Genomic DNA, 118,131 nt, shown 5'->3' with positions numbered 1-118,131 from the left:
TTCAGGTGGCATTAACCAGAGGATTTCTTCCTGATAGAGGGGAAGAAAAGGAGGTGATTGAAAGTTCCCTGAGTCGACTTTCTTGGAAAGATACCCAGTTCTGTGACTTGGGCAAGTTAACCTCCTTGTGCCTCATTTCCTGTTCTGTAAAATGAGGATAAATTATAGCACCCACCTCGGGGGCCTGTTGTAGAATTAAAGGAGTTGATATATGTAAAGTACTTTCAGACACAGTAGAAGGCACTATGTAAGTCTTGGCTATTATCTTCTCTAGGAGAAGCTTGGGGACACTGTACTAGAGGCCACCTTCTGTCCTGATCTTCAAAGCATGGGACTCACGGGTTTGAGAGAGGTTTTTGAGGAAGCACAGCAAAGTGCTAAAGAGCATGGACTCTCCAGAAAATTCAAGTTCAAACCCCAGTGTTCCATTTATTAGCTGGTGACCTTGCACAAGTTACTTAGCCTCTCTGAACCTGTTTTCTCATCTGCAAAATGGGGATTCCAATAAATACTAAGGGTTGTTGTGCAGATTAAATAAAATAATGCATGCAGAATGTTTAGCATAGTGCCTGGCATATAATAAGTATTCAATAAGTGAATTCTGTTGTTTTTTTTATTTTTGTGAGGATTTGAAGGAACTAGAAGTTGACGACTGGTATTTTAGGCATCTGGGATGAGGATGTCTTGAACATGAGTGAAGTAATTCTTCTAGTAAATATTTCTTTCATTTAATTGTGGTAAAATATATACATAACTTAAAATGTACTGATTTAACCATTTTTAAAAAACGCTTTTTTTAACGTTTTGTTTATTTTTGAGACAGAGCGTGAGCAGGGGAGGGGCAAAGAGAGGGAGATACAGAATCAGAAGCAGGCTGCAGGCTCTGAACTGTCAGCGCAGAGCCCGACGCAGGATTTGAACCACAAACTGTGAGATCACGACCTGAGCCAAAGTTGGATGTCTAACCGACTGAGCCATCCAAGCGCTGTGTGATTTAGCCATTTTAATTTTTTTAAGTTTATTTATTTTGAGAGAGAGAGTGCGAGAAGGGGAGGGGCAGAGAGGGAGAGGGAGAGAGAATGCCAAGGAGGCTCCACACTGTCAGCACAGAGCCCAACATGGGGCTCCATCTCACAAACCCGTGAGATCATGACCTGAGCTGAAATGCAGAGTTCCACACTCAACCAGCTGAGCCACCCAGACACCCTTTTAACCATTGTTAAATGCACAATCCAGTGGCATTAAGTACCTTCACATTATTATTGCAATCATCACTGCTATCTACCTGCACAACTTTTCCTTCCCAAACTGAAACTCTATATTAATTAAACAATAAATCTCCATTCCTTCTTCCCTGCACATCCTGTAACCACCACTCTCCTTTCTGTCTCTATGAATTTAACTATTCTAAGTGTCTCATATAGGTAGAATCATACAGTATTTGTCCTTTTGTGTCTGGGCGATTTCACTTCATGCACGCTTAAGATGGGATGATATTCCATTGTGTGGTTATACCACATTCTGCTTACCCATTTGTCTGTTGGTGGACACTTGAGTTATTTCCAACTTTTGGCTATATGAATAATGCCGCTATGAACATAGGTATGCACATTCTAGGCAATACATATTTTTTAATTGCATTCCATGACCTGTACGAGAAGTTGGGGAGGTAAAAATGTAGGCGTGCCTTCAAGAGGTTCAGAGTTTCGTACGGTGATTTCCAAACTTTTCTACCTGGAACCTGTAGTGGGTTGAATAGTGTGTCCTCCCCCCGCCAAATTTATACCCACCCAGAACCTCAGAATGTGACCTTTTTTGGAAACAGGGTCTTTGCAGATGAAATTAGTTAGGATGAGGTCATAGTGGATTAGGGTGGCCCTGAATCCCATGACTGATGATGTCTTAAGAAGGGGAGAGGACCCAGAGAGACACAGGGGAGGACTATGAGAGGGACCGTGTGATGATGGAGGCAGAGCTTAGAGCAATGCAGTATAGGCCAGAGGGCACAAAGGACTGCCAGGAACCACCCAAGCTAGAAAGCTGCAAGGAAGTGTTCTTTCCCAGAGCCTGGAGAGGGAGCACGGCCCTGCTGACAGCTTGATTTTGGACTTCCAGCCTCCAGGACTAAGACACTATAAATTGCTCTTGTTCTAAGCCACCCAGTTAGTGGCAATTTGTCATGGCAATCCTAGGAAATGAATACAGGTTTTAGTAGTAGGAAGTGGGGGGTGCTGCCCTAACAAATACTCTAAAACGTGGAAGTGGCTTTGGAATTCGGTAATGGATAGAGGCTGGGAGAATTCTGAGGCTCATGACAGAAAAAGCCTGGACTGCCCTGAAGAGACTGTTGGTCAAAATATGGGTCAATTTAAAAAAAAAAGGGGGGGGGGTGGCGCGCCTGGGTGGCTTGGTCGGTTGAGCGTCTGACTTCTGCTCAGGTCATGATCTCGCGGTTTGTGAGTTCAAGCCCCACATTGGGCTCTGTGCTGACAGCTCAGAGCCTGGAACCTGCTTCCAATTCTGTGTCTCCCTTTTTCTCTGCCCCTCTCCCACTCATTCTCTGTCTCTTTCTCTCAAAAATAAATAAACCTTTAAAAACTTAAAAAAAAAAAAAAAGAAAGAAAGAAATATGGGTCAAAGGTGGGGCGCCTGGGTGGCTCAGTCAGTTAGGTGTCTGACTTCAGCTCAGGTCATGATCTCGAGGTTTGTGGGTCTGAGCCTCACATTAGGCTCTGTGCTGACAGCTCAGAGCCTGGAGTCTGCTTCATATTCTCTGTCTCCCTCTCTCTCTGCCCCTTCTCCACTCATGCTTTGTCTCTCTCTCAAAAATAAATACACATTTAAAAAAAAATTTTAAATGGGGTGCCTGGGTGGCTCAGTTGGTTAAGCAGCCGACTTCAGCTCAGGTCATGATCTTGCAGTCCATGAGTTCGAGCCCCATATTGGGCTCTGTGCTAACAGCTCAGAGCCTGGAGCCTGCTTCAGATTCTGTGTCTCCCTCTCTCTCTGCCCCCGCCCCCACTCGTGCTCTCTCTGTCTCCAAAAAAATAAATAAACACTAAAAAAATTTTAATTAAAAAATATGGGTCAAAGGTGATTCTGGAGAAGGCTCTGGGGGAAAAAATACGGGAATTGCTGTAGAGAAAGCTATCACCGCCGAGAACACATATATTATCATGAGCAGAAAGATGCTAGAAATATGGACGTTGAAGTGCTTCTGGCAAGGTCTCAGATGGAAATGAGGAACGTGCTGTTAGAAACTAGACAAATGATGATCTGGTTATAAAGTGGCAGAGAACTTGGCTGAACTGTATTCCGCTGTCAGATGGCAAGGATTGAACTTAGGTATTTAGCTAAGAAGATTTTTAAAGGGTGGAAAAGGTGGCCTGGTGTCCCTTGGTGCTTACAGTAAAGTGCAATGAGGAAGAATAGACTGGACCCCCTACACTTCTAAGGTTTCTGAGAAGTGTATCCCAGCGGAGCACTGCCAACAGGAGCCGAAAGCATCAAAGATGGATGAAATGAAGGGAGACTGTTCGATTTCTGAAATCCACAGCCAGGAAACAGGCTGATAGAGGCACTCGGCTGCAAGCACCTGGTATCCTCCGAGAAACAGGAAGGACGGCCCTGAGCCTGGAGGATGGAGCTCTGAGCCACAGAGGATTATTCTCAGGCCTTGAAACCTTGTAGAATTTGCCCTGCAGGATTTCAAGCTTGCTTTAGACCAGTGGTCTTTTTTCTTCTTCCATTTTCTCCCTTTTAAGCTAGGAATGTATAGACTATGTCTGTCCTACCCACAGGCGGGCAAGGAGCAGAGAGAGGGAGACAGAGGGTCCTAGTGGGCCCTGCACTGGCAGCAGAGAGCCCAATGTGGGGCTCAAACTCTCGAACGGTAGACACTTAACCATTTAACCACTGGGCCACGCAGGCACCCCTACCCTTGTATTGTAGAAGCTGACCAGTTCCACAGGTCCACAAAGGGAGGGGAATTGTGCCTCAGGGTGTATCATACCCACAGTCTCACCCATGCCTGATTTAGATGATAACACTTGGAACTTTTGGAGTTGATGTCATTTTGATGAGATTTAATGTTGGAATGGGTTAAGACCCGGGGATGTTGGGGGGCACGTGAGTGGCTCAGTCAGTTAAGCGTCCAACTCTGGGTTTTCACTGACAGCGTGGAGCCCGCTTGGGATTCTCTCTCCCTCTCCCTCTGTCCCTCCAGCTCTTGTGTGCTCTCTTTCTCTCTCTCTCAAAATAAGTAAATAAACTTAAATAAAAAAATGACTTGAGGATGTTGGGATGGAATGAATGCATTTCACACAAGAGGGCCAGAGGGCAGACTGTAGTGGGTTGGAAAGTGTCCTCCCAAAAGTCATGTCCACCATGTGTTAGGCCACTCGTGTTGCTCTAACCACGTACCACAGACTGGGTGGCTTATAAATGACAGGAATTTATTTTTAGTGATTATGGAGGCTGGAAGTCCAAGGTCATGGTGCCAGCGTGGCAGGGTTCTGGTGAAGGTTCTCTTCCAGGTTGCAAATGGCCAGTTTCTCACAAAGTACAAGGGGATAGGGATCTCCCTTGGATCACTTTTATAAAGGCACTGATTCCATTCATGAGGGCTTCACTTCATTTGTGGGGTTTCCCAAAGACCCCATCTCCTGATACCATCACGCTGGGCATTAGGTCTCCAATCTATGAATTTTAAGAGGACACAAGCACTCAGACCATCACAACCCCAAACTTTAGAATGTGACCTTACTTGGAAATAGAGTTCTTTTTTTTTTTAGATGCAATTACGACGTGATCACACTGGATTAGGGTGGGCCTGAAATCTAATGACTTGGTGTCATTGTTAAGGCAGTCTCAAGAAACTAACACAGAACCCTTATATATTCTTCTGAATTATATAAGACAATTCAACATTCAACATAGGTTAATGCCTCTTCCTATGTGCAAGCCATGTAAAGCTTTGGCTCAGGACCTGGCATATAGTAAGTGCTCAGTAAGTGCTCTTTATATGTTATTGCGGTTGAACGTTTCAAAACTCCTCTTAGGGCTAACAGGTAGAGCTTTCCCACCCCCTACCCTACATCTCCAATCAGAGTAAGTCCTATTTTCTTTTCTTTTTTTTTTAATTTTTTAAATGTTTATTTATATTTTAGAAGGAGAGAGAAAGCGCGCAAGCAGGGGAGGGGCAGAAAGGGAGGGAGACAGTGTCCAAAGCAGGCTCCAGGCTCTGAGCTGTCAGCACAGAGCCCCACATGGGGCTTGAATTCATGAGCTGTGAGATCATTACTGAGCCAAAGTCAGATGCTTAACTGACTGAGCCACCCAGGTTCCCCCCAATTTTATTTTTATACATACTAAGAGATTAGAGCTTAAGAAAGTTTCCCAAGAAATGACATTCCCAGTGGACAAAATGGTAAGTGCTTTAAAGAAGATAAAGTGTTTGTTTAAAACATCTATTGATTTTACTTTTTTCCTTCTTTTTTTTTTTTTAAGTTTATTTATTTATTCCGTGGGGGAAGGGGAAGAGAGAGGGGGGAGAGAATCTCAAGCAGGCTCTGCACTGTCAGCGCAGAGGCTGACTCAGGGCTCAAACTCATGAACTGCAAGATCATGACCTGAGCCGAAATCAAGAGTCGGACATTAACCGACTGAACTACCCAGATGCCCCAAGATATAAAGGGTTTTAAAAAAAAAGCTTTACGGCTGCTATGCAGGGGTTTTTGCCTAAAAGCTCACCTAAGAACAGGTTTCCTCAAGCTCAGCACTGTTGATGTCCTAGGTGACTGCTGTTGGACGCTGTCCTGTGGGGTGCAGGATGTTTAGCAGCATCCCTGGCCACTAGATGCCAGTAGCATCCCCCCAGTTGTTACAACCAAAACTGTTTCTGGACTTCATCAAATGACCTCTGGAGGGGAAAAATCACAAACTCACCTTAGCTGAGAACCACTACCTTAGACATAGGTCTTTAAAGGGTTAGTGGATGTTCTGCCAGGCTGGGGCTGCATTTCCTATGGAGAAAGCTAGGAAAGCCAAAGCTTGGGTATATGAAAAGGCATACGTGTGCCTTTTAAGTAAGAAACACTGACGCTGGGTCATAGGTTCAAAGTGTGGGTTATTGGAAATACAGGGTACATCATACTCCTGGAATCACACTAATACCATTCTAGAGGGTTATTTTAGTTCCTGAACTGAACTTCTTTTAGTCCCTAATTTCCTTGATATAGCTAAAGAATCTTAGAATATATACTGCATTTGAAGGTCATCTAGTCTAACCTCCCACCTGATTCAGAAACCAATATCCCTCCTAGGTGATGTTAGTTAGACACCTCTAGTGATGAGAAACCTGACCTTGCAAGGCTGCGCTTCCTTAGCATTTTTTTTTTAATGGCTTTCAAGGCTAGAAATGGCTTGTTATTGTTTGAAATTCAGTGTTAGCATGGTTTGTATTGTGCTCTAGTCCTATTTGATTTCCCTTAGAATGATCCTTCTTGAAGAAACCAGTTTTCCATGGCATTCTGGAAATGAGCTGCTGAATCTTTATTGAAAACCTACGTCAATCACAGCCTAGCAAAATAGAGATGAGCTCACAGCTACGAACATTTTAAGGCTGCTTGGTTTTTCCATCACTGGTGGCTCTCAAACACCAACATTCAATTCCAGCCCATATTCATCTCCGTCCTCAATCTCCAGGGTTGATTAAACTCCCTGATTTGTTTCCTCAAGGGAAGTGGAATATTCCCCAAGATTCAAAATCTATTCATAGCCATCTCGTCAGTAGGTAATTACTCTCTACCACAAAGCACAAGCACCCAGAACAAGATCACATTATTTTCAAAAAGAATAAGCAGTACTATAAAAATTGACAATAAATCAACCCCAAGAATAATGACAAATTCTAGAATAGTCACCTCTGTTACCTGATGAAAAATGACAAAATACATGAACTAGTTGGCAAATAAGGAATTCAGATCCCTTGAGATTTTGGAAATTCCCTTGAGTGTAAATATGATGAGATTTTTTTTTTTCTATACAGAAAATATTTGGCTATTTCAGGAAAGGAGAGCCACAGATTTTAATAGGAAATGGAAAATGAGGCCCCCAGTGTGGGGGAAGCTTTAGATCTACACTGGTCAAAAAAGAAAGGTCATTAATCTTCCCCTCTCTGTAGCTACCAAGTGATTTATCAGCGCGGATCAGCATGTGCCTGGGTGAATAGGGACAGAATAGGCTTATTGTTGTCTCTTACTCTCAATAGGAAATAGAGCCTCAACTGCAGTGTCATGAGGGGAGGCCACTCATGAGGTAGTTCACTTCCATGAGCTCACTTTTAGATTAATTCTTGGTTCTTCATGAGACCACCAGGCCAAGTAGACACATCATTTATATAAACTCCAGAGGACTGACTGCCCCTTCCCTCAATGTCAGGTACTCTCTATTTTATGCTACCCCAGGATGCCCTGGTTTTCAGAAATGTGATGATTCAGAAACGAACTTGAGGAAATGAAAATGACGATTAACACTGTCATTTCACTGCATTAGTCTGGCCATAGAAAAGTCACTTCACCAGCAACCCTCCAGAACCCCACATGATCTGCAAATGCCCCGGGCCACAGCTGTCCTCCTTAAGACAGGACTCTGAGTCATAACGGCATTTTCCACCCTGTAGAAATGGGCAAAGAACCTCCAAAGTCTTCACAAAGTCATTGTCGCAAGGATTTCAATAAAGCATTCTCTTCCAGTTGTCACATCCTACAAGGTGAGAGCTTCCCAACATTGAACATCAAGCCCCAAAGAAGAGGAGCAAGATGGCTCCTCCCCAAATAAACAGACCAAATGATAGCCTGCAAAGTTCTTGACGTGGCTTGGCATTGTAACTGGGTTTGGGAGAGCTATGAGAGGAAAAATCCGGTGTTGGATATTGACCAAATTCCTGGAACATGTGAAAAGAAGTCCATGAGGCAAATACTGACTTAGAAACACACAGAGCAATTAGATATAGAACGAATATAAATACAGAAGCTTTGAGAGACTTGGCAATCTATAATCATTCGGAATCTGCTGATTTTGTAGGTTTGCATATTCAAAGCAAATCCAGATTCTTTCCAGAATTTGTTCATTGGGTCCAATGGACATGAACGAAATGGAAAATGTATAAATCAAAGGAAAAGATTACCCCATGATCTGATAATGACGATTCTTAAATCTTTTTGTAAACCTCGTTTAGAACAGAAAAATATTTGACCCACACTGAATAATCCAGCTCTCTTGGGGCATCTGGGAGGCTCAGTTGGCTAAGCATCTGACTTCCACTCAGGTCATGACCTCATGGTTAGTGAGTTATAGTTCCACATCGGGGATCTCTGCTGTTAGCACAGAGCCCACCTTGGATCTTCTGTCTCCCTCTCTCTCTGCTCGCCCCCTTAAAAATAAACATTTTTTAAAAGGATTTGAATAATCCAGCTCTCTATACTTGAAAGATCTATGAAAAATTCTCAGTTTAGTGTGCCATATAGCTGTATGATTATGGCTGATCTGATTATCTATACCATATTGCAAGAGAAGAAAACTAGGAGCACTTGGGTGTCTCAGTAGGTGAAGCGTCTGAATTAGGCTCAGGTCATGATCTCACAGTTGGTGAGCTCAAGCCCTGCATGGGGCTCTATGCTGGCAGTGTGGAGCCTGCTTGGGATTCTCTCTCTCTCTCTCTCTCTCTCTCTCTCTCTCTCTCTCTCTGCCTCTCCCTCTGCCCCTCCCCCACTTGTACATGCACTTTCTCTCCCTTTCTCTCAAAATAAATAAATAAGCTTAAAAAAAAGAGAGAGAGAAGAAAACTAAAGGGAAAGGAGGAGAAGGGCAAGGATGTGTGGTGTTGGCAAACTGGAAAGAGCTCCATAAAGCCAGGGCTCAGCAGGTTTGGATTTCAGCGTCAACTCAACCATGAACCAGCTCTGTGACTTAGGGAGAATTACTTAGGTTTTCTGAGCCTCAGTTTCCTCATCCACAGTATGAAGGGCTTCAAATAAGATCTTTTCCTTCTCTTAAACTTTATCAATAAACTCTCTGTTTTCTTTCTGAAACCAGTCACGACATTTTGTTTAAATAGACCCCAAACTCACTGAGGGATCTTGGAGTGTCTTTTGACATCTTTGCCTTTGTGTCTCCATTTGTAGACCCCCCAAGTATTGCGTGGAGGTGTTGCGAGAAAACGAGATGACGCAAGCTTATTTATACAAAACCCTAGGGAGAGAGCAAAGTCGTTTAAATCTACAAATTAAGTCCAAATTTCATTTTATTCAGGGATTTCCTCTAACCAAGCTCCAGTTGCTACTCAGTCATAAGAATGATTTATACCCAATGGATGTTCTTTAATATCCCCTTCTAGGATTTCCAGATTTACCAAAAATATGGGACACAGGGCTGCATTTGAATTTCAGATAAATAATGAATATTTTTTGAAATAAATGTCACAAATGTTGCATGGAATACACTTGTGCTAAAAATTTATTCATTGTTTGCAATGAATGTCAAGTTTAACTGGACACTCCATGCCTCCATATGTTACCTAGCAACCCTTTATCTACCTTTACTTTGGTGGTGATAGATGAATCTTAAATGATGTGCATGTGTGAGTATGATAATTAATTGAGTTGCATACTTTTGTAGAGCCCCTCTCGATTAAAAAAAGTTAATGTTTCTAAATGATGTTTTAATTGTCCTTGAATAATAAGTCTGGGCTGTACATCGTTATCTCTCTCTCTCTTTCTTTCCCCTTTCCAGACTTATGGAATATCTTTTGTGGGGGATATTTTTATGGAATGTTTTTCATGAGCATCTCAGAGTGCCTTTTTTGGACACTTGCAAGAGACTGACTGGACCACTCTATGGGGAGAGATGAGTATAAGAGTAAGGAGGAGAATAGGAGAAAGGGAAGTATGATCAGGAGGAAATTTTAAAAGCATTTAGCATCAACCAATTTGACATCAACCTCTCCTTCATATTTGCTATTTCTTTATCCTTTTTAAAATTTATTTATTTATTTTGAGAGAGAAAGTGTGTGTGTGCATGTGCATGCACACAGGCAGAGGAGGAGCAAGAGAGAGAATCCCAAGCAGGCACTGCACTGTCAGCACAGAGCCAGACAGGGAGCTCAAACCCACAAACTGTGAGATCATGACCTGAGCCAAAATCAAGAGCCTGACACCCAACTGACTGAGCCACCCAGGCACCCCACCATTTCTTTATCTGATCACAGTAGGCCATAGGGCCTGATAAACCATAAACTAAAACTTGATCGGTCCCTACACAAAAACTTACATGTGGATGTTCATAGTGACTATGTTGATAAGAGCCAAGGCAATGGGAACAACCCGAACATCCATCTACAGATGAACAGACAAATAGATTGTGGTATATCCATGCAATGGAATATTATTCAGCCATAAAAAGGAACAGAGCACTGACACAGGATACACCATGGAGGAACCTTGGAAACATGATGCAAGTGAAAGAAACCAGACACCGAAAGCCATCAATTGCATGATTTCATTTATATCAAATGTCCAGAATAGGTAAATCCCTAGAGAAAGGAAGTAACCGAGAGGTTTCCAGGGGCTGTATGGAGGGGGTATGGTGAGTAACTGCTGAGGAGGGTGTGGTTCCTTTACTTTCATTCGGAGTGATGAAAATGTACTAAAATTAGATAATGGGATGGTTGCACAAGTCTGTGACCATACTGAAATCCACTGAATTGTACACTTTCAAAGGATGACTTTTGGTTTTTTTTCAACTAATCTTTTTTTTTAAATATGAAATTTATTGTCAAATTGGTTCCCATACAACACCCAGTGCTCATCAAAGGATGACTTTTATGATATGTGATTGTATCTCAATAAAGCTGTTAGTTTTTAAAAAGTCAATGCATTTAAAAATAAACAACAACAACAACAACAACAACAACAAAACCTTGCTTAGATGTCAGGTGATGCTACAGAACCACCCAAACAGAGCCATTTCTTTTCTTTCTTTCTTTCTTTCTTTCTTTCTTTCTTTCTTTCTTTCCTTCCTTCCTTCCTTCTTTTCTTTTCCTTTCCTTTCCTTTCCTTTCCTTTCTTTTCTTTTCTTTTCTTTTCTTTTCTTTTCTTTTCTTTTCTTTTTTGTTTTGAGAGAGAGAGAGAGGAAGAGGAAGAATCCATGCCTGGCATGGAGCCTGATATGGGGCTCAATCCTACAACCATGGGATCACAACCTGAGCCAAAATCAAGAGTTGGACACTCAAGCCTCAACTAACTGACCCATCCAGGAGCCCCCAGAGCCATTTCTTGTTTTTTTTTTTTAATTTTTTAATATTTGTTTTTGAGAGAGAAAGAGCACAAGCAGGGGAGGGAAAGAAAGAGAGAGGGAGACACAGGATTGAAGTAGGCTCCAGGCTCTGAGCTATCAGCACAGAGCCTGATGTGGGGCTCAAACCCACAAGCCGTGAGATCATGACCTAAGCCAAAGTCAGACGCTTAACCGACTGAGCCACCCAGGCGCTCCCAGAGCCATTTCTAAAAAGCCAACAGAGTAACAAGACTTGTTACTAGCATTTGAGTGCCTTTCGTTCAAGGAGCTTTAAGATTACTTTTTATTAAACTTGTTTTTATCTCATTCAATTTTCACAACATCCCCAAAAGGAGGTACCATTACCCTCTGTCTCTGGAGAAGAGGAAACAGACTCTGAGAGACAGACTGATTTGGCTGAGACAGACACAGGTAAGTAAGGTGCACGGCAGGGGTTCCATCCCAGGGCCATCTGACTCCTAAGTTCACACCCTGTCTGTCCATCACAGAAACCATGAAGGAGAGGGATTCTAGCTCAGCCTAGAGAAAGGACAGCCTGGGCACTGCTGGCTGCCCTGACATTCACTCCTTCCTCTTCAGAAGTTCTTTCTCCCTAGTGGATCTTGTTTGGTTTTGTTTTTACTGCCTTCTTAACCTTCCCAACCTTATTGCATGGTTAGTTCTTGCCTTACATGCTGCTTGGAAATTTCCTCGGCTTTAGCACAAGATGTTTGGATTCTCAGAGCCCTACAAAAGCTCCATGTGGTATTTTGCCTGCAACCAAAACTTAATGTCAGAATTTGCCCACATGTGAGATGTTTTACATTGTGTCTCCCAGCCCCGATTCCTTCCTTGCTGCTGCTGAGACAAACTTTAGTACAGAAAAACATCAAGAGATATAGATCCTGGTGTCCAGTTTGAACACCATATAGCCCTACCCCAAGTCCCCCTGAACTGGATTATAGAGTGAGTTTAAAAAAATTTTTTTTAAATGTTTTTATTTATTTTTGAGACAGAGCATGAGCAGGGGAGGGGCAGAGAGAGAGGGAGACACAGAATCTGAAGCAGGCTCCAGGCTCTGAGTGGTCGGCACAGAGCCCGACATGGGGCTTGAACTCACAGAGTGTGAGATCATGACCTGAGCTGAAGTTGGACGCTTAACCAACTGAGCCACCCAGGCGCCGCAAGAGTGAGTTTTTAATTGATCAGAGGCTTCTCCGTGAGGCCACTCAGAGAGCTGGGCATCTTTCCTTTTCTCTCCTCAGCAAAGAGGGCTGCCTCCCCTCCCCTCTTCCACAGGACTACCTCCCACCGCTTCCAGCCCTCCACCCCTTGCTGACTTTCTTTGTGGCTGCCAGGTTGCCATGCCAATAATGTTCCCATGGTTACCGAGATGAGCTGCTGCCTTCCCATAGGCAGTGCCCTCCACCCAAAGAGAAAGGGAGACCATTCTGCCCCCAGGGCAAAAACAAGGACTAAAGGGGGCCTCGGCCCAGGGAACATTAGAGGACAGATCTTGTCGATCTCTGATGTCTCCAGGCGGGACCTTGGACCAAACCCCCTGCCTTCACACAAGTTCTCTCTTCCCTAAACCTAGGGAGAGAGGTGCCTGGCACTTGTTCAAGTCCATTGTTTTGCCTAGTGAGGGGTCCGAATAGATACCGCATTGTGAAGATCAAGTTAATATGTAAATATACTAATACATCTGGGCTCTTTGTCTAGCTAGGAAAATGGCAAAATGCAAAACATGCTTTGCTGTCGCTACAGTTGGATGTCTTTGCCTGGAAATCTGCTTTTCTCCTTATGGTCCTCCTCCCTGGATTAACTATCTTAGGTCACACCACATTTTTAAAAAATCCAAGTTAGTTTTCTTGCAAATACAAATTCATTGTAATATAAAATAAAAATAAAGACAAATTTTAAAAATAAAGACAAATTTTAAAAATGATTTACAGTTCCAAAATCAAAATATTTCTTCTTTTTAAAATACACATTTGCAGGGGGGAGCTGGTGCCTGGCTGGCTCGGTCAGTAGAGTGTGCAACTTTTGATCTCGGGGTTGTGAGTTTGCACCCCACGTTCGGTGTAGACTACTTAAAAATAAAATCTTAAAAAAATATAATAAAATAAAAAATAAATAAAATACACATTTTTGTTGATACTGGGTTGTCTTCTGTTGATGTAGAACATCATTTCTGAAATACGATTTACTTTATTCAGATTTTGCTATGGTGAATTTTCTCTCTGTATTTATCAGTTGTCAAATAAAAACTGGAAATTCCTCAAAATAAAACAAAACACACAGTTACCTTCAGTACCTAGAAGCACGGCATAATTTTCTCTTTGAGAAAATTGTTCTTCCCCAATACCAGTGAGAGAAAAGAGACTCTTTTTTTTTTTTTAAGTTTATTTATTTATTTTGAGAGAGAGAGTGCAAGCAGGAGAGGGGCAGAGAGAGAGAAAGAGAGAGAGAACGCCAAGCAGGCTTCCTGCTGCTCGTGCAGAGCCTGCATCGGGCCATGACCTCACGAACCGTGAGATCTTGATCTGGGCTGAAACCAAGAGTTGGACGCTTAATCGACTGAGCCACCCAGGTGCCCCAAGAGACTCTGATCTTTGAAGATGGGAAATCCGCACCAAGATGAGTTTGCATAAACAGAACTTACTAAAATAGCCCTTTTCTTCCATTAGATCCCCCCTGTATTTCCTAGTCACTTCCCCACAGTTTATTGTCCCTTGAAATCCAAACCCACTTTCTTTTGTTAAAAGAATATATAAGCCCCCAAGTCTAAACGCTTCTTTGCTTTTCACTTCTTTTCTGTGACCTCCCATGCACATAAGCTAAGTGTCTTTTCTCCTGCCAATCTATCTTTTATCAGTTTAATTCACAGGCTCCAGATACAGAAATTAAGAGAGTGGAGAAAAATTTTTTCCTTCCTAATACACTTTTGTTCATAGCAGCATTATTTATAATAGAAAAGAGTTGGAAACAACACAAAAATCCATCAACGGATGAATGGATAAACAAAATGAGGAATATACAGACAATGGAAGGTTTTTGAGCCTTAAAAAGGAAGGAAACTGATACATGCTATATAGCATGTGTTACTCTTAAATATAAAACTGTCAGTTATTTTACCAGCAAAAAAAAAAAAAAAAAAAGGTGGGGGAGAATGTTATTCAGAAATAGCAGAGAATTGACATCTGGCATGAGCAAGCTATGGCAAAACCATAGGCAAGTCTGCAGAGCAAAAGGAAGGAAGGCTCTTTTACACAGGAAAGGAGAAAGTTGGGAGGGTTGTTACACACAAAAAGTCCATTGGAGTAACCTGGGAGACTGAAATGTAGCTGCTTTTCATTTGCTGAGCTCTGACTCTCTCTCTTTGGCCAAGCTGTTGCTGGGGAAGGAGGAAAGCTTTCCTTCCTCCTGCTGATCCAGATAGTAAAGTAATATCCATGGGCAGAGTCCATCTCTTCCTGTTGGGTCTGCAATTAAGGAAGAGAGATAGGGTATGAGAGCTCCCCCTGCTGGCCTCCTGACTCCATTCTGAACAAGGTTTCCTTTTACTAATTTTCACACTTGGATGCACCTTGAAGACATTTGCTAAGTGAAATAAACCAGTCACAAAAAGGCAAATACTGTATAATTCCATTTATAGGTATGTAGAGTAAATTCATAGAAACATAAAGTGGTGGTGGTTGCCAGGGGCTGTGGGAAGAAGGAAACCGGGAGTTATTTAATGAGTATAAAGTTTCAGTTTACGAGATGAAAAAGTTCTGAAGATTGGTTGCACCACAATGTGAATGTACCTAACGCTATCAAATTGTACACTGACAAAAAGGTTAACTTGGTAAATCTGATGTTATGTGTGTTTTACTATAGTTTAAAAGCCAAACAGGGGCGTCTGGGTGGCTCAGTCGGTTAAGCGGCGGACTTCGGCTCAGGTCATGATCTCGCGGTCCGTGAGTTCGAGCCCCGCGTCGAGCTCTGTGCTGACGGCTCAGAGCCTGGAGCCTGTTTCGGATTCTGTGTCTCCCTCTCTCTGACCCTCCCCCGTTCATGCTCTGTCTCTCTCTGTCTCAAAAATAAATAAACGTTAAAAAAAAAAAATTAAAAGCCAAACAAACATAGAGTTACCATGTCATCCAACAACCCCACATCCAGCAATCCTGGGTACATACCCAGGAAAAATGGAAACATATGTCCACACAAAAACCTGTGCAGGAACATTCATAGCAGCATTATTCATAATAGCCAAAAAACAGAAACAAGCCAAAAAAAAGTCCACCAACTGATGAATTGACCAACAAAATGTGGTATATCCAAACAATGGAATATTATTCAGCTACAAAAGGAATGAAGTGCTGATATGTGGTCTAACATGAATGAACTTGGAAAGCATTGTGCTAAGTGAAAGAAGCCAGATGTGAAAAGCTACAGAGTGTGTGATTCCATTTATATGAAATACCCGGAATAGTCATCTATAGAGACAGAAACATTAGTGTGTGCCTAGGGCTAGGGGAAAGAGGTGGGAATGGGGTGAGACAGTTAATGGGTATGGTTCATGTTGGGGGCAAAAAAAAAAAAAAAAAAAATCCTAAAATTAGATTGTGGTGATGGCTGTATAATTCTGTGATATATTGTAAATCATTGAGTTATATACTTACATGGGGGAAATGTATGGTATGTGAATTATATCTCAATAAAGATGTCTAAAAACTGAAAAAAGTCAAAAAGAAACATTTAGGTCTTAGCAAATTCCTGTGTTCTAATTGCTCTCATAGCTTAACAAGAAAAATCAAACAAAGCAGGGACCCCTGACCTGACTATCCCCCTGGTTAACTAAGGAGGGATTCTTTTAAGATTGTTCTGGGGGCACCTGGGTGGCTCAGTCAGTTAAGTGTCTGACTCTTGATTTTGGCTCAGGTCATGATCCCAGGGTCACGGGATGGAGCCCTGCTTAAGATTCTTTCTGTCTCCCTCTGTCCCCCTCTGCTGCTCATGTGCTCTCTCTCACTCTCCTTAAAAAAAAAAAAAAAAAAAAAAAAAAAAGACTGTTTTCATTCCTGGGCTCAGCAATTCTGTCCAGAAACCTTACTTTTTCTTAACTCTGCCATAAGTGTATTCCTTCTTTAATTCCTGGGTTTCGTCAAGGTGAAGGAGGAATAGAAAAGACTACTTCTTAAGCCTTTATTGGGAGGGAAATCCCTAACATTATACTGTGTTGTCCCAGGTGACTTATTTCTCTTTTGCCTCAGTGTCATCGTATCTGAAATAGTAACAATAATGTAACCGGGGAGCGGGGGTGCAAAAGCAGCTGGGTCTGGGGGGCCCAAATAGACCAGGTTTGGCCATTTGTCACTGATAGACTCCAAAAGCAGAGAAAGGAAGGTGGGGAAACAAAGGAATTTATTTCAGTGAGGCCAACACCAGGAAGACAGCAGACCGGCATCTCAAAGACTGTCTCCAAAGTGCCAAATATTTTTTCCAGGTTTATATAAGGAAAATGTGGGACAAAGTTCGGTGGGTACATGCAGGTGGGCAGCAAAAGTCAGGTCAGTCATTGTCTTGGAGTCAATCACATGGGGTCTTACTGGCAATTGTTACTGCCTGGGGTGGGGGTGGGGGTAGTTTCTGTTCTTATCAAGGGATGCTCTGCCCCCACGGTCTTTTGCCTAAATTAAAGATAAGCTAGAAAGAAGAACTTAATTAGAAAATAGATGCTGAGGTCATATGGAGGTAGAAGCCCTATTTCAAAAATAAATATTCCTGGGGCATCTGGGTGGCTCAGTCGGATGCTTACTGGACTCTTGATTTCTGTTCAGGTCATGATCTCTTATTTTGTGAGTCTGCCTCCGCGCTGGAGCACAGAATCTGCTTGGGATTCTCTCTCTGCCCATGCTCTCTCTAAATAAATAAATAAATAAATAAATAAATAAATAAATAAATAAACTTACACATTTTTTTACAAATAAGCTGGTTTATGACAAACTAGCAGGAGAAAAGTATACACATTTTATTCAATATTTTTTATGTAACCATGGGAGTCTTCGTGAGGAAAAGGAAGATCCCAAGAAGCAGTCAGGACCAAGAGCTTATATACTTTTTAAATAAATGATAAATTTGTGGAGAAGTGAAAAGACAAAGGGGTTTGAAGCAAAGGCAGTAAACTGTGGGAAAGTCACTAGGAAATATGTAGGGGAAATTACTGAAAGATCACCGTTATTTTGTAGGTCTGTTTGTACAAATCCATTTCAGCATCAACTCCCAGTCTCTGGTGACAAGAATGTTCTTGTCTGGCTGGTAAGGGAAGGCGCTTTTCTCATGGGAAATTTTTTGACCAGCTTTTAGGTAGTAAGGGGTAGTCAGAGAGTCTTTCCTGCATCTGTTTTCCCGAGCGCCTTCAACTCAAAATAATCAATATACCAAAGCAGCACATTTTGGCGTGGGGTGTTCTGGACCTCTCATTGCCCTTGAGCTACTTTGCAATTTTGTAAATTGCAAATTACTCCTAGAAATGCAAAATAAGTCTTGCCTATAGACATGCAAATTCACTCAGCCAAATGGAGGTTGCCTTCCCTCTTCACTGCACCTTGGGGGGAAAAAGTCAGATTAACAGCCCTTTGTAAATTCATTTTGACATTCCTTTACTCCACATAAATTTGTGTTTCTTTGACTTCTCCTTTAAACTGGTTGTAACATTGTACTGCTTCCCGCATTAATAATTAATTTAGTTTTTAACATGTGTTGTTGTTGCTTCTAATCTCTGAGAGAGTCCTGTTATGATAGGAAAAGATAGGATAAAGTAGGCAGAGAGGGAAAGATTAGGACCTGAGGCCCCTGGGTGGGAAAAAACACGTATTACAGGACAATACTGGGAGTGCCTGACCCCAGCAAACGCCCTTAGGCTTCAGCCACCTACTCCCCCTCAGAATTCCCTCAGGAATTTGCCAAAAGACCTGACTGAAAAAAAGTAGACCATAAAACCTGTGTGACCCACAGGGAACGGTTTGGCCATAGACCACCCTTCCTACAATGGACACGAGTCAATCAGGAATGGACAACCCAGCACCTAGAGTTATCCAGCCAATAAGGTAGGACCTAAGAAGGAGCAAGGGGGAAGGGAAAGGGGGGTGGGGGTGGGGGGCAGCCAGAGCCTTACAAAACAAAGTCCCTTGTCTACAGTCAAGGGTGTTCCCCTTCGAATGACCCCTCTCTGCAAACAGAGCTTTCATACTCTTCTTCCTTTCTGATCTTCTACTCTAATAAACTTCTGTCTGCCGCTCGTTCTTTGTCCACCTCTTTCTTCTTTGAAGCCGCGAGACAACACACTGCGGCTTCTTTACCTCAATACAGGTAAAGAATCTTGCAACAATAAGAGCTTAAATTTACAGAGTACTGAGTGTCAGACACCAGGTTATGTACTTTATCTGCGGAGCACCTGGGTGGCTCAGTCGATTAAGTGTCCTACTTCGGCTCAGGTCTTGATCTCACGCTTTGTGAGTTCAAGCCCCATATGGGACTCTGCACTGACAGCTCAGAACCTGGAGCCTGTCTTCAGATTCTCTCTCTCTCTCTCTCTCTCTCTCTGCCCCTCCCCCGCTCACACTCTATCTCTCAAAAACAAACAAACATTAAAAGAAAGTATTTTAAGTACTTTATTATTTAATTCTTTAAGCACTTTATTTGCATTATTCCTATGAGCTAGGTACTGAGAACCAAAACCCTCTACTCCCATACTTGGCCTGAGCACTGAGAACCAAAACCTTCCCTTCCCATCTACAATCACAAGAGTGTAATTTCACTCTATTGATTGGCATTACTTGACTGGGACAGTCCTGGGCTCTGCTGCCCAAGCAAATAGCTCGATTGTACATTACATGAATTTGCCATCCACCCTTCAGTGGAAAGCATTAATAGATGGCTTGTAGGTGACAATTCTTTGATTCACATTATTTGGCAATAAAAAGAAATTAAATACTTTCTTTGCTACAACATGGATGGACCTAAAAACATTTTGCTAAATGGAAAAAAAAATCACAGAGGATCACTTCTTGTATGATTCCATTCACAGGAAACAGCATAGTTATGGAGACCCACTTCAAGACCTCAGAGCCCATTTAAAGATTATTTTAAACGGAAGACTTTGATATACAGCAGAAACAGGAAGAAGCCTTTTCAGAGGCTCCCTTATATAACTAAAAAAAAAAAAGTCTTGGGGCGCCTGGGTGGCTCAGTCGGTTAAGCGTCCGACTTCAGCTCAGGTCACGATCTCGCGGTCCGCGAGTTCGAGCCCCGCGTCGGGCTCTGGGCTGATGGCTCAGAGCCCGGAGCCTGCTTCCGGTTCTGTGTCTCCCTCTCTCTCTGCCCCTCCCCCGTTCATGCTCTGTCTCTCTCTGTCCCAAAAATAAATAAAAAAACGTTAAAAAAAATATTAAAAAAAAAAAAAAAAGTCTTTCAAGCCTGAAACCGTCATAAACACCCTCAGGGTACTTCGCTTCCAGGAAGAAGATGGGTCTCTCACATGGGGAAGATAAATGGCATAAACCAACTTTATTACAAACTGTCATACTTTCCCCTTGCTTCCCTAAAAGCCCATTTGTCTTTCCTGAGAACAAACAAAGAAACCCCACCAAACCTTTTGTTCTTCCCATAGAAACCCTTTGTCGCCCCCTTTCTTTCCTCTATTAAATTGATATATAAACCCCAATCTCTAGCTGTTCAGAGAGCCTCTTGAGCTGAATGGTCCAACATGCCTATAAAATAAGCTTTTCTTCTGTTCATCTGTCTATTGCTAATTCAAAGGCCCCCATTACGGAACCTAACTTGGTAGAGGAAAAATTTTCTCTCCCAAAACAGGCAAAGAGAATAGGTAAATCTATATTAGAGACAGAAAGTGCATCTGGATCTGCCTAGTGGTGGTGGCTGAGGTGGGTACTGGGGAAAATGGAGAATGAGTGCTAATAGGCAGGGGGGTTGTTTTGCGCGTAGTGAAAATGTTTTCAAATTGACTGATGACAGATCCACAAACTACACTAAGGGCCATTGAATTGTACACTTTTTTTTTTTTTTTAATTTTTTTTTTTTTAATTTTTTTTTCAACGTTTATTTATTTATTTGGGACAGAGAGAGACAGAGCATGAACGGGGGAGGGGCAGAGAGAGAGGGAGACACAGAATCGGAAACAGGCTCCAGGCTCTGAGCCATCAGCCCAGAGCCCGACGCCGGGCTCGAACTCATGGACCGCAAGATCGTGACCTGAGCTGAAGTCGGACGCTCAACCGACTGAGCCACCCAGGCGCCCCTAAAGTTGGATATTTTTGTATTCATACACATTTATGTATGTATGTATGTATTATTTTTATTTATTTATTTTAGAGAGAGAGAGTGAGCTGGGGAAGGGGCAGAGGGAGAGATAGTATGCACGTGCGAGAGTGAGAGAGAAAGAGAGAGAGAACCTTAAGCAGGCTCCATGCTCAGTGTAGAACCTTATGCAGGGCTCGATCCCATGACCCTGGGATCGTGACCTGAGCTGGAATCAAGAGTCAGACATTCAGCTGACTGAGCCACCCAGGCACCCCTCATGTACATATGTTTGAGCTTTTTTCTGGGATATAGTAAACATACTTGGAACACTGGTACTCTCTGTCAAGGATGAGGGTGGCTTTTTTAAAGTTTGTTAGGTAGGACTAGTACAGCCTTTGGTAAGGGCTGGCTTTTGCCACTACTGAGACAATGTCTTTCTGGGCATTATTCTACCCTATGTCCTTTAATTATCAAGTTCTTTCCCTTCTGGCTGGTGGGAACACAAAGTATTCTTACATTTTTGTGAGGTTTAGGGATTATTTCCTCTAGTCCTTTTGGGTGGCTCTTACTCACAGTTGAGTAGTTTCCTCATACGATGCACTGATGTGTGCTCCGCAAAACCCATGAGGTGCCTCTCTACAGCTCACTGGAGCCTCTACCCCTCTCTCTGCTCTCTTCCCTCTCTAGAGCTCTGCCCTGTGAACTCTAGCCACCTGTGCCCCGTGGGACCCCCAACTCCAGCTGCTACCCTCAGGGAGCATGCTAGGTTCACCTGAATTTCTACTGTCTGTGTTACAGCCCCCATGCACTAAAATGGACCCACAGTAAGCTCATCTCACTTGTTTCCGCTACTCTCAGGGGATCATTGTCCTACATTGCCTGATGTCCGGTATCTGAAAATTATTGTTGCGTGTATGTATATTGTCTGTTTCTGTAGTTGTTTCAGTTGGGAGGGTGACTGTTGCTACATGTTGGCCAGAAGAAGAAGCCTCCCTTCCACATAATTTAATTCAATTCTTAATTACTCTGTGGTAGATACTATGATTACAGATGAGGCATCTGAAGCTTGGAGAAATGAACAACGTTGCACAGAGGTTTGCATGGTATATGACCTGTGGGAACTAAAACCAAAGCAAGCAAGCAAAAGATACAAAACTCTCCTGATGGAAGGTACAGTGGTAAATCAAAAACTGTGCAAAAATCATCTGGCCCCCAATATTGTGCCCTTTCTACCCCCTCACTGCCTCGGGGCAGTGTTTCTCAGGGTTATGACCTCCTGCAGTACAAACACCTGGAGGACTGGTATAAAGTGCCTATTTCTGGGTTCCGTCCCGGATACACTGAATCAAAATCTCTGGCGTGACTCTTTAGAATGTGTATTTCTAGGGCGTCTGGCTGGCTCAGTAGGTTAAGCATCCAACTTCAGGTCAGGTCATGATCTCATAGCCGCACAATGGGCTCTGTGCTGACAGCTCAGAGCCTGGAGTCTGCTTCGGATTCTGTGTCTCCCCCTCTCTCTCCCCCTCCCCTGCTCACGCCCTGCCTTTCTCTCTCCCTCTCTCTCTCTCTCTCTCTCTCAAAAATAAATAAACATTAAAAACAAGTGTATATTTCTAACAAATTTTCTTTTTTTTTCTTTTTCTAATTTTTTTTTTTTAACGTTTATTTATTTTTGAGACAGAGAGAGGCAGAGCATGAACGGGGGAGGGTCAGAGAGAGGGAGACACAGAATCTGAAACAGGCTCCAGGCTCTGAGCTGTCAGCACAGAGCCTGACACGGGGCTCGAACTCACGGACCGCGAGATCATGACCTGAGCCGAAGTCGGCTGCTTAACCGACTGAGCCACCCAGGCGCCCCTCTAACAAATTTTCTATACCTAAGAAATAGACAAAGTTCCACAAGAACTTTTGATTTTATCCTCTCTCAAATCTCTCCAGGAATATTTCTCTAGTTTCTCTTTCTGGTTTCTTCAACTTTCCTTTGTATTTGGCTCTTTCTTTTTAGAAAAAAATATTCAATTTTCCCCCAACTTAAAAAAATAAAAAAAGGCTCTTTTAGTTCTAGTCACCTGATGACAGAGCCCTTCTCTTTCACATTTAAGCTTTTCTTAATGAAAACTTTTCAACTGAAGTGTAACATATACACAGAAAAAGCACAAATTTTAAGCGCAGAGCTCAGTTTTCTACATGAACCCATCCATGTAACTCCCGCCCAGATCAATAAATAGAACATTACCAGCAACCCAAATGTCCTCCTCATATCCCTTCCCCCTTCCTTCCCAAATGTAACCATTAATATGATTTCTAACACCTTGATTAGTTTTGCCTGTTTTTTGCCTTTCTATAAGTAGAAATGTACAGTATGTGTGCTCTTGTGTTGGTTTCTTTTGCCCAATTTAATATTTATAAGATTGATCCATTTTCATTCATACAGTACTCTGCCTTATAAATATGCTAACATTTTTAATCCATTTACTGTTGATGCATGTTTTGGTTGTTTCCAGAATTTGGCAGTTGGAAATAGTGCTGCTATGAATATTCCTCTGTATGCCTTTTGGTAAACTGTGAAGTTAGAGGGAGCACAGTCTACAAAAGCACCCTTATTTCTGACACCACTTGCAAGTTCAGGAGTTCCCAAGAACTTCCCTAGTTTCAATAATTTTCTAGAAAGACTCACAGAAGTCATTAAAAGCTATTATACCCATGGCTTCAGTTTATGCTGCTGCATTTCTTTCTCTTTCTTTCTTTCTTTCTTTCCTATAAAAGGTTTTTTTTTTTTTTTTTTTTTAATGTTTCTTTTTGAGAGAGAGAGAGAAGGAGACAGAGAATCCCAAGCAGGCTCCACACTGTCAGTGCAGAGCCTGATTCCGGGCTTGAACCCACGAACCGTGAGATCATGACCTGAGCCGAAATCAAGAGTCGGATGTTTAACTGACTGAATTACTCAGGTGCCCCTGAAGGTTTTATTTTTTAAGTAATCTCAACATCCAACATGGGGCTCAAATTCACAGCCCTGAGATCAAGATTCGCCTGCTCCAGGGACTGAATAGCCCCAATGCTGCTTCATTTCTATGTGGTTCCTTGGGTGATCTCTTCTACTTCTGTCATTTCAACTATCATCTATATGCCAACAACTAGATCTGTATTGTTACCCATATCTCTCTCGTGGGTCCAGATCCAGTTGCCTACTGAAATATTTCCACTTGTGTATATATGGCAGGCACCTGGAACTCAACGTGTGTAAAACTGAATTTGTCTTCCTCCATGATTCTTACCTGTCCTGCATTTCCAATGTCAGTTAATGACCTTTCTATCCATCAAGTTAGCCAACCTAGAAACATAGGAGCATTCATGTGCCCTTCTCTCTACCTCTTCATCCAACCACCAAGTCCTTAAGTTGCTTCCTTTTTGTCTCCAAACTATTTTTTAACAGGCTTATTTTGGCATGGGGCTGGAAGTTGGGCCAAGGAGAAGAGAGGTCGACAACTCCCAGCCCACTTAACTGAGGAGAGGGTCAGGAGTCCTGGGCATTTGCTCTGCCACGGACCTTGAGTGAGTCACCTGACACCTGGGCTTCATAGCCTACACATAGGAGGTTGCACTAAATAGCTTCTAGTGGTAAAAATCTGATTCTATAGGTGATCTTAGCACTAGCAGCTCTAAGCACAGTTAGAGGTAAAGGAAAATAGGAAGTGAAAAGAAGAAATAGGAAATGAGATTTAAGAGGCTTGGAATAGAAGAGAAAAAGGTTGCAGGTGAGGCTTAATGTGGATCCCAAGGAATGGCCATCCCTGGGGTAAAAATGGACTGGTGGGGATGGAGATGAAAAGGTTTTATTTCTTTATTTTTAAATTTTTAATCTCAACCATCACTTTGCCGTCAGAGTATACACCTAATGCAGCCAAACTGCATAGCGGCTTGTCCTGTTTGTTCTTGATGATCCTGACTTAAACCCATCTTGCTTAGTACCCTTTGCTTACAAAAATCTCCAACCAGATAAACCAAGGTGACCTCTATTTCGTTCTGTTGTTAGGTTTCGTAGGGTTTTAGAAGGACAAGCAACCAGGCAGGAGTATACCGGGGAGGGCAAAGAACAAGATGAGGTATCGCGAAGGACGGGATGAGGAAAGCGGTATGGGAAGCGCGTCGGGCGGTCCTAGGCTTCCTCGCACGCGGCGCGGGACGGGCGAGGCCCGGCCCACGGACTGCATTTCCCAGGCTCAGTCGCCCCGCCTGGCCCCGCCCCCTCCGCCGCTGCGGCCCCGCCCCCGCCACCCGGGGCGGCGCGGCGTGGCTCGGATCGTCTCCGCTCGGCTCGGCGCCCGCCCGACTTCCCAGCGGCCCCGTGCGGCCCGGGCATGCCCAGTTCGGGCGCAGCGGCCCCGGCCCTGGGAGCGCCCGGGCGGGAGCTGGCGGCCGGGCGTGAAGGGGCCAGGAGGAGCCGAGCGGACACGCGGTGGGCGAGGGGCCGGGCGGCGGAGCGGCCGGGTAGGTGCAGAGTGGCCGAGCCAGGCCCCTGGCGCCGCGTAGCGGGCGCGCGGCTGGGGCCTTGCGAGGCAGGGGCGGTAAGGGCGTGCGAGGACAGGGAGGCCCCGAGCGCGGAGGTGCGGGGTTCCGGGCAGGGGCTCCTGGAGGGGACCCCTGGAAGGAAGGTGCGGGCCCGAGCGGGGTCGGGCCGGGGCGCGGGACGCTGCCCCAGGTGCGGCGCGTCTATGTTTAGCTCTGCGTGTGACCGGAGGTGAGCGTGCTCCGCACCTCGTGTACGGCTGGGTTGCGGGAGGAGACTAGTTTCCGGTCGAAATTGGCAAGGAGCTAAGGCGAAGATGCATCTGAGCCCGTGGGCCCGGGGCAATCCGTGGAGCCCCCTTGAGACGTGAGGATGCTCACCCTTTCTGCACCTGGTGTGGGCTAGGACAGGTTCCTGCTTTCCGGGCTTGGTGGCTTAGAAATGAAAGGACAGGAATGTGCCTCAGTAGATGCTTAATAAGTTCTAATGACTGCTGAGAATCTAATGGCCGTCTGTAGATCTAGGTTCAGAAGTTGTCCATGGGATGGCTCGGGTTAAACTAATTGCAAAGCTTGAGGAAAAAGGAGTCCCGACAGAAGGTCTGAACACCAGGGTTTTGAAGATTGTAATAGCCTTTCAGTTGCTGTGATTTTGAGCAAGCCATTTAACTTCGGAGACTCAGTTCCTCCAGCTGTAAAAAATGATGGGAACCAGATGCATCTTCATTCCTTCCAGCTCAGTTGTAACGTTCCTCCTGTGTGGTCTTAAATTGTGTCAAGTTCTGTTTTTCTCCATGCTTCAGTTTTTGTCAAACCGGACAATCACCAAGAATTCCTGAAGGAAGGCTGTTAGGGTCTCTGTAGAGAATTGAAGTGACTTGTCCTACCAAGGCTGCTGTTGGCCACTAGGTAACCTGCCACTTGTACGTGCAGAAACCAGGTGTTCATGGCCACGGTTCAGATAACACAGCTGTTCTGCTGGACTAGAACTGCCGTGCTTCGTGCCCTGTGAGAAATCCAGACTAAGTGATTGGCTTCCTTAAATTCCCAAGCTAGTTCATGTTTATTGGGATTATGTTTATATAGAAGTTACCATTTTCATGTTATATCTTGTATTCAAAAGACGAATGGAGAATTTTAAGATCCTTAATTTATAGATGAGAAAGTAGCTGGTTAAGAGTGAATCCGTGATAGTCTTTACAAACTGGTATCATCCTTGAACAGTTATTATTCACCTGGCAGCGAGTTATCCTGTCACTGTGAGGTGTTTTTGTTTTCAACTGGGAGTGTTAACAGAAGTTTCTTACCCTAGAAACTTCTTTATTCTGAAGTAATGGGATTTGACCTCAGGAGCAGGTGGTACATATGGTGTTGTAAAAGTTGCCTTCCTACCACTATATTCCTTGTTCTTCTGGTTCTGGGTGGCACTAGTCCAGTTGGGTCAAGGTACAGTTTGAAGTGGTTATATATGTGACAAAATGTGCTTGTGTTTTGAGAGTTGAGTTTTATACAAGATGCTTGTGAAAGTCTCTCATAATTTTTGAAGCTAGATTTCTCATTCACCTGAGAAATGCATAAAATGAAAAAGTTACAGTATTTTAAAGAATGTTTATATACATGAACTTTTTTGGCTCAGTTTATAGTCCACCGTTTCTTGCGTGCATATTAAAATTGTGTGTATAGGGGCGCCTGTGTGGCTCAGTCAGTTGAGCATCCGACTTCGGCTCAGGTCATGATCTCCCGGTTTGTGGGTTCGAGCCCCTGTCGGGCTCTGTGCTGACAGCTCAGAGCCTGGAGCCTGCTTTGGATTCTGTGTCTCCCTCTCTCTGCCCCTCCCCTGCTCATGCTCTGCCTCTGTCTCTCAACAATAAATAAATGTTAAAAAAAAATTGTGTGTATATATATGTATATATTTAAAGTTGAAAACAGAGGGAGGCTTATTTGGTGGTCTAGGTGGGCAGTTTCACATTGTACCTTAAGCTCACTTGTATACCAGAGGATCCTGTGCATGAATTATAGTATTTAGTAATTCTTGCTAGAACTTTGATTTTGCTCTTGTGTTTTCATTCAGGTGTTTGAGGTTATACATCAAGCATAAATAATCGCTTAGGAGGATACTGAAATGTAATTATCACTCATCAAATCCTCAAGTATTTGGGAAGTGTAGGAGGGATAGTTAGGGACTTCAAGGCCTAAGGAGGCCTGGTCCAAGAGCACATTTACCCCATATAAAAGTGAAAGAGTGGGAAGTAATTTAAAATTTGTATTGCTTCGGTCGCCTGGGTCCCCGGTCGATTGTGACATCGACCCCACATCCAGCTCCACACTGAGCGTGGAGCCTTCTTGGAATTCTCTCTCTCCTTCTTTTCCTCTCTCCCTCTCTGCCCCTCCCCTGCTCATGTGGTTACTTTATCTCTCAAAATAAACGTGAAAAAAATTGTATTGATTTCAGGTTTCAGCTGTTGCAGGTGTATCTTTACTTAGTTCACTGTTAGTATCTACGGGAGTGCTGGAATCTGCTGCACTCTGAGTAGAGATGTAAATACATGGAAAACATTGTGTAGAAATGTACGTGAGGTAACTTACCTGTAAGATAACTGTTTGTTGCCCCATTATTTTCCATCTGTTTCCAGGTCCTTCATGATGAAAGATTTTGAGACGCTTCTCTCTCCTGTGTAGTTAGTAGTTTGGGTGGTGAAGAGATGGCTGACAGTGTCAAAACCTTTCTCCAGGACCTTGCCAGGGTGAGTATGTCATCGAGGAATCTCTTGATCTTTTTGCTACAGAAACCGACTAGGAAATCCTTTAGGGTTTTTTTGGGAATTTTTATTTTATTTGTTGGGTTCTTCACATGCAGGTTTTCATTCTCATCCATACTACTCAGGACAGTAAGTATTGTCCTGCATCTTCCAGAAGCTTGAGAGACCTATCTAGTGCATGTCTCTAGTATTGGAACCTTGGTCAGTTTGGCTCCAGAGCCTTTTCTTTAGAAAGATTTTTAGTGGGGGTGCCTGGGGGACTCAAGTCAATTGATCGTCCAACTTCGGCTCAAGTCATAATCTCATGGCTCATGAGCTTGAGCCCTGTGTTGGGCCCTGTAGTGACAGCTCAGAGCCTAGAGCCTGCTTGGGATTCTGTGTCTCCCTCTCTCTCTGTCCTTCCTCCACTTGTGCTCTCTCTCTCTCAAAAAATGAATAACCATTAAAATAAAGAAATGAAAAGCTTTTTATTTTGGGGGCGCCTGGGTGGCTCAGTCGTTAACCATCTGACTTTGGCTCAGGTTATGATCTCACATTCATGAGCTCGAGCCCTGCATCAGGTGAGCATGAACCCTGCTTCGGGTGAGCCTCCTTTCTCTCCCTCCCTCCCTCCCTCCCTCCCTCCCTCTCTCTCTCTCTCCCTCCCTCCCTCCCTCCCTCCCTCCCTGCCCCCACTCTCCCCCCCTCTCCCCCCCTCTCTTTCTCTGCCCCTCATGGGATTATCTCTCTCTCTGCCCCTCCCTCACTTCTGCCCTCTCTCTCAAAAAAAAGTATACTGATACTTATATTAAAAAAAAAAAACTTCTTATTTTGGAATAATTTTAGACTTACACAAAAGTTGCAGGATAGTACAAAGAGTTGCCCTATATCCTTCACCAGCTTCCCCTAATGTTATGTTATGTAACCTTGGTCCACTGGTCAAAATTAAACAATGAACATTGATATAATACTATTACCTACTCTATTCATATTTGCATTACAGAACCTATTTTCTCCCCATTCTACATGGTGCAGATGATACTCTAGGAAAATGTTCCATAAAGATCTGTTTAGGACTTAATAACCCAAATTAACCAATAGCACACAATTCCATCATAGTGGATGTCTGAGACTTAATGCCCTGGTTGTAGCCCATGTAGCTGTATTCCTGGGAGCAAGAGAGAGGTCCATTCAATTGTGGGGGGGGGGGGGGGGGCATGGGGGCGGTCCTTGCTCAATGGGAGTGCTTAAAAGTTCATTACATTTTAGAGTAAAAGAGGGGGAATTGGAGTATCTCAGAAGGGTCAAAGAGACTTCATGCAATGAGATCTACTTTTAATACCTATACCTCCTCATCTTGCCATTCTTGTGCTGTAAAATTCCAACCCTGAATCAGGTCTACAATGTACTGTTTAATGTTTGTCTGCCCCAGTAGACTGTAAACATCTCAGAGGTGGGGATCTTGTCATTGTTCTAGCACATACAAGGCCCTCAGCCATTTAAACTTAACTACCTTAAATATTTAAACAATTTGTGGAAGATTTAGAAGTTAAAAGCAAAATAAGACTAGTAAGATCAGGTGCACACTGGCAATTTATGCTATCAGTGGTTAGTACATAATCATGTGCCCATTCCCATTTTTATGTATCCTGGGAGTTATATCTAAAGTTTGTTTTAGCTAATAACAATAGGTAAAAATGCCATTTTTGAGTCCAGATTGGCTTTTGCTTCCAGAATGTCTTTTTTCTTCCTATTCTTTGTGAGGTTGAATACCCCAGTGCTACCATTCTACCCTGGAAATAAACTTTTTGGGACACATATTTTAAACTTTTTTTTTGTCGTTTTTTGGTTGTATACTCTTCCTGCTAAATTATACATTTATTGAGCATTTTTATATGACCAATGTCTAGCTCACTGAAGATGCTTAATGTGTGGGTGAATGGATGGATGAATGAGTGTAGTTTTGGGGGCTGGGTGATAGGCAATTCTGGAGGTTGTAGCACTAACAAAATTTTCTGCTATTGGAGCTCTTCCAATATGGTTGGCGAGAGCTTCTGTCACTGTCTTAATAGACTTAACCTTCTCCCCCTTCATACACTCTTTAAGGACATTTTTTTCTCCAGCTCTACCGCCATATTATCTCTGTCTTATGTGGCATGCTCTTATCCTGCAGCTGTTCACATTTTATAGTAATGATTTCTTTGTGTCTTTCTCCATCTGTGGTCATTCTAGAGACCAGTGTTTAATTTGTCCTCAGTATCACTAGAGTTTAGCACAGGATAGAGGACATACTAGAGGCATTTGATTAATACTGAAAGAATATAAGGGAGGGCAATACTGGGCTCTGTAGTCTTAAGTGTAGAGGGATTGGAAAGCCACTGTTTTGCAACCATGTTCTTCAAGCTTGGTTTGAGCAAGAATTGTCAGTGGGTACTAAATCTAGGGCAGAGAACTTGAGCAGGATACTTGCCTGGTCTCAGCCCTGTCTGCCCACCCATAGCTGATTAATTGCAAGATGAAAAGTTTGCAACCATATAGTGGAGAAAAGCTGGACAACCCCTTGACTGAGTATGTAAAATTAAAATGACTCGCAAGGGCAGACAGATGTCATGTGTCTCTGGATGTAATACCAGGAAGGGCACATCAGCACTTCTGTGATATTCCTGCCCCAAAAGGGGCAACCTGGGTCTAATTGTGAGTGGACCTGAATTGAGAGAATAGCATGAAATAACTGGCCTCTGTATTTCAAAAAGAAAGACAGGCTGAAGAGCTGTTTCTGATTGAAAGAGGCTAAAGAGCCATGACAGCTAAAGGTAGTATATGATTCTGAACTGATTTCTGACACGGTGAAAGGTAAACATGCCCTAGAGGGCATTATTGGGACAAATGGAGAAACTGGAATATAGAATGTAGATTCAAGTATTTCGGTATTAAATTTCTTGAATTGGTAACTTGTGTTTATATGGAAGAATATCATTCTTAGAAATACACATTCTGATATAGGAAAAATGCATATGTGTAAATAATTTACCACATTTATTATTACTTTGCAAAGCTGGAGAAAGGATATTTGGAAGTTCTATTCTTAGAACTCCTATAAATTTTGAATTATATCAAAAGATTAAGTCTCCCTTAAGCCATGTAGCAGAGAAATTTCAATAGTTTCCACTGTTATTTCACTTTATGTAATTTTGGAAAGTCTCCTGATGTGTATTCCTCCCTCTTTAATACAGGGAATCAAAGACTCCATCTGGGGAATTTGTACCATCTCAAAGCTCGATGCTCGGATTCAGCAAAAGAGAGAGGAGCAGCGTCGAAGAAGGGCAAGCAGTGTCCTGGCACAGAGGAGAGCCCAAAGTATAGAAAGGAAGCAAGAGAGGTAAGCAGCGGGGGCTGATGTCAGAAAATATCTGAGGGGGAGGGCGCTTCAGAAAGTGGCTGGTCCTTAGTGTAGAATGAAGACCTTATATAGTCACTTAGAGTTTCAGTACCCCCTTTGTTTTTTGTACTTTTTTCCAAAAAAAATGTTACGGGTGACTCTTTTTTTTTTTTCCCCACATTAAATTAAACTAGGGTCTACTAATAATGCTTGTTCAGAATGTCATGGTGTTTTGGGGCACCTGGGTGGCTCAGTTGGTTGTTTCTGACTCTTCAGTTTGGCTCAGGTTGTGATCTCAGGGTCGAGGGATCCAGCCGTCTCCCCCCCCATCAATCAATCAATCAATCTTTTAAGAAATTAAAAAAAAAGAATGCAGAGATTTATATAAACTGACATTTAAAAAATAATGTCATGGTGTTTTAAAAAGACAGAATGGTGAATAGAGAACTGCAAATAATAATTACAAGAATCTGTTTTCCTAGAAATATTTTTCTTTAATGTTCATGTATTTTTGAGACAGAGGGGGAGAGAGTGCACAGGAGAGAGCGCTCCCAGGCGAGTTGAGGAGGGGCAGAGCAAGAGGGAGACAGATCTCCGAAGCAGGCTCTGTGCTGAGCCCAACGCAGGGCCTGAACTCAGGAACCATGAGATCATGACCTGAGTCGAAGTCGGACATTTAACCGCCTGACCAACTGAGCCACTCAGGAGCCCCTAAGAAATATTTTTAACCATTTCTTATTGACACTGGGAGAACATTGAGAGAACAGTAGGTGCTGGAAAAATAATGGTAACCAACAAAAGGTAATGGTGAGTGAGTGAGTGAATGATGATTTGGAAATGGCCTGTGTGCCATATTAGCTGAATGCATGTGGTCTTTTCCAGTGAGCCGCGTATCGTTAGTAGAATTTTCCAGTGCTGCGCTTGGAATGGTGGAGTATTCTGGGTGAGTTCTTTTTCCTCAAATGCCAGGTGCCTTACAAGCATCTTCAGATTGTTGCTCTCTTAATAGCTTTCAATTCTTTTCTTGAAACTGAGACAAGTAGATTTCACCTACTGATACATGCTTAAACCATAACTGGGAATCTGTGCATCTGCAATGATTTTATTTCCACTCAACCCTTGTATGTAAATGTCAGGGATAGCCCTGAATATACACTTTATTTTTAAAAAACGACTCATTCACAAGTTTTAATGTTAGCGGTAACAGTTTCTCTTGACATGGGGCATTTTGGAGAAGAGCAGCTATCAGAAGGGAAAGGCAGAAGGACAAGAGCAAGGTTATCCTTGCACCTGGTCTTATCATTCTACTAGAATTGATGACTATTGAAAACCCACACCAGAAAATGTTGCCTAGAGTTAACTGAGAGCCAACACGGGCTTAAGCGAAATTTGAGTACTTTGAAGAACGGGTAGTGAGATTTTTTTTTTTTTTGGACTTGGAATTCCATGTAATCCAACTTGTCTTAATCCAAACATTTCACAGATGTTTTCGGATGTTTGCTTAATAAAATATTACTATGTATTTAGTATGTGCCTGTATTTTGGTCTGAATATTATTTAAAATGTTTGTCTGTGTCCCTAAGACCCTCTGTTTTTACAAGCAATGTCAGGTTTGTACCTTAGAGAAGGACTAGGCTGTAGAAACGGGTCCAGTTTTGGTGCCTCTTCAGGGCTCCTTGAAAAGGCACCTCCATCTGGAAAATGACACTGAAACTTGGAACTCTTTTTAAAGAAGAGCTTTTAATGTTTACTTTATTCTTTCCTTTAGTTAAGTCTCCTCTTGTTTTATCGAGTGTTTATTCCTGTACTCCAGTCAGTAACAGCCCAAATTATTGGTAAGTATATGCATTGCTGTGTGCTGCGTGCCTGGGGCAGAGGTACAAGGGATTGTCCCTGTCTCCCTCAGTTTACCGAACACTTCCCTGTTCCAGGAGCTTTAGCTGTTTTTAGCTCAAGCCTGTCAACAACCCTTTGAGTGGGTACTGTTACCAACATCATTTTCGTGGATGAGAAAATGGAAGTTAGTTACCCGAGGTTAAACTATTAGTAAGGGGCCGAGCTGGGATTTAAACCCAGGTAGTTTCCTTTATACTGTGTACTGTCAAAGGTCTGTGATGTGTCAGTCAGCACCCGGTAAGCGGGTCTGTCTCAAGGTAAGCAGCACATATCTAGGACTACTCCAATGAGAGCTGTGGCTAGAATTTGATGTGTCTACGAAGAGGAAAACTATCTGAAGTAGTCATGGTCGTGTGCTGGAAAGAAACACAGGGTGTGTGTGTGTGTGTGTGTGTGTGGTGAGGGAGAATAGTCACCAACTAGGGGGTTCCATATTCGGTCTTTTTTGTTTTTCATTTCTCCAGTTACAGTGACAACTCTCTTTTCCCCTTTCTTAGGTGATCCATCACTACATGGAGATGTTTGGTCGTGGCTGGAATTCTTCCTTACGTCCATTTTCAGTGCTCTTTGGGTACTTCCTCTGTTTGTGCTTAGCAAAGTTGTCAATGCCATTTGGTTTCAGGTAGGTCCAGGAGAGAATGGAGTCTGGGTGCTGCCGCATGATGGGTTGGTGGGTGGCAGGTTTTATCCTGTGAGTGGTGGCCATGCAGGAACGATTTCGTAGCCTTAACCTTTGTCGGTCATGCAGCCAGTGGTGATTTTTGTGCTCTTGTAAAAAAAAAAATGGAATTATTGTCGCAGTCGCAAAAGCATCTCATGGCCAGATGTCCGGGGGCTTTTCTCACCTGGCGGATCTAATGGTAGATCAGTGGCCTTAGCTTTGGGAATGGATAGTGAAGCCGTCTTATTCATGTTTTGGTGAGCTGCTTTCTCTGTTACAGGACATAGCCGACCTAGCATTTGAGGTGTCAGGGAGGAAGCCTCACCCATTCCCTAGTGTCAGCAAAATAATTGCTGACATGCTCTTCAACCTTTTGCTGCAGGCTCTTTTCCTCATCCAGGTGAGACTGGCCTTCTGGGTACATGGGCAAATTTTGAAAAAGGATTCACCAGAGGGAGCTTCACAAAGACAGGGTGTTGCATTTATACGGGGGCAGATAAGCTTTATGGGAGGTAATGCTTTTTAAATAATTTTTTCACAGAAACAAATAGAGAATTTAAAAATCCTAAAATGATAAGCAACACGAACTTACCAGCTCTTCCTTGCTCATGGGCATTGTCCACTCTCCTGCTGTTGAGACCCTTACGGAGCATCTGTGAGGCTATCTAGGCAGAGGGGGAGGACTCAGTGGCAGGTGAATAGTGTTAGTTCTCTGAAGTGTTGGAATTAAGATTCTCCATATTTGTTCTTCAGGGGATGTTTGTGAGTCTCTTTCCCATCCACCTTGTTGGTCAACTGGTTAGTCTTCTGCATATGTCCCTTCTCTACTCACTGTACTGCTTTGAATATCGTTGGTTCAATAAAGGTGAGTCTGTGTAAAGAAACTCGGAAGTAGGATGTCCAGTCCAGAAGTGCTGCAAAGCAGACTTCTTAAACTGTTCAATACTTAGGCCATTGGCAAACCATCTTTGGAAGGAAGTAGCCTCTTTGGCAAGAGAGAATTTTCACTTAAGGGGTTTTAACCCTTAACTTTGATGCTGGATGATATGGCAATGTAACATTGTCTTTATGCCGCTTAATTTGATGTAGCTCTGACTGAGCCATGCGATAGCATAAAAGAGCGTGCATTATTCTGAATTAGAGAAATTATTTGATGTCAGTGCTTTCATATTCTTTTGGGGATGTTTTAAAAGACCTTGGCATATTTGTCTGGGTGTCCCATGTTTGGAAGAGGTTAATTGATTTCTAGAGAATGGCTGCCCTTTTATTTGATACCTTTGTTCAGGACTCATCATGACAAAGGATGCTGATGAGGTAATTCATGATTCTTAGCAGCTTTGAAATTGTGATTGTTGAACTGAAAAGCTTTGCACAGAAGCCTTTCCATATTCAAACAATTCCAATTTGTATGCTTTTTTTTAACTGTTCTACATGACAGATCTGTACCTAAAATTGAGACCTCAAATAATTTGCCTACGTAGTCATTTGACTAAAAGGAAATAAGCGATCTAATTGTATCAGCTCTCTTGTTTTAGGAATTGAAATGCATCAGCGGTTGTCAAACATAGAAAGGAATTGGCCTTACTACTTTGGATTTGGTTTGCCCTTGGCTTTCCTCACAGCAATGCAGTCCTCATATATTATCAGGTAATTTGACCTGAGGGACTTGATGGGGACTAGTAAAAATAAAGACTCATTGTAGGGAGCACCTTCCGTATACCTGCTCCTGTGGTAGGCATTTTCCATTCTTACTTGGCTGTCAGGTCTGTAGACTTTTTCTCCTTGACAGATAGTCAGATGTTTGTCAGCATTAAAATCTAGCCTGCATGATTCTATATGCCATACATACTCTTTTATGTTGCCTCCTGGAGCAGTGTTAAAAGTAGCTGGTGCTTAGGAAAAAAAAAATTTTGGAGATGTTTGAAACATTAAGATTTCATCAAGCCATGATGTTAGCTCTGGAGGCAAGGGAACTTTGGGCTTCTAATATCCCTTCCAAAGTCTTGGCTGTCATGAAGGTGACTATTTCCCTTCTGTTTACAGTGGCTGCCTCTTCTCCATCCTCTTTCCTCTATTCATTATCAGCGCCAATGAAGCAAAGACCCCTGGCAAAGCATAGTAAGTATTAGCCAGTGTTGGCTAAAATGTAGTAACTAATGTAAGCTATCTGTCTGTGTAAAGAATCAGGGCTATAACATCACAATTATAGGAATGAGAGTTTTTAAAAAATAGCCTCTTACATTGTAGGAAAACATTAATACACACTATGATGAGAGAAAAACACTTGTGGAATGGATTCGCCAATTTTTCCCAGGCATATATGCACATTACATTACAAAGAATTACACATATTCTTAAAATTTAACAGTTCACTGAACATAAGGCACTTGTAAACACCTATGGGTAAGTCCATTTTTGTAAAAATGGCCAACTTTTTATAGTGGGCTATGTGATCTGGCTACATGAGTTTATTGATAGTAAAAGTACTATGAATCTTCAGCAATAATAATAGCACTCCTGAAGTTTAAAAAAAAAAGTTTAATCTTTGATCAGTTTTGCTGAAGTCAGTGAGGATACATGTATTAAACATTTCAGATCTGCTTTGGGTGTTGGCTCACTCTTGCTCACTGTAATTGCAGGCTCTGTAATTGGCTGTCCCCTGAAACTCTTGAAAATGGAGCACATGTAGTATTTGATGTCTTCAGACATGGCTTGATGTTTATACTCTGAAGTCAGCCATAGACAAGTACTCCTCAAATCAGAATTAACCTGAAATGTAACTTTATTTCCTCGAAGCCTGACACTCCCAGTGGTGATTCTGTCGTACTCATGACCGCATCAGACCCAGTGCATTCTTTGGTTGCTGCCTGTTAACCCATGTGTCTAGTGTCTGTCCTTCCTTGATCGAATTTCAGTTCTCCTATTTCCCCCTATGTCATTTAAAAATGTTTAACCTGGGGCGCCTGGGTGGCGCAGTCGGTTAAGCATCCGACTTCAGCCAGGTCACGATCTCGCGGTCCGTGAGTTTGAGCCCCGCGTCGGGCTCTGGGCTGATGGCTCGGAGCCTGGAGCCTGTTTCCGATTCTGTGTCTCCCTCTCTCTCTGCCCCTCCCCCGTTCATGCTCTGTTTCTCTCTGTCACACAAATAAACAAATGTTGAAAAAAAAAAAAAAAATAAAAAAAATAAAAATGTTTAACCTAAATTTTTAAGTTTAAAAATAAGCTGTCAAGTAGTGAAAACACGAAGTTTGAGCAGCTGGGGATCTAACAAGTCGGGTCTCTTGCCTTTCAGCCTTTTCCAGTTGCGCCTCTTCTCCTTGGTGGTTTTCCTAAGCAACAGACTTTTCCACAAGACGGTCTACCTGCAGTCTGCCCTGAGTAGCTCAACCTCTGCCGAGAAATTCCCTTCACCGCATCCGTCTCCTGCCAAACTGAAGGCTGCTGCAGGCCACTGAGTCGCCTGCCACCCAGAGGGGATGGGCGGGATCAGAAGGGGGCTGTAGGAGCTCCTTTCCTTGTCACCTCCTCTGCCAGAGAAGGCAGGACCCGCTCTGCCAAGGGCCCGCTGCATACTCCCTTCTCTCTGAGGAATTGGGATTTTTGTCTCTGGTGCGCATAAGGCAGAATCTTCCTGACACCAGTATGTGGATTTCTAACATCGGTGGGTCTGAATGGACCACAGGTTTTTCTGCAGCTCTTTTCTAGCACTTGCCAGCCCCCGTGCCTGGACTGATTTGAATACTTTTTTTTCTCCCTGTGCCATTTACCCTCCCAACTCCCCTTCTTCCTGCCTTCCACCACCCTCTGGATGAATGGATTTTGTAATTCTAGCTGTTGTATTTTGTGGACCTGTTACTTTTTTGTTGTTTTTCTGTGAAGCACATATATTGGATGTGGGAGGCGAAGGAGCATCTCATTTGCTCCGGGTCACTCCCTTTATAGCCATCACTGTCTTGTTTCTTGTAACTCAGGTTAGATTTTGGTCTCTCTTGCTCCACTGCAAAAAAAACAAGCCCGAAGAGATGGGACAGGAGGAAAGACCTCACAGCCAGATCTGCTGGGTCTTGAGGAGTGATTTTCTTCCCCTTGAAGGGGAAAAGTTTTTTTCCACTGGTACACAGAAAGTTCCCCAGCTGTAGGGAAGTACCAGTTTCGGACAAGTGCCACACAACACCGAATGCTCAGAGAACATGCACTTTTAACTCTGGAGGTCCGAAGTGTGCTGCTGGCCGCTGCCGGGTCTGTCTGGAATTTCAAAGGAATCCTGGGTGCTGCAGATAGGAACTGAAGGGGTAAATTTATTAAACCCATTAAGCCTGTTATTGGTTGGTGTTTTCCTGTCATTTTAGAGACTAAATATGGGGGAGGGGGGCAGATGTCAAAACACTTGTCCTATTTTAAAATGTCACAATTAAACGTGAGCTGGTTTCCCACAAGTGTGTAATGGTTGGATTTTCAACAGTCATCACCTTGTGAAACGTTAAAAAAGGTTAAGTGGAACACACGACTTTGCCTTGGATAATTTGGTTGTGGTTTTGAGAGATTAGTCCTAAAAAATGTTCCCTAAGAAAGTGCGGAGTGTGTGATTATAATCATGTTTACATCTTGTGAAAGAATTGGGAATTGTTTATTTTAAAGTCTGTATGTATCTATGTCTCCTGCATATTCAGGAAGGGTGGGAGAGGCTTTTAGGTTTCAGTGTATTGAACGTTTGCATTTGGCAAGAGGTTAGACATTTGCTTCACAGAAACGTTTATTACATACAAGACAGTAAGGATGTAAAATTCATTGCTGAGAGACATAAAAGCAAGTTCAAAGTATAGAAGGTTTTAAAATAATGGGCATCTTGGAAGTGGGTGTTGTTACCAGATTGTGCACAAGAAAATGTAAATGACATAGTTAAAATAAGGTTTCCTTCCAATATTCATCTGTGATATCTTTGGTCATTTGACAGTAGTATTGCAGAGAAATACTTCCAGGTTGCTGTGGGGGTGGTTTGATAAAGATCTTCATATTTCATCAGCAATTACCTTATTTAAGATTAAATTTTTACAATTGGCATCGTTATTTAAGTGGCCGCATCTTTGCTGCCTGAAATTTGTGTTTGTACAACTAAGCTGGTCTTAGTTTGGAAGGGTGGGAGGTTAAGTGGATGAAGTGATGCTTATCCAGCACTGTGACTGGCTATAGAAGATGCTTAAAGATGGAAGTGAGGAATCCACAGTTTTATTAGTGTAACTGAGAGGCCAGGCCTGCACAAATGATAGATTAGACATATCTATAACAGAAATCTGGCCACAGTCTCAAATGAGATGCACGCAAAAGCAGTATGAACTTTTCATACATTTTCATTAGGGGGAGACCTGAGGGCAGTGGTTAGCAAATTAGAATTGAAGGGAGATTAGGCTGTGTTTTTGCCAAGTTCCGAATGGCAATTTGAGGCAGATGAACAGTAACAAAGTAAGGGAGATCACATTGCTAAACATGAGAGAGCTTGAGTTTTAACCATGCAACCAGGAGGATCTAAGGATTCCTGTTCACAAAAGTTCTTTTTAGGAATAGGCATCATGACTTTGACAGGTATTTGTGCTTCAACACACTACCCTTGTACCCCATCTAGCGCTTAGTCACCCATTGTAGCAGCTTGAAGAATTAGAAAGTGGACACTTCAGACCTCAGGATGTTTTTAAATTGGTTGGAAAGTTTTAAATGGACAGATTCACATTCCTACTTAATTGCTCTGCACTTAGGAAGGGGCCAAGAGAAAGTTGAAGCGGGATTGAGAAGAGGACAGCCAGTGGTTGGAGGTTTTTGAACCACCTTAAAAGAATAACAACTGTGGGAATAAAAAAGGCAACTGTAGTTGTTCACTGTCTATTCAGTTTCTCTCCACTTACATTTTCTGATAACAGTAGTACATTCAGCTTCTACGTTCATGTGTTTACCTCTATCCAGACCGTTCTCGTAAAGGCTATCAGCTCAGTAGTACAATGGAATTTCCCTCCTTCCCCATTTACATTCCCCCTATGCTATAATGACCCACAGAAGTTAAAAGGAAGCTGACTACAGTGTAACTTCTGCCTTTTAAATAATGAGAGCCATGCGTCACTGAAATATTTTGGAGTCCATAGAGAGTCCATAGAGCCAATGGATGACTTCATCATGTAACATTTGACTGCCTTCTCTGTTGGGCACTGTGCAAAGTACTGGGGATTCAAGGATGATCCAGAAAGATGATTACTGTCCTCTTGGACAACAGTGCTATGAAAGAGAGTGACAAGTGATCAAAATTTTAAAAATAACATGTTCAAATAGCTGCTACTTTCCATAGGTCTCAAAGCTGGAAAAAACACTGGATTTCAGAGAATCTCAGTGGGATGAGAGGTTAGGCTGTACACTCAGCCTCCCATTCTTGTATTCATTCTCTGATTTCAAATTTAAATGTTTTGTAGTGCTTTCAGACCCATGGAGAATATAAATAGTTCTGGATCAGCATCAGAAGCCTCTCTGGAGCTTTCCCAAAATACACGTAAGACCACCTGGACCTGGGGACGTCTGGGTGGCTCAGTCAGTTAAGCTCTGACTTCGGCTCAGGTCGTGATCTTGCAGTTTGTGAGTTTGAGCCCTGTGTCAGGCTCTGCTCTTGACAGTGCAGAGCCTGCTTGGGATTCTCACTCCTCTCTATATCTCCCCCACTCATGCTTTCTCTCTCAAAATAAATAAAAGACCACATGGACCTGGAGGAAAGTTAATTCCAGAACAAAAGGTAACTTTAAAAATTCTAATAACTACTTTCATAGAAATTTGGGAACTTGGCATCCATAAAGTAAGAACACTTACTTATGAAAAGGGGGTGAAATAGGAAAGTTCTTAGACATTAAAGCAATTGTGAAAATGAGATGGCTTATAAAAGTTACACAGAGATGGCACAAAAACAGACACATAGACCAATGGAATAGAATAGAAACCCCAGAACTAGACCCACAAACGTATGGCCAACTAATCTTTGACAAAGCAGGAAAGAACATCCAATGGAAAAAAGACAGTCTCTTTAACAAATGGTGCTGGGAGAACTGGACAGCAACATGCAGAAGGTTGAAACTAGACCACTTTCTCACACCATTCACAAAAATAAACTCAAAATGGATAAAGGACCTGAATGTGAGACAGGAAACCATCAAAACCTTAGAGGAGAAAGCAGGAAAAAACCTCTCTGACCTCAGCCGTAGCAATCTCTTACTCGACACATCCCCAAAGGCAAGGGAATTAAAAGCAAAAGTGAATTACTGGGACCTTATGAAGATAAAAAGCTTCTGCACAGCAAAGGAAACAACCAACAAAACTAAAAGGCAACCAACGGAATGGGAAAAGATATTTGCAAATGACATATCGCACAAAGGGCTAGTATCCAAAATCTATAAAGAGCTCACCAAACTCCACACCCGAAAAGCAAATAACCCAGTGAAGAAATGGGCAGAAAACATGAATAGACACTTCTCTGAGGAAGACATCCGGATGGCCAACAGGCACATGAAAAGATGTTCAGCGTCGCTCCTTATCAGGGAAATACAAATCAAAACCACACTCAGATATCACCTCACGCCAGTCAGAGTGGCCAAAATGAACAAATCAGGAGACTATAGATGCTGGAGAGGATGTGGAGAAACGGGAACCCTCTTGCACTGTTGGTGGGAATGCAAATTGGTGCAGCCGCTCTGGAAAGCAGTGTGGAGGTTCCTCAGAAAATTAAAAATAGACCTACCCTATGACCCAGCAATAGCACTGCTAGGAATTTATCCAAGGGACACAGGAGTACTGATGCATAGGGGCACTTGTACCCCAATGTTCATAGCAGCACTCTCAACAATAGCCAAATTATGGAAAGAGCCTAAATGTCCATCAACTGATGAATGGATAAAGAAATTGTGGTTTATATACACTATGGAATACTACATGGCAATGAGAAAAAATGAAATATGGCCTTTTGTAGCAACGTGGATGGAAGTGGAGAGTGTGATGCTAAGTGAAATAAGCCATACAGAGAAAGACAGATACCATATGGTTTCACTCTTATGTGGATCCTGAGAAACTTAACAGGAACCCATGGGGGAGGGGAAGGAAAAAAAAAAAAAAAGAGGTTAGAGTGGGAGAGAGCCAAAGCATAAGAGACTGTTGAGAACTGAGAGCAAACTGAGGGTTGATGGGGGGTGGGAGGGAGGAGAGGGTGGGTGATGGGTATTGAGGAGGGCACCTTTTGGGATGAGCACTGGGTGTTGTATGGAAACCAATTTGACAATAAATTTCATAAAAAAAAAAAAAAGTTACACTGAGAAAATATGAACAGACGTTTCTCCAAAGAACACATCCAGATGGCTAATAGACACATGAAAAGATGCTCAACATCAGTCATCATCAGGGAAATACATATCAAAACTATGATGAGATACCACCTCACACCTGTCAGAATAGCTAAAATAAGAGACAAGTGTTGGCGAGGATGTAGAGAAAAAGAAACCCTTGTGCACTGTGGGTGGGAGTGGAAAACAGCATGGAGCACCCTCAAAAAATTTTTAAAAAATTATCCTACAATGCAGTAGTTGCACTACTGGCTATTTACCCAGAGAATACAAAGATACTAATTCAAAGGGATACATGCACCCTTGTGTTTATTGCAGCATTATTTACATTAGCCAAACTATGGAAGCAGCCCAAGTGTCCTTTGATAGGTGAATGGATAAAGAAGAAGTGGTGTGTGTGTGTATATAGTGGAGTATTACTCAGCCATAAAAAGAAATGTTGCCATTTGCAATGACAATGGATGGAGCTAGAGAATATGATACTAAGTGAAAGAAGTCAGAGAAAGATATACTATATGATTTCACTCGTGGAATTTAAGAAACGAGCAAAGGAAAAAAAGACATACCAAGAAAGAAACGAGCGAAGGAAAAAAAGACAAACCAAGAAACAGACTCTTAACAATAGAGAACGAACGTGGTTACCAGAGGGGAGGGGAGGGGTGGGTGGGCGAAATAGGAGATGGGGATGAAAGACTACATTTATCAGGATTAAAAAATAAATGATTTTAAAAAGTGACACTGAGGAGCCTAAATTAGAGAACTGAAAGATAAAATTAAGGAAAGTTCTCAGAACATAGAGCAGAATGATCAAGACATGGAAAAAGTTAAGAATCATGCAAATGTCCAAAAATCAGGAGGTCTGGCATTCATTTAAATAGCACCTTCAGAAAATGAGAACAGGAACAAGGGGCAAGAATACAACCAAAGAAAATTTCCTGGACTGATGACAAAATTGGAGTTTTCGGATAAAAAGTTCCTGCAAAAAGTAAAGCAGCAAAAATGAAAGAAAAACACATAGATGGGATCTTTAAGGAAAAGCCATTCATCAAAGAGAAAAATAGGTTACTTGCAGAGGATTGTGATTGACATGGGCATTAGGCTTCTTAAGAACAACTCTAGACGACAGAAGATAAAATGCCTTAAAAGGGTGCTTTGTGTGTGGTCGTGTATAAGGGATGGGTGAGTCCCAATTTTGTTTCCATAATTCTAACTGTGTTATTAAGGGCAAAACAAAGGCATTGTTTGCTTTCCACTTTGCTTTCTTGAAAAAATTACTTGAAAATCTATCAAAGGGAAAAATCCAAGAAATAGATGAGTAACGGAAACAAAACAAAATACCCAACCAAACAATGTGAAACAGTGAAATAGGTGCATTAGGAAGAAATCTTGGTAATGTAGCTTTTGCAGCACACCTGGAAAGGTAGATTCTGGGGAGAACATCTTGAAGAAAAAAATAGCTACTGTTACTCTTGTGTGCCTCAGATGAGATGAAGGCATGTGTTCTTTTGATCAATGAGGTAAAAGATGTTAAGTAGACACTTCAGGAAAGACCAAGAGCTTCACAGGAATGAACTGACTCCTACAAAGCAAGCAAAATCTAGCTTTATTCTAAGCAATTGATGAAATAGTAAAAATAGTGTTTCTGAAAGAACCAACTCAAAACTTTTGGTTCAATAAAGCAGGAGGAAGGAGGATTAATTAATATGCTGAATTTATGTATCATATCTGGGTTTACAATAACTATAATTTCCCCCATGACTGCTGTCCCGACCTTGATTTTACTTACAGAGAAGACTTTCCCTATCAATTGGCAATAAAGAATCATCCTAACAATAGGCTTAAATTTTGAACTTTGTTCTTGAGTAGTATACTTTGACTTTGGAAAAAAATTGACTTAATTTTACCACCTGGAAACTTATGAGATTCCCTTTAAGAAACATACATGTTCAACAATTTTTTAAAAATTAATGAAAAACCAAGATTTTATGTTCTTGAAACAGTTTTTTTTTTTTTTTACTTCAAAGGAATCTATTTTTAATTCCTTTTTCTTTTTTGACAAGAAAAAAAATCAGCTCTTGTTTTGAAGAAGCATTTACTGGAAGTTCTGCAATTCCTTCAGGTTCAGCTTTAGTTTCCTTGCTTTAGCAAAATTACAGTGAACACATTGTAAAAAAGCAAAAAAAAAAACAAAAACAAAAACAAAAAAAAAACCAAAAAAACCCCCAGAGCTGTTGAATCATAACGGCCCAGGGTCAGCTTGGTCATGTGAATTGTGAAAAGTACCCATGATTTTGAAGCACTGATTTAAATATGCTTTCAGTTTCTTTGGTGGTTTGCATTCACAGCGTAAATAGGAAGAGAAGTGCGTGGTGGCATCGGCACTTAGAAGTTACCGACGCTCCCGTTTTCTTTGGTGTAGCTTTTGCCCACTGCAGTGTGTGGGTGTGTGTACACACGCGTGTCTGAGAGGGGACGGGATTGGCTGCTGAACTTCGCCCTTCTCCCTCTCCCCAGCCCTCACCTACCTCAGCATTTCTTCCCCCCCCCCCCCCCCGCAGGGGGGAGGGCGGTTAAGGGGGAAAAGAGACAAGTGGTTAGGGGTGAGCCGACAAAGCACAGCAAGGCTGCGTGCTGGGTCTCCGGAAAAAGCTTGTCTACTGCTTGCAAGGATTGCCCCTGCGGCGGTGGTTGACTTACTAGCCTGGCAATGGAGAGTCTGCCAATTTAACCCCCACGATCCTTTTAGGGCTAGGCATGCTCGTTCACGAAGTCGGGGGCTTAAGAAAAGGATACGCCTCGAGAAATCGGCAGGGCTCTCTCGTCTATCGCTGTCAAAAACAGCTCTTGAACGAACTGTCGGACAAATCCCGTACAAGATATAACGGTCTGGACGAGAAAGCGTTTGAGTGTTTATTTAAAATAGGTAGAATGTTCTTCCCTCCTCTTCTCTAACCTTATGTTTGGGGACGGTCAATTTCTACAATCTCCTGGAAACCGAGAGGGGAGATACCCTAACCCGGCTTTTTGGGATTTGTAGATTCGGTTTATGCCTCCGCGTAGTTTCCGCTTCTGGTCACATGACTGGGGTAAACCCGCCACACCTTCATCTCCCGCGACTCCTTCGCGGTCCGCAGACCGACACGTCACTCCTCGGCTCTCAACCAAACTGCTCCGAGCACGTTCTTTCCGCGCTCTCGCTCTCTTGAGCGGGTCTATCACAGCCCTACAGGAGCACGAAGTCCCGCCCCCTGACGGCTGAGTGATATCTGTATTGCCCAGTTAAGAAGTAGGAGCGCACCTTTGTCCCCGCCTCCAGCCCTGACAGACAGTTCCACAATCCTATCGCTCTCTCGAAGTGGCGTATCGAGCCTTGGCCAGCCAATGGGGAGCGGCCCAGGAGGCGGACCAGGCCGCTGCCAGGGTTGGGTGCGCCGCTGAACGGATGGCAGAGGGAGCCCAGCAGATTCCTGAGGAACGCTGGCCAGGTGAGAAGGCCTTAGGCTATAACTTGAGAATTAGCTGCAGGTGCAGTCCAGGTTGTTGGTGGGGTTGGACGAAGTGCTGGAGGTGGGGCTTTAATGGCGGCGGGTGGGGTGTGGGAAGCGGGGTCTAGGGCTTTGCAGAGGAGGGGGCGTGGGGTGTGGGGTGGAGACGTCCTGGGATGGAAGGATGTGAAGGTTCGGGATGGGGCGTGCGCTTAGGCCTGGAGGGCGTGGGAAAGATTGGATCCTGCGACTAGTTCTGGAGGGGAGGGTGCTCAGGATGCTGAGGTGGTGGGGTGTCCCGCGGTGGGTAGTGTCAGAGGTGTTATATGCAGGTGGGAGGCAGGGAGTTGGGACCTGCTAGAGTGACCAGAAGAAGGGGGTGGGATGGGGGAGAAAAGGAGTGTGAGCAGGTGTGAGAGTGGGGGCTAACGGGGATGGGGAAGTTTCCGTCTTGGAAAACTAGAAGGAGGATGGGATTCGGATGCCACAGCTCGCAGGCACCGTTGAGGAGGAGACCCGATGCTAAGTGTTTAAAGTGAAGTGTCTTTTGCCCTTATTTGCTTTAGCGATGTGCTCAAATGACCAGAGAGCACACTAGGAAAACTCCCTTAAGGTCCTGCCTCAAATTACCAGTTCCTTTACTCAGCTTGCAGGTAGAGGTTCTAGTACTCTCATTTCTTCCGCTGACTCTTCCAGGTGTGTGGCTCATACCAACTCGTAGTGGTGTTATGTTTTTCTGTTTCAGGCATTCGAGAAAAACAAGTACAAACTTGAGCGATGTGGCGGGATTATGGACTTCCTGGAGTTAGGTGTTTATTCTTGATTGCAAGATGAGGTTTTCCTTTGGGGTTGTAATTAAAAACACATGCAAAACTGCCCCTCTGGGCCAGTTACTTATGGAAAAGATGTTGTCGGAGCTAGGAGTGTATGGTTCTTTATGCCTTCCACCTAGTCTGGTGTTTTGGTTTTTTTTCCCCCTCTTTTTTCCTCCAATAATACTGAGAAAAAGATCAGGAGGCATGAAGGTTCCTTTTTCTCTCCCTGCAGTCTTGAACAGTGTTGCATATCTTTTATTACTGTATTCTTTATAACTTAGCCCTTGATGAGCTTATGGTTTAAGAAGGCAGCACTTTCTTAAACAGAAATAGCTAACCTACTTCCTTCAACATTTTATTTTAATCTAGCCCCCCCCCCTCCCCGCCGAGCTTTTCTTGTTTCAGTAGGAAATTTTATTTTCTTTTCCCTCTAGATTGTCATCTGGTTCTATGAGCTATCTCTGAGATCAGTGGCTTAAATCGGCAGTGTCAATTACAGGCCTATCTTGAGATAGGCAACTGGAAGCGTCTATAGATCCGAGCAGTAGTTGCATTGTGATACATGGGATTGAAAGTGCAGTGATTTGTGTATGTGTTTCTCTCCCTCTTGAGTGCATCACTGTCTGTGTGTTAGTCATCAGTCATGCTCTTTAGCTGGCCCTGCAACACCATTAGGATTTGGAACAAAAAGAAGCTCGTGGCCATTCAGTTGCTGCTGAAATGTAGGGCCGTATATTGGGCATATTCAGTCATAGTTTGATTTCTACTTTTCACCTCTCCATTTAGTATTCATTTCCCCATTTCCTGCTTTCTTTCATACATTCCTGCTTTTTCTTGAGTGCTCTTTTATTCTCTGTTTCTTCTTTTTCTCTATTTCCAATCTTTTCTATTTTCTTTGCATCTCTTCACCCAACTGCCTTTTTCTATTCCTGTGTTTGCTCTTTACTCCTGCTGTACCACGCTATTGCGAGTTGTACTTGTTATGTATTATGTACTTGTTAGCTGTGAAGGAGTAAGAAGCAGAATTATGGTGATAGAGTCTAATCACTCCTTTTGAGTCTTGACACATGGCCCTGACTTATGCCTACTTCCTTGCCAGTCGGTCAGACTTCAGGCAAGGCTAGGGTGTTAGTATTGGCTCGGGTGTCAAGTATTAGCTCTGACCCTCTCCGTGTGTTCGTTGGCATGTGTCTCTTTTATGGTTTTTTTGCCGCCATAAAACATGAAAGTGAATTAGATAAGTTAGAAGTGTTTGATGTCCTACAGTCTTGACTTTTCCTTTTCAGCTATTTGAGTGTCATCTGCTGCCTCCCATTGATGTCAAGATGACTAAGCTGGGATTTTTGCGGTTGTCCTATGAGAAGCAGGACACACTACTGAAGCTTCTCATTCTGTCGATGGCTGCTGTGTTATGTGAGTGTGCATGTGGACCTCTCCTTGCGGGTGGAAAGGAGAAAAAAATCAAGAATGGTTTACTTAAATGTCTTGTTCTTTTCAGTAGATTGTAATGTGTTGTTTTTGCTCTTATCCATCAGTATGATTTTTTTTTTCTTTTTAAAAAAAATTTTTTTTTTCAACGTTTATTTTTGGGACAGAGAGAGACAGAGCATGAACGGGGGAGGGGCAGAGAGAGAGGGAGACACAGAATTGGAAACAGGCTCCAGGCTCTGAGCCATCAGCCCAGAGCCTGACGCGGGGCTCGAACTCACGGACCGTGAGATCGTGACCTGGCTGAAGCCGGACGCTTAACCGACTGTGCCACCCAGGCGCCCCTCCATCAGTATGATTTTATGAAGACAAAAGAAACACAAGGTTATAAAAGTCAGGGCTAGAGATCATCTGGGAAAGAATGGGAAGCATGCTGTACTAGTTGCCTACTTTAGTATTTCTGAAAATCTCTTCAGAACTTACTGTTTGTTTGGTTTTGTTTTTTTTGTTTTGTTTGGTTTTGTTTTTTTAGATTTTCTAGCTCTTTGTGAGTCATAAATATAGTCTTGATTTTCCTTACCCCCCTTAGTTTGTTCCAGAATAAAAGTTAGTTCTGGGGAGGGGAAGTCAACGATTAAAAAAGATGACCATGTAAGTGGAGTGCAGTATTAGTAGGTGAATGCATTGTTATAGGTCTTGAAAGTTAAATGTGTCCTACCTGTGTGGAAAATGTAGGTGTCATTGTCAGGGGAGAGTGAACTTCTTTCGTTTCTTCTGTGTGGGAGAAATGGGTAAATACTTTATTCAGGGATTTTTTTTTTTTTAAAGTGAATTCTACCCCAAGATAGAACTCAGGCTTGAACTCAGGACCCCAAGATCAAGAGTCGCATGGTGTACTGACTGAGCCAGGCAGGCACCCCTATTCAGGGATCATTTTACATTTCCTGTGACTTCTGTGCTGTGCTATTATCTCTATAATACTACAGTCCACTAGTATTTTTCATGGCACACTACCATTAAGGTATTAACTCTCTGATTTTTGCAGCATTCTCTACTCGTCTCTTTGCTGTCCTGAGATTTGAAAGTGTCATCCATGAGTTTGACCCGTGAGTACTTTTGCTTGATCTGGTATTTGCTTTGGGAAGCGTTCAAGTCAATGGATTTCCAAGTGAAATTCTAATCAGCTCTCAGTGATGGGATTGTGCTTCCTATATATTTAGGGGGGAAAACCCTCAAGTTTTCCAACAGAGATCATTGCTTTCTTTTGAGACATTTCTGTTGGAATTAACCAAGTAAATCTCTCAAACTCATAGAAAATATGAGAAGCATTGCTGGTGTGCCTGCCTGTTAAGACCGGGCCAGGCTAGGAGAAGTCTGTTTGCTCAGCTTATTGAACAATCAGTGATGCACTTTGAGGAAAAGGGGCCTGTGTGAGGCTCAGAAGAAAATCACAAGTCATGAACTTGTGATTTAATGACTGTTTAACAATTTGTATGATAGAAATTGGATCTACTGGTTAAGTTCTAAGACATTGGGGAACATTTTAAGCCATGAATTTGATTAGGGATTTTGTTTATTAGATAAGAAAAGGTATAGGTGAGTATTCATTTTGTTTCAAGCACTGTTTTGCAGATCATCTCTAAATCCTTAACAACCCTATTAGATGGAGGTCCTATTTTCTCCTTTATATAAATGAGGAGACTAGGCCTGGGAGCGGCTATTCAAGTTACACATTTGGAGGAGCCAAGATTTGAATCTAGGTTTATCTGTCTCTGGATACTGGGGACATTTTGTTGTATTGCCTAAAGTAAAGCCAGAATCATAGGTTCTTCAAGCATCATTAATATTTTAAACATAGCATATTTCAGTTTATGGAGCATTGATTCAAAAGTTGATTTGCAAATTTGATATTTTGTGTAGGTGTATGAAAGCCCTTTGGAGGCATACAAATATTTTCTTTGGGGTCTCTCAAATCAATTTATATTTTTTTCTCATGAATGAGGAAACTTAATCTTTTTGTTTCTTGATCATCAGTCTGTTAAGGCTTCTTCTCAGATTCTCTAGATGAACAAACATTAAGGTGAGATGGTCAGGGAAAGCAAGACTATCTGGTCTGTAGTCATAGGCCTGGAAAGGACTGAAGAGATCTTGTGATTTGATGCTTCCATTTGCAGAGCAGGAAACTAAGGGATTGTGACCCCAGTCAGACCTTTTTCCACTAACTTAGACTTCCTCTGCCTCACCTTCCCTTCCCTTCCCTTAGGTAAAGGACAGAGTTTTCACACATGTTGACTGCCTGCTACCCTCCTTTCTGTTGTTTCTCTGACAGTTACCAAAATAACGTTCAACAGCAACAAACAGATGGGTAGAGATTTCTGCCATCTGCTACTTCTGCTCACTTCAGCTGCTAAAACTTGACTGACCAAGGAGGAAATAGGGTTAGAGGGATGGCCAGGAGAGGTGGTTAGTCATGATTGCCTTTAGTAATTAAAAATTTGGTTTATTTATATTTTTTCCTTTTCTTTTTTTCTTATTTCTTTCTACTTTTTTAAATTAAGTTTATACTTGACTGTAGTTGATATGTAATGTTACATAGTTTCAGGTGTACAGTACAGTGATTGGACAAGTTTGCAGTGTTCAGCATAAGTGTGGCTACCATCTGTCGCCATACAATGTTATTACAATATCATTGACTATATTCCCTATGCTGTGCCTTTTATTCCTGTGACTTATTCATCCCATAATTGGCAACCCATTATCTCCCACTCTTCTTCATCCATTTAGCCCATCCCCCCAACCTCTACTGCTCTGGTAGCCATCATATTCTTCTCTGTATTTGCAGGCCTGATTCTGCTTTATGTTTGTTTGTTTGTTTGTTTTGGATTCCACATGTGAGCGAAATCATATATTTGTTTTTCTCAATCTGACTTATTTCATTTAGCATAATACCCTCTAGGTCCATCCATGTTGTTGCAAATGGCATGATTTCATCCTTTTTTATGGCTGCATAATATTCCATTGTGTGTGTGTATGTGTGTGTGTGTGTGTGTGTGTGTGTGTGTGTGTGTGTACCATATCATCCTTATCCATTCGTCTGTCGATGGACTTGTAGGTTGCTTCTGTATCTTGGCTACTGTAGATAATGCTGCAGTAAACATAGCGGTGCATATATCTTTTCAAATTCATATTTTCATTTTCTTTAGGTAAACACCCAGGAGAGGAATTACTAGATCATATAGTATTTGTTTTTAATTTTTTGAGGAGCCTTTGTACTGTTTTCCACAGTGGCTGTACCAATTTACATTACCACCAGCAGTGCATGAGGGTTACTTTTATTCCACATCCTCCTCAACACTTGTTATTTCTTGTCTTTTTGATTTTAGCTATTCTGAGAAGTGTACGGTGATATCTCATTGTGGTTTTGCTTTGCATTTCCCTGATGATGAGTGATGTTGAGCATCTTTTCATGAGTCTGTTAGTCATTCTCTCAAGTTTCTTATTTAAAAAGAAATAAGAAAGTGTTACATAGCTTGGACCTAAAGAACTGTGTCTTCCCATGTATGACTCTTAAGCATTTTATGTCACATTTTTTTTTAAAGATTTTATTTTTAAGTAATCTCTGCATCCAACATAGGGTTCGAACTTACAACCCTGAGATGAGTCGAATGCTCTACTGACTGAGCCAGCCAGGTGCTCCTTAAATATTTTTATACTATTTGTATTTTTATGCTATTATGTAGGTGGCATTCAGAACTATTTTAAACAACATGAGTAGAATTTGTTGTTAAGTTTAAACACTCATTAAGAAGTTTGTGTTACTGAGTGGATTAAACTGTGACATGCATATAGTGTTACACCAACATCTCTAGAGATGCTCATCACTTGAAGTTATCCGTGTGTCCTTCTGTGTGCTATTGAAATCTTTGTATGTTCCTTTTTCTTGAAAAGAGCCAGATTTATTGATGTCCACATCTCAGCTGTTCTGTCTGTGGGTGCTTGAATTCTCTGACTGGTGCTAATACCTACTAATTGCCAGGCTGGTGAAGTATCCTACTTGAGTTAGGCTCCAGTTGCATTTCCTTTCAAGACAAGCAATGCTTTAGTTGAGACGTGTGGAGCTAGAAATGAGGGGACATATGGTAATGTAAAATGATTTTCATAGTTGGCATAATTTTTGGTACCTAACTGATTTGTAATCATACAGATTGATGTAATGATCAGTTCCTCGATGGTGTGACCTGAGGAACAAGATTCTCTGCAAATTGGTATAGCTATTTGAGTTTGAAGAGGAGGAGATACAGATCATTTCTTTCTTGCTATAGGTACTTTAATTATCGGACTACCCGGTTCCTGGCTGAGGAGGGATTTTATAAATTTCATAATTGGTTTGATGACCGAGCCTGGTATCCTTTGGGACGAATCATTGGAGGAACAATTTATCCAGGTGAGAGGAACAGGGTTTTCTAAAGAAAAAAAAAAAAAAAAAAAAAAGTTAACAGAAATAAGGTATTTGTATGTTATAGAACAGTTTCTCTTATTTCTAATGTCTGCATTTTTTGTGACAATTATAATTTAATTCTAATTACCAGTTCCTAAAAGTGGATCTTCTGTATACAGGAGAATATGTGTGGGAGATGGGGATGGGAGGTTTTTCATAAATTCTAGACTTCGGATTGAATCCTAAGAAGAGAAATCTAATAAGCTTACTGCAGTTGCTATATTAGTGTTTCTGGTAGTTTGTCAGGACCTATGTTACGTTATCACTTGATTGATACTTTGATTCTCTTTCTCTTTCCCTTAAGTTCTTGGTCTTACCAAGATAACCTAATGGAGTTTCTTCTTCCTGTTACAGGCTTAATGATCACGTCTGCTGCAATCTACCATGTACTCCATTTTTTCCACATCACCATCGACATTCGGAATGTCTGTGTGTTCCTGGCCCCTCTCTTCTCTTCCTTCACCACCATCGTCACGTACCACCTTACCAAAGAGCTCAAGGTGAAGGATTTGGGGTGATAGGCTTGGGAATGAATGTTGTTGAACCTCTCTAGTAGATGCTAAAGGGTGGGGGTCTGATAGCCATAGAAGGGCAGGGAGCCAGAGGCTACAGATAGCTTTTGCTAGGCTGAATTACTGGGTTCACTCCAGCCCCTTTCTAGAATATGTGGTTTCTTATTATTAGCAACTGATTGTCCTATAAGAGAACATTTGAAGGTCAAATATAAATTTCTACATAAGATAAAAAAAAATGTTTAAAGTATAAAATGTGAGCTTTAGATTTTGAAATCCTCACAACCTAAGGGAGAGGAAAAATAACTATAGGAAGTATTCCAGAATGGTTCATTCTTCCTACTGGAAATGGACATTTAGCAATTATTTGTTGATTCTTTAAACATATATTTAAAAATTTTTTTTTTTGTTTTTGGAGAGTGAGCATGCATGTGCACATGCACATGCGAGCTGGAGAGGGGCAGAGGGAGAGAGAGAATCTTCAGTAGGCTCCGCACCCAGTGCAGAGCCTGATGCTGCATCTCATGACCACGAGATCATGACCTGAGCTGAAATCAAGAGTCAGGTGTTTAACTGACTGAGCCTCCCAGGTGCCCCTATTTAAAAATTATTGGGGCGCCTGCGTGGCTCAGTCAATTGGGTGTCCAACTTCGGCTCAGGTCATGATCTCACAGTTTGTGAGTTCAAGCCCTGCCAACAGCTGTGCCAACAGCTCGGAGCCTGGAGCTGCTTTTGGATTCTGTGTCTCCCTCTCTCTCTGTCCCTCCCCCACTCATGCTCTGCCTCTCTCTCTCAAAAATAAATAATAAAAAAAACATTAAAAAAATTATTAAATCACTTTTGGAGTAGATTCCATAATGGCTCTCTTTTTCTAGGGTTCTGCCTTGCTGATCTGGCTCCTTAGATGCTATTCTTAGTTTGTGGCTGTGGTGTCAGGGAGATACCTGAGAGGTGATAAACTAGTAGGAGGTTTTGGGACTCTTGAGTTTAGTTTGGAAATCTTTTCATCCTTCTCCTTGCTGCCCTTGTTCCAAATTTGATTCTTATCAACAGACAAGTCCCTACTCTTTTGGAGTGTGATTATATTTCGTTGTTTCTCTCTCCTGACCTCACAGATTGCTTTGTGATATTCCAGCTTTATTATCTAAGTTCCTGGCATCTTTAGTCCAGACAGATGATCACCTTTTGGCTTTTTAGCTTAAATAATAATTGTCTTCCTTTTGATTATCCTTGCATAGCTTTTAGAGGTGTGACTGTCCTGGCAGTGTGCAGGTATTGTTAGGGGCAGGGACTCATAAACCTGGGAATGCTCCAGCCAAACAGCCCATTCTGGGGCAGTGTCTGATGTCTGACAGCTTACATAATTTGTCTGTCCTTAGCATATATGTATTCAGTTTCAGATGTGGTATCATCCTGGGGAATTGGTTGTGAAGTCTTTAGCTTTCTCGTGCTGTGAACATTTCTAGCATTTCTAGCATCACGTCTACCTTGGAAAGTGTTGGACTGTGTTCTGGGCCCAGTATAAGCAGAAGGACTAGTGGATCCTCTCTTCTCTCTTGTGAGTGAATAGTGTTAACTTCCTGTTACCCTCTTTTCTTCCAGGATGCAGGGGCTGGGCTTCTTGCTGCTGCCATGATTGCTGTAGTTCCTGGGTACATCTCCCGATCTGTGGCTGGCTCCTATGATAATGAAGGTAAGACTTAAAATGCCAAAGATGATAAATTCATCTCATTGTTCCATAGACATTCAGAAAGTGCAGTAAAATCTGAGTTCAGATCTGATATTTAGCACTAGCAAAAATGGTATCTGGGTGAGAAGATTAGAAATGGGCTGGAAGGGACCTCAGACAAGTTTATAATCTCTCTCTGTCATCCCCTTCAGAAAGGTAATTTCCTTTTATAAGGGCTTTATCTCTTCTCTGGACTGGTAAAAGCAGAGTTAGTTTAGTGTTGAATGGTACTATTATTTTAACATTGTAATTATTTGCATTATTTTCCTAGATAAGAAAAATGGATATCGTTTTTTTTTTAAGATTTTATTTTTAAGTAATCTGTACACCCAAGGTGGGGATCGAACCCACAACCCTGAGATCAAGAGTTGCATGCTCTACCAACTGAGACAGCCAGGCATGCCGAGAAATTAATGTTCTTAAAGCTATAATGACTTTTGTTGACTGTGTCAATTCAGCCTATATTTATTGAATGTTGTTGGGAAAACACAATGTTAGGTATTATAGATAATGAATGAAATAATTTTGGCTCATATTTAAGGAATTACAGTGACCAATAATGAATAAAATTATGTTGGCCCATAATCTATTAAGGAAGATAAATACAGACCTATAACTCATAACAGGTAGGTAGTATTATGTGTCACTAGAGAAGTATGAATAAAGTACTTTGGAGTGTGAAAGGAGAGGTTAATTCAGATTTGGAGATCAGGGAAGACTTTGGAAGTAGTTGAGGTTGCACTAGGCAGTGAGGTTTGGACTTCATTAGGCATATATATTTATTTTTTATATTTATTTATTTTGAGAGAGAGCGCACGTGCGTGAGTGTAGGAGGAGCAGGCTCCATGCTGTCAGTGCAGAACCTGATATGGGGCTCGATCTCACAAACCATGAGACCATGACTGGAGCTGAAATCAAGAGTCAGATGCTCGACCAACTGAACCACCCAGGCGCCCCTCATTAGGCACATATTAAGGAGAGGGGCAGTCAGGGCATAAGGACTGGCCTGTGGTAAGATGCAGAGGGTGGATGGTGCATAATAATGTGGAATATCTTTAGGACTCTACACTAGCAAGGAATTTAGTGCCTGGAAGGAATAGTAATAATATTTGTTTTATACTAGGTATTGTTCTAAGTCCTTTAACACTTTTATGAAATAGATACTATTATGGCCTCATTTTTATAGGAACCCGAGACAATAAGAGGTAAAATAATTGCACTGTTAATGCGCAGTAGGTTTGAGATATGAATCCAGGAAGTCTGTTCCAGAGTAGTATTCTTAAATAATTACGCAAGCATGGCCTTTTATTGAATTTTTTTCTGTTCTTTCTGCAGGGATTGCCATCTTCTGCATGCTCCTCACCTACTACATGTGGATCAAAGCAGTAAAGACTGGTTCCATCTATTGGGCTGCCAAGTGTGCCCTTGCTTATTTCTACATGGTAACTCTTCACTCCTGTATTCCACGAGTGTCTTTATTGGGACTGATACAAATTGGAAATAGCTCTTGGGCTTTGAGACCGTGGATTGGAGGCTAAAAGTCTTTATTTTCTCTTATATCCATACAAAGCCTAATCCAAGGCAGGTGTGGCCATCCGTTGTGTAACAGCAAGATAGAGGCAATGTTTTTAATTTTTAAAGTTCTTCAGATACCCTATGACCCGTGGATACATATTGGTTGGCCACATTTTCTGCTGTGTTCCTTTAAAATTTTTCCTTTTCTTTTCTAATGTATTTTTTTCCTGTTCAATCTTACATAGTCACTTAGACTTCTTCCCTTAACTGGTTCCACCTGCTCACGTTTCCTATGTATCCCTAAATTGTCCACATGACATTACAATAGATTACATGTAGATGAACCCTGAGAGTTGGGTGTTGCTGCTTTTGTTATCATGATGGTAGGAGGCATAGGGAATAGGGGATTGAGTTACAGTAATAGGGGTGACTTTGATTTTTCTACTTAAAGAAATCATTTATTTAAACTCTTGAGGCCACTTTGTCATAAATAAAGCTTATAGTTACTGTAAAGGGATGTTCTTTGAAAAGATCACAGGTAATATCGTAAGTGGTGGCCTGAGGAGGAGCGCTCAGAGGAGTTCTTCTTTTTTATCCTGTCCTAGGTCTCTTCCTGGGGAGGCTATGTGTTCTTGATCAACTTGATCCCACTCCATGTACTGGTGCTGATGCTCACAGGACGCTTCTCCCACAGGATCTATGTGGCCTACTGTACTGTTTACTGCCTGGGTACCATTCTTTCCATGCAGATCTCCTTTGTGGGTTTCCAGGTGAGCCCTAGACTGAATAGAGTTGTTAGCTTCTTCAACTTCTTTAAACAGCTCCAAGTAGCTTGATTTACCTTGGACCGTCGTGTTAACTGAAGTAACAGCATCACTGGTCATTAAAGTCTGCTTCCAGGGGTGTGTTAATATTTGCTCCATAAAGTTTGAATTTAATGACTCTTAATTTGGCTTAGGTTTGTCGGAAGGAGGGATATTTTGAGCTGAGTTGATGTGAATGCAAAGTTATTTCCAGTCCTTTTTAATGCTAATGAGTCCATTTAATAGTAATGACCCCTGAACTTCTTGATGGGATCTATGTGAAAGTCCTTTAGGAAGCAAAGTACAAACGTTTTTATTTTTTCAATTTTTTAAATATTTATTTTGGGGGAGGGGAAGAGAGAGAGAGTATGAGCACGCGAGTGGGCAAGTGTGAGCAGGGGAGGGGCAGAGAGAGGGAGACAATCTAAAGCAGGTTCCAGGCTCTAAGCTATCAGCACAGAGCCTGATGTGGGGCTCAAACTCACAAACTGTGAGATCATGACCTGAGCCTAAGTCTGCCACGTAACTGACTGAGCCACCCAGGTGCTCCTCAAAGTGCAAACTTTTAACCCCATTTCCCATAGGGTTAAGAGATAATTATAAAGTCAGAGAATAATGTGGTGTGTTTGATTTCTCATATAAAATTCTTATGGAAATGGAGGACTTATTCAGAGGTCAGCTTGTATTTTCTTTACTGATCACCTGCTATATGCAATTCGCTAATCACTGGGAAATGTAAAAATTAAAAATATGATTCTTGTCCTTAAGGAAGTTACAGTCTTGTGGGGAAGGAAGTACATGCAGCTGTCTATATTCTGTAGTATAGCAGTTCTGGAAATGTAATTCGCCGACCAGCAGCAGCATCAGGAACTTGTTAAAAATACAAATTCTGGGGACAGCTATCAGACTCTGTTGGTAGAGCATGCGACTCTTGATCTTGGGGTTGTGCGTTCAAGGCCCACGTTGGGTGTAGAGATTACAAAAATAATAATAAAGTTAAGTATTGTGAGGAACCAAATAAACCCAACAAATTTTTTTTATTCAAAAACCGCAAATTCCAGGGCTTCATCAGAGACCCACTGAATCAAACTCTAAGGGGTAGAGCTCAGCAATCTGTGTCTTAACACCCTTTCTTCTTCGCCCTCTCCATGATTGTGGTACTCACTAGAGTTTGAGAACCACTGGTCTAAGCAAAGAATTTATAAGTAATGAAAGAGCGAAAGTGCGTGGAACATAGAGGGGAGTGATGGATTTCAGTTTGGCAGATTGGGAGGAAATGGTATTTGCAAGATAGAGTAAGGTATGATTTATAGGACTCCAAATACTGTTTGGAAAATGTGGTAGGTGAAATTAGCCCCTCTCCTCCATTGGCCCTACCTAATTCCTTGGAGGCCTCAAAACTCATTTGAGCCTTTGTTTGGTCTGAACTGGGTCAGGATAATTCAGGTCTAGGTTGGACTCATTGCTTTCCAGCATTGTCATATCTATGCTTTTACCTACAGCCCGTCCTTTCGTCAGAGCACATGGCGGCTTTTGGGGTCTTTGGTCTCTGCCAGATCCATGCCTTTGTGGATTATCTGCGCAGCAAGTTGAATCCACAGCAGTTTGAAGTTCTTTTCCGAAGTGTCATCTCCCTGGTAGGCTTTGTCCTTCTCACCGTGGGAGCGCTCCTTATGCTGACAGGTAGGGAAGGCCCACAGCTTTTGTAAATGGATATGGACACATAATGAACTTCAAAAATAGGGGTTATTTCTTGACCACAGAAAGATTCATTCTTTTTCTCCTAAGAGTATAAAGTCCTACTTCTTCAATTCAGTCCACTTGTCAGCCCCAGTGTTTGGATTCTGCATAGTTAAGAATGTCTTGTTAGAGTAGCTCTTTTTTTTTTAATGTTTATTTATTTTTGACAGAAAGAGACAGAGCATGAGTGGGGGAGGGGCAGAGAGAGAGGGAGACACAGAATCCGAAGCAGGCCCCAGGCTCCGAGCTGTCAGCACAGAGCCCGACGCCGGGCTCGAACTCGCGGGGCTTGAACTCGCAGACCGCGAGATCATGACCTGAGCCGAAGTCGGACGCTCAACCGACTGAACCACCCAGGTGCCCCTAGAGTAGTTCTTAATGTTAGCAACATCACACTTTGTTGAAAGGACTGGATCTTGCCTTGCTAATTTTTCTCTCTGTTTTTTTCCTTTTCTTTCCTACTGGTAGGGTAAGAGAAATCATAACACTGCTGGCCATTCCTTACAAACATGGCCTGTCTAAGCCCATATGCACTAACTCACGGCTGTTTAGCATGCCACATTTTTTTCCTTTGTTTTTCCCATTTGTCCTTCTCAGAGGCTGATTGGATTCTGCCTAGGTCTGTCTGTGTGGTCTATTTCAGAGCAGCACTGGAGGATGTAGTAGCTTTGTTTATAGAGCTGACCTTGGTTTGGCCAGATTTGACCCTAAAACCTTCACAGGAAACACTTTTGCCTCCCATCTCTGACTTTATGTACAGCCTGACTTTATTCTGCTGGCTGGGCTGACAAAAGTACTCTCAAGTTTGAAAGCAAAGAGTGAGATTCTCAAACTATTGATGGTATTTTAACAAAAACTTAGTCCTTTTCTGTCTTAGAGACTCTTATGAAAATAGGAAATTGTGATTAATTAGGATAAGATGTTATTTTGTTTCAAGTGTGATTGTGAAATATTTGTTGCTTCTTTGCTGCCAGGAAAAATATCTCCCTGGACTGGGCGTTTCTACTCACTGCTGGATCCTTCTTATGCTAAGAACAACATCCCCATCATTGCTTCTGTGTCTGAGCATCAGCCCACGACCTGGTCCTCATACTATTTTGACCTACAGCTTCTGGTCTTCATGTTTCCAGGTCTGTCTACTTTGTGTTCTGAAGTGGCCTTCTTTGTAAGAATCACCATTTGATTCAAAATAAGTAAATTACCCTCATCCTTGTACTTTGTTGTTGTTTTTGTTTTTTGCCTCTTTACCCTATGCAGTACAAAGGATGGCTAAGCACATTTTTCTAATATTTGAAGCAGAGTAGAAGTCAGAAGTTGAACAGTTGGAGATGCTGGCAAGTTCAGAGCCTCACAGTTTTCTGTTCATTTGTATTATAAGTTAAAATTCAACTCAAATTTGTATTCAGGCTTTTGTTTTTGTTTTTGAGTACTTTCAGTGTACCTCTCTCCCATCCCCCATCCCTGACTCTTCCCCATTTATCTATCTTCTTGGCAGTACTAAAGTTTGAGAATAGGCATGGCTGGTTGTAAAGCCTCAGTTACTTACCTTCTAGCCAATCCAGAAATGTTTTTGAATTTACTGGTGGTGGGGTGTTTCCTTTTTTATTTTTTTTTTTATTTTTATTTTTTTTTAATTTTTTTTTTTTTAACCTTTATTTATTTTTGAGACAGAGAGAGACAGAGCATGAACGGGGGAGGGTCAGAGAGAGAGGGAGACACAGAATCTGAAACAGGCTCCAGGCTCTGAGCAGTCAGCACAGAGCCCGACGCGGGGCTCGAACCCACATACCGCGAGATCGTGACCTGAGCCGAAGTCGGCCGCTCAACCGACTGAGCCACCCAGGCGCCCCTCCTTTTTTATTTTTTTAATAAAACAGCTTCTAAGGTTTTTATCCCTCATGAAAGTAAGTTGTTGTCTATTGTAAAAAATACAGACAAGTTAAAAAAAAAATTGGGGAGTTCTCCCAAACATCTATTGCTATTGTTAACATATTGATGTATATTCATCCTGTTATTCATTTATTTATTTTAGTCTTTTTAAAATTTTTTTATTTAAATTTTTTTTTTTTTTAGTAACCTCTACACCGAACCTGGGGCTCAAACTCATGACCCGGAGATCAAGTGTCACATGCTCTTCTGAGCCAGCCAGGCACCCCCTCATCCAGTTACTTATTGAACAAAAATCGAATACTGTTTATTTTTTTTTAACGTTTTCTCATTTTTTTTTGAGAGACAGAGAGAGAGTGACCAGGGGAGGGGCAGAGAGAGAGAGAGAGAGAGAGAGACAGAATCCAAAGCAGGCTCCAGGCTCTGAGCTCTCAGCACAGAACCTGATGTGGGTCTCAAACTCATGAACTGTGAGATCATGACCTGAGCCTAAATCTGCCACTTAACTTACTGAGCCACCCAGGTGCCCTCAGGATGATACTGTTTTTCCCCAATTTTTTTCACTTTACAAAGAATCATAATTTCTGTTATTTAGTATTATTTTAGAGATGTAACATTTAAATGTATTATTTTTAAATTTTTTAAGTACAGAGATGTGTAAAGAAGATGGCAAATAGTCCATAATATCCTGCAGCAATATTTTAATTGATGTATTCTATTATATCAATACGCTATAAAAACTACATCTTTAATGTTGGATATTTAAGTCGTTCTGACTTTTTGATGTTTTAAAGAGTTCTATAGTAAATAAATGTCTTTGCACGTATCTATGATTATTTATTTTAGCTGCCTGCTTCTTTCTACTTTTACTTTTGTAGTTGGTCTCTATTACTGCTTTAGCAACCTGTCTGATGCCCGGATTTTCATCATCATGTATGGTGTGACCAGCATGTACTTTTCAGCTGTCATGGTGAGGAATGCTCTCAGTCCTAGCAACATTTCCACCCCTGACTCTGAGGTGCATGGCAGGATTCAGAATGTAATGATTGTGCACATGCTTTCCTTGGAGCATTTGAAGAACTGAGTTGTAAAGCTGCTCACTGGTGCTGATCCTTCCCAGGGATGTATGGTGCACTCATACATTCTGGTGGTGGAGCCCAGCTTTCTGGGATTCATAACCTTGTATTAGGGAGAGACACATATACTCTGTTGGATAAAGTGACCATGGGCAGCTTTCTTTGTCTCTCTTTCTCAGTGTCTTAAGAAAGGAGTTGATGTTTTTTCCTTAACGTTCTGGGAAGATTGCCAAGTATTAGATTGTTGAAAGAGGAAAGATTTTATAAATTGTAGTAAGACAGTGTTTGTTATGCTTTTTTTTTTTTTTTTTAATTTCAAACCATAGTTAAAAACATTCTTTAACATAGCATTATTCAGGACGCTTTCATATATACGCATGTAACTGAAAAACAGCTTTAAGAAGTGTATACTTCCATTGTAGATGTATCAAATATTTTCTCATATCCTGTTCTTTTTTACTAAGAAATCATGTTTGTTGAAAACCGCTGAATTGATGTCATGATCTACTACCAGGTTGAAGTCTTTAATTTTGTAAAACACTGATTGAACTGTGTTTTTGCTTTCTGTCTCTTTTAGGTGCGTCTCATGCTAGTGTTGGCACCTGTAATGTGCATCCTTTCTGGCATTGGAGTCTCCCAGGTGCTGTCCACTTACATGAAGAATCTGGACATAAGTCGTCCAGACAAAAAGAGCAAGAAGCAACAGGATTCTACCTACCCTATTAAGAATGAAGTGAGAATTAAGCAACACTAAGAACAGGCTTGGGAAAGTGTGTGTGTGTGTGTGTGTGTGTGTGTGTGTGTGTGTGTGTGTGTGTGTTTTGAGTGAGGGAGTAGAGTGCTGTCATAGTGGGTGAACTCATACAGGTCTTGACTCATTTGGATTCATTTCATCTGTATTATTGTGTGTAAGAAGCTGTTCTGAGTTTTGTAAATTTAATTTACAACACAGTTTTCTTGTTTAGGTGGCAAGTGGGATGATATTGGTCATGGCTTTCTTTCTCATCACCTACACTTTTCATTCAACCTGGGTGACCAGTGAGGCCTACTCTTCTCCCTCCATCGTGCTGTCTGCCCGTGGTGGGGATGGCAGTAGGATCATTTTTGATGACTTTCGAGAAGCATACTATTGGCTCCGTCACAATACTCCAGAGGTAAAAATTTGGGGGGGAGTGGGACAAGTTGGGGACATTTGCTCTGATAGTGAATCATACAGCTTTTAGATGGGTGGAAAGCTTGGAGAAATTGGAACTATAGAACCCTCGTGCTGAATGAGCCTTGAAAGTCAGCCTTCATTCAATTCAGGATTTCTTTTGTATCCTTACTGATAATCATCTACACTCTGACACTGTGGTGATTTTATCATGAGGTGGACCATCCCAATTATAAAAGAAGTCAGAAAGTTAGAAACATGAAAAAAGATAGTTTCCATAAAGTGATCACCGAATGATAAGCACTTTTAACATTTTGGTTTAAAGCTTTTGAGAATCTGGGGGCGCCTGGGTGGCGCAGTCGGTTAAGTGTCCGACTTCAGCCAGGTCACGATCTCGTGGTCCGTGGGTTCGTGCCCCGCGTCAGGCTCTGGGCCGATGGCTTGGAGCCTGGAGCCTGTTTCCGATTCTGTGTCTCCCTCTCTCTCTGCCCCTCCCCCGTTCATGCTCTGTCTCTCTCTGTCCCAAAAATAAATAAACGTTGAAAAAAAAAAAAAAGCTTTTGAGAATCTGAAGTGATTTTCTTTGCAGTAGCTATTGGGAGTAGCACTTCTGAGTTAGACTCTTAAGGAGTTAAGCTGTAAGAATTTCTTAATCCTGGTGCGTCATATCCCGTGGTTTGTATTCCCTCCCATTTTTATAATAACTGCTTTTTGTGAATTGTGAAAGCTCATTTAATATAATTATCTGATGACACCAGAATGTTTATTTGGAAATATCACACAGTCCCCCTACACCTGCCATCCTATTATGCTTGTTTATATAAGGTGATCTGAGATGAAAGTATTGGGAGTGTTAGATTGTATAATTTACACTGAGATTTCACGATTATATGTAAATGTAGTACCAAGTGCCAAGAATTATTTTCTTTGTAGGAAGTCCCTCACTTACTATACTATAGGATGCCCTTCCAGTTTTTCTCTTGTATTTGATTTTTGGAGGCAGCGAGCAACTTATTTTCATTTCCCATTCTTCTTTCAGGATGCGAAGGTCATGTCATGGTGGGATTATGGTTACCAGATTACGGCTATGGCAAATCGGACAATTTTAGTGGACAATAACACATGGAATAATACCCATATTTCTCGAGTAGGACAGGTAAAGTGAAGGGATTATATGAGTATTTGGCTCATGGGATCTAGTGGGAAATATTTCTCTCTGAGGGATCACATGACTTGGAATTTTTTGCTTTGAGAAATGTGCATTTATTTTTCTAGGCAATGGCATCCACAGAAGAAAAAGCCTATGAGATCATGAGGGAGCTTGATGTCAGCTATGTGCTGGTCATTTTTGGAGGCCTTACTGGGTATTCCTCTGATGGTATGTACTTGATTCTATTTCTAACTATAGTCATAGATTCTAAGAAAACTAGATGACTGTCCTATTTTTCTGTCTTTTTACTGATCTCAACATATTTTCTTGGTTGGGGAAGTTCCTCAGTATTTGTAACGTTAGGGGTTGTTTTGTTTTGGTTTTTTTGGCAACAAGTAGGAGGTAAATGTAAATAATTCTCATTTAGATATGGCATGGTATAGTTGTCTAAAGACCTAGGAGTTGCTTACAACCAGGAAACAAAGAACATAAAGCTTAGCCGAACCTATTGTGGCGATCATTTTACAGTATAGGTAAATCAAATAAAAAATAATAACAGGTAAAATACAGTGTGGAAAAAAACATAAGGCATCTGAAAATGAACTTTAGAATTAGCATTTTTAGTGGGTTTAAGCCATAGATTCATCTGCCAGCTTAAAATGTTTCATATTTGAGATATATATATATATATGTATGTATATGTATGTATATGTATGGCATATGTTATGTTATATATACATATATATATGTATATATGTATGGTATATGTTACCATGTTCCCTGTGATTGTTAGCAAAATTCTATTTTTAGAAGAATCATCAAAACATGGTTTGCTGCCTTAAAAAAAACTTTTAAGAAATTAAAGCAATACTTTATATACTTTAACATATTAAATTCTTTTGAGGGTTTATAACAAAAAAATGGTAGGGAGTACCCTGTCCCTAAACTTAAACTCCCTTATGATACAAGTTTCCAGAGGCAATTATTTCTCTAGTTGTTTCTTCTAGTACTTATGTTCATATTTAAAAAATACGTGTATTCTATTCATTGAGCATTTTATATATGCTATATCAATTTATAATTGTAGGTAAGAAATTTCATTCTTTTTACCTTTTCTCATTCCCTCCTTTTCCTCTTGATTCTCCTTAGTAGAGTTAATTTTTAGTTGTTGATTAAATCCAGATAAAGTGTTTTCAAAGTCCTGACTATGTAAATATTCATTATTGAGTCAACCAGTATACCATGGTTACAGTCTTTCCTCGAATAATTTTTCTTTTCCTGCAGTTACTAACTACCTCTTATTTCTATCTTAGTTTTCTTTGAATATATGCCTGCTTGTAAAGATGTTTAAATTTTAGATTATATGTATATAGTATGTGTAATGTGCCAAGTATAAAGTAAGAAGATTGGTTTTCTTGTGTGTCTTGTACAGCAGAGGAGGAATGATGAGAGCAGGGACATGTGTTCACAGACTTGAACTTTCACAATCACACCAGCACTATTTGTGTGTAATTATTTATAGGTTTTCTAATAGTCACAATATAGCCAAATCCTATAGAAAAGCATTTGTGTATGTATGTCTATGTGTATATGTATTTTTATATGTATCATTGTACACATATATGTGGTAGAAAGGGATAATTTCTTGAGGTTTTAGCACTAACCATTGTTAAGTAACCACTTTCAGTCAGTTGACCTTTTATCGCCTACTAACGTGCACAGAAGTGTGTTTAATGCTGGCATAAAAATAAATGTCATTATTTGGAACATACTGTAATTTTTTTGTGTGAGATTAAGGAAATTACCATATCATCCCCTGCCTGTGGCAACCACAATTCTGATTTCTGTTTCTGAGTTTGTTTTTTTAGATTCCACATAGAAGTGAGATCATACAGTATCTGTTTTTCACTGTCTGACTTATTTCACTTAGCATAATGCTCTTAAGGTCCATCTCTGTTGTTGCAAATGGCTGAATTTCCTTTTTTTCTTTTTTTTCAATGGCTGAATGGTATTCCATTTTATGTATGTGGTGTGTGTGTGTGTGTGTATCTAGATATATAGATATAACATTTTCTTTACCCATTCATCCATCAGTGGACACTTAGGTTGTTTCCGGGTCTTGGCTATTATAAGTAAAGTACAGTGAACATGGGGGTGCAGTTATCTCTTTGAGATAGTAATTTCATTCTTTCAGATATATACCCAGAAGTGGGATTGGTGGATAATATGGTGGTTGTATTTTTAAATTTTTGAGCAACCTCCATACTGTTTTATGTAGTGGCTACATACCACTACATGCCATACTACATGCCAATTTACATGCCTACCAACGGGATATAAGGTTTCCCATTTTTCCACATCCTTGCCAGCATTTGTTATGTCTTGTCTTATGATAATTAGGTGTTAGGTGGTATCTCGTTACGGTGTTGAGTTGTATTTCCCTAATGATTAGTAATGTTGAGCACTTTTTCATGTACATGTTGACCATTTGAATATCCTTGGCAAAATGTCTATTCAGGTCCTTTGCCCATTTTTAATCAGATTATTTGGGGGTTTTGTTACTTTTTTTTAAATCCTTTTTTTTTAAAGCTTATTTATTTATCTTGAGAGAGAGAGAAAGCATGAGTCAGGGAAGGGCAGGGAGAGGAGAGAGAGAGAGTGAGATTGAGAGAGAGAGAGAGAGAGAGAGAGAGAGAGAGAATCCCAAGCAGGCTCTGTGCTGTCAGCTCAGCCCGATGTGGGGCTCGAACCCACAAACGATGAGATCATAGCCAAAGTCAGAGGCTTAACCGACTGAGCCACCCAGGCAGCCCTGGGGTTTTGTTATTAAGACATATGAGTTCCTTATATTTTACTTCCTTTGTTTTGTTTTTGGACTAAGTCTTACAAGTCCAGTATGTACTTTATATTTCCAGCACATCTTAATTTGGACTAGCCACCTTTCAAGTGTCAGTAGCTACAGGTGGCTAGTATATAGAGCTCCTATATTGGACAGCTCAGCCCAGCTCATACCTGGGAATACTATCTTTGTGACTTAACTCTGGACCAATAGCACAGGATTTCAGGAATAATCTACAGAAGAGTTGTAAATTTTGAGGGAAAAGTTTTGCTGCCACATTGTGTTTCATGTTTTTAAAAATTAGACTTAAATGGTACTATTTCCCATTTAAAAATGAGGGATTTTCTTAGAAATAGTGGCTTTTTCAAATGTCATGTCATTATGTTGTACCCCTTAAACTAATATTGTATGTTAACTATGCTTCAGTTAAAAAAAAAAAAACAACAAGGAAAGAAATGGTAGCTTTGCATTAGGTGATTTAGCTCCAGCAGCCTTTGTGACACAGCAATTCTCTTTCTACTTTTTTCTAGATATCAATAAGTTTCTGTGGATGGTCCGCATTGGAGGGAGCACCGACACAGGCAAACATATTAAGGAGCATGATTATTATACTCCAACTGGGGAATTCCGTGTGGACCGTGAAGGTTCTCCAGTGCTGCTCAACTGCCTTATGTACAAGATGTGTTACTACCGCTTTGGACAGGTCTACACAGAAGCCAGTGAGTGATTTATAACATTAATAACACAGTAAGAACTGTGATAGCTAACACATACAGTTTTTTCAGATACCAGGCATTGCTCCAAGTGCTTTACATCTATGAACTCATATGATCTTCACTACAACTCAAAACATAGATACTAATATTATTTCAATTTTATATATGAGGAATTTCAGGTACAAATAAGTTACTTACCTGCCCAATGTCACGTAACTAACTAGTGGCAGAGTTAGGTTAAACTTGGGCGGTCTTGCTCTAAATTCTGTACTTTTACCCATTACATTTTATTGCCTCTCAGTAAAAGAGGAGAGAGGAATGGAGAGAGGAATGAAGGGGGATACAGTGATATAAAGGACTTTTCATTTCCTTAAATAAATACATGGAGACTAATCTGATTAGGTTAAGTCTTTCCTTCTGACTTTAATTTCTTGTTTCTGCACTAGGGACAATTCCTGAAGTGGATTCTGGTCTTTGATTTCTTTTTGTTTTTTGTTTTTTTTTGTTTTTTTTTTGAGAGAGGGAGACAGAGAATGCATGCATGAGTGGTTGAGGTGGGGGCAGAAGGGGAGAGAGAGAGAGAATTCCAAGCAGCTCCATGCTGTCCAGCTGACACTCAACCGACTGAGCCACCCAGGTGCCTCCCTCCCTTTTTTAAAAATTTTTTAAATTTAGTTTTATGGGGTGCCTGGGTGGCTCAGTTGGTTGAGCATCTGACTTCAGCTCAGGTCATGATCTCACAGTTTGTGAGTTCGAGCCCCATGTCGGGCTCTGTGCTGGTGGCTCAGAGCCTGGAGCCTGCTTCAGATTCTGTGTCTCCCTCTCTCTCTGCCCCTCCCTCCACCGTCTCTCAGAAATAAACATTACAAAAATTTTTTTTAGTTTACTTTTTTTTTTAGAGAGAGGCAGGCCTTTGACTTTTGATAGGTTCTTCTCTGATCCATGGAAGGGTTACTAGTGTAACACAGAGGCCTCTGGGTAGCATCCCCAGGAAAGGAGGGGCTGGGAAGTCAGCCTCCCATCTCTTAAAAGAGATAGCCTCCATGAATTTGCCAAGCATTAACTTGGAGAGGACTTGAGTCAAGGTAACACTTGATCTGTGCTTACTACCTGATGTCTTTTTGTATAGGTCCTACTCTCTACACAAACTACAGGCTGAGAAATAACATTCCATTTGGTAGATGATTTATCAGATTGATTTACTCTTTCCTTAGGAAATCAGCACTGTAGAAAGAAGTGTTTCTCTCTCTCTCTCTCTCTCTCTCTTTTTTTTTTGTTCCATTCTAGAGCGCCCACCAGGCTTTGACCGTGTCCGGAATGCTGAGATTGGGAATAAAGACTTTGAACTTGATGTCCTGGAGGAAGCATATACCACAGAACATTGGCTAGTCAGGATATATAAGGTGAGCAGGTGCTACACTGAGAAAGCAGCTCTCATGTTTGCAGATTGGTTCTAGTGCTTAAGAATGGGCCACATATTTGTAATATAGGGACTTTATTTTTTTAAGTTTTTTTATTTTGAAAGAGCATGTGAGTGGGAGGGTGGCAGAGAGAGAGAGAATCCCAAGCAGGCTCTGTGCCATCAGCACAGAACCTGGCATGGGGCTCGAACTCATGAACCATGAGATATGACAGCCGAAATTAAGAGTCGGATGCTTAACCGACTGAGCCGCTCAGGCTCCCCTAATACAGGGACTTTTCTAATGTCAGAAAAGTAGTTTGCAACTCAGAATGTTAATATTTTTATTTTAGATTGTTGTTAGAGAGTAGACACCTAGTCTGCTGTCATTTTGGCTGTGGTTACAGTGTTATTTTTCCAGTTGGGGCTGTACTTGATCTGTTTTAGTAATTATCAGGCTTGGAGGGGAGAAAATGTGTGTGTGTGTGTGTGTGTGTGTGTGTGTGTGTGTGTGTGTGTGTACACTACATTTTCTTTCCCCCCCCCGAAGAATTTATGGCATAGAGTTACACAGAAATGTGTTATATCTCTTACATAAGAAAAGATTGACAACCCCTGATACATTTGGCAGGTAGACCATTTATTCTACTCTTGAGAGGTACTCCTAAAGGCTAAGCAGAGAGTAGCTAGTCTCAAACCTGTGTTCGTTTTGTCACAAAACCACACCAGGCAGCAGAACCCAACTCAGTAGAGAAGCTCTCCAAAGTTGACCTGATCATAAATATTAAAATGACATCCTTATGTTGCAGGTAAAGGACCTGGATAATCGAGGCTTGTCACGGACATAAATGTTACAGCCAGCTCTGATACGCTTCGCACTGAACGCGTCACGTTTAGGACGCTGAAGACGTTTTTTAAATATGCAGTTTATAAGAACAGAGCACGATGGGATTAGTATTGTCTGGAATTTTTGCCCTGGGCAGTATGGGCTGGGCCAAATGGAACGATTTTTATAATTCTGAGCAGGTTACCAAATGAAATGTCATGGCTTTACTTTGGTCAATTAAAGGGGGGAACTTTTTTTTTTTTAATGTGCCTTATTTCTTTTGACTTATGGCTGGTTTGAGAAAGGCAAAAGTTTGTGCTGGGCGCTGATAGAAGGAGGGAAAGCAGACCTTGTCCATGCTCTTAGCTTCCTAATTGAACCCCGTGGGGGCATTCTGTCTCTCTCAAATCAGGAACACTATCAAGGTCTAGCTCAGATCCTACACGTACAAATAATTTTGTCATTTCAAAAATCGTAGCACCTAGCACAAAGCCTTGCATACGGTGGGTGCTTAGTAAACTTTTATTAAATAAATGTTTGTGGAACCAGAGGAGTGCCATTTCTGGGCAGGAAAGGCAGTGTGTTGCCGTCATGTCTCTGTTCTTAACGTCTCTTGTCCTTAGAAGCTCTTTGCTTTTATGAGGGACAGAAGGTAGTCGACTAGCCAGACCTGATCTCACCATTATTCTTTGGGACTAGCTAGGTTTTTTTGTTTTTGTTTTGTTTTTTTTCTTGAGCAAGAATAAATCAAGTGAGGATCACTTGAAGTTTTGAAGAAAGACTCAAGGCAGTGAAATTATTGTTCTCAATGGACGTGAAACTTCTCCAGTATTATATATGGAATTTGATGATCAGTCGGTATTTTTGAATCAGCTGAAATATAATCAGACATTTCTATTTGAAATCCAGCTTTTCAGTATTCACTTATCCATGATACAGTAAATGTCTTTTTGCTCATTTCTTTTAGCTTATATGCTAAAACCCTTGTAATTATTTAAGGGTGGCTTCTTTCTCCCTTAGTGTCAGCCTGTTTGTTGTTATTCTATGCTGCAAACAAACTCAATGATCTGGTTTTGAAGCCCTGGTGAAATGAGCTACAAATTGAAAGGGGGAAGAATTGCTATTACCAAGTACCTAGAGACAATGCTAGCCTGACTGCAGTAAAGGGGAAGAGAAACTTAAAAACAAACTTAACTAAAAGCACAGTAAGATCCATCAATATTTAATGTCAGGACAAACAGCCTTATATTCAGTACAGTAGGACACTGTGTATTTGACAACATACGACATATATCAGTGATGTATATAAACCCTAAGTCATAACAAAAATACAAGGTAACTGTTGAGTGTTGCCTGTTTAAGAAACAGGAGCAATTACATGGCTTTTAGATAAGTCAAAATGGTGCTCCTAAAGGGTATGCTCAGGTATTCTTGTATACCCAGGAAACTTAGCCTTCCAACCAACTTCTATACCAAGTGCTTGACCTGTGGGTGAGATTTAGATTTGGTGTAAGATCTAATTTACTATATGTAAATATGTTACTTGATTTATATACAGAATTTCTCCCTAGTGGAAGAGGTTATTCTGAGTTTCTTTTTTTTTTTTTTTTTTAAATCGATATGAGCAATACCAGGTAAAGATCATTAGTGATCTTCCTTGGTAGTATATATGGGCTAGATAACCCTTTAACTTATCACTATCATTGTTACTCTTGCAATTTTAGTTTTGTTATCTTCTAGGCTACGTGAAGCTATCTTTTTTTAAGATTTACTTTTCACCTTTCATGGTTGTAGTGCACCTAGTGTAAGAAAAATCAAATAGTTATAAAAAAAGCAACAACACTGTTTTCCACCTCCCAGAGACCCCACTTTCAACTCTGCTGATTCTCACATTACTTACCTCCCTATCATTAAATAACTCGCTTTAGTTTGCTGTGTGTTGGTTTTTCAATTTTAGGTATCATTTGTTGACTTGGTGGTGTGGAAATTGAGGGTGCTATGCCCATGGACACACAGATTCTTACCATTTTAAAGTTCTATATTTTAGTTATGATTTAGAATAGCTCAATAGTTTTTACTTTATGTTTTTTCACAACTAGGCCATGTGGTATATATGCTTTTACGGCTTTTTTTTTTTTTTTCCTTCCGCATAACTTTTTTGGAGAAAAAAGCTTTTCTCATTTGTATTTTGTACTTGACACTAATTTCTCCCCAAGCTCTCCTTCATTTGTGCCAGCTTCCTTTCAATATGTTCAAGCTTGTTAGGTATTCATTCTTGGGGATGTCTTCTGTTTTGGTATGTTGTGGTTTGGATTGGTTTACGTCTTAGGCCTGCTACTCACCTGTTGGGTTGGTAGGTCCTCCATATTGTGTTAATCTCCTATTTCCTTCTTGATTATCACCTCTATTTACCTTCCTGAGAAAATGTGTGGGAGATAGATCTTGCATGTTTCTTGTCACACTCAATTGGGCAAGTACAGAGTTCCAGGTTGGGGAAAACTTTTCCTTAGAATGATTATTTTTTTTAATTTTTTAAGTTTATTTCTTTGAGAGAGAGCAAGCAAGCGAGAAGGGGAGTGGCAGAGAGAGAGGGAGAAAGGGAATCCCAAGCAGGCTCTGCACCATCAGCACAGAGCCTGACATGGGGCTGGACCCTACGAACTGTGAGATGACCTGAGCTGAAACCGGGAGTCAGACGCTCAGCCAACTGAGCCACCCAGGAGCCCCTCCTTAGAATTATTTTGAAGGCATAGGCCATTCATTGTTTTCTGTCTTCTAAATGTTGTTGAGAAATACAATGCTATTCTGATTCTCAATTTTTTGGTATGTGTCCATTCCCTCCAATTCCCACCACAGGCCTATTAGGAACCTCTCTTTTTATGTAATATTTTGGAATTTTCCCAATGATGCACTTGGGAATGGGTCATCCATTGTGCTGGGTACTTTAAACTTTTAAGTATGGAAAGTCAAGTTCTTCAGTTCTAAGAAATTTAGTTATTTGTGTATTCTCTCAACTCCTTTTCTCTTTCTGAAAATGATTTGGATGTTGGACTTACTGGGTTAGTCTTCTGATATTCTTTTTTTTTTTTTTAAGTTTACATCCAAGTTAGCATTTTTTTTTTCTTTTTTTCAACGTTTTATTTATTTTTGGGACAGAGAGAGACAGAGCATGAACGGGGGAGGGGCAGAGAGAGAGGGAGACACAGAATCGGAAACAGGCTCCAGGCTCCGAGCCATCAGCCCAGAGCCCGATGCGGGGCTCGAACTCACGGACCGCGAGATCGTGACCTGGCTGAAGTCGGACGCTTAACCGACTGCGCCACCCAGGCGCCCCTAGTTAGCATTTTTTAATGTTTATTTTTGAGAGCGGGAGAGGGTCAGAGAGAGAATGACGATAGACGATCCGAAGTGGGCCCCGTGCTGACAGCAGACAGCCCAGAGTGGGCCTTGGACTCACAAACTGTGAGATTGTGACCTGAGCCGAAGTTGGATGCTTAACTGGCTGAGCCACCCAGGTGTCCCTAGTCTCCTGATACTCTTATATGTACTCTTGGTTTCCCATCTTTATTTTTCTTTCTCGGAGATTTCCTAAACTTTTTTTTTCTAACCTTTCTATTTAGTTTCCTTTTTTTTCTGCTGTTACTATTTTTTTTTTTTTTATGTCCAAGAGCTTTTTAAAAAAATATTCCTTTGTTTTAATATCCTTCATATTAAAGGCCTTTTCAAATTCTTGGTTGTCTGCTCTTCTTAGGAAGTGGGGCTCTAAAAAGCTGATTGGAAGGTCTATATGGGGTGGGGCTTACTGAATGTCAGCTGCTCTCCTGTGATCTGGCTGAGTTGTCACGTTGATACACAGGAACAGAATTACATTGTTACATAATTGTTACATAGGAGATCCCTGATACTGGTATTTTTAGATCTTTTAGACAGGTTAGATTCCCTCCTGAAGGCCTGTATGTCTTAGGGATGCCTAGCTGGCAGATTTCTGGGAGTAAGGTGGGGCAAGAAGGCTTTGAGGTTCAGTACACAAACTTAATACCTTTGTTTTCAATAAGGTACCCAAGTTTTTAACTGTGCCTGATGCTCTCCAGTTAGGATAGGGTTTACCCTCTCAAGTTTTGTACCAGCTTTGGGGAGGAGCAGTTCCTTGGGTATATAAAGGAGGGACAGGATCCAATTCTGTTGGCTTCTTAGTCTTTCAGCCTGCCTGTTTAGCCCCACCTTCATCTCCACGTTCAGTTACCTGGTGTCAATAATCCAACTTGAGCCTTTTGGGAGTTCTGTGATGTAAATCAAGTTGCTTTTCTTTCCTATTGCTGGTTTTAAGATTCATCTTTAGCATTCATCTAAAAACTTCCCAATTTCCAAAATTTTGTTTTTCATACTCCATTCTTGTGGGTTATTGCCTTTTGTTACAAATTTACTATTTTAAAATAGTAAACTTTACTATTATTAAATCGTTTTAATATTTACTATTGTAGTAAGGTTTCAGAAGGGAACAGAAGCTATTGTGTGCACTGATTCTCTCACATTCTTTAACTGGTATTCTGCCTGAAACCTGTATACCTTATTCATTTTTCAGGCTAAGATAGCTTAATTCCATCCAGACACAGGAACTGTGTAGGTCCCCCTCTTCCTTTCTTCATATTCTTTGTTTATAGCACAGTGCGAAAATGGAGTAAATGACCTGGAAAACTTATTCCATGAAGCCTAAACTGTTGTCATGGTTAAAAACTCCAACAAGCACTTTGAAGTGCTCTGGCCTTGTTTTTCTGTCCCCGGACTTTGCTTTAAAACATGTGTGTGCTTTTTTGGGTAACATGTTGTACACTCATTTTACTGTATTACCAGTATCACAATCAAGAGCTTTATACTCGGGGTGTGTAGCCCAGTTTTAAGAACTGGATAATTTAATGGAGATTATCTTGCCTGCACCTTGAGTTCCCAGTCTAGTTTATTGTTAAGGGGGAACACTTACGGTTTTTCCACATTATTTTGTTCTCAACCAAGTCCCTATCCCAAGAATTTTCTTTCCCATTTAAACTGGTTACTCTGCTTTTAAAATAAAGCATCGTAAAAAACGAGGCAAAACAGTCCCTTTGCCCCCAGCTGTCTTTTTTACACAGCGAGAATGAAAAAGAGGATAGAAGAATTAAGGCTATGGAGATGCTGTTCCTTCAGAAAGGCTGGGCTAAAGTCGTGTTTTGGAGTCTGGAGACACAAGGCAAAACTGGTTATCCTGACACGCCCTCACAGTACAAAGTGTCGCTTGCTTCCGAGGGATGCCTTTCCACCCCCCACCCCGCAGCGCGGCCAGTCTGTGCTTCTCGCTCCCGCCACAAAGTTCTTTCATTCTTCACGGGATCTGTTCGAAACGGCTGTTCTAGCTTCTCGGCTCTAGTTTGATCTGTACCCCTTCTTAAAGTTTCCGAGGCAACACTTCTGAATACTATCCGCACAATGCTGCCAGGCCCAGAGCAGCGGGGAGTGTACTCGAGGACCCGCACTCCCAGCGTGTGTGCAGGTCTCCGAGGGGACTTCGGCTCCGCCCAGGAGCGCGAGGACGGCCCGACTGCGGGCCACGCACCGGACACCTGCATGCACTGGGGCCGGGAGATTCTTCGCGTTGATGCGCTCGGCTGTTCTTAAACCTCTCCAGCCTGGGTCTCCTCTCGACTCTAAAATAACCCGGGCCTGGCCAGCTCACGCCTCGAGGTCAACCTCTGGGTACCGGCTGCCCGAAGAGGCCACTCTTCACAGCCGCCTGAGTAGGAGACGCGCGCTCTCCTGCTTTACGGCAAGGGTGCGCGCGTTTGCGACAGCGTGACGCCGGGAAAGTTTTGGCGGGAAAGGCGCCGCATTTGGATTCCTGTGGTGGCGGGCAAAGGACGGCCTGGTGAGGAGAGGCAGCCGGTAGGGTTGGAAAGCAGTCTGGAAAAGGACTTCGGGGTCTACATTCGTTGAGAGGGGCATGGCGAGAGAAAGTTATGGGTGACAAGCGAAGTGGATCAGAGATTCCCGCGGAGGGGCGGTTTCTGAGACTGGAGGAGTTTGGGACCAGGGGGACCCTGTTGTAGAGGGATTGGAGAGACTACCTCTCTGCCTGCTGGGGACCCCAAAGGTTTGGGCGCCAGTCGTCTCGAGGGCCAGCTAGCCCTTCCTTCCGCTTCTTGGGGCAGTTTGGCCCCGCCCCAGGCTCCTCCCGGCCTTCTGGATGGCGTGGGGGTGGGAATTGGAGCTGAGCAAGGGGGGAGGAGGGGCGGCAGGCGTCGTCGGGAGACCCTGTCCTCCTCTAACCCGCAGCCCTTCACCTGTCTCACCCCTTCCCTTCCCCAGTCACCACCCCCCCCCAAAGCATTTGTGCCCCCAGCCTCTCAGCACAGCCGCTGCATTTCCTCGGAGGCCTGAGGGCGGCGGTTGTAGCTTCGGTTCGCGTGGGAGTGGGGAGTGTGAATTACACCACAACATGCCAGAATTTAGTATACTTGCTGGTGCTTGAAAGCCTTGGGTAAAATACGGGTGAGGCGGAGGGGGAAACCAAACTGTTAGTTACGTTGAGGGATCGTGGCAGATGGTTGAAGCTTAGCCTCAGCCCCATCTTTTCCGGGTTCCTGCCTTTTACAGCCGTGATCCATCCTGGAGTCATGGCAGTGCCCTTTGTGGAAGACTGGGACTTGGTGCAAACCCTGGGAGAAGGTGCCTATGGAGAGTGAGTTTGAGTCCTTTTACCTTGCCTTCACGCTTGCTTTCGTTTTCTGTCTGTTGTCTTGTTTGAGTACAGATTTGTTGTTTTGGAGTTGTGTATTCTATTTTATTTTCATTTATTTATTTAGGGAGCGAGCATGGTTGAGGGGGGGGAGGGGGCGGGGCGGGGGGAGAGAGAGAGAGAGAGAGAGAGAGAGAGAGAGAGAGAGAGAGAGAGAGAATGAGAATGAGAGAATCTTACACAGGCTCCATGCCCAGTGTGGACCCAAACTTGAGGCTCGATCTCACGACACTCACGACACTGGGATCATGACCTGAGTGGAAATCAAGTCAGATGCTCAACCAACTGACCCACCTAGGCACACCAGGAGTTGTTTATTATAATATAGTGGCATCTCAGAGAACAGATCTTTGCATTTGAAATCTAAGACCTTTGGGAACTAAAGCCGCGTGAAGTTTTGTAAGGATCAATTTTTTTCTTCCTTTTTTAAAAAATTTTTTTCTGTAAAGAAGTGGAAGAGACCTGTGAAGTCAGGTTCTCCTCCCACATATTCCTTGCTGGGTTTTAAGCATAGTGGTTAAATGAGCAAATGAACACTCTGGAGTCAGACTACCTGGTTTCAGATTTTCACTCTGTTACATACTAACACATTGTTTTGTGTTCTTAGGCAAGCTCCTTAATGTATCTCTGTTTCCTCAGGTCTACCGTGACAATAATAGTACCTACCCCATAGGTGCTTAGAACAGTTAGCACAGGCATATATAGCATGAGGTTAACAAATATTAGGTAACGTTATTAAAATCAAATAAATAGAGCATGTGTATATGTGATGTGGCCTAGAATTACTGTTACTCCGTTTTAGTTTACTTTATCAAGCATTTATTAAATAACCTTTGGATACACAACATAATGACTTCTGTAGAGCATTAGCCATCATACATCACATTTCAGAAAGGAGTACTCTCTGTTGAGAACATGGCAGAAACCATTTTCTTGGCTTTTACCGGGTGGAGAAAGTAACGAAGGTAAAATTGTTGGATAAGTCAATATTTAATCTTTTGAAGTCTTAAATAGAGTTCACATGTCTTCGTTTTCCTTTTTAGAGTTCAACTTGCTGTGAATAGAAGAACTGAAGAAGCAGTTGCAGTCAAGATTGTAGACATGAAACGTGCCATAGACTGTCCAGAAAATATTAAGAAGGAGATCTGTATCAATAAAATGTTAAATCATGAGAATGTAGTGAAATTCTATGGCCACAGGAGAGAAGGCAATATCCAGTATCTATTTCTGGAGTACTGTAGTGGAGGAGAACTTTTTGACAGAATAGGTATGGAAATAAGATTTAAGATATCTATTCTACTAATTAAGTTTCTAAATTTGTTTTTTAATCTTGGATCTGCTATTTGGTCATTGTCCACTCAGAACTGCTTATGCAACAAGGAAATTACAGTAAGTTTTCTTGTTTTTGCAAGTTATGTTAATACATTAAAGTATATATAGATTCATCAAGGAGAACCTTTTTCCCAAATTGTGCATGTGATTTTGGTTAGGGTTGCTGTTTTGTAGAGTTTAAGAATGATAAACTAATCTCATGGTGAAGTATTGTTTTATCTATACAGTGATTTTTCTTTATAGACATTCCAGTTACATGAAATCATTGCATGCATTTACAGAGCCAAAATAATAGCATGTTGTTATATTCTTTTTTGTTTAAGAGAAATAACTTGAGAACTTTTTAGAATTGCTTTACCTATATTTAGTAAATTCTGTACTTGCTACTTTCAGCATTCTATGTAGATTCAAAGGCTTGATGTTTCAGAACACTGAGAAGTACGTAAAAATATATTATGTGGATCTAAATTTATTGTCTACAGCTATTGTTTTCACAGTTAAAAACTGATTATTTAGAATCTCCAGTATGTATCTCAGGAGAGAGTTCAGTGTAAAAGAAATCAAGAGGTAAAGACAGAGATCAAAATATAAAAAGAAAACTGACAATAGAACATTTTTTAATAAAACTGTATTTCCTAAAGGAACTTTGCAGGCATTCATAGCTTTGTAGTACGAGGGATTAGATGAAGTTTCATTTTGTTGTTCAATATTTGGTGATATTAGTTTATGTTTGCCCAGGCTTATACTTTGGCAATTACATTTTAGCGATGAGGAAAACAATGTCAGAGCATTTAGAAGAAATTAGGGGAGAATTGGAAAGATACCAAATAAATCATGATTAGTGTAAGATAATCAGAGGCTTTCAAGGTATGGCTTGCATTCTTGATCTGGATAATAGTTTCTCTCTGTAGTTTTCCTGTGATGTTATTTTATCTTTGCCACATAACAGATGGGGAATGTGAGTTAATTAAGTACCGTGTGAATTAACGGACACTAGAGTCTTAGTTGCTAGCTAAGATTCTGTTTCCCAGTATACAATCACAAATGTCTAAGCTTTGATTTAGGAGACTCTGTGGTTGCTGCCTGATTATGTTTACATGGCAGGCTAACTTTCATTATTAATTCTTATAGAGCCAGACATAGGCATGCCTGAACAAGATGCTCAAAGGTTCTTCCATCAACTCATGGCAGGGGTGGTAAGTACAGTTGTTTCTTTTCCTTTTACATAAAATTAATATGAATGAAGTAAGTTACCAAAGTATGCCTCTCTCTGTTTCTCTTTTAGGTTTATCTACATGGTATTGGGATAACTCACAGGGATATTAAGCCAGAAAATCTCCTATTGGATGAAAGGGGTAGGTATAGCATTTTGTCACTGTTGCCTAAATTATTTTAATCTATACAAGGCAGAGTTGAAGCTTTTGCATTATTGAAAATTTACGGCAAAAAATCTGAAAAGTGTAGGAAATTTGAGACACTCAGTATATTTTACAAGCCCTTCCTGATATAGTTGTAGATGAGATAGAGAAATCTAATCTAGATGCAGGGTTAGCTCACTAAATGAATAACTGTATGAATAGTCTTAACTCTTCAGTGAATTAATAAAGGAAAGTTTATGTTGGAATACCCTGGACCATAGCCTTGTCCTGTTTGTTCTAGTTAGTTAATTAGTTAGTTAATTTTTTTTTCAAGTTTTTATTTAAATTCCAGTTAGTTAACATAGTATAATATTAGTTTCAGGAGTAAAATTTAGTGATTCATCACTTACATATAACCCCCAGTGCTTATCATAACAAGTGCCTTCCTTAATACCCATCACCCATTTAACCCATCTCACAGCCCAACCTCCCCTCCAGCAATCCTCAGTTTGTTTTGTATGGTTAAGAGTCTGTTTTATGGTTTGCCTCTCTTCTTTTTTTCCTTATGTTTATCTGATTCAATTCTTAAAGTCCACATATGAGTGAAATCATATGGTATTTGTCTTTCTCTGATTGACTTATTTTGCTTAGCATAATACATTCTAGTTCCATTCATGTCATTGAAGATGGCAAGATTTCATTCTTTTTTATGGCCGAGTAATATTCCAGTGTGTATGTATACCACAACTTTATTCATTCATCTGTTGATGAACACTTGGGCTGTTTCCATATCTTGGCTATTGTTGAAGATGCTGCTATAAACATCAGGGTGCATGTGTCCCTTCGAATCAGTGTTTTTGTATCCTTAGGGTAAATACCTAGTAGTGCAGTTGCTGGATCATAGGGTAGTTCTTTTTTGAACTTTTTGAGGAACCGCCATACTGTTTTCTAGAGTGGCTGCACTAGTTTACATTCCCACCCACAGTGTAAGAAGGTTTCTCTTTCTCTGCATCCTCGCCAACATCTGTTATTTCCTGTGTTGTTCATTTTAGCCATTCTGACAGGTGTGAGGTGATATCTCATTGCAGCTCTGATTTCTATTTCCCTGATGATGAGTGATGTTGAGTATCATTTCATGTTTGTTAGCCATCTGTATGTCTTCTTTGGAGAAATGTCTGTTCATGTCTTCTGCCTATTTCTTAGCTGGATTATTTGATTTTTGAGTGTTGAGTTTGGTAAGCTCTTTTTTTTTTTAATGTTTATGTATTTATTTTGAGAGAGAGCTTGAGTGATCAGGGGAAGGGCAGAGAGAGAGAGAGGGAGAGAATCCCAAGCAGGCCCTGCACTTACAGTAGGGCTTGATCTCACAAACCATGAGATCATGGACCTGAGCCAAAATCAAGAGTCAGATAGATGCTCAACTGACTGAGGCCCAAGTTTGAAAAGTTCTTTATAGATTTTGGATGTTATTAATAACCCTTTATCAGATATGTCATTTGGAAATATCTTCTCCCATTCCAAAGGTTGTCTTTTAGTTTTGTTGATTTTTTTTCTGTGCAGAAACAATTTATTTTCTGTGCAGAAACTGTTTATCTTGATGAAGTCTCAGTAATTCATGTTTGCTTTTGTTTCCTTTGCCTCTGGTGATGTGTCTCATAAGAGGTTGTTATGACTGAAATCAAAGAGGTTGTTGCCTGTGTTCTCCTCTAGGATTTTGATGGTTTCCTGTCTCACATTTAGGTCTTTGATCCATTTTGAATTTATTTTTGTATATGATGTAAGAAAGTAGTCCAGGTTCATTCTTCTACAGGTTGCTGTCCCGTTTTCCCAGTATCATTTGTTGAAGAGACCATCTTTTTTCACTGGATGTTCTTTTCTGCTTTGTTGAAGATTAGTTGACCATATAGTTGTGGGTCTATTTCTGGGTTTTCTGTTCTGTTCCATTGATCTATGTGTCTGTTTTTGTGCCAGTACCATCCAGTCTTAATGATTACAGCTTTGTAATATAACTTGAAGTCCAGAATTGTGATGTTTCCAGCTTTGCTTTTCTTTTTCAACATTGCTTTGGCTATTTGGGGTTGTTTGTGGTTTTAGGATTGTTTGCTGTAGCTCTGCAAAGAATATTTGTTCTTCCAATCCATGAGCATGTAATGTTTTTCTGTTTCTTTGTGTCATCTTCAGTTTATTTCATATGTGTTCTGTAGTTTTCAGTGTACAGATCTTTTACCTCTTTGGTTAGGTGTATTCTTATGGGTTTTGGTGCAATTGTAAATGGGATTGATTTCTTGATTCCTCTTTCTGTTGCTTCTTTATTGGTGTATAGAAATGCATTAGATTTCTGTACGTTGATTTTGTATCCTGCAACTTTACTGAATCCATGTGTCAGTTCTAACAATTTTTCAGTGGCATCATTCGGGTTTCTACATAGAATATCATGTCATTTGCAAATAGTGAAAGTTTGACTTCTTCCTTGCTGATTTGGATGCCTATTATTTCTTTTTGTTGTCTGATTGCTGAAGCTAGGATTTCTTGTATTATGTTAAATAACAATGGTGATAGTAGACATCCTTGTCTTGTTCCTGATCTTAGGAAGAAAGCTCTCAGTTTTTCCCTACTGAGGATTATATTGGCTGTGGGTCTTTCATGTATGGTTTTTATGATGTTGAGGTATGTTCCCTCTATCCCTACTTCACTGAGGTTTTGTGTTTTTTTTTAAGTGTTTATTTTTGAGAACGAGAGACAAAGAGCGAGTGCAAGTGGGGGAGGGGCAGAGGGAATGGGGGACAGAGGATCCAAAGTGGGCTCTGTGCTGACAGCAGAGAGCCTGATGCAGGGCTTGAACTCATGAACTCGGAGATCATGACCTGAGCCGAAGTCAGATGCTTAGCTGACTGAGCCACCCAGGCACCCCTCTTAAGGGTTTTCTTGTTTGTTTTTTTAGAGAGAGAACTCGAGTAGGGGAGAGAGGCAGAGGGAGGGAGAGAATCTTAAGCAGGCTCCATGCTCAGCATAAAACCCAACACGGGGCTTGATCCCACAACCCTGGGATCATGACCTGGGTCAAAATCCAGTCAGTTGCTCAGCCAACTGAGCCACCCAGGTGCCCCTATTGAGGGTTTTTATCAAGAATGGATGCTGTATGTTGTGAAATGCTTTTTCTGTCATCTACTGAGAGGATCATATGGTTCTTATCCTTTCTTTTATTAATATGGTATATCATGTTCATTGATTGCAAATATGGTATATCCTATTCATTGATTGGATGCTTTTAGTCCAAGAATAACTATGTACTATTGGATTCAATTTGCTAGTATTTTGTTGAGAATTTCTGCATCCATTTTCATCAGTGCAGAACCCAATGCAGACTCTAACTCATGAACCCTGAGATCATGACCTGAGCTGAAGTTGGACGCTTAACCAACTGAGCCACCCAGGAGCCCTTGTTTGTTCTTTTTAATCTGTGATTTGGTTAGAGATGCAAGGAGTTTAGTTATATTTTATGGATGTCATGAAAACTGAGAGAGATGGATAGTGAAAGTGTTAGCTTATTAAGTCAGGATCAAAAAAGATGACCGAAATGTCTGTAGCATGAGGCAGTGATTTTTGTCTGTTTTGTTTAATGGTTATTTAGTACATTAGAATAGTGCCTGGCCAATAGTAGGCTTTCAAAAATATTGAATGAATGGATACAGCAGGCCAGAGAAGTGGGTCAGGTTTAACTTTTCCAGGACAGAAAAATCTGAAGTTCAGGATTTGGATTTTGAAAAGTAACTAAGTTGGGGCGCCTGGGTGGCGCAGTCGGTTAAGCGTCCGACTTCAGCCAGGTCACGATCTCGCAGTCCGTGAGTTCGAGCCCCGCGTCGGGCTCTGGGCTGATGGCTCAGAGCCTGGAGCCTGTTTCTGATTCTGTGTCTCCCTCCCTCTCTGCCCCTCCCCCGTTCATGCTCTGTCTCTCTCTGTCCCAAAAATAAATAAACGTTGAAAAAAAAAAAAAAAAATTTAAAAAAAAAAAATAAAAAAAAGAAAAGTAACTAAGTTTAGTTGAATCACATTATCTTTGGTAGAAAAGCAGGTTAAAAAAGACTTTTACCAAGTAACATTTCATATTAGTCACCTGTGTGATGTAGTCAGTAGAAAACTAGGGTGATACTGAGAATGAGGAAGATAGCATTCCAACACTGCTTCAGTGAGGCCATACTGGAAATAATGGGTGTCCTGGGACACTACTGTAAAAGGTATGTAGATCACTGAAGTGCTTTTACAGGACAGTGATGAGACTGGTGGAAGGGGCACAAACTATGTAAAATAAGGAATAATTGAAGGAGCCCAGGAGAACGTCACTAGTGGTTAAATACAGTTTTTCTGAACACGTTGGTGAAAACTATACAGAAGCAGTGGATTAGTGCAAGCGTGGACCCTGTTATTGGACCTATCCAAAAATTGAATAGGTTGCTTTGGAATGTAATAAGTTTATAACGTGAGAGTCAAACACTAGATTATTAATTATCAGGGAATATTATAAAGAGAATTTAAACATTGCTTGGCTAGTTGGACCAAAGTATTTTTAAGATCTTGTCCAACCCTGACATTTAGTATTGCTGGCAGTGTTGTTCACAAGTCACTGTACTTTCTTTTCAGCCTCCTAACATTTTCCTGAACTCTGTAATTGACCTTCATACAAGGAGATAAGCTAAGAAAAGCCAGTTTATTTAATAAGTAATGGAGATGTGAATATTTGGAATAGGAAAGCTTTGTTTCCAAACTAAAAATATTGGGTGTTTTTCTTTATAAAGATAAAAGTTAATCATGAAGTAAGATGAAAAACATAAAGAAAAAGGTAAAAAATCACCAGAAATCCATCAGTCAGTTATAACCACTGTTAAGTTTTGGTGAATATCTTTTTGATATCCTTTTATTAACCCACCTACCTAGCTACCTAAGATCCTCATTTGGTTATTTAGCCTTTTGCAAGTAGCTTCTTAAGGCACATAGCAAACATTTAGACATTTCGAGAATTTGGTGTATGGGAAAAAAGGAACAGAATCGTTGATTGATGAGTCCCAAGAAATGAGAGCACAGCTGGAGAATTCCTTTATTTATTTATTTATTTATTTATTTATTTATTTATTTATTTAATTTTATTTTTTATTTTTTATTTTTTAAATTTACATCCAAATTAGTTAGCATATAGTGCAACAATGATTCCAGGAGTAGATTCCTTAGTGCCCCTTACCCATTTAGCCCATCTCCCCTCCCACAACCCCTCCAGTAACCCTCACTTTGTTCTCCATATTTATGAGTCTCTTCTGTTTTGTCATCCTCCCTGTTTTTATATTATTTTTGTTTCCCTTTCCTGATGTTCATCTGTTCTCTGTCTTAAAGTCCTCATATGAGTGAAGTCATATATTTGTCTTTCTCTAATTTCACTTAGCATAATACCCTCCAGTTCCACCCACGTAATTGCAAATGGCAGGATTTCATTCTTTTTGATTGCTGAGTAATACTCCATTGTGTATATATATATACCACATTTTCTTTATCCATTCATCCATCGATGGACATTTGGGCTCTTTCTATACTTTGGCTATTGTTGATAGTGCTGTTATAAACATGGGGGTGCATATGTCCCTTCAAAACAGCACACTTGTATCCTGTGGATAAATGCCTAGTAGTGCAATTGCTGGGTCGTAAGGTAGTTCTATTTTTAGTTTTTTGAGGAACCTCCATACTGTTTTCCAGACTGGCTGCACCAGCTTGCATTCCCACCAACAATGCAAAAGAGATCCTTTTTCTATGCATCCTCGCCAACATCTGTTGTTGCTTGAATTGTTAATGTTAGCCTTTCTGACAGATGTAAGGTGGTATCTCATTGTGGTTTTGATTTGTATTTCCCTGATGATGAGTGATGTTGAGCATTTTTTTATGTGTCAGTTGGCCATTTGAATGTCGTCTTTGGAGGAGTGTATTCATGTCTTTTGCCCATGTCTTCACTGGATTATTTGTTTTTTGGGTGTTGAGTTTGATAAGTTCTTTATAGATTTTGGATACTAAACCTTTATCTGATATGTCATTTGCAAATATCTTCTCCCATTCTGTCGGTTGTCTTTTAGTTTTGCTGATTGTTTTCTTCGCTGTGCAGAAGCTTTTTATTTTGATGAGGTCCCAGTAGTTCATTTTTGTTTTTGTTTCCCTTGCTTAAGGAGACGTGTTGAGTAAGAAGTTGCTGCAGCCAAGATCAAAGAGGTTTTTTCCTGCTTTCTCCTCGAGGATTTTGATGGCTTCCTGTCTTACATTGAGGTCTTTCATCATTTTGAGTTTATTTTTGTGACTGGTGTAAGAAAGTGGTCCAGGTTCATTCTTCTGCATGTCGCTGTCCAGTTTTCCTAGCACCACTTGCGGAAGAGACTGTCTTGATTCCATTGGATATTCTTTCCTGCTTTGTCAAAGATTAGTTAGTCATACGTTTGTGGGTCCATTTCTGGGTTCTCTATTCTGTTCCATTGATCTGAGTGTCTGTTCTTGTGCCAGTACCATACTGTCTTGATGATTACAGCTTTGTAGTATAGCTTGAAGTCTGGGATTGTGATGCCTCCTGCTTTGGTTTTCTTTTTCAAGATTGCTTTGGCTATTCGGGGTCTTTTCTGGTTCCATACAAATTTTAGGATTATTCCAGCTCTGTGAAGAATGCTGGTGTTATTTTGATAGGGATTGCATTGAATATGTAGATTGCTTTGGGTAGTATCAACATTTTAACAACATTTGTTCTTCCTATCCAGGAGCATGGAATCTTTTTCCATTTTTTTGTGTCTTCTTCAATTTCTTTCATAAGCTTTCTATAGTTTTCAGCATATAGATTTTTCACCTCTTTGGTTAGATTTATTCCTAGGTATTTTATGGTTTTTGGTGCAACTGTAAATGGGATTGATTCCTTGATTTCTCTTTCTGTTGCTTCATTGTTGGTGTATAGGAATGCACCCGATTTCTGTGTGTTGATTTTATATCCTGCAACTTTGCTGAATTCATGAATCAATTCTAGCAGTTTTTTGGTGGAATCTTTTGGGTTTTCCATATAGAGTATCATGTCATCTGCGAAGAGTGAAAGTTTGACCTCCTCCTGGCTGATTTGGATGCGTTTTATTTCTTTGTGTTGTCTGACTGCAGAGGCTAAGACTTCCAATACTATGTTGAATAACAGTGGCGAGAGTCGACATCCTGGTCTTGTTCGTGACCTTAGGGGGAAAGCTGTCAGTTTTTCCCCATTGAGAATATTAGCATTGGGTTGTTCATATATGGCTTTTATGATCTCGAGGTATGCTCCTTCTATCCCTACTTTCTTGAGGGTTTTTATCAAGAAAGGATGCTGTATTTTGTCAAATGCTTTCTCTGCATCTATTGAGAGGATCCTATGGTTCTTGTCCTTTCTTTTATTTATGTGATGAATCACGTTAATTGTTTTTGCAGATATTGAACCAGCCCTGCATTCCAGGTATAAATCCCATTTGGGCGTGGTGAATAATTTTTTTAATGTATTGTTGGAGCCGGTTGGCTAATATCTTGTTGAGTATTTTTGCTTCCATGTACATCAGGGAAATTGGTCTGTAGTTCTCCTTTTTAGTGGGGTCTCTGTCTGGTTTTAGAATCAAGGTAATGCTGGCTTCATAGAAAGAGTTTGGAAGTTTTCCTTCCATTTCTATTTTTTGGAACAGTTTCAAGAGAATAAGTGTTAACTCTTCCTTAAATGTTTGGTAGAATTCCCCTGGAAAGCCATCTGGCCCTGGACTCTTGTTTTTTGGCAGATTTTAGATTACTAATTCGATTTCCTTACTGGTTATGGGTGTGTTCAAATTTTCTATTTCTTCCTGTTTCAGTTTTGGTAGTGTATATGTTTCTAGGAATTTGTCTGTTTCTTCCAGATTGCCCATTTTATTGGCATATAATTGCTCATAATATTCTCTTATTATTGTTTTTATTTTTGCTGTGTTGGTTGTGATCTTTCCTCTTTCATTCTTGATTTTATTTATTTGGGTCCTTTCCTTTTTCTTTTTGATCAAACTGGCTAGTGGTTAATCAATTTTGTTAATTCTTTCAAAGAACCAGCTTCTGGTTTCATTGATCTGTTCTACTGTTTTTTTGGTTTCGATAGCATTCATTTCTGCTATAATCTTTATTGTTTCCTGTCTTCTGCTGGTTTTGGGTTTTATTTGCTATTCTTTTTCCAGCTCCTTAAAGCAGAAGGTTAGGTTGTGTATCTGAGATCTTTCTTCTTTCTTTAGGAAGGCCTGGATTGCTATATACTTTCCTCTTATGACCGCCTTTGCTGCATCCCAGAGGTTTTGGGTTGTGGTGTTACCATTTTCATCGACTTCCATGTACTCTTTAATTTCCTCTTTATCTTGGTTAGCCCATTCATTCTTTAGTAGGATGTTCTTTAGTCTCCAAGTATTTGTTACCTTTCCAGATTTTTCTTGTGGTTGATTTCGAGTTTCATAGCGTTGTGGTCTGAAAATATGCAAGGTATGATCTCAATCTTTTTGTATTTACTTAGGGTGATTTGTGTCCCAGTATATGGTCTATTCTGGAGAACGTTCCATGTGCACTGGAGAAGAATGTATATTCTGCTGCTTTAGGATAAAATGTTCTGAATATATCTGTTAAGTCCATCTGGTCCAGTGTGTCATTCAAAGCCATTGTTTCCTTGTTGATTTTTTGATGAGATGATCTGTTCATTGCTGTGAGTGGGGTGTTGAAGTCTCCTACTATTATGGTATTACTATCGATGAGTTTATGTTTGTGATTAATTGATTTATATATTTGGGTGCTTTCACATTTGGTGCATAAATGTTTACAATTGTTCTTCTTGGTGGATAGACCCCTTGATTGTGATATAATGCCCTTCTGCATCTCTTGATACAGTCTTTATTTTAAAGTCCAGATTGTTTGATATAAGTATGGTTACTCCGGCTTTCTTTTAAGTTGACCATTAGCGTGACAGGTGGTTCTCCATCCCCTTATTTTCAATCTGAAGGTGTCTTTAGGTCTAAAGTGGGTCTCTTGTAAACAGCATATAGATGGATCTTCTTTTCTTATCCATTCTGTTACCCTATGTCTTTTGATTGGAGCATTGAGTCCATTGACGTTTAGAGTGAGTACGAAAGATGAATTTATTGCCATGATGATGCTTGTAGAGTTGGAGTTTCTGGTGGTGTTCTCTGGTCCTTTCTAATCTTTGTTGCTTTCTTTTCTCCCCTCAGAGAGTCCCCCTTAAAATTTCTTGAAGGGCTGGTTTAGTGGTCACAAACACCTTTAATTTTTGTTTGTCTGGGAAACTTTTTATCTCTCCTTCTATTTTGAATGACAGCGTTGCTAGATAAAGAATTCTTGGCTGCATATTTTTATGATTCAGCACACTGAGTATATCCTGCCACTCCTTTCTGGCCTGCCAAGTTTCTGTGGATACGTCTGCTGCAAACCTGATCTGTCTTTCTTTGTAGGTTAGGGACTTTTTTTCCCTTGCTGCTTTCACGATTCTCTCCTTGCTAGAGTATTTTGTGAATTTGACTATGATATGCCTTGTTGATGGTCGGTTTTTGTTGAATCTAATGGGGGTCCTCTGTGCTTCCTGGATTTTGATGTCTGTGTCTTTCCCCAGGTTAGGAAAGTTTTCCACTGTGATTTGCTCACATAACCCTTCTACCCCTATTTCTCTCTCTTCCTTCTCTGGGACCCCTATGATTCTGATGTTGTTCCTTTTTAATGAGTCACTGATTTCTGTAATTCTTAAATCGTGCTCTTTTACCTTAGTCTCCCTCTTTTTTTCTGCTTCATTATTCTCTATAAGTTTGTCCTCTATATTGCTGATTCTCTGTTCTGCCTCATCCATCCTTGCCACAGCTGCATCCATCCGTGATTGCAGCTCAGTTGTAGCATTTTTAATTTCATTCTGGCTATTTTTACTTCTTTTATCTCTGCAGAAAGGGATTCTAATCTATTTTTGACTCCAGCTAGTATTCTTATTATGGTGATTCTAAATTCTGGTTCAGACATCTTGCTTATATCGGTGTTGGTTAAATCCCTAGCTGTCGTTTCTTTGTGCTCTTTCTTTTGGGGTGAATTCCTTCGTTTTGTCATTTTGAAGGCGGAAAATGAATTAATGAGGTAGAAAAATTGAAATTAAAAAATGTTAAAATTAAAAAATTAAAAACACGCACAGAAACAAAAATTGAATAAATGATGCTAGATCCTAGGTGTGTTTTGGTTGGGTGTTGAAAGTGGTTTGACAGATTACAGAAAAAAAGGGGGGGGGAAGAAAAGGAAATCGTTCAAAAATTTGAAAAGAATACACTGAAGTAGACTAAAATGAGATGAGGGGAGTAAAACAGAATTTGAAAAATATACACAAAAGTAAAGAATATGGTAGAAAAAAATTAAAGAAATATTTTTAATAAAAATTAAAAACAAAATGAAAATTTTCTTTCTGTATTCAAGAAAAAGAAAAGAAATGAAAAAGAGAAAAAAGAGGAAAAAAAGGAAATCGTTTAAAAGTTTGAAAAAGTGAATACACTGTGGTAGACTAAAATAAAATGATGGAAGTAAAATAGAATTTGAAATAATTTACATAAAAGTGAAAAATGAAGTAAAAAATTAAAAAAATATATTTTTGATAGAAATTGAAAGTAAAAATGAAGTTTTTCTCTTTCTGCCTTCATGAAAAAGAGAAAAAGGAAATTGTTTGAAAATTTGAAAAGGTGAATACACTGAAGTAGATTAAAATAAAATGATGGAAGTAAAATAGAATTTGAAAAAATTTACACAAAAGTAAAAACTATAGTAATAAGAATTAAAAATATTTTTAATAAATTTGAAAATAAAAATGAATTTTTTCTCTTTCTGTATTCAAGAAAAAGAAAAGAAGTGTAAAAGAGAAAAAAAGAAAAAGAAAGAAAATTGAATAGATGAACCTGCTAACAGATTGAAGTAGGACTGAAATTGCTTCATTTTCCCCTAGAAGTCAGTCTATATAGCTCTTTATACTCCATAAACTAAGCCGGCTGTGAGACTTTTGTTCTTGAAGAATGAAGTTGGCCGAGTTGGGCGGGGCTCAGTGTATCAGCTCTGATCTCCACTAGATGGCGCTGCTAGCCTACTGGGGTGGATTGTTGCGCGCTCCTAGGTGCGTATGCGCGGGATCGGTGAAAATGGCGCCGCCCAGCTACCCAGTCTGTTCTCCCAGATCAGCAATGGCACACCAGCACTCTGTCTTCAGCTTTTGTCCACTCCCCGCTTTTTTACTCTCTGTGACCAGGCCCCAGGCAGTACCTCTCTCCCAAGTTTTGTCTCAGATGCTGGAGAATTCTTTTAACTTCCATTTATCATTCTATTTTCATTACTTTTTGAATGCTAATAGCCTTGATGGTATTACAGTCAATTCCTCCCCTTCTTCATAAATTAAGTCCTTTTTTGAATAAATGTAGGTTTCTAGCTAAATAAAACACTCTGGGAAAGAAGAATTGTGTGTCTACCTGTGACAAGCAGTATAGCATATTTTTAACAGCTTGAGATTTACAGTCATTTGAACCTAGGGTTAATCTAGGCCACCTCCTAGTAGGTGTATGGCCTTGGGTAAGTTGCTTGCCTTCTCTCTGCCCCACTTTCCTTCTTTTATAAAATGGTGATAGTAAGAATCTATTTGGGTTGTAAGGATAAAGGAGACATATATATCTTTACCCATATATGTATTAACATAAGTTAGATCATAAGATATATGCTTTTTTAACATGCATGTGGACTTTATTTTTCAGCCTTTTCCATTGTATTTATAGTGTAAAAATCTTTACTTTTAATGAAAACTTAAAAAAAAATTCAGGCATGGGGCCCATCTGGCTGGCTCAGTCAGTAGAGCATGTGACTTTTGATTGTAGAGTGATGAATTCAAGCCTCACATTGGGCATAGAGCTTACTTAAATAAATTCAAGCACATAAAAAATTATATAAAACATATAATACATATTATAATAAAATAAAAATACAGCAACCACCTGTGTAACAACTTGGTTTAAAAAATTAAACATTATACATATGTATACCACTCGAAGCAGTGGTGTTTATAATAGCAAAAAAACTGGAAACAACCTAAATATCTGTCAACAATAGAATAGATAAATTATGAAATGGATAATTTATAGGTACAAGTAATGACATGGATATAAGTTTCATAGAAGTATTTATACCAGTATGATTCTATTTATAGGAAGTTCAAAAATATGTAAAATAAAACATATTGTTTATGTGGGAATAAACAAATATGGGAAAAATTACAGAGGAAAAAAGCATATTAAAACCAAAATCAGAATGGTGGTTACTTATGAGAAGGTAGAGAAAGAAATAAATTGAGGGAAGTAATTACAGGGGATTTCAAATTTTTTTTTTTTTTTACATTTATTTATTTTTGATAGAGACAGAGCACAAGTGGGGGAGGGGCAGAGAGAGAAGGAGACACAGAATCCAAAGTAAACTCCAGGCTCTGAGCTGTCAGCACAGAGCCCAACGCTAGGCTCGAATTCCCAAACCACGAGATCATGACCTGAGCCGAAGTTGGACGCTTAACCGACTGAGCCACCCAGGCACCCCAATTAATTACAGGGGATTTCAAAGGAGATATGAATGTTCTTAAATTGAGTATTGGATAAATGGGATATGCTCACATCCTGCATATTCTGTAAACATTCTTTTGTTTCTATTCAATATTTAATAATCTTTTTTTAAAAAGATAATGTTACTGGGGCACCTCGGTGGCTCAGTCGGTTGAGCGTCCGACTTCAGCTCAGGTCATGATCTCGCTTTCCGTGAGTTTGAGCCCCGCATCGGGCTCTGTGCTGACAGCTCAGAGCCTGGAGCCTGTTTCAGATTCTGTGTCTCCCTCTCTCTGACCCTCCCCCGTTCATGCTCTGTCTCTCTCTGTCTCAAAAATAAATAAACGTTAAAAAAGAAAAATTTTTTAAAAATAAATAAAAAAAGATAATGTTACTAATATAGTCCAAGTCCTGTGTATGCCTTCTCAAATGTATTCCCTTTTCTTTTTCTCAGAGATAACCACACTCCTCAATTTAGAATTGATTACATGCAGTTCTCTAACCTGAGTGTTATGTTGCAGACATAAGGAAACAATAAAATCTGAGGAATGCTGCAGTCATCCATTAGTATTTTCAGTGATTAGTAACATAGAAGTAACTTGGCATTCTAACTCTCAGTGGTTTGTCAAGATTGTGTCATGTATAGCTATTAAAAGGATAATTACAGTAGCTACCTCCCAATTCAAATACAGGTAAACATTATCAATGGATTATATATCATATTGTATGGATATATATATACCTGATTTTAAAGAATCAGTCCCCTATTTTAGGACATTTAAGTTGTTTCTAGCTTAGAAAATGGAACAGTGATGTCTGTTCTAAAGTTTTGCGCAGTCCCTGTATAAAACTTGGGTCATGTTATAATGGGTATTTGCTATGGCCCTTGTCCTTTTTTTTCCACTCATACCTTATTCTGTGTCAGAACTATAGATAGACCTTTTCTTTTTTTAAACAACTTACCTACATAGTTTTCCTTCCATACATGTGTAACAAGATTTTACCATTTCTTTATTGGATATTTAAGCTATTTACAGATAATACTGCTAGGAATATCCTTGTGTTTGTGAATTTGGGGGATTATTTCTGTGTTTGTGTTCCTGGAAATGGGAATTGCTAGTTTAAAATTCTTTTTTAATGTTTATTTATTTTTGAGATTGAGAGACAGCACAAGAGGGGATGGGCAGTGAGAGGGAGACACAGAATCTAAAGCAGGCTCAAAGCTCCAAGCTGTCAGCACAGAGCCTGACATAGGGCTTGAACCCACTATGAACTGTGAGATCATGACCTCAGCCAAAGTGAGACACTCAAGCGACTGAGCCACCGAGGTGCCCCGGGAATTGCTAGTTTAAAGAGTGAATATTTCAATTTTGACATCTTTTGATAGATTGCCCTCTAAAAAGGTTATACCATTTGACACCTTGATAATAGGGGTCTTCTCTCACTCCTAAGATTAGGTTGGATTCCCTTGCTATAAGATCTAGTAATATCCTATGTTTTCGTAACTTTCCCAGGAGTTGTCTGTTGTTAATCTTCTTTAGTAATTCACTTACCTGCATTGGCTAGCATAGCATCAGTCAGTTGTGGTGGATATTCACTAAGCACAGGGTAAGTTGAAAGTTCTGCTTGTAGTTTGTGTGTGTTAAAGATGAAGTTAGAGGAAATTTGCCTTTCTGGTTTATTTTCTGTGCGTAGTTCCTCCTCCTTTTCTAAAGTTAGCCACTTTGACACGAAATTTTAACTGTTTGTGGATCTTTAGTTTTGGTATGTCTTTACATATTTTCTTCCTGCTCTGTGGGTTTGTTTGCTGCTGAGAAAGTTGTACCTGGTTTGTTATTGATGTCTCCTTCCAGCCCTTTGTACAAGTTGATGAAGGACTTGTCTGTGCTTTCAGCCTAAGACTATAGTGCCCTTTTTACAGAAGGACAGCCCCTTTTGACTCCATTGTCTTTAACCTGGTCCAAACTGTTTTGTGTATTGATGATTTTTCTTTAGTTAATAGAAGCTCTGAGGACTTTTTCTAGGTTTAGCTAGGTGAAAATGTCTTTTATTTCTTTTAAAATGTCTTTTTTGTCATTTTAAGGTAGAAAAGTTCTACAAACTTGAAGTAACACCAGTGATTTTCCAGTAATACTTAATTCCTTTAAGTATATCTATTTACAAAACATCTTTATTAAGTGCCATTCATTTTTCCTTTGGTTTAGATAACCTCAAGATCTCTGACTTTGGCTTGGCAACAGTGTTTCGGCATAATAATCGTGAGCGTTTATTGAACAAGATGTGTGGCACTTTACCTTATGTTGCTCCAGAACTTCTAAAGAGAAAAGAATTTCATGCAGAACCAGTTGATGTTTGGTCCTGTGGAATAGTACTTACAGCAATGTTGGCTGGAGGTAAGAGCTTTTTAATCATGATGAAACTCCTGTCTATGGAAAGCCAGATTTGTTGTACCAAAATAAATAAAACAAACCAGGGGAATCCATATTTATATGATAGTATTTTGATAGTAAACTTATTTATAACTAAGTTGGAACTTTTAATGTCAAAGCTTTTTAAAAATCAGTTTTATGTAGAGCTACTAAATGAAATATCACGATAGCAACCTCTTTTAAAATTCATGTGAATAATTTTGGAAAGAGTAGGGCAGAAGTAGTTCATCTGTCTTTGAGGTGCCTCTAAAATTTCTATGAGTTAGCATTCTTAGTTTGAAAACCATATTGAATTAATTTGGAGGAAACATTTAATGGATTTGTATCACTGATTATTTTCCTTTAAAATCTTTACTATATAATGACATGAACACTCAGAAAACTGGGACTTGTTTCTTTTTTAGAATTGCCATGGGACCAGCCCAGTGACAGTTGTCAGGAATATTCTGATTGGAAAGAAAAAAAAACATACCTCAACCCTTGGAAAAAAATTGATTCTGCTCCTCTAGGTAACTGGGTTATGTTGATTGAAAGCACTGATTTCTTGGATAATGAAGACTAGTGCTGTTTGAATTTTTTTCTTATAAATTTTTTTTTTAACTTTTTTTTTTTAATTTTTTTTTTTTCAACGTTTATTTATTTTTGGGACAGAGAAAGACAGAGCATGAACGGGGGAGGGGCAGAGAGAGAGGGAGACACAGAATCGGAAACAGGCTCCAGGCTCCGAGCCATCAGCCCAGAGCCCGACGTGGGGCTCGAACTCCCGGACCGCGAGATCGTGACCTGGCTGAAGTTCGACGCTTAACCGACTGCGCCACCCAGGCACCCCTCTTTTTAACTTTTAAATAATCACATAAATAGTCTGTGATCCTTGCAGATAGATTAGAAAATAACAATTTTTTAAAACCCTATAATCCCAGCACTGAGCACTCGTGTTTTTATACCTTCAGTTTTTCATTTAAGTCTTTGGTCCATTAGAAAAGTTAATAGAACATTAACTTCTATTAATGTTTCGATATATAGTTCTACACTTTGTTGTAAAAATAAATAGCAAGTATATGTTTTTTGTATATGTATATAAGTGTGTGTGTTTTTACAAAAAATAAGATCATACTACACATGCTATTTTATAACTTGGTTTTTTTTGTCTTAATGCTATAGTCAAGTACATTTTTCCATGACTATAGTTGTAGGTCTGTCTCATTTTTATAAATGAAAGCTGTGATGGTATTTTGCTATGTGGATATGTCTTACTATATGCATCCAATTCACTGTTTCAAAGACTTATATTTAAAAAAAATTTTTACTTATGAAAGAGATCCAGTGATCATCCCTGTAATGCACATACTGTAAATCATTTAATTAAAAAGCAAATCCAGAAATATCAAGGATGTATACAGGTTTTTTGTTCTTTTTTTTTTAAATATTTATTTTGAGAGAGAGAGAGTGAACACATGTTTGTGAGAAGGGGCAGAGAGAGGGAGAGAGAGAATCCCAGCAGGGTTTGCACCATCAGCATAGAGCCTGGTGTGAGGCTAACCATGAGATCATGACCTGAGCTGAAATCAAGAGTCAGTCGTTTAACTGACTAAGCCACTTTGGTGCCCCTAGGATGTATGCAGTTTTAAATTATTATGGTTTACTTTGCCAAATTACTTTTCAGAAAGTTTGTACCATTTTACCACAGTCTCATTGGTTTATATATTTTTAAAAATATTTGATTATTAGCTTTTTGCCTGTTTTTGTGGATGGTTTATTTTACTCACTTTTTGGCAGGGAGGTTTTCTTATTACTTTGAATTTTTTAAAACATTAATGTCATTAGATCTTTGCATTTGTTACAAATATTTTTCACAATTTGCCATGCATTTTTATTTTGTTTATGCTATTTTCATGTGCAGAAGTTTTATATTTTTATTTATTCAAATCTATTATTTTGTCCTTTGTGGTTTTCTGACTGTATTGTTATGTTTGGCAAGGTCTTCCCCACCCCTAACTTTAGAAGAAAATTCCTGTGTTTTCATATGTGTGTGTGTTTTTTTTTAATGTTTATTTTGAGAGAGAGTGCGAATGGGGGAAGGGTAGAGAGAGAGAGGGAGACACAGAATCTGAAGCAGGCTTCAGGCTCTGAGCTGTCAGCACAGAGCCCACAGTGGGGCTGGAACTCAAAACCATGAGATCACTACCTGAGCCGAAACCAAAAGTTGGACATTTAACCAACTGAGCAACTCAGGCATCCCTTAGTTTATTTTTTATGTAGGTTCCATGCCCAGTGTGGGGCTTGAACTCATAATTCTGAGATCAGGAATTGCATGCTTTACTGACTGAGCCAGCCAGGGGGACACCCCTCATTTGTGTTTTTATACCTTCAGTTTTTCATTTAAGTCTTTGGTCCATTAGAAAATAATTTTGGAGGAGGTTAGAGTGGGAGAGAACAAAAGCATAAGAGACTCTTAAAAAACTGAGAACAAACTGAGGGTTGATGGGAGGTGGGAGGGAGGGGAGGGTGGGTGATGGGTATTGAGGAGGGCACCTTTTGGGATGAGCACTGGGTGTTGTATGGAAACCAATTTGACAATAAACTTCATATATTGAAAAAAAAATAATTTTGGGGGTGCCTAGGTGGCTCAGTCGGTTAAGCGGCAGACACTTGGTTTCGACTCAGGTCATGATCTCACGGTTCATGAGTTCAAACCCAGCATTGGGCTCTGCACTGACAGTGCAGAGTCTGCTTGGGATTCTCTCTCCCTCTCTCTTTGCCCCTTACCTGCTCATGTTGTCTCTGTATCTCTCAAATAAACAAAAAAACCTGAATAAAAAAAAGAAAATAATTTTGGTTTTTGGGAGATGTATGAGTTCTTTATCAAAATAATTAAGGTACTTTAGGATGACAGTTACTTATATTACTATCTCTTAAAAAGTTACTAGAAAGTGATTTTTCTTTATAAAACTGTGTGAATGAGGATGTAACTTGACATATTGGCACACTGGAGTTTGGTGTTGAAAATGGATGAGGGTTTTTAAATCTTTTTGTTAATGTTGTCAAGTGGGGAGAAACATTTCCACCTGGTTCTTGCTTTACTTGTTTGCAGACAACTGAGCATCAGATCTGGGAATGGCGTTCTCAGATACAGACAGTAGCAAAGAGCAAATGCGTGAAATTAAAGCAATAATTAAGTAGCTTTATTCTTTCTCCTCCCTGGAAATAATATTTGGATATAAGGAGATCAACAGAGAATATATTCCACAGTACAAGTTTCTAATTTGCATGTCTCTTTTGTAAATGTTGTCTTAATATTTTATTTTTAGCTTTGCTGCATAAAATCCTAGTTGAGAATCCATCAGTAAGGATTACCATTCCAGACATCAAAAAAGATAGATGGTACAACAAACCTCTCAAGAAAGGTAATATCCTTAAAATACAAGTATTTTTTTCTGTGAAAGAAAAGGCACTTGCATTCAGTATCACAAATCAACAATACAGGATACCTATGGTCTCTGTCCTTATGTAGGTTATAATGTGTAGTAGGAAAAATAGAAATACAAAAAATAATTTTAAGTTTGTTAATAAAGTGGAAAAGCAGAGTACTATAGCTAAGTGTTTGACCAAGTCTTAAGTGACTTAGAAGACTTGTCTTCCTGAGGAAATCACATTAAGTCTAAGAACCGAAGATTAAAAGGGACCTAGCCAGATGAGTACTAGCAAGATGAGTGGCAGATTCTGAACAGAGAAAGCGACATTTAGAGAGTCTTAGAGTTTGGAAGGTGATACATTTGAGGAACTTGAAAGAAGACCAGTATGGCATGGACCATGTCTGACTTGTCATTTTAAGTCATTAGTCGTTAGCATGATGTGTGGTAATTGTAGGCTCTCAGTAAATGTTTGTTGACTAAATGAGTGAATAGAGAAGGGGGAGAGGGAGAGAGGTTTGAAATGAAGTAGATAGTGACCGAAGTGTGAAGGAGGACCTTGTAAACCATGTTGAGGATTTTGGGCTTTAACTTAAGGCCATTGAGGAAGCAAGGAAATGACACGATCGTATATTTGGTTTTAAAAGGTCCTTCTGCCTACTTTTTTTTTTTCCCATTGTTTTTGAAATTTTTTATCCTAGATGTGAGAAGATGGTACCTTGGATTGGGTTAGTAGCAATGGATTTGGAAGGAAGAGGTAGATGCCAAAGAAACTTACAAACTAGAATTGATAGGACTGGTAATTGTTTATATGTAGAAAATGAAAGAGAATTAGGAATCCGGGATGACTCTTCTGGGGTGACAAACTCAAAAAATGGTGATGCCATTTACTGGGATATAACTTAGGAAAAACAGAATTGGGGAGAAATTTTATTTGGCTTTGGACATGTTGATTTTGAGAAATAAAACTGTCTAATAAGTGTGTGTGTGTGTGTGTGTGTGTGTGTGTGTGTGTGTGTGTGTGTGTAACTCAGGAGACAGGACCAGGCTTGAGATGTCAATATTTAGTTGTTTTCTGCAAATAGATGATAATTTAAACTGGTAGATGAAATTAAGTATATGAAATCTTAAGGAATGTCAACATTTAAGTGGTAAGTAGAGGCCAGGGACACAGAAAAGTAGCCAAAGAGATGGGAGGAACATCTGGAGAATATGAAAAAAGTGAGGCCAACAGAAGAAAATGTGTGATAGTAGCAAACACTGTTAAGTGAATTAATAACATGAAGCCTGAAAATTTGCCCAGTAGTTATTCATGATCATGGCAGGAACAGGTTTGGTGAAAGGCTAGGAGTAATTTTACTTGATAGTGCAATGATTATAGTCTAAAAGAGAGATAATGAAGCAGAGTATAGACAGCTCATTCAAGAAGTCTGGCTGTGAATGGGAGGAGAGAATGGCTAAAGATAAGTGAGGAGTTTTTAACTCTTCTCTGAATGTGTCTTTTCCCTTTTCCCTTTGTTTTAATTGAACTCAAGCTCTCTCCTGAGAACACAGCTTCCCCTCAAGTGGTGATGTTTTCTTTCCCACACACTCCTACCCTTGAATCTGGGAGTGGGGCAGGCATCCTTTTTGTCCTTCATTTCTACTTTCTCCCTTTTTCTCATATTTCTCCCCTCTTCATTTTGAATCTCATATTATCAGACTACTTCCTAATGTTCCCTCCTTGTGATAATCAGTTTCTGAACCCCCATTTAAAACTCCTGCCACATTGTCACTCTCTCTAACGTGACTCTTGTACATTTTGTCATGGCTCTTGGTGATTTAAATATTCATTTGGATGACCCTTCGAATATCCTGATTTCATATTTCCTTTACCTTCTCTCTAGTGATCTTCTCTTCAGACATACTGCTTTGACTACTGGCATATTTTTTTTCTGGCTTCCTCCTCTAGTACCCTGACTTCAACAATCCTTTGACCCTACCTAGACTTGAAGTCCATTAATTCTACTTCCTTTTCACTATCTCTTACTTGTCCCCTCCCTAGGTCCTCAGTTCCATCGTCACTACTTTATATCCCAAGGTCAGTCATTGTAATGACTTCTTTACTTTCAGCTTCAGCGTTCCTGCCCTATTCTCTCTTCATCATGCTTATTGGACAAAACCTAATCCAATTTTAATCCAGTTTTCTACCTGCTCTGTACTTACACCTGCACAGCTGATTGCACCTGGACCAAAATACACAACAATGTTCACTTTAAATTCAGGATCACTGATCTCAAGTGAGCCCTTAATTTTGCCAGGCAATTATAATACATTTCCCTACTTCTTTCACAACCTCGGTCTTCTAAGTCACATTTGTATACCTTTTTTTTTGTTTTTCAACTTCTAGCACCTCCTTCCCCATCCTCACTCTCACTTCCTATTTCACTGGGAAATAGAAACAATCATAAGGCAACTTCCATAAGCTCCCATCACCATCTCCAGCCACCTAACCAGCTGCCTCTGTGCTCATATATTCTGCTTTCTCCTTTGTTGCTATGAATAAATTGTCTGCTCCAGATATATACTAGCTCTCTCTCTTATGCACTAGGCCCATTTCTCTTTTGCCTATTCAGAGACAATTCTTTTGTCTTCCTCCTGCATCATTAATTTTTCCCTCTCTACTGCTTTCTCATCAGCATACCAGCATGCTGTTTCTTTCCTCTTACTGCCTGATGTATAGTAGGCTTAATAAAATAAAATATTTGAATGAATTAGTAAATAAAATGTTCAGCTAAATGTGTGTGTGTTTAAATGATTTGGGGACCGTTCCAGTTGAGAGGAGGAGGCTGAAGGTCAAGAGAGAAGGAATGAAGGAGCATCAAGACCCCCTGAGATAGGAGGGCATAGGCTCACGTACAAGTACAGAGATGAACATTTTATGGGAGCATGGAAGAGGGAAGGATGGGTAGCAGTGCAAGTAAATTGACAGATTTAGTAGTGGCAAATTGAGGGAGTTTCTAATGACTTATTTTCTTTGTGCAGTTGGAGATGGTATCGAATGCGAAGAAGTGAGGTGGTGGGGGTGGGTCGTTATGGGAATTTGACAAGAGTATAGAAGTTTTGAAGAGATCATTGTGTAGAAAGGGAGAGGAAACTAACTAGAGAAACACAGTGTTGAAGATTCAGCTGATGGTAGTAACCAATGAATTTATAGTGGCATCATTTTCTGTATAATGATTATTCTTGGTAAAGCTTTTCCAGGGAGCAAAGAATGTTGGATAGAGCAGATTCATAATATTTATCACCACTGTCATAAATTGTTTTCTATTTTTAAAAGTTTTGGTTTTTTAGCTAGGTCTCTTTGTCTTCGTAGAACACTGATCTTTTACCATAAATGGTACCATTAAAATTGTGGCCTTAACCCCATACTTGGAACATGCTTCCAGGTCAGGATTTGTGAAAGGTGTAATTTGATAAGTGAGTTCTCATAAGTTTATAATGATCATATTTCTTTTGTAATCATGTACAAAGAGCCACTATTTGTCTTATATAACTATTTTGCTTTAAGTACATGGATTTAGATGTGTTTTTACTTCTTGAATTTTCCAGTGGGGTTAGTTGAAGAACATTGCTTAGGAGACTTGAAAATATTTGTATTTATGTTTTCTGTTTTTTAGGGGCAAAGAGGCCCCGAGTCACTTCAGGTGGTATATCAGAGTCTCCTAGTGGATTTTCTAAGCACATTCAATCCAATTTGGACTTCTCTCCAGTGAACAGTGCTTCTAGGTAAGATAAATCAGCAAAGATCAAATAGTTGTTGAATGTAGTACTCCCATAAGAAGTAATGCATATACATATTTTTTTTTTTCTTAATAGTGAATGTAATGTTTATCAGTGTGAGAATGGTAATGTGATATAAGAAAGGCCAGATTGATTTTATCTAAAAATATATATTTTCCCCGTATCTCAATGCCTCAGTGAAGAAAATGTGAAGTACTCCAGTTCCCAACCAGAACCACGGACAGGTCTTTCCTTATGGGACACCAGTCCTTCATATATTGATAAACTGGTACAAGGGATCAGTTTTTCCCAGCCCACATGTCCTGATCATATGCTCCTGAATAGTCAGTTACTTGGCACCCCAGGATCCTCACAGGTAAGGGAATTTAGTTTTTCAAATAAATAATGAAAACCCTCTAGTTTTTTATCATAAAGCCTTTTTTTTAATGTATAAATCTTAGAAATGTTGTATTAACACTTTAACATATACAGATTTTTTTTTTTTTTTGCAAAGGAAGGAAGAATTAGAAGATACTTTGATGTATAAGAATCTTAAGTCACAGAAGAGAATTTTCAGACCAATTAGTTGTGATATGACTGCTTTTGGTGATACCAGATTTATTCAGGTCTCCTCTGTTTGACATGTAGAACCCTTGGCAGCGCTTGGTTAAAAGAATGACACGGTTTTTTACCAAATTGGATGCAGACAAATCTTACCAATGCCTGAAAGAGACTTGTGAGAAACTGGGCTATCAATGGAAAAAGAGCTGTATGAATCAGGTATGTTTCATTGATTTTCCTAAAGAAAAATGTAAATATTTGAGTAAAAAAGATCATTATCAGTATATTTTCAAAAAAGAAACAATTGAAATTCAAAAGATTTAAGTAAAATGTTGTTTACCTTAAATAATATTGAAAGTCTTCTCTGAGGTTATTAAAAATACTGACTCAAGTCATTATTTTCTTAAAAACTACATATACTTAAATTGTAACAGTAACAAAGATTACCTTTATGAAAGATGAATACATTAACAATCCCATATTTCTTCCACCTCCCCTGCTCCCACCTACCAGTTTTTGTTGTTTATGTTATTATGGCATATTTGTATCATTGAAATTCTTTATTTTTTAATTTTTTTTTAATGTTTATTTATTTTTAAGAGAGACAGAGTGTGAGCAGGGGAGGGACAGAGAGAAAGAGGGAAATAGAACTCAAAGCAGGCTCCAGACTCTGAGCTGTCAGCACAGCCCTATGCAGGGCTCAAACTCACGAACGAAAGTCAGACACTTAACTGACTGAGCTACCCAGGAGCCCCTGTATCATTGAAATTCTAATCTGTCTTTAGGTTTTTCAAAAACTTTAATGTCATGAAAAACAACATGAGGGGAATATTATGTATTAAAGAAGCCTGATAAATAATGTAATGCATGATCTTTCACTAGATCATGGATTTAAAGGGGGAAAAAAGCTTTAAAGAGTGTTATTGGGATGATTGGAGAAATTTAATATGGTTTTTATATTAGATATTGTTTTTGTATCGGTGTCAAATTTCTTGGGTGTTATCATAATATCGTGGTTTGTAGGCGAATGTGTTCATAGGAGAAATATGTTGAAGTGAAGTGTATGTCTTCTATAGCTTGGTTGAAAAACTTAAAAAAACACACAAAAAAGACAAGTAAACATATACTTATCTAGGTTGATAAAATCAATGAAGGATATATGGTTATTTATTGTAGATTCTTTCAGTTGTTTTGTAGATTTGTAAGCTTTCAAAATTAAAAGTTAAGGGAAATTGTTACTATGCAGAAATGTGAGGCCAGTCTGATTTTCCTCTCCCTTGTGTGGGGTAACTTACTTTTTTTTGGTCAGGTAGATTTATTGAGATAAAACTCACATAACATAAAAATCATCACTTTAACCATTTTAAATTGTACAATTTTGTGGTTTTGGTGTATTCACAAGATTGTGCTATTATCATTACTTAATTCCAGAACATTCCATTGCCCTCAAAATAAACTTTGTACCAATTAGTGGTCACTCCTCATTCTTCCCTCCCTTCATTCCCTGGCAGCCACTGATTTACTTTCTGTCTTTGTGGACTGCCTATTCTGGATGGTTCATATAAGTGGAGTCATATAATGTCATATAAATGGCTCTTTGTGTCTGTGTTATTTTACTTAGCATGTTTTCAGGGATAATCTGTGTTGTTTACATTCATTACTACTTCATTCCTTTTTATGGGCAAATAATATTCCATTATGTGGATAGAAGACTACATTTTATTTGTCCATTTTCCTGTTGATGGACATTTGGGATGTTTCTACTTATAGGCTATTATATGAATAATGCTGCTACATACGTTAAAAAAATTTTTTTGTAACGTTTATTTATTTTTGAGAGAACAGAGACAGAGCACGAGCTGGGGAGGGGCAGAGAGAGGGAGACACAGATGAAGCAGGCTGCAGGCTCCGAGCTGTCGGTACAGAGCCCGACGTGGGGCTCGAACTCATGATCTGTGAGATCATGACCTGGGCCCAGGTTGGACACTTAACTAACTGAGCCACCCAGGCGCCCCTTATACAAGTTTTTATATGAATTTACATGTGTTTTAGTTTGCCAGGGCTGTCATAACAAAACAGCAGAGACTGGGTGCTTAAACAACAGAAATTTGTTTTCTCATGATTCCAGAGACTGGAGTCCAAGATCAAGGTGCCAGCAGGGTTGGCTTCCTTGGAGGCTTCTCTTCTTGGCTTTCAAATGGTCTTTCCTCTGTGTGCATGCATACCCGGTACCTATGTATGCTAACTTTTTTTTCTTACAAAGACACCAGTCATATTGCATTAGGGCCCACCTAATGGTCTCATTTTTAACTTAATTACCTTTTTAAATGCCCAGTCTTCAAATATAATCGTATTCTAAAGAGTTAGGGCTTCAACATACGAATTTTGAGAGGACACAATTGCACCCATAACAATGTTTTCAATTTCTTAGCTCTATACCTGCTAATAGAATTGCTAAAGCATAGAGTAACTCTACGTTTGACTTTTTGAGGAGCTGCCAAGTGGTTTACCAAAGCAGCTGCACCATTTACATTCCCAGCAGCAATGTATGTGTTTTGTATTTTTCCAGAACATGATGTGTTGTTCTAGTTTTGCATAATTGTGGTACACCAGTGTATTTTTTATAGTCATTCCTTGAAGTGAGAATTATTATAGATATTTTTGTAATTTGGACTAACCTGATTTTTATTGCCTTAGGTTACTGTATCAACAACTGATAGGAGAAACAATAAACTGATTTTCAAAGTGAATTTGGTAGAAATGGATGAGAAGATCTTGGTTGACTTTCGGCTATCTAAGGTATGTAGAACAGCACTTTTTTTTTTTGAGAGACAGAGTGTGCTGAACTAAAATCAAGAGTCAGATGCTTAATCAGCTGAGCCACCCAGGTGCCCCTAGAATAGCACATTTTTTAAAAAAACTTTGTTTTGCTTTTGTTAGAGAAGTATTATGTGTTCGTTGTAGAAACCTAAAAAATATGAAAACATATAGCGGAGAAAATAAAAATCAAGTTTAATCTTGTCATCCAGAGAGAACAGAGACTTATTTTTTACTATATTATAGTAGTCTTACTACTTCTTTAGTATGTATTCTATGCAAATACTCTTACGTAGAGATTTTTTTTTTAATGCCATTTATTTGTATTTACATGGCATGTGTAAAATATAGTAACTTGCTTCTCATTCAATGTTATGAGCATTCATTCTTGTCATTCTTCTAAAACAAAGTCTTTTTTGTAGAAAATGTAAATAAGTAAAAATGAAATAAAAATAATCCTAAATTATGCTACCCACCAGTAATTACCCTGATTATTTTAGAGCATTCTAAGCTTTGGGGCACCTGGGTTGGCTCAGTTGGTTGAGTGTCTGGCTCTTGATTTCAGCTCAGTCATGATCTCACCCTTCAGGAGTTTGAGCCCCGTATCGGATTCTGTTCTGACAGCTCAGTGCCTGCTTGTGATTCTCTCTCTCCTTCTGTTTCTGCCTCTCCCCTGTTTATGTTCTCTCTCTCTCTCTCTCTCTCTCTCAAAATAAATAAACTTCAAAAAAAAAGCATTCTAAACTTTTTCTTATTGAATCCAAATACATCTTTTTAATTACAATTATATGTTTGTCAAAATGTACAATATCATTAATGAATCTTTATCTGTCATAAGTAAGTCTGTGATTAATGTTCATGTACATAGAGTTTTGTTCACATTTCTGGTTATTTCTTTAGAGATTACTCATTCTGATAGAAGACCAAAATAGCATTTTCTCTATTTCCTGAGAGGTTGTACATGGCTCTAAAGGAGGTTGGAGAAATAGGTCACATTCTGAAATTGGAGCTTTGCTGTTAGATGCTTAGTATGGAATTAAATTATTAAGATCCTACTGTAGTGAAATCTTTCTCATAACTGAACGACTGGCTTTGTTGCCACAGTATTTTGGCAAGATTTCAGTGTAGTTGTGTGGCTTAATTTTAGTTTACCAACCCCCAGTGCCTATGGAAAACAGTGACTTAGGTCCAGAGTTACCAATGCTTGAAACAGACAAGCTGCCATTGTTTCTGCTCTCTGAGCCCAGTGTAGTGGGAACAGTGATGGGCCCAAAATCAAGTTGGAATTATTTATGTAGCCATTTCTTCGAGAATATTTGGTCTTCATAAGAAGACCTGAAGGGAATTGTAGCTGGACATACCTAAGGATATTTGCCTTTAGTTACCACTAAAGAAAGTTTGGGGGCGCCTGGGTGGCGCAGTCGGTTAAGCGTCCGACTTCAGCCAGGTCACGATCTCGCGGTCCGTGAGTTCGAGCCCTGCGTCAGGCTCTGGGCTGATGGCTCAGAGCCTGGAGCCTGTTTCCGATTCTGTGTCTCCCTCTCTCTCTGCCCCTCCCCCGTTCATGCTCTGTCTCTCTCTGTCCCAAAAATAAATAAACGTTGAAAAAAAAAAAATTAAAAAAAAAAAAAAAAGAAAGTTTGATTTTATGGCAGTCTCTTTTTTTGACTTTTTTTTTTTTGGATATTATTCCTAATATAGGGTGACGGATTGGAATTCAAGAGACACTTCCTGAAGATTAAAGGGAAACTGAGTGATGTTGTGAGTAGCCAGAAGGTTTGGCTTCCTGCCACATGAGAGATCCATTGGATTCCTGGTGAATATAGTGCTGCTATGTTGACATTATTCTTCCTAGAGAAGATTATCCTATTCTGCAAACTGCAAACATTAGTCCCTGAAGAGTTGTCTTCCCTCTAGCCAAACATTTTCCAATTCTTTTTGTATGTCCTGCATACAAACAATACCTGTATCTTCACTGTAACTAAAGATTTGGGGAACGAATGGATAGAATTCATTAGATATTTCTTCATCTTGTGTTTAGTGTCTACATGTGATGGAAACCATACTTTGGGAATACATGAGCTTACCAGCTTTTATACCAATGTAACGAAAGATGATATTCTTGCCGCATTGTTAACAAAACATTTGGTTTCATCCAAAAAGTACATGTTTCCTTCATGTTGATTTAGTTATATGGATGGATTTGTAATAAAAGCAATCCCTGTAACTTTTGGACAGTAGATTTATCAGCCTATAAAGTGAAACCAACTTCAAAAAATATATCCTCAAGATTTGTACTTCTGTTTTCACAAGGGCATGACCAAGTATATAAATCTGTTTTTGAATTATAACTGTTAATTAAAATTGCAAGTAGGTATTTTTTTTCCAGTGTGGTTAATAATATATATAATACTGGTCGGTCTTTCAAGTAGAAGTTGAGCATAAACTCTAATGCTTAACTACCTTTACTCTAAAATTACTATTGCACATTTTAAATATTTTTCTATATTATTTTCTACTTTCACAGCCATATTTTAATTCTTTATTAAAGAAATAAATTTTATTTTGAAAATGAAGAGCTAACTCTGTGGACTTATTGGTGACCAAGCTTCTAGGTGGTAGGGAATAATAGAGGAGGGAGAAAGAAAGGAGCTGTGACAGAAATAGATCTGCTAGATTTACTAAGACTTTGTTTTTCTGATAAAATTTATATTAATTTTTGAATGTATTAGGTTGGGGCCTGTATTCCTTTTTCTTGGTAATTTATAAAATTAATCATCTTAGTCTGCTAAGAACATGAAGTTTTATGGTTAGAGTTTTATCATTATTAGTGTATACTGGTAAATTGTATTGCTGCAGTATACCCATAGGAGAAATAAATTTGAACCAATAGGTAGCTCTGATGAATTGAGCCAGTAAAATCTCAAACATGAAAGGAATTTTCTTCTTGAGAACTTGTCATTAGTAACTCTCAAAAAAAAGTTATCTCAGGTTTTGACCTCTTCCCTGAGTTCCAGACTTTTACAGCCATAGCCAAGCTGACAATTTCCACTTGACTAATAGTGAACACATGACCAAAACCAACGTTTGGTCCCAGTCCTACAACCCATTCCTCCCTAGTTCCTCCCATCCTAGTAAATGTTACATTCAGCCCTCTAGTCCCTTAAGCCCAAACCCCAGGAATCCTCTTTGACATGATTTTCATATTCTAAACTTAATACAGCAAATCCTATTCAGTTTAGCAGATTTCTCTACAACCTATCCGACTTCACATCTCTCCTAGAAGTACTCTAGTTGAAGTCTCTGTTATCTCTCTTTTCATATTACTTACTCTTCAACAGTTCAAAAAAGTAGTCAGAATGACCTTTCTAAAATGTGAATCAGGTATCCCTCCCCAGTTCTCAACTCTCATGACTTTTCACCACACTTTAAACACAATTTAGAATTTTCTCTGACCTCTTGGCTTTATAGGACCCGTCCTCGCCACATTTTGTGCCTCCTCTGCTGCTCTCTGACTTACTCATCCTGCTGTAGCTGCATTTGCTCTGCTGTTCCACTCACAGTGTAAGCACATTCTCACCTCAAGGTCTTTCTTTGCTGTTCCCTCTCTCTGGAGTGCTTTACTCCCCAGACTCATGTTATTTGTGCTTCACTTTAAGTCTGTGCTTAAGTGTCACATGTTATACAGTCTTTCATTGACTTACCTAAAATGTTACCCCACTTCTATCATTCTTTGTTTTTCATCATAACACTTATTATCTGACTTTATATTTTTATTTACCTATTAAATGTCTGTTTCCTCCATTGCAATATGTAATATTTAAGTTCCTTGAAGTCAGGAATCCCATCTGTCTTGTTCAGTTCTGTGTCCCCAGCACCTAGAACATGCCTTATGTATTACAGCATGCAGCGAATGGTTACTTAATGAAGAAATAGACACTCAGTTATCTTATCTCCCCTCAGAATAGATCTGAAAGATGAACACTTCTCTCCATTTTGATTGCTATCACTCCAGTTCAAGCTCCTTCATCTCCTCCCTGGATTTCTTACTAAAACCTAATGTCTTCCCACTTCCACTCTTGCCATTTCCCAACCCTTGCTCCCTCAAAGCCTTTTCTTGACATAGATCCCAAGCTGGTTTTTTTTAAAAGATAAATTGTACTGTGACATTCCTTGCTTAAAATCCTCCAGTGACTTCCCATTGCATCAAAAATGGAATCTAAATTCTTTGCTTGGACTGACCTGCAAGATACACCATCTGTCCTCTTTGCCTACCATACTATAGGCATAGTGGCCTTCTACTTCTTCTATTCATTGGATATGCCAAGGCTCATTCTCCTTACCGGGCTTTGATGTTTACAGCTGCCACTGCCTGGAACCCCTTCCAGTAGTTTGCATGGCTTATTTAGTATTCATATCTCAGCCCAAATGTTTCTACTATCCCCAATCACTGTCCCATTGTTTTGTTTTCTTCATAGAATGGATTACTATCTGAAATTATTTATTATCTGTGTCCCCTACTAAAATGTAAGCTTGGACTTTGTCATATCTTTTCCTCCTTTGCTTGCTTGCTTGCTTGCTTGCTTGCTTGCTTTCTTTCTTTCTTTCTTTCTTTCTTTCTTTCTTTCTTTCTTTATAATTTTTCCCCCTCTCCCTTCTTGTCCTTTAGTATATCTTATATATGGAACGGGATCTGGGATATAGCAGGTACTAAATAAGTATTTGATGAATAAATGAATGAATTAAATATCAGATGAAGAAAACGCTACAGAACATTGTAAGGGGAAGGTGAATAGGTGCATAGTAAACAAACTTTCTCAGCTATTGGGATTTGTGTAGAATAGTGGGGAAAGTTCCATTCAGACTTGGACAGATTAGCTCTCACATTTACAATTGTGCGACCCCAGGCAACTGCCTCTGGAAAACACTCTAGAGTTGTTTTTAATCTTAAATGAGTTAATGTGTATGAAGAGTATAGGATACTGGGTTGCACAAAAGGCATTCAATAAACATAAGCTGCTCTAATTTTTCTGCAGTGTTCATTATGCCATTTGGGAGAAGGCCTTTACTCCCATTTTTAAAATTAATGTTTGTTTATCAGTGAAAATTTGCTAAGTGTAAAAATGGGAAAGGGATTCTTATCCCAAGATAACAGCTACAATTTTGTTGGAGAGATCAATGAGTGCTGCGCATGCATGCGTGTGTGTGTGTGGCGTTGGTGTGGTGTGGTATGTGTAGTGGGTGATTGCTGAGATAAATATAAACACATAAAACATGTACAGTTTAATAAGCAGTTATAAAGTTAACATCTGTTTAACCAAACTCAATTGAAGAAAGAGCATTTCTGGACCCTTATAAGCCTTCCCTTGGCCCCTTCTTACAGACCACTCCCTTCCCCCAGAAGTAATTATAAAGCTTATTTTTGTAATAATCCTCTCTTTGGTTTTCTTTAGTTTTCTCAGCTATTTATGCATCCTTAAATGATATAGTTTAGTTTTGCCTGTTTTTGAACATCATATAAATGAAATTAGGCTGTATGTAGTTTTTATATGTTGCATTCTCTTTATGCTATGGCATGTATCGAATTCATCAATTTTTTTACTATATAGGATGCCATTTATGAACATATACCACTAATTACGTATTCACTCTAGTGCTAATGGGTTGGATTATTTGGATTATTTATAGTTTGACACTATTATTAACACGCCTGCTAAGAACATTGTTGTACATGTCCATGAATTTCTCTAGGTCCTGGAGACTAGTATATATACCTCTGAGCAAATGGCTGGGTTTTAGGATATCTATATCTTCAACTTGAATAGAATAATGGCAAACTTTTCTAAGGTGATTGTACCAATTTGTACTGTCATATGAAAAGAGGATGCAGTTGCTGGAAAAAGTTTGGAATGATCTAAAGTATCAGAATTTTCATAGCAGAATATGTATGTCTAGTGTTCTCAGATTTTCCACCTATGTTTATTGTTATCGGTCTAATTTTTGCCAAGTTACTGGTGTGTAATGTCTTTTTGGTATTAATTTGCTCATTCCTAAGTTTAAATGAGGTTGAGTATCTTATGATATACCCCCCCACCGTCTTTTCCTCATTTTTCTTCTGTTTTTTCTTTTCCTTAATGATTTTAATTCGTATGTTCAGCGTACTAGTTGTCAGTTGCATAAGTAGTATGTACACTCTCCTGTTCTGTGACTTAGTGTTTCATGTTTCATGGAGGTTTATAATTTTAATGTAGTTCAAGTAAGACCTTTCTTGGCTGGCTTTGTTTCCTATTTAAGGACTCATTCTCTACTTCAAGATCGTGAAGATTTTCTTGTATATTATTTCCTAAAAGCTTTATAGTTTGGCTTTCACGTTTAGATCTACAATCCACTTGAAAATGGATTTTGTGTATAATGTGAGGCAGAGGTCAAGTTTCATTCCTCCCCTCCCCCACTTGGCTATCCAATTTTAAATTTATCCAATTTTTAAATTAAAAAATGGCCATTTTTTAAAACATTTTTTAGTTTATGTATTTATTTTGAGAGAGAGAGAGAGAGAGAGAGAGAGAGAGCATGAGTGAGGGAGGAGCAGAGAGAGAGAGAGAGAAAGAGAGAGAGAGAGAGGATCCCAAGCAGCCTCTGGGTCAGCATAGCACCCTACATGGGGCTTGATGTCATGAACCATGAGATCATGACCTGAGCTGAAACCAAGAATTGGACACTTAACTGACTGAGTCACCCTGGTGCCCCAGGACTGGTTATTGAAAAGATTATCCTACTCCCACTGACTGCTCTTCATTGATTCAGTGTTCAGATTTCCAATTCTTGTTTTTTACAGTACATTTTGGATTGGGATCCAAATAAGGCCCACGTCAGCAATTGACTGATGTCTTTTAACTTGATTTTGGTCTACAAATTCCCCTTCAGCCTCCCTCCCTCTTTCTGACTCTTTTAACCTTGAAATTATTCATAGAAGAATCCAGCTGGTTTACTCTGTAATTTTCTTTGGTCTGGATTTACTGATGGCATCATTGTGATACGGTTTCTCATGCTTCCTCTATTTCCTGTTTCTTTAAATATATACTTCAGGAGAGGCGCCTAGGTGGCTCAACTGGTTAAGCATCCAACTTCAGCTCAGGTCTTGATCTTGCGGTTTGGGAGTTTGAGCCCCCAGGTCGGGCTCTGTGCTGACAGCTCAGAGCCTGGAGCCTGCTTTGGATTCTTTGTCTCCCTGCTTCTCTTCCCCTCCCCTGCTCGCTGTCTGTGTCTCATTAAAGAAAGAAAAACTTACATACATACTTCAGGATACTAGTTCTGTGTCAGTTATATGTGTTGCATATAACCATTTAAAATCATAGATTTCCAGGCGTGCCTGGGTGGCTTGGTTAAGTGTCTGACCAGCTCACATCGTGATCTCATGGTCAGGACAGTGCAGACCTGCTTGGGATTCTCTGTCCCCTCTCTCTCTGCCCCTCCCCCACTTGGACACACACTGTCCTGTTTCTCAGAATAAATGAACTTAAAAATAAATTAAAAAATCATAGATATCCCTCTAAGTACCATTTCAAGTCATAAATTTCATTCGTTGTATTTTATCTGGCTCACGTTTTTCTATCTCTGTGAGTTATTTTTGACCCATAGATTATTTAGAATTATGTTCCTGAATTTCCAAACCTTTGGGAATTGTTTTTATTTAAAAACTTTTATTAAGATGCAATTTATATGCCATAAAATTCACTCTTTAAAAAGTGTACCATTTAGTGGTTTGCAGTGTGTTCACAAAATTGTGCAACAGTCACCACCACCATCTAATTCCAGGACATTTCATCACTCCACAAAGGAACCTTATACTCATTTTTTCCTCCCTTAGCCCCTGGGAAGCACTAATCTACTTTCTGTCTGAATGGATGTGCTTATTTTGGAATTGTATAATGTGTGGCCTTTTCTGTCTGTTTTTTTTACTTAATGTGTTCAAGGTTTATCCATGTTGTAACATGTATCAGGTTTCCATTCCTTTTTATGGCTGAATAATAATATGTGGATACTACTTTGTGTTTATCCATCAGTTGATGGATATTTGGGTTTGTTCTACTTTTGGCTATTATGAAAAGGCTGCTGTGAACATTATTATACACACTTTTGTACATATTCATGCAATTTTCAGTTCCCTTGGGTATATACTTATATTTGCTGGGTGGCAATAGTTTTGTGAATATTTTAAAGTAAATTTTAGCTTAATTGTATTGTGGTCATAAAGCATACTTTATGTAGTTTCAGTATTTTGAAATTTGTTAAGTCTTATTTGGTGGTTCAGAATACAGTTAAATTTTGTAAATGTTCCATCTGTGCTTAAAAAGAATATGGTGTATATAATTGTTGGGTATAGACTTCCGTATATATCTAATCAGTGCAGGTAACATATTCAAATTTTTGATATCCTACTTCTTATTCACTGAAACACTGAAGAAGTTAAAATTCACTTCGATTGTGGATTTGTGTATTTTTCCTTGTGATTCTATTAATTTTACTTTGCATTTGGGGGCGATGATTTAGTTTACATACAGGTGCAAACTTGTCATATCTTCTCAGTGAATTAAGCCATTTGTTTATTTTGACATGGCATTCTATATGGATATAGTAATGCTTTTTGTCCAATATTAAGGTAGCTCCACAGGCTTTCTATTGGTTAATATTTGTATGGCATATCTTTTCCACTCCTTTTCTTTTAACTCTTCTAAGCCATGTGTAAAATGCACCTCTTTTAATTATCTTTTAATCCAATCTGATGATCTTTGCCTAACTGGCACACTTACTCCATTTGTACTCAGTTTAATTACTGATATATTTGGATTTATTTCTACCATTTTACTTTGGTCCCCCTGTACTTAAATTCTTTTCTCCCCTTTTTTTTTTTTTTTTTTTTGTCTTGTTTTGCCTTCCTTGGTATTTCTTTAAAACTCATTTAGTCTTCTTCGTCTAGTTTGAAACTATAACTCTTATTTTGGTGAGGGCAGGGAGGACCGGTTCTCTAGAATTTACAACGTACGTACTTATCAAAGCCTGAAGCTAATCACTTATACTCTTTCTGGGCAATCTAAGAACCTTATATTTTTCTACTTTATATACTGTTGTTTTGTATTTTAATATGTGTGTTTGTATGTAATTCTGTCTATATAAATGTTTTTGAGAAAATTATAGTAATATCTCATTATAATTTTGATTTGCATTTCGCTAGTGGCTAATGATGTTGAATATCTTTTCATGTGCTTTCTTGCCATCTGTGTATCTTTGATAAAATGTTTTTTTCATGTCTCATTCATATTCTAATTGGATTTTTTTATGTTGGGTTTTGGAAGTTCTTTGTATGTCCTAGATGCTGGTTCCGTGTTGGATATATGGTTTGCAAATACACTGTCCCATTCTGTAGCTTGCCTTTTCATCTTCTTAATGGGTCTGAAAATGACAGAAGTTTTAAATTAAAATCAAGTTCAATTATTAATTTTTCATTTTATGAATGATGTTTTGGGGATCTATTAGAAAAAGAGTCTAATAATCCTTTGTCTAGGCTTAGATCTCAAAGATTTTCTCCTATATTATTTCTAAAAGTTTTTGTTCTTTCATTTTACATTGAAGGCTGTGATGCATTTTGAGTTAATTTTTGTGTAAGGTGTGAGCCTTCAGTCGAGTTTAATTTCTTTTTCCTCTGAATATCTAGTTGTCCCACTGCCGTATGCTGAAAAGGTTATTTTTCCTCCATTGAATTGCTTTCGCACCTTTGTAAAAACATCAGTTGGGTGTATGTGTAGGTTTGTTTCTGGGTTCTTTGTTCTGTGTCATTGATGTATATGCATATCTTTCCAAAAATACCCCACAATCTTGATTACTACAACTATATAATGTGAATTTGGTAGATTGATTCCTTCCAGTTTGTCTTTTTCAAAATTGTTTTAGCTATTCTAGTCCTTTGTCTTTTGTATACATTTTAGAATAATCTGTCTGAATCTAAAAAAAATCTTGCTGTGTCTTAGTTTTAATTGTGGTAAAATATATACAATATAAAATTTATCATTTTAAGTATTTTTAAGTGTCCTGTTTGGTGACATTCAGTACATGCACACTGTGATGCAGTCATCATCATCATCATCCATTCCCAGAACTTTTTCATCTTCCCACACTGAAACTCTTGTACATATGAAACTAATGCCTCATTTACCCTTTGCCACCGGCACTCAACATCCTATTTCTATGAATTTGAATATAGTACCTCTAGTCCCTCATAGAAGTAGAATCATACAATATTTGTCCTTTTGTGTCTAGTTCATTTCACTTAGCATTTGTTCTCAAGGTTTATCCATATTACAGCATGTGTCAGATTTCATTCCTTTTGAAAGGCTGTATAATATTCCATTGTATTATAATCCACATTTTGTTTATCCATTTATCCTTTGATGGACATTTGGGTTGTTTGTATGTATTGGCTGTTGTACAGCTGTATGGCTGCTGTGAACATGAGTGTACAAATATCTATTTAAGTCTCTGCCTTCAGTTCTTTTGGGAATATACCTAGAAGTGGAATTGTTAGTTATATGCTAAATCTGTTTTTAATATTTCGAGATAATACAATACTGTTTGCCACAGTGGCTGTACCATTTTACATTCCCATCATCCTATAGTTATAACAATATATTTAAAATTAACACCAACTTAATTTTGGCATGAAAGGACTCTAGGCCTTTACAGCTTTGCTTCTTCCCTTCCCCATTTTATTGTTGTCACAAATTATATCTTTATATATCATATACCTATTAACATAGATTTACAGTTATTTTTTATGCATTTGTCTTTTAAATCCTGTGCAAAAGTGTAGTTCTAATTGTTTTCTCACTACACATAAGGTTTTGTTTTTCTCTGGCTATTTTTAACATTTTTTTTTTCTCTGAATGTGGAAGTTCCTCAAACAATTAAAAATAGAAATACTTTACAATCTAGTAAATCCACTTTGGGGTATTTACCCAACGAAAACGAAAACACTAATTAGAAAAGATATATACATCCCATGTTTGTTGGATATGGAAGCAACCCAAGTGTCCATTGATAGATGAGTGGATAAAGAAGAGGTGGACTGTGTGTGTGTGTGTGTGTGTGTGTGTGTTGATGGAAAATTACTCAGCCATAAAAAATGAAAATTTGCCATTTGTGACAACATGGATGGACCTAGTAGGAGTGTTGTGCTGAATGAAATAAGTCAGACAGAGGAAGACAAATACCATATGATTTCACTTGTATATGGGATATATATATAAAAAAAAGAAACACAGAAACAGACACAAAGATAAAGAAAAAACTGATGGTTGCCAGAGGAAAGGAAGATGGGATGGATGAAATAGGTAAAGAGAGTTAAGAGGTATAAATTTCCAGTTCTAAATAAGTTACAGGGATGAAAAGTACAGTGTAGGGAATATAACGAATAATATTGTAACTTTGTATGATGACAGATGGTAGCTGCACTTACTGTGGTGAGCATTTCATAATGTATATAATTATAAAATCACTGTTTATACCTGAAACTAAGGATTGTATGTCAACTACAATTAAAAATAAATTTTTTTAAGTTTTTTTTTTGTCTTTAGTTTCTAGAAGCTTAATTATGATGGTTCTTAGTGTAGGTTTCTTTAGATTTTTGCTATTCGGTATTTTCTCAGCTTTTTGAATATGTAGTTTATGTCTCTCTAAATTTGGGAAGTTTTCAGCTGTTATTTAAGTATATTTTCAGCCCTGCTTTCTTCTCTTTAGGGACTCCAATGGCATGAATGTTAGATCTTTTGTTATAGGCTCTGTTCTTGTGTTTATATGTATATTTTTTGTTTAGTTTTTTGCTGTTTTCTGATTGGGGAATTTCTCTTTTCTGTCTTCTGGTTCACTTATTCTTCTTTCCTCTCCATTCTGCTGATGAGTCCAATCCACTGAGTTTTTTATTATGGTTATTATATTTTTCAGTCCTAAAATTTTTATTTGGTATTTCTATATGTTTTATTTATTTGCTGAGACATTTTATCTACTGAGGCTTTCTATCCACTTTTTTCAAGAATGTTCATAATTCCTCATGGAAGCATATTTATTATAGCTGCTAAAATCTTTTTCAGATAATCCAACATCTCTATCTCAATTTTGACATGCATTGTCTCCCCCCCCCCCCCCCATTTAGTCTGGGATCTTCCTCATTCTTGATATGAAGAGTAATTTTTTTAAACTTGGACAGTTTTTAAAAATTTTATTCGTTTATTTTGAGAGAGAGAGTGTATGCACAAGTAGAGGAGGGGCAGAGAGAGAGAAAATCCCAAGCAGGCTCTGCACTGTCAATACAGAGCCCAATGTGGGGCTTGAACTCATAAATTTTGAGATCATGACCTGAGCCACAGTCAGGCACTTAACTAACTGAGCCACCCAGGTGCCCTGAAACAACATTTTTTGAACTGTGTTTTGGAAATTGAATTTTATTTAAGGCTTTTGTTTTAATTGGCTTTTTTGCAACACTACTCCAGCAGTGAGAGGGGACAATATCTTGTGCTATCGGGTGGAGACAGATGTCCAGGTTTTCCATTGGCCCTTCATTGACACCCAAGTTGGGGAGCTCTTCATTACTGCTGTGCAGGGTAGACTTCCAGCTCCACATGTAGTCACCACTGATACTATCATGGGGCCTGCCTCCTTACTCCTGGGTAATGGGGAAAGTCCCAACCCCACTAGACTTCCTCTGGTACCACTCCAGTGGGGATGGGAAGATACTCCCCATTATTGCTGAGTGGAGGCAGAAAAGTCCTGGCTTTCCCCATGGCCTGCGCTGACGCTGTTTGGGAAGAGCCTTATTTCCTACTGGGGATGAAATCCCAACTCCGTACTTGGCCTTCTCTGACACAACTACAGCAGAGGTGTTGGGCAGCTGATTATATCCTCATTATATAGAAAGAAGTTCAGTCTCCTCACTCGGCCTGTGCTGGTATTGGTGGGTATGGGACCATAACTGTTACTGTGGTATGTAGCTGTAATTGATTGGTTGTTGTCTTTTGATGGGGGGAGGAGAGGGGGGAGTAAAAAAGCATTTAATAACAAATTCCTTACATTTGTACAGTTTACATTAAAAATTTTTTTAATCCCCATAAAGTTAACATATAGTGTTATATTAGTTTCAGGTACGCAATATAGTGATTCAGTAATTCTATGCATTATTCAGTGTTTGTCAAGATAAATGTACCCTTGGGGCGCCTGAGATGGCTCAGTCAGTTGGGCATCCAATTCTTGATTTTGGCTTAGGTCATGATCTC

At 39.8% G+C, this 118,131-nt stretch overlaps 3 protein-coding genes across 5 annotated transcripts; all 3 read left to right on the top strand.

Moving 5' to 3' along the window:
* The first annotated feature begins 24,954 nt into the window (after positions 1–24,954).
* EI24 (EI24 autophagy associated transmembrane protein) lies at positions 24,955–38,256 on the top strand. The gene is made up of 11 exons (XM_025928066.2): positions 24,955–25,128; positions 27,780–27,890; positions 31,118–31,263; positions 32,146–32,206; positions 33,032–33,098; positions 33,657–33,781; positions 34,101–34,220; positions 34,574–34,685; positions 35,356–35,467; positions 35,864–35,938; positions 37,113–38,256. Exons 2-11 carry the CDS (start codon positions 27,849–27,851, stop codon positions 37,273–37,275), a joined length of 1,023 nt encoding a protein of 340 aa, XP_025783851.1. The 5' UTR covers positions 24,955–25,128; positions 27,780–27,848; the 3' UTR covers positions 37,276–38,256.
* Positions 38,257–45,537: 7,281 nt separating this feature from the next.
* Positions 45,538–71,675, top strand: STT3A (STT3 oligosaccharyltransferase complex catalytic subunit A). Its single transcript, XM_086678752.1, has 18 exons — positions 45,538–45,662; positions 47,764–47,890; positions 48,951–49,011; positions 52,228–52,349; positions 52,758–52,903; positions 54,518–54,608; positions 55,980–56,086; positions 56,765–56,929; positions 58,465–58,645; positions 59,677–59,832; positions 61,468–61,559; positions 62,243–62,398; positions 62,631–62,819; positions 63,858–63,974; positions 64,094–64,196; positions 67,338–67,526; positions 68,811–68,926; positions 69,732–71,675. Exons 2-18 carry the CDS (start codon positions 47,803–47,805, stop codon positions 69,768–69,770), a joined length of 2,118 nt encoding a protein of 705 aa, XP_086534878.1. The 5' UTR covers positions 45,538–45,662; positions 47,764–47,802; the 3' UTR covers positions 69,771–71,675.
* A 3,850-nt stretch (positions 71,676–75,525) lies between these two features.
* On the top strand, positions 75,526–107,388 carry CHEK1 (checkpoint kinase 1). Of its 3 annotated transcripts, none has more exons than XM_086678753.1 (13): positions 75,526–75,644; positions 76,373–76,457; positions 77,558–77,781; positions 78,978–79,042; positions 79,132–79,201; positions 94,038–94,226; positions 94,667–94,771; positions 97,571–97,666; positions 101,332–101,440; positions 101,633–101,810; positions 102,083–102,214; positions 104,693–104,794; positions 106,514–107,388. In XM_086678753.1, the coding sequence occupies exons 2-13, from the start codon at positions 76,393–76,395 to the stop codon at positions 106,607–106,609; spliced, it is 1,431 nt and encodes a 476-aa protein (XP_086534879.1). In that variant the 5' UTR covers positions 75,526–75,644; positions 76,373–76,392; the 3' UTR covers positions 106,610–107,388. The 3 variants fall into 3 exon arrangements, with proteins under 3 accessions (XP_086534879.1, XP_025784063.1, XP_086534880.1); XM_025928278.2 differs by having other exon boundaries at positions 75,576–75,661; XM_086678754.1 differs by lacking the exon at positions 75,526–75,644 and adding an exon at positions 75,987–76,256.
* The last annotated feature ends 10,743 nt before the right edge of the window (positions 107,389–118,131 follow it).

Source organism: Puma concolor, chromosome D1, assembly GCF_028749965.1.
Source record: "Puma concolor isolate L17-30 chromosome D1, mPumCon1.1.hap2, whole genome shotgun sequence".
NCBI lineage: Eukaryota > Metazoa > Chordata > Mammalia > Carnivora > Felidae > Puma > Puma concolor.
This window is presented reverse-complemented; position numbering and strand designations above follow the sequence as displayed.

Coding starts and splice junctions, on each gene's coding strand:
- EI24 (XM_025928066.2), top strand. CDS start 27,849: ATGGCTGACAGTGTCAAAACCTTTCTCCAGGACCTTGCCAGG. Junction 34,221..34,573: donor AGGCTCTTTTCCTCATCCAG/GTGAGACTGGCC, acceptor TTTGTTCTTCAG/GGGATGTTTGTGAGTCTCTT. Junction 34,686..35,355: donor ATATCGTTGGTTCAATAAAG/GTGAGTCTGTGT, acceptor CTCTTGTTTTAG/GAATTGAAATGCATCAGCGG.
- STT3A (XM_086678752.1), top strand. CDS start 47,803: ATGACTAAGCTGGGATTTTTGCGGTTGTCCTATGAGAAGCAGGACACA. Junction 52,350..52,757: donor TGGAGGAACAATTTATCCAG/GTGAGAGGAACA, acceptor TTCCTGTTACAG/GCTTAATGATCACGTCTGCT. Junction 63,975..64,093: donor ATATTTCTCGAGTAGGACAG/GTAAAGTGAAGG, acceptor TTATTTTTCTAG/GCAATGGCATCCACAGAAGA.
- CHEK1 (XM_086678753.1), top strand. CDS start 76,393: ATGGCAGTGCCCTTTGTGGAAGACTGGGACTTGGTGCAAACCCTGGGA. Junction 97,667..101,331: donor CAACAAACCTCTCAAGAAAG/GTAATATCCTTA, acceptor TCTGTTTTTTAG/GGGCAAAGAGGCCCCGAGTC. Junction 104,795..106,513: donor TTGACTTTCGGCTATCTAAG/GTATGTAGAACA, acceptor TTCCTAATATAG/GGTGACGGATTGGAATTCAA.